The sequence below is a fragment of the Lytechinus variegatus genome, chromosome 1 (genome assembly GCF_018143015.1).
Source record: "Lytechinus variegatus isolate NC3 chromosome 1, Lvar_3.0, whole genome shotgun sequence".
NCBI lineage: Eukaryota > Metazoa > Echinodermata > Echinoidea > Temnopleuroida > Toxopneustidae > Lytechinus > Lytechinus variegatus.
The window spans coordinates 5,399,148-5,521,043 of NC_054740.1; the positions used below are offsets into that span (position 1 = coordinate 5,399,148).

Genomic DNA, 121,896 nt, shown 5'->3' on the forward strand with positions numbered 1-121,896 from the left:
GCCAAGTACCTACTATTTAGCGGGTATTTTCTTTCGGGGAGATTACGCGTAGTTTGCTTTCACATTACCAAAATACCTGGTATTTTCTGATCGGGGTAAATTTCCCGATCAGAGAATACCTGGAACTGGCGAACTTCGAGGCGGTCTGAAACCACCTAATGACTTTAAGGTATTAATGTATGAAATACAAGTGCAGGCCGTATGTCTTTTACATGTAGTAAAGCCAAGGCTTATGATTATCTCTATTTGTGACTCTACATAATTACATGCAAAGGAATCTGAATGCAATTACTGTTAATTTCTTTTTTGTCTGAAACAGCCCTCTTGACCTTACAGCTTCCAACTATCCAGAGATCAATTTACATGCTTGTGGAATCTACAGAGAAATGATGATGACTTCAAGAGTTTTCATACCATCTTCATTCAGACAATGCAAATTGTGAGACAGCTAGATGCTGAAAAGGCCAAAAGCTGGGCCAAAGAGTATTCCTCGGTCAATTGATAGGGGAGAGGAGAGAGAGAGTTCTCAATAACTATTTAGACAAGGCTCCACATTAACTTTTTTTGGTGGTGGCCCGTTCGGGCCACCAAAACCTTCAAATAATTTTTTTTGGTGGCCCATTAGTAAAGTTTGGTGGCCCGAAAAATATAAAGAAAAACATTAATTAAAAATGAATAAAACAAACTGAAATATTCTGCAGTCACTACCACGTACCACTATTCTTTGTACATCTTGTATGTAAATCGTGCTTGCTGTTATTTTACTTTGCTTATTTTGTGGTAATATATATAAATTGTTCTATCATTGTGAATATGAAATGATTGAAAGAGAATAAAAGAATTGTATTGTTCCCAGGTTGTGTGGACTTTTAATCTCCGTATAGACACACACTCATAATGGTAAAGTAAATAAATAGTGCATATAGCAAACTCAGATTGATTTACAAAACAATGATTTTTCCTTTCTTCCTTTTTGATCGTAAAACCTAGATTATGCAGGCCCCAAATCCAGTTTATTTTCCAGCATATTATAGCAGGAGAAAATCACAGAAAATATGCTGCAGAATTAGAACAATGTATAAAAGGGGGAAATAAACAAAAATAATTTTTAGAATAGTATATTGAAAAAAAGAAACAAAAATTGTGAAAATGAATAAGTGAAATAAGACAAATAAAAAAATGAAGTAAGAAAAAACAAAGAACAGGAAAAAAAATTGAGAAAAAAAGAAAATGTAAGAAAAATGAATAAGACAAAATTATCAGAAAAAATGGGCAAAATTATTATTCAGTAGAAACATGTTCTTTAATCAGGCATATTCAATGGGAAGGGGTATAAATGGATTAATCACTGTAAAAAAATTGACTGAAAAAAATAAGAAAACGGCAAAAGTTATCTGGAAAAAACAGTGAGAAAATTCCTTCCCTATATTTGACAAAATGATGGAAAAAATTCACTAAAATGCCTTCCCAAAGTATTTACTTCCTTAAGAGTGGTTTAAGAAGTCATTTATAAACAAGAAAGAAGCTGTCTATTCAAGACAGCTTCGAAAATAAACCAAATATCAACATACATACAAATGCACATGTGGGACTGTGATGTACTCACCTATGTGTTTTATGTGTATTAATGCATTTGTAAATCGGTCTTTTTGAGTCAAAAGAGAGGTCATAATTCCTCCTTTTAATGCTTGCAGATTAACAGGTTTCAGTAATATGGACTGTAGAAGGGCATTTCATTGGTGTAAAATGTGACTTTGACGTAGATTTTCAAAGTTCTGGGGAAGATTTCTTAGCAGTAACATTTCGCATCGCAGCTCCCTGAGTCTGAATAGTCTGCTAGCGCACAGCCAGCTGCAGTGGTTTCACGCATGCAAAGCTTAGCCAGACAGCCGGCACGGCCGGCTGAATAATAGTTACTGTATACTAGCGGTAGGCCTACATACTGTCATGACTATGCAATCTTTGTGTGTGTGTATTTGTGTGTAGATTAACAAAAAAGGCGCATGACGAATTGACTTGCAATTTGAACTGTAAATCTGATAAATGCATGCAAAATCGGGAGAAAAATTGCGCTACTTTGAAGATTATTGGTTGCCCGATTCGGGCCACCAAAACTTAACATTTTTTCAATTATGGTTGCCCGAGATGAATTTTTGGTGGCCCCGAGCCACCGGGCCACCGCTAATGTCGTGTTTCGATTTAGATTTCATTGGTAAAGATTGGAGCATTCTCTATGACCAACACAATAACCATCCTCTTCAATAATTAAGTTAAACCCAAGGTGTCTTGTAAAATATATTTCACTGCAGTTTTACCTGTAGGCAAAATCAACTTTCCTGAGTAATACAACGTATGGAATATATCACACATCACTAGCATTTTAATTGAGACCATCAATGACAATTATCTCATTTATGGGGGACTGGTTGACAAAGTAATGTCCTTTTAATTTAATTTATCCCCTATGAACACATATGTGTGTCTTTGCTATGAAGATTTCTTCATTAAAGAATGCCAGAACAAACCTGCTTAATAATAATATAAGGGTTCAATGTTACAATGTAAAGACATATATACAAACAGCTAGGTTTCAGAGTCACTGGATGATCTCTGCCAAAAGGGGCTTTCGCATCTGCTCCATCACAAAAAATCCGGTATTTTGCAGATCAACTTGTAATAAATCCCTAAAAGAAAATGGTACAGTTTATATCCATTTCATAAATTCACCCTCATATACATGTAGTCCTAATTGTATACAGATGAGAAAATCGTGACTTGGAGTCTTAGTGCTGGCTCACAAGAACTTAATCTGGTTCAGGCAGGTGTGAATGCAACTTACACATTCAAGCATATACATGTAAGTCCCACACGTTTCATTGGTGGAAAAATCAAGTTATATTTTATTTTTGGGGTAGCTTTTGATCTCAACTCTTTCTGAAAAGGGCCACACACAAGACAAACTTGTGTATTTTTAGTCTTGATTACAGATATTACTTGATACAGCCTACAGGTATTAATAGGGTATTCTACAATTTTGGGTGGGTATGAAAATACCTAATGGACAATCGACATAAGAACATGTAATCTGAATAAATGAAAAATACCAATGGTGTTCACTGTTATAGTGCCAAATCAGTCTATGTCAAATGCTGCAACTGATAAATTCAATGAGTCATTTTTGCTATTCATACTGAGTCATGCCAAACTTTTAAGATGAATGTAAAATGTAATGAAAGTGCTTTTTAATACTAAAATAACACAAGACTAACCAAAGACAATGAAAATTGATAGATTATTTTCACAAATTATCTTTCTAAACAGGTGGTTCATTTTGATGCTGCATTTATGCAAGTAACATTTTGATGCAGGAAAGAATCCATGTGACCACCATCTTGGAGAATCTGTGCAGGAGCAGCTATGGATGAGACAAGATCACTGAATGCAGTAAAAGTGACCCTAAGTGATGCATGCTAAATTTATAAGTGTTACAATGTTCTAGTAGGATCCATGAATTGAGGAACCCCTCACTATATATGCATCACAAAACGGTTTATAACGAGATGCTCATCTGAACCGTCGTATCATACGATGGTGCAAACCAATACAGAGAAAATTGACTTCTAAGTTAACTATAATTTTCACGTTTAGTTCCCCAGCCTTACAACATATTTTTTACAAGAAAAATACATTGGATTTTACCTGTACAAAAACGCCATAGGGGAAAAGCGATACAATGTTTTGACTGACCGCGATTTCAATGCGAGCGATCAGTCAAAATGTTGTATCGCTTTTAACGTGCAAAGTCAATGCAGTGCCGATACAAAGGTTTGACTGACCGCGTGCATTGAAATCACGGTCAGTCAAAACTTATCAATCTGTTTAAGTACACGTTTCCAATAGGATTTGCGTATTTTATTTTATTGTATGGATTTGCTGTGGATTAACTAAAATTAATTCTTGCATAGAAATTTAGTTATGAATAGAATAGAATAGAATAGGACTTGCACTTTCATTTTCTGCAAACTCTCAAAATTTATTTATTTTTTTTTAACAAAATGACTCAATACAACAGTTCGGATGAACACCGACGATATATATCAGGACCAGTATAAATTTTGAAATAGTACTATGAGTGTTGCAAACTCATACCCTCTTCTAGCGATACCAAGTCATATTTTGTTACAATTTCACTTTCTTTCATGTGCTCTCTTTACTGGTAAAGTGTATTCAAATAACAAGGAACAAGGAACTATGATAACATAAAATAGAAACTATTAAAACAAACGCTATAGCACTACAGTGCATAGCAAAAAAGTTTACACTTGGAAAAGGCCCTAGGAATTAAAAATATACAACATGTGGGTAATTTTTTCACATTATATTCTTGGGTTTGGGTCTCATATATCCAATGAAAGTAAAAAGTTTTTACAGAATGTTACACTTCAGTGAGCACTGTGACTCCATTCTTTTAAAGCTCGCAGAAATCTGTTTGCGCAGAAATGCTCGTTTTCACACTGTGTCAGGGGAAAGGGCGAAATCAAAGTTACCCTGCGAAACATTTCTCATACATTCACCTTGCACTTTTAGTCCATTGAAATAAAACGGATACATTCAAGCATTTTGTAACAATTTTGCAACCCAAATTGAAATTTCAACATTTAGTAAGCACAACCTTTACCCTTTTTGTGCCAGATGGATCTTAGGACATAACTAAATCTGAACAAATGTTTATATCAGACATCTCCAGCATTTTTTTCACAAAGTTTTCATAATTTAGAGTGGGTTTACATTTTATTTTTCATTTAATACTTGTTTCTCCACACTTTTCCAAAGCTTGGCAATGTTTATCAAAATGAAAATCAAGCCTAAGCCATTTCTCATGTAAATCACAGCTCAGTGTAAAGCAAATATCATCACAATGGCCTCGGTGTATGGGGGAGTGGGGTGGGGCGTAATGCACTCTTCGAAGTGTTTTGGGCAAGAAAACAAGTTAAAAAGTGTAAGATATATTCAAATCAATTGTACTAGCTAAATTCCACCTGTTCTTCATGATTAAGGTCTACTTTTATTCGCATAACTATTTTAAAGTTGTGCGCAAATCATTTTTCACTAACTTATCAAAAGTAAGTGATGCTCACTCAAGCGGAAATATTTTTTGACAGTTATATCGTCATTTGCTTAAAGGGATCTGTACCAATTTTAAAATGTGGAAAAATCATCAGGATATTACAAATGTATAATTTTACAGGATTTTTTTGTACGTGTAAACTTTTTTTATAAGCACTGTATGTAGAGACTACTGATAGGCCTAACAGTTACAGTATCATCATTAAGATTAGGACCTACATGTATATGAGAAAGGTACATAAATTATTCATTTTTAATCATTCACTTTATTTTTCCCATAACATCAATCTCATTTTGAATTTCAAAGTAAATAACCCTAAAAATATTTATAAAACACTTAAAAAGGAAAGTGTGTTTAAGCTTATGTACAGTTCAGATGGCTTTACATGTATATGACCCATAATAGATATATTTGTTTTAATCAAACATATGTCATTTTAGGGAATATCGAATGGCCTTGAGTGGAATGCGTTGAAATATTGTACAAGCTGAAGAGCAATATTGGGTGAGTCGAAGATGAATCCAGTATTGTTCTTCAGCGACTAATATTTCTACGCATCCCACGAAAATTGGTCATCCAATATTCTTATCATTATTTAGATACCCCCACAAAGCTAAACATAAATTAATAAAGAAATGTTCTTTAGTAGACGGGCTAGTGTACGATACCAGCACGTTAACAACAGTTCACATACATGCATTGCATTGTTGTACATATTTTTCTCACATAAATTACATGTAGCTGTAGCGCGTCTCGTCATCTGCATAATAATGAAAAGCGCAACTAATACACAATGCAATTGTGCCGTTACAATAGCTTCATGCGCACAATCATTTATCAACCAATGAAAATATTGTGGGCGGGGCAAAATATTCATTTCGTCCAATATTTTCAATTTTGGACAGTTTGCATCTAGGCATGCATGTTAAAAATCAATTTCAATATTTTGTCTCCTCGAAACAACCTCGCAAGACGTCAAAAAACATATGCACCTCTACAACCCTACATCTATTCTAAATATTAATAGGATATACTGTATGTTACCAGCTAATTTGATTATTTCCCTTTAATATTGGCTGCCAATAAAAACAAGTGGAATGCCTCTCGCCATCTCACCTGCATCACGTGATTCAATACAGCAGCAGTGCTGACTTTGAAAACTACTATATCTTGCACAAGATGTTCAGTGATACTTGATTACTCTTAAAGTTTAATGAACTAGACCAATAAACTTTCAAAGATATGATGGAAATTCAACAGATACCCCCATTCGGCCAAAGTTCATTGACCCTAAATGACCTTTGACCTTAATCATGTGACCTGAAACTTGCAAAAAAATGTTCAGTGATACTTGATTACTATTATGTCCAAGTTTCATGAATCAGATCCATAAACGTTCAAAGTTTTGATGGGAATTCAACAGATACCCTAATTCGGCCAAAGTTGACCCTAAATGACCTTTGACCTTGGTCATGTGACATGAAACTCATGCAGGATGTTAAGTGATACTTGATCATCCTTACATGTATGTCCAAGTTTCATGAACTAGGTTCATATATTTTCTAAGTTATGCTGTCATTTCACAAACATAACCTTCGGTTAAGATTTGGTGTTGACGCCGCCGCCGTCGGAAAAGCGGCGCCTATAGTCTCACGCTGCGTTGCAGGTGAGACAAAAAACAATGGTCCAATCAAGTGTGGATGTATGCACAGATTATGAACACCTAATAATAGGACAATTATTTTTACCAATACTATTTGACAGATAAATAATAATAGGCATTTGTATAGCACCATTTATCTAGAAACAATTTATTCCGCTCGAGCTGCCTGTCAGCACTCATGCATTCAAGGAATTAATCCTACCGGGTACCCATTCACCTCACCTGGGTCAAGTGCAGCACAGTGTGGATAAATTTCTTGCAGAAAGAAAACATGTCATGGCAAGGATTTGAACCCACAACCCTCTGTTTTAAAGGCGAGAGCCAGAACCTTTAGAACATGGCACGCCCAGATTAATATTGTATTAAAGGGATGCTGCGGGCTAAAGATATTTACATCTACATACATTATAATTGTTTAATTTTTTCATAAATGTGTAAATGATGTGTCTCCATTATGATAAAAAAAGTTGAAGCAAGAACATTTTTTAATAAACCTTATTTTACAAATAAAAAATGCAAAAGAACAAGTGGGGATATGACATCATCAGCCCACCTCATGAATATTCATGAAGACATGCCTACAACCGTTTCACCGGAATAATGCAAAATATTTATTATTTGTTATCTGTTTTTTATCAAGTATTCAGCATTTTACTCTGCATATTTTACTCTATTTTATTGAGATATAATTATGTTTAGCCCAGAGCATCCCTTTAATACATATACAAACTTGCAGAGAATTGATGTTCATTTTGTTGAATTCTGTTTAATTTTGTGATTGAATTGATTAAACAGCATAAATGAGTAGCCAAAGTTGTGGTATGTATTTGAAATAATCGATGTTCTGAGTTTAAAATTTCATCCTGAATATTACAGTCACCTGAAAATTCTTGAAGATGTTCAATGTTAGAGTGAATTAAGGGAGGTACATGTAGGCCTATATATTGTTTATGTCTGTTTTTTTAAGTTTTTGGTCCCATGAAATATATTGAAATTCTTTGAGCCTTGGCTAATGCCAACAGTCCCAAGCAGATACACCGAGTGCATCATCGTCATGTGACATCTTGATTGGATTAAAATGCTGGTAGCTTTGCTTGTAACCTGATAATGATGCTGTATTTGTATACAGTGCATAAATATCATGTTGTCATCTTATGTCTCTATTCACTTCTAAAATACGTTGAAAGGGTGATGTCCACATGCAATTTTTCTTTTATCCACAAAAAACAATTGTCGAGGTAAGCCTAAATGATCTGCACATTTTCTTTTTGTTGACATGAAAATTTAAAAAAATTCAGGTTTCATGGTTGGTCATTTGGTTATTAAACAACAAAGGTAGCTGATGCAAACTGCTTATGTGATCTTAGTGCCTTCAGCAATGAAAAATGGGGACTTGGCACTGAGAAGTACAGAGTTGCCAAGGTTGTGATGTAATTAAATTGTTGCTATTATGCAGCACAACATTTTTATCAACAAAATGACAGGCAAATGCAACTGCTATTTGAAAGCACATGTACAAGGTCTTGATACAGCATACATATATTGATGAGCCAAATGGCTGGCAGCAATTTAATGCAAACACAACAATAGCTTATAATGAATTCACAATGCTCATGGGTATTTTCTGCCCTTTGAACAAGTTTTCCCAAAGCTACTAATCCTTATGAGGTTTTTATATAATAACATTGATTATTGGAAATCACTGCTCCCTATTACAAATGACCACAAAGTTATTTTCATCAGCAAGATCTTTAGCACTGTACAACACATGTACATCAAGGAAACAATAAAAGTACTATAAGAGCTCTTATTATTAAAAAACGATGAACAATGATTAGGATAACAGTAGCTTCCCTGTGAATTATTTTATGAAAAATTCAAAGCATAAAAAAGACAGGAACATGTAAAATCCTTGAAAAGATTTGAAGTGATAGTGATATACTGTTATATATGAAGATACATGTCATGAGATGTAAGATTTGGAATCACCAAAATATCATAAATTACATCTATTTTGCTCTTAAAATCAGATACACTGCACATATACATACATGTACATGGAGGGCTTCACACAGAATTTCAGCCAGGATATTTTTGGTCATATTTCAAATGTTGAACACATTAAGAGAAATAATTTTAATCTTAAATGTAATATAAAATATTAAATTGTGAAGATGTATGTCAAAGAACGGATCTATAAATCATGATATTCTCCATTTAAGAACACATAATGCATTTTAATAATATTAAAGTATTTCCTGGGGTTAAGATTCGCCCAATGACGGTTTGAGACTACTTACCAAAGTGGGTGATAAATGATAAATAATACGCTAAGCATTAGCCAATCACATATAAGTGAATACATGAACATTGTAGTTTACTAGATAGATGGCACATAGTTTATTATTAATAAGTTCACATAAAACAGGTGATGTGTGGCAATATCAATATTCATGAGGTTTATGATAATCCACTGTTACAGTGTGTAAGTATAAAGCTAACGCATAGCATGGATCCTATGGATACTATTAGGATCCATGCACATAGTATGGAAACAAAAAAGAAAGACAGTATGAAAACGAAAATGGTTTAATATATAGTCTGGGGTTAAGAAACTGAAGTCTGAAAAGCATATAAGTTTATGGGCCCTACATTTTTTCTATGTAATTTATGCATAATCTAGAATTCACTTTCTAGAAGTTCTTGCATCTCTTTTTGAAAAATAACAACTACAGTATATAAATATATAACCTCCAGGCATAACCTAATTTCCAGAAAACTGATTTAGTTCCCTATACTTTCATACCTGTAAACTAAACTACTTCATAAATAACCAAATAACTATGCCAATATACTGTGTGTAATTATGAAACCGAAGTTCCATTGAAACCACGATTTTAAATGACTAAAAGTAAAGTAACAAACAGGGCTTTTATATGATACTGGTAATGACTTAACTACACTATAAGGAAACTGACAAGCTCTTGGACATTTATTGACCTTATCTTACATGTAATATCAGATTAAAAACAAGGAAGTGTTTGATTGAGTGAATTTTCTGAAAAGAACACCCAATAAAAAAATAGATCAGATCAAATCATTGAGGTATTGTGTGATCAGTAAAAGTTTTTTAAAGAATGAGATCATTACACAAGAAATTTGTCCTTTTCATTATTAACCTAACAATAATCAAGATCAGCCTCTTGATGTGTTTATACGAACTCATGTTATTGAATCACAAACATGAATCATGATTCCAAACAGAAACCTTATGCGGCAGTCACATTTCCCCTAGCTATGGCGGAAAAAAGGGGCGTTTAGAATCCAAAGTTCTAAACACCCCAATTTTCCATGTTTCATGTTTATGATTTGAAACACATTTACCTTTACTTTTGACTAAATGCAACCATCATTCTGCAGAAACGTGTTTCTAATCATAATTCTTCGGTGGCGAATAAACGCACCCAATGTTGGGGAATACTAAGCCCAATCTGGCAGATTCTTGCTAGAGGAAAAGCAACCTTCAATGCTCACTTTGGTCTCACTTGTATGAGTAGCACAAGATGTAATGAAAAATTTTGAGAATGTCTTCATTGCGAATTAGCACGATAGTTCATGAAGAGGGAGGGGCAATCAAATGTTAACTTAGGATGGCAAACTCAAGAAAATAAATAGCACAATAATTGTCTTCATAACAAATTACCTTGAGTAAGTTCCAATCTAGATAATTTGGCGCATCAGAAATAGTTGGATAATTTTAAAATTTGACCTGATGGGGATGGGCAAGGTACTGCTCAAGGATTTCGTGAATTCTTGATAGATTTTGATTTTTCTAGATTTTAATATACAGGGTTTGATATAAACAAACATACAGAAAGATATTCATTTTTAAGAATCACTGGTTCAAAAGAACATTGTTAAAAGACCAATCCATGATTCCTAAATTTTTCTTAAACATAAAATTGTTGATCATCTGCTGAACTTGCTGAGGTGATTTACAAACAACAGTCCTGGCCCATTTTTTCCTGTCAAACACAGCGTAAATACCGCAGAACATTCCTGAAATTCTTCTGAATTATATCCTACATCATGTTCCAGTAGTTAGGTCACTACCATACCATGAAATAGCACTCTACACAACAACTTCAGCAGTAATTACCTCAAGGTCTATTCCTTATGAATGAAATATGAAAACAATCATTCCATATAGACCTACACTGTATGTCCTACACCAAACAAACCTCATTACAGTTTACAGGCCAAACAAACACTGAAAAATCTTCATAAAGGAGATTGAAGCCAATGATACAATGTTTCTAATATATTTTTTTCTTCAAACTCTTCAGTAAATGTATTTTTTTAACCATACACATTACGCAAAGATGGATCCCAGGTAGCATAAATACATATAGGCCTACATCAAAACGATGTGTAGTACTTAGCATTTGATACAGAATATCTCATGCCCTGGAAGTAAAACTTTCAGACAGGAAAAGAAGGAAGGAAAATGCCTTTAACTGTAATTTATTATTTTACTTCTTTTACTCTTTGATATTGGCCTATCAAAACCTATGATGATTCTATCACTACTTTGCATCAAAATTGTACCGTATCTAATTTTAATGTCTAATGACAATCAACGAGCATCAGTAGAGGAATCACAAATTAATAATAAATTCATGAATAGGCTTAAATAAATCACTTATGGATGTTACAAAAATATCACTGGACTAAAACAATTAACAAATAGCCTAAATCAAATAAAGAAACACATGAAAACAAGAAATACAAAGACAAAGGCTGATTTCTAAGAATTTGAGGTGAATTTGACAACTCCCATTTTATACCCGATTTAAACCCTGGATTACTACTACTACCACTACCACCACAATATGGATTAAAGGCTTATACTAGGACATGTCAATTAGAACATTTCATTTAAAATTAAGAAAGAGGAACGAAAGAGAAAAAAAAGGCAGGTCCTGGGCTTGAAAAATAACCCAAATCCCATCCAAGGGTGGGGAATATTCTGTGCATTGAATTGCAGACATGAATTAAAAGTTGTTTTGGTTGAGCATTGACAGTTGCCTTTATTACAATAGGCCTATAGAGTTTGTGCAGAACCAGGAAGTTAAAATGGGCCTGTTTATGCATGCAGATGAATAGATACTACCAGTGTGAAAAGATTGGAATGTCAGTCTATACATGTACCATTTTTAAGGGACATCAATATACATATAACTAGAAGGGGGAAAGGGGAAGTTTTCATGAAAATATGTTTGCTTGAATAGAAGCCGAGAGATTATAACATGTGCCATTGAAAGTTTAAGGATCATTCCACATTAAAAATACATTTTTTACAAATACACATAGTAAGCCTAATAAATGGCTAAAATGTGTGATTCTACAAAATTCAAGCTTATTTCACGTTTGTCCATCAACTTATACCCTTTTCATAAACCTATCCTCCAATTAGCCGCCTAAGAGTAATGCGGATAATTCAATAAAAATTGCGTTCATAAACTCCGAAAAAAAGCCGCATCATTTTTACGAGCGCCCGTCCTGAAAAAGGCGGATAATCGCCATGACAACTGGACACGCCCCCTCCGATGCGGTTGTGTTGGAAAAGGGTGACCTTGTGACCGCACCATGGCAATTATCCGCATTATTTGGAAATGCGTTCATAAACTCAAAATCTTATCCCGATGCCGCTATTATGCGGATAATAGCAGCATTAGAGTAATGCGGATAACTCTTGTCCTCCTCCAATTTTACGACCAAATTATGCTGCTATTAGCCGCCTAATTCATTTTAATTGGGTTTATGAAAGGGGTATGAAAGGCTTGATATTTTCACTTGCAAATACATGTATGTACATCTCTCTCAAATATCTGTACACCATTCAATATACTATTACTATATAGAGATTATAAAGCCGGAGGCCGTTTCATAAAGCTGTTCGTAAGTTAAGAGCGACTTAACGTACGAACGACTGGTGATCCTTTATTGTGATAAATGGTATATTCATTGGCGATGGTTACACACGTAAGAAAGGTTCACAAGTCGTTCTTAAAGTCTATCTTAACTTAGGAACAGCTTTATGAAACACCCACCTGGGATGTTACCTTACAATATTTGTTTTCCATTGATTAAATCTTTAACCCTAATTCACTTGCTTTTATTTCTTGAAAAATATATATTTATTCAAAATATGTGCTTCTATTTTCCAGGCCTTCATTCTAATAAACAAATAATGGACTTCTCCTTTAATAATGAAAATATTCTTTAATTATTTGTTTGTATTAGTTTAACAATCACAAATATAATCAGAATATTCAAATATCATACAATGTGGGTTACAAAGAAAAATCATGCTAATATTATTACAGAATAAATAAATACAATACATGACAAGACAAAACTACATACATCAAAGAAAAAAAGGGGGGCCCAGCTACTGAATAATTGAGGAAAACTATCCCACACACGATTACCGTTTCCATGGACAGTCCTATTGGAGCTGTCAAAAAAATTGTTTTTAAATGTAAAGAGGAAGATATATTTTTAAAATTGTACTTCCTGGGATTGAATGCCACTTTAAATTCCCTGGGTAAATTAAACACTACTTTTTGAAGATGTACTTCCTGCTTCAAATCAACAGAAAATAATTATAAATGAGCACCTGAGAGTTCCCAATGATTTATGCTCACAATTTATGAAACTATAATTTTCAAGCTTTATAATCCTTCCATCACCCATTCCCAACCCTTTCAGTTAATAATCTATAGCGAACGAAACAAGAAATCAGGTTATCAGCAATAAAGATTCTTTCATTCACATCTTCACCAAGAGTAAAAATCTGGTGAGGATACTTAAGAATTCAAAGAACTGTTGATTGTCTTCATAAGTTGACTTGATACTTTTATATCAGCTTTATAATAGACCTGCAGATGTGCTCAGAAGTAAATGAACCCACCAAACAATGCACTTCTTCATTCTGAGTGTTGAATTACTACATTTTATAACATGTGATGTTTGGCAAGCCCAGGGAAGCAAACTTTATTGAGTGTAATATTTTATCAACTGACTTCACAATCAAATATCTAAAACAGCAGAACCTGAACACTAAAAATGAAATTTACTGGTGGGAAGCACCGCTTTATGTATTTTCCCCAAACAGTAGGATTCCTATTCTTCCCTTTAAAATCTCTCTCTCTCTCTTTCTCTCTCGTTTTTTCTTGTCTTTCTCTTCCTGAAAACAAGCAGTATTTAAAAAACAGGCCTACACTTCCTTTCCCCCCCCCCCCCCCTAAAGTATTCAGACACACGGCAGAATTACACTTAGGCTAAATGCCCAGACATGCCAGCTGTGGTGATGCCTATACAAAAATTTTGATCACCTGATTTTTGTTTCTATCTGCATCACAATCAAATATGGGGTGTGGTCTAATAATAACCGTCTGAGACATCGCTTGCATTGAAGCCTTATTTGATACACAAACACACACAATGGTGTTGAAGTGTGTACTAAATCAGAATGTGGGCGGAGTTTGACTGTGAGTGATGGGTGGGATGGATGATTGCCATGCATACAATTAACATGGCATGCAGCATGTAACAATTGCTGATAGAGGGCGCTATTGTGTATATTTTGATGGACAAATCTCATAGGAGAGAACTCTTTTCCTTTTATTCAAATTTTGCATATTATTTGCCTTCCTACAATTCAGGATTCAAAGAAATTAGTTTGAAGCCCATTTATTGGGTGTTCACACACCCAATCTGGGGTTTAATACAGACATTTCAATTATTTCTCTCTCTTTCTTTTGTTTAAATGGTTTTCACTTTCCAGCCTGAACTCCTTGTCCCAAGTCACAGACTAGTTCAAAGAATGTGATATTTCTTATCTGGGAACCTTTTAATGAAATATCTGATATCATCTTTGGAATTCATCTGCATATATTTCATAATTTATTAATTCATTTCATCAAAACATATATGTAGTCATAGAGGATTATGACAAAGAAATATGGTTATAGTCATAACATTTTGTATTTTGCAGGTCTATTGCCATTATAATACAATAACTTTGCAGCTTAAACACAAAATTGGAAATAAACAATATCCAATTTTGCTTTCCCATGATCTATCTGATTTTTTTTTTGGGGGTGACCATTATACAATATATTTACTTCTTGATTCTATTTTCTTGATTATTATTGTAAGTGCAAGAGAAACCAAATTTCATAGGAACTCCTCATGCAGACTAAACTGAATTATCTTAAAATCTTTCATCTTGAACCTTAAAAAAAATCAATGGAAACATCAAAGATGATAAATCAATTAATCATTATTTGATTTACTGAGTTTTTTTTTTTTTATCTTCAATAAAAAGTTGTATTGTGTTCCAATTTTGAAATCAATTATGGATAATCATCTGGGCCAGGGAGCAATGAGGTAGACCAATCTTTTTAGTTTAACCAACAGGAGATCTTATCCAAGCATAGTAGAATGATTCACAATATAAATTTGTTGTATTATATATATACCCTAGGATAAAAGGCCTACCCATGTTGTTCTGAAGTCAATTCAACCTGAAATTATGGAAATGGTAAAAGGTTTTCCATTCAATCATCATATTTCGTCACAGATAACACATGAAGATGAGCATACTAAACAAAAAATCCTTCTGATCAAGGATAAGTTCACATTACCTCATTCATCAAGGATATTTCTCAAATATACAGATACATTTTTCATATGTAAGATTGTCATGGTCTTCCATCATGTATACCATTAATCACAGCTAAGCTTTCTAACAGGCAAGACAATAAGTTTCACATGTATCCTCAGAAAGCATTCACATGATTCAGTTCTCAATAGGGCCATCTGCACCATCCTGAGTTTTCAAATTAGCGCGTTATTTCTGATCCGGCAAATTATCCTGATGGACAATGGAGACACAATTATTGCGCTAGTTCGAAGGATTAATCTCGAGATTGCAATCCCAAGTCAACTCGGGAATATTTGCAAAATAGTGCGCTATTGTATGGATTATCCAGCTAATTCATAGGTGCAGATGCACTCGAGATTGGACTCGAGGTAATTTATTCATGACGTCAGTCCATAATGCAATTCACGTTCCACTTCCGCCTTTATCAAAACATAAACACATCGCAATCGTACCAAACGCATGCTAAAGTGAACTTTATACACGCAAATAGACATTATCGCGAATAGCGTTCATCAATTCTCGAATCAGCAACGATGGTGTCCCACCAGTGAATGGATTTTGGGAGAGACCAGACCAATGGGGGGCCGCTCGTCATCGACGATGGTCATGGTCAATAACACTGACAGCAGTGTCGTCTTATTCCTTCGCAAAATGTGAGCAAATAGCATTCCTTTCCTCCTTCTCTCCCTCTCTCTCTGTCGTTGCCTCCTTCTCCACCATAATATCTGACAAAGAATACATCACTTCTTCACTCGCTGAGCATGGCTGAGCTGAGAGGATTGCTGCATAACACCGGTCAAATTCGCCGAAAGTGCTAGTGAAAGGAGTACATTGATTGCATATCGCGGGAAGTTATTCAAAATCGCGGGCCGTTGAAACTCCATGATCTGACAGTGCGCACGCTCGGAATATCGGGCTTGTTGCCTTGCTCGAGCAGGAATCGCTCTTCTTGCGATGGTGGAGACAGGGTTTCTTGAATCTCGAGATTAATCGTGAAGAGGGCCGATCTGGCTAAAATCTCGAAATTGAGCACACTCGGGATGGTGCAGCACTGCCTAATAATAATGTTTACACAACCACAAATACATCCTTGGAGAAACAAAATGGCCCAAATTCAAAAACCACCAGTTGAAAAGTGGACTTACTACTTCAAAACAGTTGACTCATGAATATAATAACATACTTAACCAATCGCAGCTGGTGTCAATTTGTAAACAAATTTTCAGCATTACTCCTATTTGTTTAAGATCAGTATGCTCGATCTGTAATGAAAATCATGAGATCAGTATGCTCGATCTGTATGAAAATCATAAATCATAAGTCAGAAAAAATTGAAACCAGTGGGATTCGAACCTGCCATCTACTGCTTTCCGGGCAGCGACTTAACCACCAGGCTATTCTGGTTCACGGCTAAATCACAATGAACTGAAATTCAAATACCCTCGATCCTCTTCTTTCTGACTCATTAATATGCATAATATGCAAATGCAGTCCGCCATGGACAATAGATAGTAAATAAAGAGGCTTTATTTGGCATTACTCCCATTTGTTTAAGATCATTATGCTCGATCTGTAAGGAAAATCATAAGATCAGTATGCTCGATCTGTAAATGAATCATAAGATCATAAGTCAGAAAAAAATTGGTGTACTGTGACAAAAGCGCACATCAGCATTGGACATTTTTCAATATACCCAGTAAATAAGCGTAATTTATACAGGAAATCTGCATAGACCATGGGTTCAACTGATGGTTTAGTGAATTCGGGCCAATGACTCTTTCATAAAGTCACACATATACACGGATATGTTCACACCACACAGTAAGTTCCTACCTGAGTATGTAAATCCACTGATGCTCTACCTGCATACTGTGCCATCCTATGACGATAATTCAAATTGTCACAGATCTCCTAAACACACAGAGGAATAGAGAACAGATGGAATTCTAAATATTCACATTTACGCAAAGTACACTTTCAAATTACAAAGTCTCACTTCATGGCATATGTTCCAATGATGTATCACCAATTGATAATGACATATCATGTATTGCATGTTGCTATTATACATTATCAATTTACATTACATAAATTTTATAAAGTCATTCAGTTCTTTCAAGATTAATGAATATGAACAATTGTATAACCATTATCCACAGTATTATTATCACCTTGTTTCTTTTTATAAAAATATTTTGAGGACAGTTAAAAAAGATTTATGTGGTAAAATTCTTTTGTTTTAAAATAATTCTTTCCAGGAGTCTGAGACAATATGAGGTCATCATCAATGCCATATTTCTAACATACAGCTTTTTTATAAGATTCCATCATTTTTTCAAATATATAGATACATGTAAATGGTATTAATACCCAAGTGACATTATATCATTTTCTTATTTAAATCTATGAATAATCTTAAAAGTTTCAGGCTAACAATATTTTCCAAACAGGTTTCATATATACCAGTATCTCATTTTGAACCAACAACATAAATGACAAGCTTTGTAAGGACACTTTCATGATACTGAACCCTGGGACCTTTTCATGAGAGATGCAGGTGCTAACTACATTTTAAGATCTGACATTTTCAGTGAAATCCTTGGTTAAACAAGCACTGGTTTCTGACTTTTTACTCCGGTTACTGCGTCACTAAATATTGTATAAGTGCTGATAGATTTCATGAAATGGTGGCCTGATTTCTTCCCTTTTGTAGTAATCAGATTTATTCATGCACATATTCACCTGAATCTTGGTCTTGTCCAAGAGATCTGGGTAGCAGGAATCAGCTGCGACTGCAACAGCTAACATCCGATGGACAATCACGTCAGAGTATCTGTAAAATCAAAGACTGAGGGGTTAATCACTGACTGCTTTTATTCAACAACTGAACAAGCAAACATTTTTTTTTTGCATATTCATGTTGATATTCTTGCCACTCTGTACTCATTGTGTATGTTTAGTAGTTATTATTATTCACAATTTTGGTGGGGTTTTTATGAGCAGCAAAGGTAATATACAGAACCGCAAATTTTGGTGATGTTGGAAAAGTCAAATTAGATAACTGCATAAATCTTTGCATACCTTCTGATGGGAGATGTAAAATGAGTGTAGATTGGTGAGGCCAAACCAAAATGTAGGTATTCATCTTCCTGTAGCATCCCACTGCTGAAGTAGAGGGCTTGTGTCATACATCGCGTTGTCATCATACGTAATAACTGGTTGAAGAATGGAATGGAAGGAATATTGGCCTTATCTAGGGAATCAGCGAGTGCTTTACCACTGTCAACCTGCAATTCAAAGCCCTGTCAAAAACAAGATGGTGATAAGAATTTTCAAGATTAATACATAGATTAAAAAACACTTAATAGAATATCAGGATATAATAATATCAATTACACATGCATTACATACATTGTCTATGAGATTTTAAACAGCTGAAATTAATTGATTTTAGCATAATTATGCTTCAAAAACGTTGTGCAATAAATCTGGTGAAAAAAACAAAGGAAAAAAAGGTTGAAAAACAAAGAAATACATAATTCATAAAACAATAAAATACATAAGAAATTGATTTCCTAAAATGAAGCTATTTTCAATTATGATTGTTAAGAATGCTACAAAGAATATTTTTACCAAAAATTAGCATTTTAGAAGCTTTATTTTATGAATTGGAGCAAAAAGTATGATTTAAGCATAAATTAGCATAATTAATTCCTATAAAATCTCATTATTTAGGAAAATTTTACCATACAGCCTTGTAAATTACATTGCACACTACCAGCATGCAAATTATTGCAGCGCTCGTGCAATCGGCGGCCAAGATCTAAGGGGGGGGGTTGAATCCCCCCCCCCCCCCCGGTCACAGAACAGCCAAAAGGCCCTGCCTAATTAGGGTTAAATCTCATTAATAGTACAACTTCAAACAAGTTCAACATGGTGCAACAATGGCTTTGACCGATGCAGACTTTCACGATGACTTTCACAATTCACCATTGCTTTGTCTATACACAGAAAAATTGGAAAGGATCCCTCCTAATCAATCATGCCTTGAACTTAATTGCAAATTCACAATCATTTGTTGATCTGCTACAGTGAAAAATGCTCTATCAATAGCACTTACATTGGTAAATTTCACTGAATTCATATATTTCTATTTCATATGAATTAATTATGCTAATTTATTCATGAAATCATACTTTTTGCTCTGATTTACTAAATAAAGCTCCTGGAATGCTATTCTTTGGTGAAAATATTCTTTACAGCATTCCTAACAATTGTGAATGAAAATATCTGGTACCATGACCGATTTCTTATGTTTTTTTCGAAGGAATTCGTTCCTGACTTAATTCTGATCATAAACATGGCAAAATTTATTCAGATTAGTCAGTAAAAGTAGAAATAATGATATATTTATGAATTTTGGCTAAATACACAATTTGCATTGGATTTGTACATGAAATCATGTTTATGAGCAATTTTGGGTCTGACATGCACTTACATAATGTTGCGTAATGTCATAACCACGTACCCGGGTGTCACAAATTTTCTCTCAAAATTTGCGCGAGACTTCATAGTAACAAGTGGAATGCCTTTGGCCGTCTCACCTGCATCACGTGGTTCAATATAGCAGCAGTGCTGACTGTGAATACTACTCTAACTCGCACAAGATGTTCAGTGATACATGGTTACTCTTATGTCCACTTTTTATGAACTAGACCAATAAACGTACAGAGATATGATGGTTATTCAACAAAAAACCCCAACATGGCCAAAGTTCATTGACCTTACATGACCTTTGACCTTGATCATGTGACCTGAAACTCGCACAGGATGTTCAGTGATACTTGATTACTCTTATGTACAAGTTTCATGAATCAGATCCATAAACATTCAAAGTTATAATGGTAATTCAACAGATACACCCAATTCGGCCAAAGTTCATTGACCTTTGACCTTGGTCATGTGACCTGAAACGCGCACAGGATGTTCAGTGATACTTGATTACTCTAACATCCAAGTTTAATGAACTAGACCAATAAACTTTCAAAGTTATGATGGTAATTCAACAGATACCCCCGATTCGGCCAAAGTTCATTAACCCTAAATGACCTTTGACCTTCATCATGAGACCTGAAACTTGCACAAAATGTTCAGTGATGCTTGATTACTATTATGTCCAAGTTTCATGAATCAGATCCATAAACTTTCAAAGTTATGATGGGAATTCAACAGATATCCCCAATTTAGCTAAAGTTCATTGACCCTAAATGACCTTTGACCTTGGTCATGTGACGTGAAACTCATGCAGGATGATCAGTGATACTTGATTAAACTCGTGTCGAAGTTTCATGAACTAGGTCCATATATTTTCTAAGTTAAGATGACATTTCAAAAACTTAACCTCAGGTTAAGATTTCGATGTTGATTCCTCCAACATGGTCTAAGTTCATTGACCCTACATGACCTTTGACCTTGGTCATGTGACATGAAACTCTAATAGGATGTTCAGTAATACTTGATTAACCTTATGGCCAAGTTTTATTAACTAGGTCCATATACTTTCTAAGTTATGTCATTTCAAAAACTTAACCTCAGGTTAAGATTTGATGTTGACGCCGCCGCCGTCGGAAAAGCGGCGCCTATAGTCTCACTCTGCTTCGCAGGTGAGACAAAAAGTCAGTGAGCGGCGAGGTCAAAAAATTTTGCACAGCAGATACATCGCAAACATTGTCGAGGGGAGCCATTATGCCCCCCCCCCCCCCCCCCCCCCGGAGAATTAGGGTTAAAAGAAATCATTTATTGTAAATGTTTGACATACCCTTGTGAGAGCAACCTTGATGATTGGTTCGAAGTTTGAAGGTGGAGGAACAGGATGTCTTCTAAGGCAAGCACTCTGAGGGAACTCCTGTCTTATCCTCTGGGCTACAGAGATGTTAGCCAACAACATGAACTCTTCAACCATGGAGTTGGTTTCTCTGAAAGAAAGCAGATAGATTACTAAGAAGAAGATGGAGGAATAGGATGTCCTGCTCAATGCTCTAGGCCACCAAAATGTTAGCCAACTTAACCAACAACATGAACTTTTCAACCATGGAGTAGGTTTCTCTGAAAGAAAGCAGATAGATTACAAAGATTAAGAGGGAAGAGTAGGATGTCCTGCCCTATCTTCTGGGACACCAGAATATTAGCCAGCAACCTCTAGGGGTAACATGATAGAAACCTTTAAGATTCTCCACAATAATTCTCTCATAATTCTCTCATCAATACAAGGGGGCATACACACAAGCTTTCCAAGATAAGAGCTGATAAGATTATACATAAGAACTTTTTTTAACATTGATGTTCTGTAACTAATGCAATAGTCTTCCTGAGTTTGTAGTAGTGTCTAAGGATATATTACAATTTGAAAAGAGGATTGATATTTTTTTCGTGGCGTAAAGCAGAATTCAAATTTGATTATAGGGTTCCTCCCCAGACCGTGCCATTTCTACAAACGTCACTGTATATCACCAGGAGCTGGACATAGAGGAGCAGAAGATCCCGCGTCCAGAACTGAACCTTATGTAACCTTATATGTTGAATTAATCCAAGGCGATTCCATGCAATGGACGTGGATGCTCTATTAAAGGGGAAGTTCACCCTGACAAAAAGTTTATTGTAAAAAGAGCAGAAAAAATAATAAAAAATATTGCCGATGGTTTGAGAAAAATTCATCAAATAATTAAAAAGTTATTATAATTAAAAAGTTATTAGAATTTCAATTATTTGATTTGTGACGTCATATGCGAGCAGCATTTCTACATAGCGAATGGTAAAAAATCAATGAAATGTCATTTTCGTCAGAAAATTGAAAATGGTTTTCAATGTAACTTTTGTATATCAATAGACAAATCATTTCACACCCGATCATGAAAAGAAAACAAAATTAATTCATCAGGAACCATACAAAATTTGAAATGCATACATTTTATATCACATAACACATGGGGCAGCTGCTCGTTTATGACGTCACAAATCCCAAATTTTGAACTGTAATAACTTTCTTACTCTTTAACGGATTTTCCTCAAACCTTTACCAATATTTTTTACTACTTTTTCTGCTATTTTTACAACAAAGTTTTCTTCAGGGTGAACTTCCCCTTTAAGAGGTCTAATTCTCATTTCATTGACATGTGAGATGGTTGGTGCTTTTTTTTCTTTTTTCTTGTTTGTGCTGTAATATGTACAGTAATGTGCCACAAAGAAAGTGGTATTTCCAATTACCCTCAAAATATCAAAATTCAAGGCCTAAAAACCATTGGATTAGTTGAATAAACTCTACAAACAACAGTAAAAGAATCACATTGCCACCATGATATTGCCTAAAGACCACCCTCCAGTTTGCCTGACGTGGTTGACTTACCTCATGACTTTCCTCTCAACTTCAATAGGATCATGAGTCTCACTGTCCATACTGAATCGGATCTCAGATGATGCTAACGTCAGAGCTCTGTAGAGGAAGACATGACAGAGAATGAGTAAATAAAGGGGACTGAGATTTGCTCCTATCTCTTTTGCTACTTCTTTCAGCAGAAAATTCTCTCAACCTCTTTCCTATTCCAATTCTCCTTTTGTTTTTTTTACACTGATATTGGATGATCAAGAGGAGAAAGACACTGGGCAGACTTCACAACGAAAGAAATGTGCAGATTTTCTTACATTAGTATAATAGCTGTTTACAAAGAGGACCAGTAACCAGGATATTACTGTCATTTACTCCGGCTAAAACTTAGTTGAAAATACAAATAATGACAGAAACAAGAAATGCTGTAAATCCATCTTTCAATGTTACTACCTTGTTGAATGATTATATCCTGTTAAGTTTAACACTGTCTTCTTCTTCTTGGGTTACAAAAGTACAAAATAATCAAGAAGACATATCACAGGGAGATACCGGTCAGTTACCGGGCCTGAAAAGAAGCAAGGTAGGTGTTGGTAAGTTAAGAAAGAAAGACTTCACACACAAGACTGGTGACCCTTTCTCATACTGAATAGTATATCTTCATGTAGCTGCCTTAAAGATAAATTCCAGTTTTGGTAACGATCTCAAAATGACTTTTTACAGAATCTTATATAATGACCACCCAATTTGTATGAATAAAAAATGTGTGCCAAAGGACTCTGGAAGAAATTGTGTAATTGCTGAGAAATAAGCAAAATAAGCACGGATTCGGTCACTTCCGTCGGGTCTTTATTTCAGCAATAATAATACACTGTCCCACGTGTGCACATCTGTGTTGGTGATCTTCAGAGTGAACGTTTTTCAGCGTAGATTTCAAGATTTCACAAAGTTCAGTTCATGTAACTGTACCAGATCTAGATCCTCGATGATATTCTGACAATTAAGCCTGGTTTTACAGACTTTCTCATGAAATCAGTGTTTACTGCAATTACTGACATTTCTCTTTAACTCCTAAAAACATGGACTAGTCGTGCATAAAGTAGTGCATAACTTTATGAACAGCTTTATGAAACATGCATCAGAACATATGAAAGCATTATTTTTGCTGTACAATAAATCCTGAAAAAACCTCCTGAAACGGGAAGTTGTCAGGGTCTGAAATCAGGCATCTCCCTGAAGATTGGCACATCCAGGGCCCTGTTGCAAAAACAGTTGTGTCAGAACCCATCTCAAAATATCAAGCGCAAATCCTGAATGCACGCTTTTGATTGGTTGAAATCAATGTTGTGTATGATTTCTAGATTTGTGTTTGATTGCAGATCTTTCTGTAACAGGCCCCAGATATCAGTTTATGAAATGTTTGAGAAATTATGCTGTTTCCTTCTCCATTCTTTTTTTAGATAGTCAATGGTATTTCATAATTGAATGACTAAAAAAAGGACGGAGGGGAAGGGGATTGGGAAGAGAGGGAGAAGGGAGAAGAAAACCAACACCACTTACCCATTATCAATTCTCTTTTGCTTGAGTATCTTGGCCATCCTGTTGAGTCCTCTTAGACCTATTGCTAGAGCATCATTCTGGGATTTATCATCAATCTTGTTCTGCGCTTCTTCATACGTGAATGCTGCCTACAATGAGAAATCAATGAGACTTTTTTTTATTTCTCAGTAAAAAAAAATGAACAATCTTTACATATACATGTACAGAGAGATGAAGGAAATACAAAATTTTACCAACTAGAGGGTAGGTCACACGTGATGACGAATGCATTCATTTCTGACAAGAAGTGCTTCCCCTTACAAAATAGTGGTTTACATATTGTCATATCAGAGGGGGAGCTTAAGACAATGACCTTCCTGATATGACTATATCACGATTACTCCATCAATAATATAAAAGAAAACAAAGAAATAGAGACAATAAATCATACGATTACCTTGGATCTTCTTTTCTTACACAAAGCGCACTCTTGCGCTAACAAAAATCGCACATGTACATGACAACATATCAATGTATACAAATTCAGAGGATGTACAGAAATGCATGAACTATAACATTGCCCAAAGTCATAGAGAAATCACTACTCAAATGAAATCCCTCTAACTATCAATTCTAATCTTGATGTTACAGGGTCCTGAAATGCAAACACCGTCAATGATTTCAAGAGCCCATTTGTGATAGGATGAAGAATAAATTTACACACCAAATTTTAAAAATAATAAGGAATCCATAGACAAATTTATCTAAAGTAGAGATATTCAGTACAAGTCTTACCCTGGACTTGATGATGCTCTTTGTGAATCTAACATTGACAATCTCGGCTTGAGGGGTCATCTCCCAGAGTGTTGAGAAGGCAAACCTTACCTCACCACCCCTCAGAGAACAGAGGTTAGAACTAAGAAGATCTGGTACCATGTCTATCCTCTGTTGATAAGACAGTAATGAAATAAAATTACAGATAATGATAATGAAGAAGTGACTGTTTTATTTTTATATAGAAGAGAGATCTACATGAACCTGATATTAATGAACTCCTGGTGTTTCATAAAGCTGTGTGTAAGTTATTAGCGACTTTACAAATAAGATTGGTGATCCTCACTACCATCACCATCAATGAAAATCTGGTGTGTATCATGTGGAGCATTGTGGCCCAGTGGATTAGTCTTCGGACTTTGAAACAGAGGGTCGTGGGTTCGAATCCCAGCAATGGCGTAATTTCCTTCAGCAAGAAACTGATCCACAATGTGCTGCACTCAACCCAGGTGAGGTAAATGGGTACCAGTAGGAAGTAATTCCTTTAAAAGCTGTGTGCGCTATGAACGCCTAGCTTAGCCGGGTAATATAGGAGTGCCTTGAGCACCTAACAGGGTGGATATGTGCACAATATAAATACCCTATATTATCATTATTATTTACCACAAAATATGATCACCAATTTCATTAAATCGCTAGTAACTTATGAACAGCTTTATGAAACACCCAACAGGGGGGTGTTTCAAACAGATTTAAGCATGATTTAGAGTCGCACTAATATGCCTAGTTGCGCGCGGTATAAAAGACATGACCGCATTGGTCAGATCATGCAAAGAGGATGCGCACTACAGCATATTGATCAATTAGATTGCGCGTTGCATTTCAGATACGCGTCAGTATTTACGTGCCATTTAAGTTATACATGTAATTAAATCTTTGTGAAACAACCCCAGGGGTCATTGGTGAAAGCAAATCTCACCTCATCACCCCTCGAAGTACCATACACTGGAACTCCAAAGAATTGGTACCACCCAATCAGCTATAATGACGGTTAATGAAATATCAATCATGCAATGATGAAAGTTCATATGTTGATTGAAAAAAAAAGTTTAACACAAGAAAACATCTCAGTGTTCAAACCTTCTTTCCACAAGGACAGAGGGTGAAAAGTGCTTCCAAATGTCAATAAGCTGACCATTAATCATTATGTCACTAAGGTCAGCTCAGGTCACATTGCCAAGAAAGGCTGCAGTCAGTAGCCAGAATTTTGAGGTTACTCTAAGAGATTTTTCTTGTGTTGAATTTGTGTTTAACATTCTTGCCATTATACACAATCCAATGGATCTCATTCCCTTTAGGGTGGCGTAGTTACTTCACATTTATAAGATAGAGAGTACAGATTAAAACAGAGTATCAATTAAGGAATTCTCTAATCATACAAGAAATAATTTTGTTCCCCAAAATGTTAGATATGAGGTTTTGTCATGACAATAAAGCAATTCTCGAATCCACCGTCAGAAGCACCACTCAACAAACACTTATCCAAATGCTTCAGTCTTTAAAACGATGAAGTATAAAAGTAGAAGTAGTAATGAAACTTACCCTGTCAACAAGATAAACTGTTGTACCTCTGTTACAGGCCTCAGTGTCTAAGGCATTTCCTGGCTTAATAAAGTGACTGACATCAGCTATGTGAACACCAACCTGACAAAAAATTGATACCATGAACAATCACTGAAAATCTAAGTGTGGAAACATGGCTTTGCAACATTTTTTTTAGTTAATTATATTTCATTAGTTTTGCAAACAAAATTTTGCCAAGCTTTGTAGCACCAAGTTTGAAGGAGCATTAACTAAAATAAAACAACCCCAACTCCATGTTGTATTCTCATAAAAGTAATAATGATAATAATATTCCACTTTCATATAGCACTCAATACATCAAAACAGACTTTTAAGTGCTAAAAAAATGCTTTCACCCTGCTCATCAGATCCTAGCTTTCCCGCACACAATGCACAAACCACTCCCTGGGAAGCATTCCAACAAGGACTCACCTCTGCATTGCCATTTTCCAATGGTCTATAATGAAGAGCATCATCAATGTCTGTACACCCTGGAGGATCGACACTGCAGATGTCTATATGCCTCAGATCTTCTCTTGCTGCTTCATCCTACATCACAAGAATAGTGGGAGGTAATTCAGTATTCCTACTAACCTAATAATGAGAATCATCAATATCTGTACAGCTTGGAGAATATACACTGCAGATGTCTATATGCCTCAGATCTTCTCTTGCAGCTTCATGCTATATCACAAGAAGAATAGAGGGAAGGTATCTACTGGTATACATGGGTCAATCAAATCGTAACTCTATTGAAATCCATTAGTGTCATAACTTTTTCTACAGGAAATTTGCAAAATGTCCTTTGTAAACAAAGGAGAACACACCAAATTGTCAAGAAATCAATGAATTTATGGATATACATTCATACCTAGAAATTTTTTGGTAAACATGCATTTTATATGTTGACTTTGCTGGCTTTCCACAGTTGTGATTGATTGGATAAATCACAACTCTTTGTAAGACAGGGCCCAGATCTTCTCATGCTGCTTCAATAAACCTACCTCTTTTGTGATTGTCCATGGCAGTTTTGGCAAGAAACTTAGCACTGCTTCAGAGAAAGGAAGATGGGGAACGTCATGCTCCAATAACAACACTTCATTTTCAGTTTCTTTGTCTCCAATTGCACCAAGGTTACGAACAAAATGACCCTGAGATGAAGGGAGAGAAATAAAATTAACAAGTAGCATGCCTCTGGCGGGCTCGCCTGCATTAGACGATTCAACATGGCAGCAGTGCTGACTTTGAAAAGATTAATAATAACTCACAAAAAAACAACACTTGGATGATATAAACAAAATACTTTGTTCACTGTCACTAAATGAAAGTTGACCGTGGTCATGCGACCTGAAACTCACACAGGATGTTCAGTGACACTTGATTACTCTTATCTGAGTTTCATGAAGTTATGATGACATCTAAAAAACTTTAACCTTGGTTAAGATTTCAATGTTGAAGATGCTGTCCCCACTGTAGTCGCCGCCATCGGAAAAGCAAAACAGTCAAATTCCATGTACATTTTTTTGTAGATACTTCTTTCCTGAAACTTTAGGTTTGCAAAGCGGACTTAGGTATCCACAATATAAGGATTTCTTCATCACAATTTCAAAAAAAAAATTTATTATCTCTACAAACTCCTGAAGCTAATACATTTTGCACCCTCATTTTTCCTGATATGAAACTGATTAGAAACATGTAGTGAAAGCATGAAATAATTCAAAAAGTCTAATTGTGGTTTGATTGTCCTGAGAGTAAAACTTAAACAATCGATGCATCGGATCAGTGTATCAACAATCGGCAACCTAATACATGTACTTCAATGTACTTTTTACACTAATCAAATGATCGCCAGATGTCATCGACTACTGATTTAAGACATTCCATTATCGAACGTAAACGGCTATAATCTTTGAATTTGACAACAAAGTGAAAGATAACAAGCTGCCTCGGTAACCGTGCATCATTCAGCTATGTTGATGTGCATATCATAGGCGCTGTATTGGGATACTCGACTGAATCACTCAATTGAGTCAGCTCGCTCATTATGTGTGACCAATGGTAGGTCATGAACATAGAGAAGTTTTCTTGTGATTTCTGATAATCCAAGAATAACAACTTTTCAAACTATTTGATTGTTTACACTGGCCAACTTCGAAAGGCGAAAAGGTTATTCTTCCCAGGCCTACTTGGGGTTGCAAGAATTTTAAAGTTCAATTCTAAATTAAGCTAAGTCCTAATTTCAAGCATAAGTCCTTTGATTAAACCCAAATTTGAAGTTGATTTGCATTCAGTTGCAATAGTAATAACATGGACCATTTATATAGCGTAGTAATAGTATTAATATACTCTGAGCTTGACAATTGGTATATACACACTCAAGCATTCAAGGAATACCCATTCATTTCACCTGGGTTGAGTGCAGCAAAAGGGTGTATATTTCTTGCTGTTAACATGCCATGGTTCGGAATTGAACCCACATTCCTCAGAATAAAAGATGAGTCATACCCACTCGACCACGACGCCCAAAACATACTTACCTACTGACATCCCATGTGTCCAAGGGATGATGTCATAAAGTGACTTGTAATTTTTTTTCAGAGATCAGATCCAATAGATTCAGAAGCTCAGTGAGAGTCACTGACAAAAAAATCATGAAATGCTAGTCAGTGATCTATATACATGTAGACTGTGACCCAGTGAACAGTCATGTTCCTGTTGTAGAAAATGTTGAGGTTAAACATAACTAAAGTACTTATACACTGTACACTTCTGATTACCTGAAAATCAAGTTGCAGTGTATTTTTGGTTTCTCTCATTCTAAAGTGGGCCCCTCATCTTATCTACTAATTCTTGATTTGACACATGTATAGCCCGATTCTCCAAAATATCTCATCAACATGAGAATAGGTTTCCGATATGTATACTCGCTAGATATCTAGAACCTCTAAGCCATGAATCTATGCCCACTATCTCCATATCGTTTGGCTTAGGGTTCCCAACTGTTATAGAATGATGGATTATAAAGACTGACATATGACCTCAAATTTTTTCACCCACCCTAAATTAGGTTTATGAAATATATATCCAGAAAAAGATACCTAGAATCTCTCGGCCACGAATCTATGCCAACTATGATTCCTATCACTGGCTTAGAGTTCCCACTGCATTTCGTTAGCTGCTACAGAATAATGGATTATAAAGACTGACATATGACCTCAAATTTTTTCACCCACCCTAAATTAGGTTTATGAAATATATACCCAGAAAAGGATACCTGGAATCTCTTGGCCATGAATCTATGCCAACTATGATTCCTATCGCTGGCTTAGAGTTCCCACTGCATTTCGTTAGCTGCTATAGAATAATGGATTATAAAGACTGACATATGACCTCAAATTTTTTCACCCACCCTAAATTAGGTTTATGAAATATATACCCAGAAAAGGATACCTAGAATCTCTTGGCCATGAATCTATGCCAACTATGATTCCTATCACTAAGGCTTGCCACTGCATTTCTCAAACTGCTAAAGGATGATGGATTATAAGACTAGCCTATGGCCTTGTTCACCCACCCTAAAATAAGTTGATGAAATTAATACTCACTAGAGGATACCTAGAATCTCTTGGCCATGAGTCTATGCTGACTATGATCCTATTACCTTTCAATGTCTCATATTGCTGTGTCTCAATACGGATCTTTGGTATAAGCCGTTCAGCTGCCATGAAGAGATGTCTGGTGCCCTAAAAGAGAACATAGATCAGAATTACAACGATAGCAATCAAATTTACTTTTATTCCTTCATATCTTAGTTGCTGTATCAAGGGCATGTCATGCTTAGTGTTCCTAAATAATGATTTCACCAGTACATACTTTTTATGTTTTTGAAATATAATCAAACAGAAAATTTCCAACATTTCTCTTTCTCTGTGAAATTGTAGAAAGGCATGTTGGCCAGAGACAAGGCCATTTAATAGAGTTATCCCCGACATGAAAGCCTAATTAATGAGTTTGGACTGCATTTACTTTATAGGTATCTTTTGTGAAAATACAGTGTACATATATATATTGCAATTAATGATAAATCAACTAGCATCAAAACATTTCCAACCAAAACCACTAACAGACATAGATATAGGCCCGTATTCTGAAGTCGGGTTTAAATTAAATCGTGGTTTAAAAGTGTGGTTTAACTACGAAGAGCCAATTGTGGCACAAATCCCTAACAGTACACATCCAAATCATTAACTCAAATGACACTCAAACTATCTGGGAATGATAACTGAAATACATTGAGGTATTTTTCTTCAATGCGAATTCAAAGGAAACAAAATAGTAAAAAAAAATTATACAATGTGAAAAGAATTTTTGAAATTTTTGGCTCCCACAATTTTTTGCAAAGTGAGACCATGGTCTAAGTTGAACCTGACTTGAGAATACAAGCCAAAGTTTCTTGTTTGCCAATTTTTTTAAACTCGTCACCTTTGGAAAATATGTATGAATATCATTTCATGACCCAGACGAGCTTCAAAAGATTGTACACAATACAGTTTCTGCCACAAAGAAAGAAGAAGATAATTCTCACCCCTTGGACTGCAGGAGGCATAATCACACCACAAAATGGCCGCCAATTACGCTGGATGATACCAACAACGCGACATGTAGGTATTGCTCCCTTCTTAGGACTGCTGATTGAGTTGTCAGTATCCTGAAAGATAGAATTTTTACTCAAATTAGGAATGAGCAACATTAGCACTGTCAGTTTAACGTTAAACTTTATTAAACAATGACATGGAAGTTATAACAAAAACAAAAACAGTGAATTACAAGAAATACAAAGGAATACTGAATACTATTTGAAAACTTTATGTAATGTGACATCATGAAATCTTCAAACAAGAATAGATATGCTAGATAAAATCCAGGCTGGTTTCAAATTACTGCAAGTGAACCAATCAGTTTATCCCATATAAGCATCTCAGTAACAACTTGCAGGCATGTTCTGGCCTGGTCAATTCAGTATACAAGCCCATGATCCCTCTCATTTTATTTGTCGGTTTCAATGCCTACAAATGGGGGGAGGGGCTTCACAACAAAGAAAAAAAGGAGAGGACAAAATTAAACAAATGGAAAGGTGAGAAATACATTGTTCTGAATAGTACATCAAAATCTGTAATAAAATCATATTTTTGCATGAAAAAGTTCAAAATGTTTGCAGCTTTTTATAAATTTTACCCTATACACCACATCTGGCCACCTCAAATTTTTTTGCTCATTACGCTACTGGTGGGTTTTACTTTGTTGCATTACCGTTAATGAATAGAAATATTTCAAAATCCTACAACATCTCACCTCATCTAGTACATCTTCTTTTGATCCCTTGTCTTCTGCAATAACAGTAGAGGGCGCTGTCCATTGAGACTCTGGAAGAATTTCTACTGCTACAATATCACCCTGCACAGCTCTGTTCTGGTTGGCCAGTCCTTTTATGAAAACCTTTGTTTAAATTACAAGAGTTACAATTCAATACAGAGTTTGAAATTATGGCAACTACCATCGTAACAGGGATTGGCAACCAACCACAATTAAAAAAAAAATGGTAGTTATGACAACTGCAATGTTACCATAGTTGTAAGTCCTTATAAAACAGCCTCAGAGGTATCACTTTAAGGTAATATTTCTTCCTCCCTCACACTGTACAAATAGTCATATCATCCAAATAACTGACCATAAATAATTGCTACCACTATAACCATGGTTCATTTCCGTAATTTTTTATAGAGCTGTGAGTAATTTCATTTAACTGTGGGATAAACAATATCATTTAATGGGCTTTATGTGCTTAATCACAATGAAATCAGAACAAACCATGTTTCTAGACTATGAACTCAGGTCTATGAGTTTATACACTTTTCTTAAAGTCCCTTTCTCTGATTTTGTTTTCTTTAAACAAAGTTCCCTTACTACTAACTTCTAAACCTGACAAGCTTGTACTCTTACCATTTTCTCCATTCCTTGTACACTGACGTATCCCTCCCTAAAATTTTCTCTGCTTGCTTTGAATGTCCCTTTCTTGTATCTCCCTTCCTTGATACCAGTGTTGATTTCACATGAGCTAAGATGCTCTGGATAGAGAACGTTCCTGCCTCCTGGTGCTGTGATGTCACTATCATTCTATCAATGGAGAAGATCAAATATGCCAAGAAATTCAAACAATCGCAGCCAAAAGTCACTTTAGGTGATTACATTATTGATATTTTCAATAACCCAGGGACACATTGAAAGAAGATTTGCAACCACACAGGAATCCAAATATCAATGTAAACAGACCTTCAACAATGGAGAAGTGTGTATTTGGAACATGTGCATTAATTTTTTGTTGCTTTTTAAAGCAACTTTAATTGCCTCTGAATGAATATGAAAAAATAATAATGAAGACAATATTATAATGTTCACAATGGGCTGCATACCATTAGTTTAACTGTAGCACGCCTACCCTAATCAGGTGCACAAACATTCATGGAATTTCTTCTTACCCGGTACCCATTTACTATACTTGGGTGAAGAGTGGCAAATATAGATTAAAGCCTTGCCAAAGACCCAAGTGCTGTGGTGGATTTAAATGATATGATTAACTGGTCAGAAATTAGAGTTGTCTGAAAAATTTGAGCCAGGTATTTATTCAATGATATTGATAAACAGAATAGCCCTACATGGTAATGATTGAATGCTTTGTATGGAGCGACTTACAGCCTTGCGTTGTCTTTCCTTGGTTTCAATCTGAGCCAGTCTGTCCATCAGCTCAGGTCTGCCTTCCATTGCCTTCACATATTCATTGACTGTAACAACAAAACAAACATTCTACCATATACATCACAGGAACATACTTGTTCATATACTGGAACAGTGAAATACATTACTACAATTTTTTTTTTCACAATTTTTTTTTTCTTTTTTAGGGGGATTTAACAAAACATAAAAATAAAAGGCTTTAAACTGATCATTTCAAAAGCTTCATTTGACTCCCCCCCTCCCTCCATACAGACACATCCCCACATCAAACCAAATGACAAAAGATTTATTGTACAGTTATAGATGCAAGCTCTCACTGCAAAAAAACTGTAGGAATTTGATGACTGCAATCTCACTTTGCAATGCAACTTTGTTAAACAACAGGTCAATTTCACATCTTTAGGGCAAGGCCACTTTTCTATCTAGGGCACATTTACATATTACAGGATGAATGGGAAAAAATTAGAAAGTGCACAACAGGACCCAGTCTTACAAAGAGCTACAACTGATCCAATCAATCGTAACTCTACGGAAATCCATAATTTTTTCGCCATGAAATTTGCAAAATGACCTTTGTAAATAAAGGAAACCACACCAAAGTGTCAAAAAAATCAATTTATGGATTTACATCCATATCTAGAAAAAAGTTTGAACAAACATGCATTTTATATTTTGACTTTGCTGGCTTTCCATAGTTGCGATTAATTGGATCAATCGCAACTCTTTGTAAGACGGGCCCCAGATCTCCAAGTCAAATGAGAGCAGTGTGAAGGCCAGTCAACAAGGCCATGGTCATGGCCTTGGATTATTGCAAGCCTTGAAACAGAAAATGTTATTCTTAATTCCAAGTCTGGCATATTAAGCCATCTCTATAATTACCTGTGAATGCCTTACAACCCTCTTTCCTTGCTTTATCTCTATTATCAACATCATTGGTGAGCAGGACAATCTTGATCTCAGTGTCTTTGAAGTGATTATCATACCAAGTAAGGCTCTTCCGTATTGCTCTATCATTGAAATCATTAGGAGATTCCTTCGGTTCTATCTCAATATATGTCTCTCTGTGGAAAAGGAAATAATGATAAAGGGCAAGTTGTGACTAGTCTGCAGTGCAAACCCTTCACTCGAGTTAAAGGTCTGAATGTGCAGCCTACTCATGCCTTGTGTACTGAAGGCCCTCTCGCTCAGACAGCAAGTTTTGTATCTGCTAGTCTTTGCGTGGAGACACACTCGCTGATCAAAGTTTCAATCAGGGTCTGTGCCTGCAGACTTAGTTGTGATCTCCTAACTGGCCCTCCAGGGAGCATTTCATGAATCATGAAGCCGGCGATTTCCACTGAAAATGTTATAAGCTACTGAAATCCTTGGATCTGATTGGCTCTGCACAATCAGTCAGTGAAAATCATTCAAAAGAAGCTTCATGAAACACAATACTTGACTAGTCATGTTGAATAAAGCTTGTTATCGATAGCAACAAGCCTCTACAATAAGCTACAGCAATCTTGCCAAGTTAATGGCCAAGATGATATTCATTACCTATTTCTAGTTGATTTTGCTAACAAGTTTCATGACAGCTCCACCCTAATGCCCACTGAGTAAGATGGGCAACCAGGCCTGTGGGCAACAGAAAATTTTATAATACCAGTGTTGTAATACTCCTACCTGATCATAACCTGGCAAAAACAACTTGACCTGATTTATTTCAAAGCCATGTCATGCCACTGCCTTGACCATGTTTTAATAATAATGATAATACATGTGCTATACACTTATCAAGCACAAAATTGTGCAGAGGATGATCATGGCATATTAAATCCTATCAATAGTTCTCTTTAATAGAGCAAGAAAAATGTTTACTTATGATACCAAAATGATTATAAATATAATACTTGCATCCAGCATTTTAGTCACATGGACAAGTCTGTATTATAGGCATCTATCTCTCTGACTTTGAAAATATTTTTAAAACAGAATGTGAATTGTAAAATCCACAATATTGACCATAAATGATGATAAATCAAAGTGAAGTCATATCCTCACCTGTGATGTTCATTTGTGAATACATAGAACTTCTTTTTGTCATTTGCAATGAGATCTCGTATCCTTTTGTACGATGGCAAACTTCTGTGTTTGACCTGAAAATAGAAAGTGATATTTTATTTTATGACTGTTGAATGTTATCACAATTAATAATGTGATTAAAAAGCAAATTCTTGAATTGAACAGATTAATTATTTATCTCCCAGTGACAGAAGAACTACCAATAACAGTGTGAGATGAAACCTAATAAAATAGACATCTAAAAATCAATGCAATTTCAGACAGCACTAGCATTTTTCAGATATTTAGCTAAAAAATTCTTAGAAATGAGAACTGATTGTTATGATTGTTCTACACTTCTGCGTGATTTAGTGGCATCACTTCCCCTACATTCTCATATTTCCAGTCACTTTCTCACAATATACCATCTTGAAAACACCTACACCACAAGTCTTCTTTTTATAGAATTAATACACACATAATTTAAAGGTCAAGTCCACCTCAGAAAAATGTTGATTTGAATCAATAGAGAAAAATCAGACAAGCACAATGCTGAAAATTTCATCAAAATCGGATTTAAAATAAGAAAGTTATGACATTTCAAAGTTTCGCTTATTTTCAACAAAATAATTTTATGAACGAGCCAGTTACATCCAAATGAGAGAGTCGATGATGTCATTCACTCACTATTTCTTTTGTTTTTTATTGTTTGAATTATACAGTATTTCAATTTTTACGAATTTGACCATTAGGACCTCCTTGCCTGAAGCACAAAATGTTAAAATAATGGAATTCCATGTGTTCAGTGAGGAATGAAACTTAATTTCACATGACAATGACGAGAAAATAAAAATATTTCATATTTCATATAATGAATTACAAAAGAAATAGTGAGTGAGTGATGTCATCAACTCTCTCATTTGGATGTAACTGGCTCGTTCACATAACTATTTTGTTGAAAATAAGCGAAACTTTAAAATGCCATAACTTTCTTATTTTACATCCGATTTTGATGAAATTTTCAGTGTTATGCTTGTTGAATTTTTCTCTTTTTATTCAAATCAAGTTTTTGTTGGGGTGGACTTGTCCTTTAATAAATAAATTTGTATTTAGCCCATACCTCCTTCTGGACTGTCTGCAGGAGAATGACATTTTTAATTGCTTTGTCCTCCAGTATATCCACCTGTGAAAGATAGAGAAAAATACCCTTAAGAAATGTACATATTTAGATACCAATGTGATGTGGGAGTTGTACTTCTGGGCCCTGTCTTACAAAGAGTTATGATTGATCCAATCAACCAAAACTATGGAAAGCCAGCAATGTCAACATCTAATATACATGTTTGTTCAAAATTTCTATATATGATGTATATTCATACATTCACTGTTTTCTTGACAATTCACTATGCTTCTCTTACTATTCAAAGGACATTGTGCAAATTCCTATTAAAGAAAAAATTATGACATTGATGTACTTGAGGCTGATCAAATCAATCATACTCTTTGTATCACCCACCCAACCTTCTCCGATCGCCGTCAGCACAGCTAAAGCTGAGCGTATGAAAGAGTTGTAGCTGACGGCGATCAAAGAAGAACCTGGCTGATCCAGATCTGTTAGTCATCAAAATTTGCTATTTTCCAGCATATTTTTCAGAAAGGTGGTAAGCTTTTAAGCTGATTGTATTTGATATAAATTCATCTTTATTTCTTCCTTTTTTCCCCATCATAAAGCAAAATTTATGAGTAATTGAGGAGGGTGCAAAAGTGCACCCTGGCCTTAGACTAGTTTCTCCAGACACTGTACAGTAGTAAGCGGTGGTTGTTTGCTCCACCATTACAAGCCTAATTGCAAATGACCGTCATCCATCTGTGTAGTGTAGGACCAAAAAATCAGAAAATATTGAAAAACTCCTCCAAAACAGCAGATTTATAAGCCTACGTCAGACCATATTTTAAATGCAACTTTTGCGAGCAAGCCAAGAATAAATCATGTCACCACTCACCTAGTCTTGAGGACTCCATGATGATGTCTTTTTTAAATACTTATATTTATGATGATGTCTTTTTTAAATACTTATACATAAACATACTTCTTCATCATTGGAGTCTTGGACCACCCTTCCTATATATGTATAAGAGGAACATGTAAACAAAGATGGATTTACCTAGAAATTTATTACATGATTATAAATAATTAGCAGTATTATACTATAATTCATAATCACGTAATAAATGTTAGTATTTGTGAAAAAATAATTTTTATCTATAAATTGTTCTTCAAAACGGCATCGCTAACCGGATGCAAGTCATACATAAGCTGTTCAAGGGTCGACCTTATTTATTTGTGTTGTGTACATTTGGATGGAGGGATCTACATGACATCCGTCTGGTAAGAAACCTTTATTTTTGAACATTTTAGTTGACTAATTTTTTAAACCTTTCTACGCATTAGGCGTAGGACACCCAAGGTTTCATTACATGCCGCTGCGCACAGAAAAATCAAGCCATAGAATTCGTGTGTTGTGGACACCAGAAGTGGGATCACAGCACGCGCGACCCACTACTTAGAAATTCACTGCCAAACACGGTTCATGGTGCGAGGTTAGTATACTATACTAACGCAATACGTGTAAGTGGGCGTAGGACAGTTGAGGCGCACGGCCAATATGGGAGACTGTCTCCCATGAGAGAGATTATCTCCAATATGAGAATTTTGTAAAGATTTGGGGTATCCAATTTCAGAGACAGTCTCCAGTTTGGGAGACTAATTTCCTTTGTTTACATTTGCTGCAAACAGATTAGCTTGGCGGCAAATAAAAATGTGACAAGAAGATTCCTCATGAAAAGTTACCCCTACTTTCAAAATCCACCATCTACTTTTGTTTTGATAAGGATTTTTGTTGTCATCCACACACAAAACAAATGGGCTTCTGACGTCAGGGAGACAAAATTTTGGGTGGAAAAAACTATGCTTTTGTTGGTATTGTTTCTTTTGTTCTATGGCAAAGCAAGTCTCCAATACGGGAGATTGTCTCCCATATTGGAGCACAGTGAACAATTGTGTACAAAGGATAACGGAGTGTGAACGCTAGTGGTCGTGTACATTTTTGCTTATTACACGACGTCATCCAACCACTGCCGAGAGCCGATTGATGAATAAAAATATAGTAAGCATGCGTCGCGTGAATATGCATGAAATTGCAGAGTTTTGATCATTTTCGATCGATACCAGAGCGATCCGATCACGAACCAAGACCATTTCCCGCGTTCACAACGTGACCGGATACCGATACTCCTGCACGCAGTCTGAAGGAATTATTTTTGGGACCACGTGGACGTGATCTGCACGATTGACCAATCAGCTGTCTCTGAATCGCTGTGCGGAGACGATCTATCCATTGTACACAGTCTATGGACAATTGTTTGTTGTGTGGAGAGAGTTTCCCATATACAATGTATTAGTGGACGTGTACCTTTAGTAGGAAGGTGTAGAGATTAATAAAATCACAACCATTTAGGCCTACATGATTCTTTGTCATATTTGTTTACGTGTCTCTTTACATATATGATGAAGGGCAGTTCCAGACTCCAATTTAAAAAAGACATCATTATGGATCGAGTCCTCAACTTCAAGACTACCACTCACCAGTCATGCCAGTGTTTTTCTTCTTTTTTTAGTTTACTTTCCCCCCTCAAGTTTAAACTTTCATGACTTTTAAGTTTTGCTAATCCCAAGAATAAAATTGCAACATTGCTAGGCCCATAAATAATGATTTATAATAAATCTTTGATGTTCTTGTTCCAACTGATTGTAATTGAGCAGCCATTAAATTGCTCCCAATCATGATATCCTATTCTTTTCAAGAGGGCAGCTCACCTGATGCAAAACTACATTTGTATCAAGAAGGAGATAATGAGGATAGCGGCACAACGTGTTTTCCACTTCGGGCACTGGCTCCTTCTCCAAGACCGTCTTGTCCATCGGGCATTTGGAACAAGCAGCGGATCCACACCAAATATCGTCCCTCAGATAGTGCTCCCTCACAACCTTCATCACTCCTCCTTTCCGAGTCTTCTTCACAAAACTCCTGGAAGTCAACATGATTTACTTACTGACCTTATTCAACGATCACAAAAACCTAAAAAAAAATCTTGATCTTCTTCGTTGGCACAAGATATTTGCACGCGAGACCATGTTTACCATTTGATATGGTGTCTTCTATAATCACGATCAAAATGAAAAATTGGGGCAGCCGTACCGACGAAGCGAAACGTCGGAGATTGAGAGTATTGAGCATTAAAAGGGAGCAAATGGGGGTGGGGTAGGGGAAGCACGGGGGAAGGGGAATGAGCTCCGATCAGTGGCGTAACAGGCGGGGGCAGGGGGCAGCCCCCACCGCTAGCGGATTTCACGGGGAAAATTTGTAAAAACGGGGAAAAGAAAAAAAGGAGGGAGAAAGAATTAGGCCTATCAAAGGGCCCAGAGGGAAAGGAAAGGGGAAAAGGGACAGGGAAAAGTTGGAAAGAAAACTAAGAAAAAAAGATGGAAAACGGAAGGAACGAAAGAAGAACTTTTGTGAGAAAGAACAAGCCACCGAAATAGCCCTACTGATTAGGGAAATGAATTAAAAGATATGACAAAATCGGAAATCGGCATGAGCCACAATTAAGCTAAATTGGAAAACAAAAGGGAAGGGGCAAGAAAAAAAAAGAATAACTTAGTAACACGACTGGGCTGCTGAGGATTGAAAATAAAGAACGGGAAGAAAGATGAACTGTATTTAAAACTGTGTTATAAGCTTACTAAAATTCATGCAATAACGGTCGCAATCATTACTTTGGCTAAATCTCCAAAGCTACCGGGAGCTTTGCCCCAGACCGCCATTCAGTAGGGGCTTCATCTAACCTTCGAAGGCTCTATAACGCCACCCCCCCCCCCTGTATGGACCCTTCCTACATTAAGCTTTACGTTCAATCACCGGGGTACAGGGGCAGTCTAATTGGTTCCACGTACCATGGGAAATAAAAGAAAATATAAGAGGCAACGTAATGAAATGGATGGAAAACAAATAATGTGTTATTTGCTGAATATAATGGGAAATCTGTCACATAATTTGTATTTTATTTCAAAGGGCAATTTTTTGGCTCGCTTCGCTCTCTGGCGACTTTTTACAAATTTTCCAGCTATATGTTGTGTCCCCTCAAAATAATGATTGGTTCATTATGCAACTGCGTTGAATTAATGTTGTGTAAAAAAACATTAATAATGATTGGTTCATTATTCAACTGCGTTGAATTAATGTGTAAAAAACATTAATAATGATTGGTTCATTATGCAACTGCGTTTAATTAATGTTTTTTACACAACATTAATTCAACGCAGTTGCATAATGAACCAATCATTATTTTTTATCATACAGTATATATAATATACCCGCGATTATATGGGGCGGCAATCCGTAAGGTTTAAAATGGCTTTGATATCAAGAGGTCTCCGCCCCGACCATATGCGGATCCAGGGGGGCCGAGGACTCTAGCCCGCCCCCCCCCCCCTCCCCCCTATTGGCGGAGCCAAAAAAGGGGGATAGAAAGAAAAAGAAGGGAAAAGAGAGGAGAAAAGGAAGGGGAAACATAAGAGGAGGAAGACGAGTGAATATAATAATTAGATGAGGGGAAGACTTGGAAAATGATTTCTTTTTTAATTTTTCATGTCACCATATAAATTTTTCGATCGTGCTTCGCGCTCGCATTGCCTTGGTGATTTACATGTATGGAACTTAAGATATCGAATTTTTGAGTCAATGTACAAAAACATATTTCAGCTCGAAAATCGAAATTTCATTATTTTGTTTGATTTTCAAATTGATTTTTTAAAAGGGCTCTGTAAAAATTATGGTCTGAATATTTACATTTTCTGCTCGCCCTACGCGTCCGCAAAATTTTATTTGTCAGGTACCTGTTATTTTCCTGTATTCCATATAGTTCTCAAAATATCCTTATTCCGGTCAGATTGTCAAAACGTATAAGCTATATCGCTGCACACTCGCATTTTTATTGGTAAGTTATGTATATCTCAATATGAGTTCTGTAACAAACTACTTAAAATTCCCAATTCATGACAGTTTATCAAAAATTTCTGCTCGCGATTTGCGCTCGCATTTGTTGTTGAAAATACATTAACTAATCATTCACCAGGACCAAGATGCAAAACAGTAATTTTATCTCCGATCTTGTGAACCTGTTTAAATATGTGTGAATAAATAAATAAATAAATAAATAAACTAATCCATCTTATTTAATTTCGAAAGTGCTTTAAATCCAGTTTTCAGGCCATGATATCAATAATACTTATAATACTAACAGATTTCGCGCTCTCGCATTAAGCTTATTAGATTAATAAATAAGATAAAATCATCTCTCTTTCCAGTTTGAAATATCTACAAGTTTCATCTAGCGCTTAGGCCAGGCGCTTATATAGGAAGAGAAATAGAAATAGTCATCATTTTCATATGATTACATTATGTTCTTAGAATGTCCCTGTCCTTTGTCAAAACTCAAAGTAATAATGAAACATAGATCCATATCCAACTCACAATTCCCGGGGGGGGCAGTCAAATTTTTCTACAAAGTGCTTGAAATACAGAGCTTAAATTGACCCTTTTTCAGATCAGAATATCACTCATAAATTATTTTAAGCTCCCTCTTCGCGCTCGCTTTATTGATTTTCATGATAAAAAGGATATTTATAAGGCCCAGATTCAAGGTCAGAATCTGAAACACGCGAACGCATGTTTATTTAGACACGCAGCATGTTCTCTATTTTAAATCATTATCCATACAAAATAAATTCTGCTCGCGCATTGCGCTCGCATTTTTAATGTAGGATGATTACTCATCATTTTCATGATTTACAAAACATGAATAGAGCCTGTCAAATTTTTAGGTGTGAAATTTTAACCGCTCGCGCTTCACGCTCGCATCATCAATTATTTATTTACTTATCCTTTTCAGTTTTCACGATTACAAAAAGTGCTTAAAATTTCCATTCCTTAGGCAGAAATGTCAAAATTTTCAGCTCGAGCTTCGCGCTCGCATTATTTGATGGTTGAAATATATAAAGCGTCTTCATGGCTAACTGCAAGCAGCCGTTAACAGATCCTTTTTGATCAAATCAAAATTTGGATACACATCTCGTAAATTTTAGCATGGGTTGAAATCTTTCCCCAAAGGTAGGGGTACCAGGGCATGGAAATCTGACATGCAAAACAAAAAGTTATCACCTAAAATGTAGGGTCATTTAAACAAAAAAATCTGACAAGCAAAAAAAAAAGGGTTCACCAAAACCAAAAATGTAAGGTCATTTAGTCCAAAATACATGTATTATTTCGATTGTGAAGTGATGTATTTTTCTCCATTATAAAAGACCCAAAATAGTAGGGGGACATCTGATATTGCCCCCCTACTATTTTGGGTAGGGGGCGCATCCCCCTGTCCCCCCCGGGATTTCCACCCATGAATTTTAGGACAAAATGCATGAAATAAAAAAGAAAAATTATCTCGCGCTTAGGCGCTCGCACTATTCAAATAAGGCTTTTGAGATAAATATATACATGTACTTGATTTATATATTGATTTATAAGGATAAAGCTTATATAAGACTACCCCTTCAAAGATAATTGGACCGTTAATTCTATAGCACTTTTTGCTATCATGAACTGGATGGCTATCTAACTAAACAATGATGCGAGCGCGTATAGCGCGAGCTGAAAATATTTTTATTCATGAAAATTGCAGGATGTGTATCTCGCTTAAAACGAACAATGAAAACTCTATTGACTTGAACACTGGATTTTGATGTCCCATGTGTGCGCGTAGCGCGAGTGTTATTTTGAACTTTATATAATGACCTGAAAGATTTATGTTGGCATATATTTTATGGAGCTAACACTGAATTGATGACAAATTGTCAAAATTGAAAGAACGAACAGCTGTTTCAGCATTTTGCAGAAGGATGCTTATGACAACATTAACACACCTCTTTTTAATTTTATTTTGAAATATCGGGGGGGACCAACTCACTGGGGGAAAATGCCCTCGTGCCTCACTCTTGGTTCCGTCACTGGTCCGGGCGGAGCCCCCGGAACCTTGTGATATTTTTAAACATTACAGATTGCCACTTTTTAATCGAACCGCGGATATACTTACACACCACATAACTTCAAAAAGCAGTTGCGGATAATACAAAATAGTTTGAGGCAGCACAACATAACAAATGTGGTAAAATTTGTAAAAAGTCGCCAGCGAGCGAAGCGAGCCAGAAGAATTTGGCCTATGATATTGAAATTAAATTATAATTATGTGATAATAGCTTTGAAAATTTAGCCTTTGTACGGTAAATGTAGCAGGCGTAAAGCTTTACTTGTATAGGTTATGATCGACTTCAGGGGGATATATATAACAGCCCTTGGCTAAGCATTTTTTTGTCCAAATCGTGACCATTAATGCATATAAATTTAGCAAGCTTATAGTTTACGCCATCCACATAGTTTCTTCCCGTTCTTTATATTTTTCTAATTCTCGGCAGCCCGGTCGTGTTATCAAGATCTTTTTTCTTTGTCCCTTTTCTTCATAATCTGATTTTTCAATTTAGATTTTGGCTCTACCTTCATTTCCCGTTTCTTTTTGCCTCTTTCTCCCATTTTCCCGCAATTCTCGCCTGTGCAATTTAGTCATATCTTTTGATCCCTCTCTTGTTCATCATGCTAATGTATATAGTATTTCGGGATATTTTGTACTTTCTCAAATGTTCTCTCGTTCCTTTGCCCGCTTTCCTTCAATTTTCTATATTCATGTTCTTTCTTTCTGTCCCTTTCTTTTCACCTTTTCCCTTTCTCTCTCTCTCTTTCTTTCCCTTTCCCTCTCGGGTTTAATTGGAGGTATGTCGTGAGATTGGGAGAACTTGGATCCGACGTGTTATAGGGGAGAGTAGCCAAGGACAGGAGAGTTACCCACCTTAAAGGACAAGTCCACCCCAACAAAAACATGATTTTAATAAAAAGAGAAAAATTCAACAAGCATAACACTGAATATTTCATCAAAATCGGATGTAAAATAAGAAAGTTATGGCATTTTAAAGTTTCGCTTCATTTCACAGAACATCTCGGTCGGTATGCAAATGAGGAACTGATGATATCACTCACCCACCACCTCCTTTGCATCTTAATATATGAAATATTTCCTTTTTCTCGTCATTGTCATGTGAAATGAAGTTTCGTTCCTCCCTGAACACGTGGAATTCCATTATTTAACATTTTGTCCTTCAGGCAACTGAGGAGGTCCTAATCGTCAAATTCATAAAAATTGAAATATTGAATAATTCAAACAATAAAAAACAAAAGAAATAGTGAGTGACATCATCGACTCTCTCCTTTGGATGTAATTGGCTCGTTCACATAAATATTTTGTTAAAAATATGCGAAACTTTGAAATGTCATAACTTTCTTATTTTACATCCGATTTGGATGAAATTTTTAGCTTTGTGCTTTTTTCTCTATTCATTCAAATTAACATATTTTTTCTGAGGTGGACTTGACCTTTAAATGAACTTAGGGTACATACAGCTTATACATATACATATAAACCTGGCTGTTCCATCAAACGTATCGATAAAACAAAATAACAAAATAACAAAATAACAATCTTCAGGCTTTAGAAATTCTTTTAATATTCAGTTCGTCATTGCACCAATTTCACTTTTTCACCATTTGATCTAAAATAATTCATATATTTCGGGGGTTTTCATTTCACAGGGGTTGACGAAATCCATGTACCATGGCCTTCGTCATATATGATATGCCCTATAATAGAATGAAAATCATGACGAATACAGTATGATTTCGATGTATAAGATATTTTATTTTTAAAACCAAGTAACTATGTTACATTATGTGAAAATCGGATATTGCATTACGTCTTCATTATATTATTTGTAATACGTAAAGTCGGTATGTCACGATTCGTCGGAGATAATTGAAACATGCAGTTGTTTATTTGAAATATATTGAAAACAAAGTTCATTTATCATACGGATTTATTATTTTATAGGTAGGCCATCGCATAAGTATATCAATCAATAATTGTCCTATATTAATATTTTTCTTCAGTTTATTCCAAATATCTACTTCAACATCATCATCATCAGCTTCAGCTAAATACTGGAACAGTCCGTTGAATTTTGACTCATGCTTGGCTAGAACTCTTTGATTTGCTTTCCGGATATTCATACCCTTTCTTTTTCGTAGACATCAGATACGATTTCCTGATTCGTATCGTCCTCTTCTAGAAATAAGTTATGCCTTAAGAAAGTTGAGTAGTGGTCGAAAAAGTTGCGTTTAAAGCCCATATAGTACTTTCGCATGATCCTTTTCGTTAGCTTCGTCATCACGCATGCCTTTCGACATATTATCAAACTTTTCATCACTCAGTTACTGTGTAGCTGCTTCCCTTGCTGTCTTTAGCCTCTCCTCCATTCCAAAAGCCCGATCTGAAGCGTCAGATCCATTCCGTCGATGTGGCATATAGTAGGCTTCGGATGCGGTCTGATCGACATCTCTAGTCTATCTCTGTTACCGTCATCTTGGAAAGGCTGATTTTTAGGTAGCCCACATAGCTGAGACAGTTCGACGTTCCAGCTTTAGCTACATAATTGGGGCTGTTTGAATGTAAAAGAGTTCGATCCAGCCTACACCAATAGGGGGGGGGGCGAAATTTTTTCAGCCATATTTTCCCCGATCGGGCGCTCGAAGATTATTTTTGTTTTCTTTGAAGGGGAGTCCTAATAGTCACTTCTTAGCTTTATTCTAATAAATCAACATAATATATAACATCATATATCCTTTTATATATATATAATGCGAGCGCGAAGCGCGAGCTATTTTTTTTGTTGTTGAAATCTTATGTATTTTCCTAAAATTTGAACATTCTGGGCAATGTTTGTTATCCTGAAAAAGATATGTGTATGCAATTAAATAATTACAACGAACGCGATGCGGGAGCAGAAATGAAGTGATGAAAAAGGTAAGACTGCATGCAATATAGCCATGAAGGCGCTACATAATTATTTCTTTAAAAAAAATCAAATATGTGAGCGCGAAGCTCTTTACTTAAAGAATGGAAATTCTAAGCACTTTTTTAAAAATAACTTAGGCAGAATAGGTATATAACTAAGCATGCGAGCGCTAAGCGCGAGCGTAAAATTTCGAGATTTAGACCTACTGAACGAGACACTCTATTCATGTTATGTAAACCATGAAAAGGATGAGTAGTTGGGGATCTTCCTTACAATAATAATTCGAGCGCAAAGCGCGAGCAGAATTTTTTTATATACGTTTTGAATTGATCGAAAAGGCACCTGTTAAGGACTGCTTGCACTTAGCAATGAAGACGTTACATATTTCAACAATCAATTAATGCGAGCGCGAAGAGCGAGCTGAAAAAAATAAAATTTCTACATAAAGAATGGAAATTTTATCAATTTGTTATAATCGTGAACAGGATAGCTATATAACGAAACGAGTGATGCGAGCACAAAGTGCGAGTAGATTTTTTTTTATATATATATTTTGTGATGTGAAACTGGATAATGATTTAAATAGAGAACAAGTTGAGTATCTGGCATGCGCGCGTGTTTCATATTTAGACCTAGAATCCAGACATTCTAAATAATCTTTTATCATGAAAATCAAAGCGAGCGCGAAGCGCGAGCTCAAACTATTTGATATTCCGATCTGGAAAAGAGTCAATTTCAGCTTTATATTTCAAGCACTTCCTAGTCCTCTCGCTAAACGCGAGATGAAACAAAACAGACAATTTAATTATTAAATGAATGCCTAGTGAGGGAGCGAAATCTGATATTATGGCCTGAAAACTGAAAACATTTTTTTTTAATTATAAATAGGATGCACTAGTTAATATATTTTTAACAATTAATGCGAGCGAAAATTGTGAGCCAAATTTTTTGTATAAACTATGTAATGTAATTCATATTTTGATCGATAAAGATTGAAAAAAAAATCATGAAAAGAGGACATAACTCGCCAATCAAAATGCGAGCTTGCAGCGCTAGCCGATACGTTTTGACAATCAGACCTAAAAAGCGATATTTTGAAAACTTTATATAATATGGAATACACGAAAATAGGTACCTGATAAATCAAAATTTGCGAGCGCGCAGCTAGCGCGAGCAGAAAATGTTAATATTCAGACCATAAAAATGACTTTTTTACAGAGCACTTTTTAAGAATCAATTTGTAAATCACATAAAATAATGAAAGTTCGGTTTCCGAGGTGAACTATGTTTTGTATATTGATCACATTTTTTTTATATTGACATGAAAGATTCCTTTTATTTTACAAGTCTTCTTATTTTACTCTTATTTTAGTCTTCACTCGTCTTCCTCCTCTCTTTTCCCTCATTTTTCTTTTTTTTTCTTTTTCCCCCCTTTTCCTTTTTTTTTTGCTCCGCCAATGAGGACGGGGGGCCGGCCCCCCTGGATCCGCCTATGCCGTATCGAGCTGACTGGTATTCTCCACTTTCACTCTCTCCTCCTGCCTTATATAGCTCTCCGTCCACATCTATCAAATCCGGCATCCTCTCCACCATCTCCATCAACGTTATGTACTCCGTAATACCCCTGGGGTAATACCCTAGTCACACTAGGAGGAATGAGCCGGAATGCCGTCGGAATGAAAATTCTTGGCACATTAATGGAAATTCGTAGTGCATTCCAAAAAATCTGACTGCATTCCAAATATTCGGGTCCATTCCCCGGGGGGGGGGGGGCCACTTCCATTCACGAGTGGATACCATGCGCGACCATGGGGTCCGGAAAAGCACCCTAAACACGTAATTTCCATATTCTGAAAATGCACCCCTTAACAAGTATTGGCGTGTGAAACCCTACCCTTAACAAGTATTGGAAACAAAACGATACTCTTGGCAAATATTCCCTGAAATGAACCCCTAAACAAGTACATGAATGTTTTATTGTTACGGGTCCTTCGGTCGTCGGCTTTACCTTATTTGGTTTAGTACGACCCCACCTTCTACACCTCGCGCAAATCGGACTCTAAACACGAAGTGTTGAGGCAAAAAGGACACCCTTTATGAAACATTTGAACTTTGTTTTATCATCCCCGCAAATTCGACCCTAAGCACGTAATTTTCCTAGTGAAATAGATACCCTTTTTTCATTATTTTTGGGTTTTTGACACCCTTATCACGTTACGTACGTAACGTGCCCTATCGTGAAAAAGACATCCTTTTTACGTGTTTTTTTGGTCGCGCATGGTATCCACTCGTCAATGTAAGTGGCCCCCCGGGGTCCATTCTTGTGTCCGGCCTGAATGTTTTGCTCCATGCTCAAAACCCCGGGGGGGGGGGGGCACTCGACCAAAAAAGTGATAGGGGTGTGCCGCGGGCGAGACAAAAAACGGGGGCCTTGGAGCGGGCTTATTGTAAAAAGGAGGGTCCTCGAACGGGCTTCGGAACTACAATTTTGTGAAAACAGGGGTCCTTGGAAAGGATCGCCAGTGTGTGAGTACGTGCGTATGCACGCCTATGGGATGGGCATGCGTGCATGATGCGCGTTTCTAATTGGATATTGATTAAAAAGTAGGTGTCTTACAGAGATAAAATGAAGATAAAATTGTTCTCAGAATACCAATTCGGAGAGATTTTAAGGGTATTTTATCTCACAGATACGCGATGGGTATGTCTACGCAAGCACTGGTTTGTTGCGTATCATCTATTGTTACGCAAGATAAAATTTAAAATTTTATCGCAAGATAAATTGTTACGCAAGATAAAATTGAAAATTTTATCTCGGAGATAAAATGTCATCTCAGAATACCAATTTCATTTTAAGAGATAAAATAAAATATTTTAAAGATAAAATGACCTCAGAATACCGCCCAAGACCTCTACCGAAGCATCCCATCGTGACCGTCGCCACCCGTCTTCGTCAACGCGACTTTCTTGTTTATCGCATCCCACCTACTAGTACCCGTCTGAACGGATTTGACGAGCACTGCCTGTCCAAAACTCGATCTTATCCATATCCCCCTTCCCTGGAATCTCGATCGATCTGGCAGCCTAATCCATATATATTTTTTAGAACAATCGGATCATATTATGATTCATATTTCTATTGTTTAGAACAATAGGGATTAGTTATGACGTTATTATAGGCCCTATAGGCGAGCCAAAAAAAGTGATTTTCTTACTTCAAAAAGCGTATTTCATTTTGAAAAAGGGCATTTTCCATTTTGACAAAAATATATATTTTTTCCTATGGGGATTTTTTTTAAATTTTGATCATCATCATCACCATCACATATCATCCTCATCATATCATTGTCATCATCATCATCCCCATCATCATCATAATCCGTCACCATCATCAACATCATCATCATCATATCATCATCATCGTCATCATCTATCATCATCATCATCAATCATAATTATTTCATCATCTATATCATCATCGTCATCATCATCATCATTCTCATTCATATTTCATAATCATCATCATTATTATCATCATCATCATCATTCATTCTCATATCCATCCAACGTGTACGTACGCGCGCTCGGCGATCGGCCTAGCGCGCGCAGCGGAAGTCAAAAGTTTGATATGGTCGATCCTTCCTGCATCCAGATTCCAACCAAGTAAGCCAGGTAAACACTGAAATTAATCAGTATTCTTTGATAAATATAAGATGATTATAGGTGCCATGTGTAGTGATAATTTATTGGTGTGCTTGCAGGTAATGAGGATTTCGTGGAACAAATTTGCGCGCTGGTATCTGTTGAACTATTATTAATACTTATTAATATTAGCCCGTGTTAAAAACAGCGAAGAGAGCTCGAGAGGTATAACGCGGACCGGGCAGGGCCGGGGAAGTTACGGGCTTGGATGGCGCCGGGGCTGGCACTGACTCACTCACACATTGTACGAGGTTAGTATGTACTACTGGCATGGCTGGCTCCTCCTGGCTGTGTAAGTTCAGACAGGAATAACCGTCGTTTCTGGGGATTTTTTTGACAATTTTTGACATTTTACTATAATCCCCATTCACCGACGGTAGTGTGTTCGTGCAAGCCTGCATGTGTAGGCCGTGGCCGTAGGCAGTGGCCGTACTAATGATAATCAGGTCACTCATTCAGGACGCAATGATGATTGATATCCCTCAACTTCATCGTGGAAAATAACACCAAGTGCAAAAGACCTACTTTTGCTGCCTTTCTGGATGCGGCGAAAGCCTTCGATACGGTATGGCACACAGGATTAATGTACAAACTTTATCACCTGGGTGTTACTGGAACCACCTGGTATGGTTGGAACTACCCCTTATCGACCACCTAATCTTCTAAGCATTGTATCTGCGAAAATATTCATCAATTTTACCCAGTTTTCATCTCATTTGTGCAGAAAATTGAGCAGATCAGATTCCCATGTTTCTCACGGCGACTCCGATTCAATCAGCGTATATATCGACGAACAACGAATGCGACAATTTTACATTTGCTCATTTGCACCCATCTTTTGAAACCGACCACCCGCGATACACTAAGTTTACGGCCTATTCTTGTCGCGGTGGCGAAGTATTTTGACTCTTCCAAATCAGTTCTGTGATGTCAACATGCTAAATGATCGTCTCACTACTTCCATTGCGAGCTCCGGCACATGATTCGACGATTGACGACGGATACTTGTTCTAAAGCCGTTTCCTATCGGATTTCTTGGTTTTTCAGCGGGGTTTGGGTCTGGTCAATACAATTTTGATTAATTCTACTAAATATTTACTTTTTGTTGCTTCTTTTTTTCTCGTAAAATCGATTCTTACCGTTTCTATGGACACTGCGCCTACTCTCCTGCGCGTATCGTTTGTAATACGCAATAATTTTAACGCGCGCAAGGTGGTCGGTTTCAAAAGAGGTGGTCGATATGTAGTAGTCTCACCATACATCATCTTCAAACTGTACAATGGGTTGAAAAGCACGGTATACTGGAGCAACCAAATCAGCCAGTGGTTCCCTGTTGAGCAAGGAGTAAGACAAGGAGGTATACTTTCTCCCCTCCTCTACCTTGTCTTTATAGATGGACTCATTAAGAGACTCAGGAAAAGTGGAGCGGGATGCTGCACCCTAGGTCGTTTTATGGGCACTCTCGTGCTGGCAGACGATGTGGTTCTCCTGGCAAACTCTCAACAAGAGCTGAATGAGATGCTAGCGATAGTGCACTCCTACTCCAGTCAGTGGCACTATTCCATAAATCCAACGAAGAGTGCTGTCGTAGTCTACAACTGTAAGACCACACAGGAAACACACGTCTGGAAGTTTGGGGAAGACAGTATCCCTGAGAAAGAAAGTCATCCACATCTTGGTGTCCAAAGGGCATCCAAGCGGATCAACAACAGATGCCACAACATTATGCAGCTTGGAAGCAAGACCCTATATAGCTTGACTGGCTCTGGAGCTAAGAGAAGAGGTCTCTCCCCGCCTATTCTTGCCGTTTTATGGGATGTCTTTTGTGTTCCCCGCATGCTGTATGGTGTTGAAATCATCAACCTTCTTGAGGGAGAAAAGGCCACCCTCGACAAATACCAGAGTCAAGTATTCAAAACCTTGCTTGGACTTCCCAAGACAACTAGCTCTGCAGCAATCTACCTCCTCACAGGCTTAGCTCCTCTTTCCACCTCGGTTGACCTCTCTCATCTACGTCTCCTTGGTAAACTGCTTGCCCTGCCTCCTTCCAGAGTGGAGTCAAGAATCTTCTTCCACACCTTGTGCCACAATCCCAATGCTCCAACTCTGATGAAATATAGAGCCTTACTAGAAAAATACAACCTACCAGACTTGACAGAGTCCTGCAGTGAGGCATCCACTTACTCATCGTGGAAGAGGAGGATATCACTAGCAGCAAATCAATTTGTAGCTACCTCCACCAGTCTGCAAATCCAAGAACGGTCTTCTCTCTCCCTGTTTGTTGGTGTAAGCCCAGCCCACATCCAGAACCTCTACCCATCCATGATCGATCCTCCCCGGCTGAGACAAGCAATAACCCTCAAGGCACAACTTCTGACCCACACCTACCTCACCAGAAGCAGACTCTGTAAAATCACAAAGGATCATCAGGATGCTCTCTGCACAGCTTGCAAATCTGCTGATGAAACCGTGGAACATATAATTGGAGAGTGTGACATGTACTCCGAGGAAAGGAGTAAAGCTCTCTCCCACTTTCCAGCGGAAGTAAGAGATGATCTGGATAGACTTCCTCCTTCAGTAAAGTCTGTATCTATTACTAGACTCCTCTTGCTGGGAGTCCTAGGACAGATCAAGCTAGACATCCCAGATTTTCATTATTTCACTTTCCGATTCTTGACTGAAATACATCACAAACGACTAGAGGTTCTAAACCCTTGACCTTGTATCTTTGGTCCCTGTGTCTGCACTTTGTACCTACCTTACGTTTACCTCCACTACTTGCATGTACACGTATATTAACTTCAAACTAACTACCTGTACACTGCGTACAGTTCTCCAGACTGGAGGAAATCAAGAAGAAGAAGACGAAGATGATGACTTAAGACAGAAAATCCTGACTAGAATAGATCTAGATCTATACTTCATCATTGACGTCTTGACACTCTTCCCTAGCCAGGAGGCTTCTAGAGAGTAAAAATCATTTACTAACGTAAGGTTACTCTCAACCACTTGTTCACTGCTACCATCTGGCCTGTGGAGAATCTACAGGTAGGACTATGGAGTATGGTATCATGCCATGCTGTATAGAGCACACACTTTAAAAAATCATTCAAATATCACTTTTGTGACCAAAATTACTAATTTTCATACAGTTTTAATTTATTTATCATTAGTAATGTGGGAATAATTTTTGTATTCACCAGAGCGCTCAAAAACTTGAATTTTGGGCATATTTTTGTGTACGCCCTCTATTGGTGGAAAGTAATATGGCAAGAAAATTTTCATTTTTTGATCTCTATTTTTAATTAAGAAAAAATGATATAAAGAATCAAATTTAAGTAAGAGCCAAGCAATATGAATTAACAGGTCTAATGGAAACTGTCAGTGTAAAAAAATCAAGCATTTGCCCCAAAGAAAAAGAGAAAATAAGCCAAACATTGCCACCCTTATTTTGTCACACATGGAGATATAACTGAGAACAAGGTTATATTATAACCTTGTTCATTGAATGAGTGCTCTCAACGAAGCCAGGTCTTCCTTTCTATTCATTTGCGTGTGCCACCAAAAAACCTGGAACTTTCGCCCCCCGAGATTGCTACTTTCTAAAAGATCTAGGCCTAGCCCTAGAAGCTAGATCCCTAGGCCTAGCCCTAGAAGCTAGATCTCTAGGCCTAGCCCTAAATCATGTACCGTACATGGGATACAACTTCATTTCCAACATTTCTATGCTATGGATTTTATTTTGAAACAAGAATTCATCAAAAAATTGAGAAAAATATCTTTTAGAAAGAAAGTAGAAATCTCGGGGGCAAAAGTTTCAGGTTTTTTGGTGATAAGATAGCTTTTGTTACATAAATATTTTGTCTCTTATCTTAGTTACACTTGCGTACTGGTACATAATTTCCCACACCTTCTTTTACATTGTGAAGCAATGAGGTCCAAGCTTTCAAGAGTCTCATTCATGGACTTGTAGTCTCCTTTCTGGATGTTTGGGCGTCTTTCTCTTTCTGGCATTTTGTATTTTTTCCTGAAGTATTTCAAGCTTAGTCAATATACACACATGATTACTAAGTCCAAGTGGAGGTAAATTTATATTCAATTGCAGATATTAGGTCATCAGCTATAAATGCAAGATCCAGAACATTTGGATTTTGGCCATGTCTATATCGTGTAGGCTCATATATATGCTGGTGTAGGAATGCTTCCTGGGTGGCAGTGAGAAACATGTACGATGCGTTATTGGAGGTCGAGTGATCTTTTTCACACCAAAGGGTCATAACAGTTGATGTCTGGAAAGTTGAAATCTCCCATTATCAAAAGATGCTTCTTTCCACTTTCACTGGCCAACTCAATGACTTCACAAAGTAACTTATCATTTTCTATTATTTTCTATTTACATCGTAGCTAGATGGGCCTTTATAAATACATCCAACCGAAGGTCCTTCTCTCCCTTTCAGCTTAGCAGAGAGCTTGACACTTTCGGTAAATTTGGAGTTGAATGAAACTTTGTGTACTTTGAGTTTTGTGCAAATTACATGTACAATACCCCTATGGCAGTTTTCCTTATCTATGTTTGAGAAGAGATCATATTCTCCAAATTTAAGTAATTCATTTGTCACTTTTAAGATGCCTGAGTTTAATAGGAACTACTTCACATATCGTTACTATATCTGGGTTATGCTTTCCAATAGAAATTTGTAGCTCTTCAGTTTTGTTCAATATGGAGTCTGCATTAGTATAGAGGACTGTTAATCTATTTTGAGATAAGTACTCCATATCTTTGCCCACAATCTTTGTTTCTGGTCCTCCATTCATGTCTCCAAGTCATTGGCTATGACGATTTCCATCCACTGCTCCAAAGACTCCATCTACTTCAATCTCACTTTCCATATCACTGTCTTTATCATCATTTCTGTGGTGTGTCTTTTGGTGAGTTGGTTGTGGGGTAACTCCTGGAGATTTGATCCAATGTCTGTTCCCTGAAATTCTATTTTGCTATTTTGCCACTTTTAATACTTGCACTTCTAGACTGATTTCTCTTCCAACTAGTGACAATCTGGCCTTGATGTATCACCAAACCTTCCCCATTCGTCTTAGTTTCCAATTTTCCTTGCATTGTTGCCTTGTCATGTCTGGTGATATGTATCTTTCCACTTGGTAGTTTGTTTAAGTTTCTTGATGACTGAGAGGATTTCGTTTCTCATGTGTAGAGACGTATACTCCTCACGCATACGCAACTTCGCGCTACTTTACTCTTTTGTTACTTTTAGCAAGAGCTCACATTAGTCACATTTACTCTTTTTGTTATTTTTGTCACCTTTTCACCTACTGAGTCCATGCTGACCTAGCCTAGCCAGCAGTAGAGGCACATGGCCAATATGGGAGACTTTCTCCAATAAGGGAGACAATCTCTCATATTGTAGACTTGCTGTGCTAAAGAACATACATATATGTATGAAGCGACACCAACAAAAGAATGATTTTTTCCACTAAAATTTTTGTCCCACTGAGGTCAGTAGCCCATTTGTTTTGTGTGTGGATGGCAACAAAAATTCTTATAAAAACAAAAGTAGATGGTGAATTTTTTAAGTAGACAGTGAAAAGGGGTAATTTTTCATGATGAATGTACTTAATCACATTTTTATTTGCTGCCAAGGTAATCCTTTTGCAGCAATTGTAAACAAAGAAAATTAGTCTCCCAAACTGGAGACTGTCTCTGAAATTGGATACCCAAATTCTTTACAAAAGTTTATGATACTGGAGATAATATCTGTTATGGGAGACAGACCGCCATATTGGCCATGCGCCTCTACTGCTAGGCCTAAGTAGATTTACAGAAAAAAATGAAAATTAGCATGCCGAAAAATCTAAAGTAAAAAATAATTTCCATGATTTCTGTGACTGTCGTCTGTTGACAACTCCGGCTCCCTGGCCCTGGGGCTGGGCCTCTTGAATATGATCAATATGGTATGTGCACCCATTTTCAATCTAAATATCCGTTCTAGCTAGAGCATCTAATAAAGCCATAGAATTTTTTCTGTTCCCGAGACCCTGAAATTTGTGGTTCTTGACTTGTTCCAGCGTGCACCCATCATGAACTACTCAGCCCGTGTAGCGGCGGATCTGGTTTCTGAGAGATATGGTACTAGGAACACAATCCGCCGGCGGATCGTGTTCCAATTAATGATTAGTTCCAACTCCGGAGGATTAAGTACCAATTTCTCTTTGGCAGATATCGTTCCTGCTATCGTTCATGCATGCACGTAACGTTTAGACTACATCACTTGGTACGCACTCAGAACCTTGGTGTGTCAAGATCTACACACAGCAGTGCTCAGACTCAGAGTTGGACATCATATTCAAACTTCAAAGATCATGAGATCCCAACTGGCCAAAATTAAACTGATGATTTTAGATCTAATTGTAAATGACTATATGCAGACATGAACATGATGACTACAGGTACATCTAATTCTTAGGTTACCACCAATTATTAGAAATGTTAGAGAAGTGGTATGTTTAAAGGACAAGTCCACCCCAACAAAAACTTGATTTGAATAAAAAGAAAAAAATTCAACAAGCATAACACTGAAAATTTCATTAAAATCGGATGTAAAATAAGAAAGTTATGGCATTTTAAAGTTTCGCTTATTTTCAGCAAAATAGTTATATGAACGAGCCAGTTACATCCAAATGAGAGAGTTGATGACATCACTCACTCACTATTTCTTTTCTATTTTATTATATGAAATATTGTTATTTTCTTGTCATTGTCATGTGAAACAGTGGCGTACCGTGGGTCACGGCATTGGGGGGGCACCAGTAAAAATTTTGAGTCACATCGTGAGCGCGCGAAGCGCGCCCAGTTGCCAGGTATACTGACCTAAAAGAGACATTTTAAGGACAGTACCATTAAACGGATATGTATCTCACTGGTCAAATAATGCGAGCGCTAAGCGCGAGCTTAAAATTTTTTATATTCAGACCTAAATAGGGACATTATAATCAGTCTTTTCTAATCATGATATGTACCTGTCTCGCTAAATAATGCGAGCGCGAAGCGCGAGCTGAAATTTTTTAAATATTGACTCTCCAAACAGGAAGATTTTAAGGACTATATTTTAGGAATCCATTAAGAGTATACACATCTCACCATAGTCATCTAATGCGAGTGCCCATAAGCGCTTGCTTATTTTGTTAGAAATACATGCACATAAAGCACTTGTAATCATGATTAACATCCCCATCTCACTAATCAAATCTTGCGAGCGCGAAGCGCGAGTTGAAAATTTAGGAAATTCAGACCTGAAGGGGGCATTTTAGGGCTTATTTGTAGGAATTGACGAAGACCATACGTAGTTCACTAACCAAATAATGCGAGTGCGAAGCGCGAGCTGATAATTTTTTGATATTCAGATCAGAAAAAGGGACAATTTAAGGACTGATTCTAGGAATTCATGGAGAGCAGACATATTTCACAAAGCCAGCTATTGTAAAAAGCATATGATTGTTTAAATTTCATTTGTTAATAAAAATGCAAGGATAAATGGAATATACTAATTTGAATTTCTTCAATTCTTCAAGTTTGTACTTCAAATCATAAAAAAATGAGACAAGGATTAAATTAGATTAAATTCTCTTAGTTTTAAGATATGACTAAGATAAGACTAAGATAATAAAATGTCTGTATGAACTTTTAAAAGAGAATTTTTTATGATCCTTTTTTATTTCACATGTTTTTGAAGCCAATCATGCACACCATCTGATATAATATGATGCATAGCCTTCTGAGTCAATTAAACAATTGTTTGAATGTTGATGGTAAATAATAATAAAAAAGTATAGCCAATACTTTGCTATAAAAAAACAATACATGATTGAGCTTTTTTGATTTGCAGATTGAAAATTTAAAGTCCAAGGTGCTTGAGTACAGTTGGAGATTGTCAATATGACTGCCATTCGTCACACTCTACAGCGTGATGTGTTCTTACCAAATGATGAACGTCTCATTGGGGTTGTTCATGTCTCTAAAGCTGGCAAGAAGAAGAAAGTTAGCTTCCTTTGTGCAACAGGTTTGTGTAAACACAGCACCATTGAGATAAATCATGTTCTATCACCAAAATCTCTGATGTTTGTTTCATTTTGATTTTTTAATATGTCAGACATTACTATTCAAGTAGCAGCTCTTGTTAGTCTGACCACTGTTAAAGCACAATTTCTATACATGCCATAAATATGGTCCCTATAGGGCTCACATTCTGGAAAATACTAAGAATTTCTTAAATATACTTGATTCTGTACAAGATGTAGATGGAATGGATTTGTGGAAATGCATGTATGTTGCCATCTATAATGTACTGATCATTCTACTGTTTTGTGAATATTGAAAATGAACTTGAAACAAACACCTGCTAGCAATTGTGAGTCTGTGTTATTACTTAGCAGCTTAAATTGTTTTTTATTTTGGATCTCCAGCATTTGATTTTTTTTAAAGATCATTTAACATGTAAACTCGTTCTGTTTGCTTTTATAGTGACTACAGATCAACCAGCACAGGTATTCCTCCATAAGGTGAAGAAGACAGATAAAGATGCTTTCAAGAAGAGACAGAGTTGGCCACTAGCTGAGCTGAAGATATGCGATGGCAAAGATTCAAAAACTGTGAGTGACTTAAAGAATTGATGCATGTATTTGTATGTTGATGTATAGATGCTCATAAGAAGAAAATGTCCTAGCTCTCAGCTACTTAATAAGAAATAGATAGTATCAAAGCCATCCTGGCTTTCATGGGCTATCATATGAACATACCAAATTCTCCCAAACTTATCTGTTTGTCTTGTGGTGCACCTGGTGTATAAAATCTATCAGTAAGATCTATATAAACTAAGGACAAGATATGTAGGAAATAATGTTGGGTATTCAATTTCAGTACATCATCCTCATGAATAATTATCAATGTTCTTAAGTCACTTTATTCAGCTGAGATTAACATGCAAAACGGATGTTGAGAAGAACAGCAATGGTTAAAATTTTTTGGATGATCTTTTTTTTACCCTTTCCCTTCGGACCCTGATGAGTTGGATTGAGGTAGTAGGTTTTCTAAATTGAAGACAGATTTATCAAGATTAAAATCTGTGAAAGGAAATTGAAAGTGTTTTCAATATTGTCATTTTAAAAATTGATGCTATCGTTAATTTTTTGTGCATTTCCCTTTGGATATTTTCATAATTTTGATATTTGAATTTGTGTTTCTTTTGATATATCATAGGATGTTCCTGATTTTGACCTCCATTTTGAGAAGGTTTACAGATGGATAGCAAGCAATGTAGCTGAGAAGAATGCTTTTATTTCATCACTTTGGAAGGTTTGTGTATGCTGTCTTTACCCTATTGTAGTTGATTGAATTCCAAGTAATAAAACAGTCGTTGGGAGGTTTCAAAAGTCATCACCACTCAAAATGGATAACACTAGCAATCATTGTAAAGCATAGAGTCTCCTCTTTCAACAATTTAAAGAAAGGATGTCAGAAAGTCACTTGTCGGGCATTTTCTGACTTTAGAAAAAATAGTCCCATGTCTGAAAACTTCATTAATTTTTTTTAGATATGAAATGTAAATCATTTTATTAAATAAAGATGTTTTACAGGTTAGTGGCCAGACTAACTCTACACTCGTTGACGATCAGCTATGCATGGAGTCTTTAATTAATAGTGCTAGAGCTACGATAGGGAATCTGAGAATTCACATTTGTTTAAACAAAATTATAGAAATACAAGCATTATTTTATTGAAACAGAACTTCATTTCTTGATCATGTTCTTTGTCTGAGGTATGAAATTGCAGATATTGAACATTTTTAGACATGATTTTTTTTTATTTTATTCTGTTACCCTCCGCCAAAAGAAGTTTTCATATCATTTCTTCAAATTGTTTTTACTCACTCAAGCATGAATGGGGAATCATTAAGTTGGGCCCTGTAACACAAAGCTTAGCAATGATCGTTGAACATTTTTCTACGATTGATTGCATTGGCTATAATGTACACTCATTCATAGAAATCAAGCATACGATCAATCTCTAACCTTTGTGTAACCGGACCCAGATGAAAGAGGGGACTCAAAGCTCTACAATGATAGGTAACTTCTATATTGTATTTGTATTGTACTAAGTTTTTATAAATCATTGATACGAGTTTTGTTGTTGTTGATATTGTTTTGCAGTTGAGCCAGAGATACTTAAAGCAGCTGAAGAAACCAGATTTTATTAATGTCAAGCCAGCCCTCCTGGAAGGTATGTTTTTTAACTTTACTTTGTTCTACATTTCACTTTATCAATCTGTTTGATAACTCAAATAGATGTAGATATTTTAGTTCAAATATGTGATCATTATCTAATGGTTGCAAATTGGTTATTTGTTTACATTAATTGCCACTTTTCCCGTAAGCCGAACATTCTAATTTTGTGTCCCTGGCATTTTAGTTCCAATGTGTGATCTTTATCTAATGGGTGCGAATTAATTATTTGTTTACATTAATTGACCCTTTTTTTGGAAGCCCAACCTTTTAATTTTGTGTCCCTATCATTTTAGTTCCAATTTGTGATCTTTATCTAATGGTTGCAAATTGATTATTTGTTTACATTAATTGCCAATTTTCCTGTAAGCCCAACATTTGAATTTTGTGTCCCTGGCAATTAATAGTTACTTTCTCCTGAGGGTCAAGATAAAAATCATTATCAGCTACCATTGTTAATGATTGCAAACTGAATTCAAACAGGAATCGCTGGAGCTTTAAAAGACTAAGCAATCATTCAGATATCGAGATAATTATGTACAATATGAAATTCATGTCTCATGAGCTAACCATTATGTCCTTAAAAGAATATTCCTGTTGGCATAATCTTTGTGTGGTGCAAGCTGATTGTGCTGGTGCTCGCACGTTATTCGCTCAATGGTCTTTCTCGTACATGTACATGGTGTCTGGCAAACCTTCATGATTTATTTTTGTTTTCTTGTCAGAATATTTATCATTGGAGCAAGCAAAGGTAGCTCAATCAGAGGATGAACTTAGCAATGAAGATTACCAAGCATTATCAGGAAGAGAAGAAACAGATTTAGAGAGGATGATGGCTGAATGTGAATTTGCTATTGGCAATGCGGAGGCTTTCATTGAACGCTTAGCCAATGACTTGTCTGTTCTTGATGGGGTAGGTATAAGAAGGAAGTCTAAACATCTAACACAGATGATGATTTCATTGATAACTGTAACATAACAAATTAATGATGACAAAAATAAGAAGTTACAGAAAGCTTGTATGTTTTTATTTAGGTTTCATTGTCATTTGCATGCTCACAATATGCTATTAAACCAACAGAAACACATTTATCATTGTTACATATCATTATTCGTATTCTTTTGATTTAATGCTTGTTGTACAACGCCGACTTAGCTTGTTGTACGCGATCAAATGGGAGACTGAATGTCACACATTCGTACCGTTGCACACAAGACGTACCATCCAAAATGTACCATTGCACTGCTTTAAGAGGTGACGTCACAATGCGATTTCATTGAATAAGGTGACAATGCGCGTACAGCCCGCTGGCTAAATGCGCAATGCTGTCCAAGATCATGTGCGCTTGTGGGCCCGGCTTGTGGGATTTTGCTTTTCGCTTTCAATATTTTTGCTCCCTTTTCATAGATTACTGCAGGGAAAAACTCTTGTTTTTTCATATTTTCGCTAGATTCCGAGGCGTTGTACAACACAAATAGCGAATATTCTTATTCGTGCAGTGGTGCGAGATTTCGCTTTTGGTGAAATAAAGAAACGCTCTATTCACCTCGGCTAACGCCTCGTTGAATAGAGCATCTTTCTTTCACCTCATGCTAAATCTCGCACCATTGCACTCATGCCTATTCGCTATTTGTATATTAATGCATTCTTCCATTACACCTCCAAACAAGTTTACTTTCAGTAAATTTTAAGTCTTTGACAAAGCCGCATACAAATTATTACTGAATATCATAAACAATTTTCCATGAAACTAATTGGACCTTCTTTATGTTTATGGGTAAATTGTTGGTTATGTATTTCAGTTCAAATTAACTTTCCCTTTGATTTCAGTGACAGTATAAAGTGACCTTTGACCTTTTTTTCTCCATCAGGCTAACATCCATTCCATCATAGAGTCTCAGCAGGAGGTTGCTAGACTTATGTTTCTTCTTGATGACAGTCTAAGAGAGGTCAATAAGGTGGAGTCTAGTCTTGATGAGTATGACAAGATGTTAGAGGTTGGTATATTCTCTTTATCAGGCATCAGGGAGCTTTAGATTTCTCATGAATATGGATGATAATGCAATGTTAATTGGAGAAGATTCTGTGTCATGGGGCTAGTCTGTTAAATCCTAATTCCTTATGTGTGTCATCCACAGAAAGATAGAACAAAGGAGCAGCAGAGGTTACTAAGTAGGGCTTTGATTTTTTTCCCTTCATGTTTTCTATTTATCTCCAGTTTTGATATCATGATAAAGCAATTACTGTTCCTCATGTTTGTATGCCTCCTCCTGCTGTAGGTAGTTACTCAAGGCACTATATATTCAGGTCATCCATATGTGATATAAAAATAAAAAATTATTTGCAGCACTGGTATACAGATAGGTGGGCTTGTGTTAGCAGTTGCCCACCCCCCCCCCCTCAGGTAGAAAAAGAAATAAAAGGAAAGGAAAGGGGTAAAACATGAAAATATTCTCTGGATATTAGGTTAACGTCTCATTTGTAACAAGCCAATGAATGGAAAATGTGATATTTATCAAATGTTGAGCCACTAAATGGAAAAGTAATATTTTTCAAATGTTGAGGTTTGGAAATGCACTCCCATGATGAGGTAATACTGGTTATTCTATTTAGCACAAGAAAGAGTCATCAGTCATGCATAAGGTCATGCTTACAAACAGCTTTCTGTAACAGCCTCTTGTTTAATACATTAAACAAAATTTTTCCTGTCTCCAGGGTGTGCGGGTCCACATGGAGATCATGGAGCAGAAGGATTCTATGATCCAGATCCAGAGCCAGAATCACGGTCAGCTCCTGACAGCTGTAGAGACCATCATGCAGAAGCTGGACATGCCTCACCAGCAGCAGTTAGCCCTACTAGACAGGGATCTAGGATCACCCAAAGGCATCATGGACTGTACTGCTGCAGCTCAGGTTCTGCAGGAGAAGATGGATGCAGAGCTCTTACCAGGTATGTGTGAACTAGAAACTGTTCAACTGGACATGGATTAACTGAATTGATTGAGTATTCATTAATATAGGTCTGTGGAAACGGAAAATTCTATTTAGTAAATAAGTGCATGTAGCTATTTTCCTGTTGATATGTTTTCTTGAATTCAAATCGTGTTACAAGTACTTTTCTGAGTAATTGAGGATCTTTATGCCAGCTATTTGAGCAGATCTTGATAATGTTATGTCATTTTACGGTATTCGCGACCAAAACAGTATTTAACTTCGATTAATGATTTCTCAAATCCTTGCTAGTAGAAAGATTATTATTAATATTTTTTATTCTTAAAAAATATTTTTCCCTTTATTTTTGACTGCAGGTCTTGGCAAGATGAGGGCAGTGGTAGAACAAAGAGAACTCTTAACTAATCTACAGGAGAAATTTGCACAAAGGCTTGCCATACATCTCAATAACATCTTTATACAACAGGTAAGAATACATTTTAAATATTGATATCTTTAGGTGGGAAGTTAACTTATGTTTCGATTAAGCATAAAATCATGAATGCTGAAATTTGCAATTATTGTTTCATGACTCAAGGACCTCATTGCATGAAAAATAATTTTATGGTAATTTACTATTGGATCGCAAAGATACCATAATAGTAATTCATATGCATCAGTGCCCAACATCTTGGAAATCTACTAGTTTGTGTGAAATGAACTGCAGATGTAAAATCTTGTATGTCATTTCCTTTTATACAGACCTATCAATATGCATCAGAAAATAATTTATTTAAAAATGTATACATACAGTGTATTTCATTTGTTTCATTCTATATTTGTCAAGATATTCCATGCATAAAAGCAAATGTTTTTTTAATCTAATATAGAATTTTTAAGAAGTTTTTGTCTCACCTGCGAAGCAAAGTGAGACTATAGGCGCCGCTTTTCCGACGGCGACGGCGGCGGCGGCGTCAACATCAAATCTTAACCTGAGGTTAAGTTTTTGAAATGACATCATAACTTAGAAAATATATGGACCTAGTTAATAAAACTTGGCCATAAGGTTAATCAAGTATTACTGAACATCCTATTAGAGTTTCATGTCACATGACCAAGGTCAAAGGTCATTTAGGGTCAATGAACTTAGACCATGTTGGAGGAATCAACATCGAAATCTTAACCTGAGGTTAAGTTTTTGAAATGTCATCATAACTTAGAAAATATATGGACCTAGTTCATGAAACTTGGACATAAGGTTAATCAAGTATCAATGAACATCCTGCATGAGTTTCACGTCACATGACCAAGGTCAAAGGTCATTTAGGGTCAATGAACTTTGGCCGAATTGGGGATATCTGTTGAATTCCCATCATAACTTTGAAAGTTTATGGATCTGATTCATGAAACTTGGACATAATAGTAATCAAGCATCACTGAACATTTTGTGCAAGTTTCAGGTCTCATGATTAAGGTCAAAGGTCATTTAGGGTCAATGAACTTTGGCCGAATCGGGGGTATCTGTTGAATTACCATCATAACTTTGAAAGTTTATTGGTCTAGTTCGTTAAACTTGGACATTAGAGTAACCAAGTATCACTGAACATCCTGTGCGTGTTTCAGGTCACATGTCCAAGGTCAAAGGTCAATGAACTTTAGCCGAATTGGATGTATCTGTTGAATTACCATCATAACTTTGAAAGTTTATGGATCTGATTCATGAAACTTGTACATAAGAGTAATCAAGTATCACTGAACATCCTGTTCCAGTTTCAGGTCACATGATCAAGGTCAAAGGTCATGTAAGGTCAATGAACTTTGGCCATGTTGGGGTTTTTTGTTGAATAACCATCATATCTCTGTAAGTTTATTGGTCTAGTTCATAAAAAGAGGACATAAGAGTAACCATGTATCACTGAACATCTTGTGCGAGTTAGAGTAGTATGCAAAGTCAGCACTGCTGCTATATTGAACCGCGTGATGCAGGTGAGACGGCCAGAGGCATTCCACTTGTTACTATAATCTGTACCAATTGAAATGAATTAAGCTCCAGGCCTCATTCATTTTTTAAAAATCTATCATCATATTTGATTTACTATTCAACTTTATGAATAATTGATATAAGATTAACTAGAACTATACTATATATTTTTTTCTGATTGCAGGGTGCAGACATGAGTGAGATGATGCTTACATTAGGTAATAGACTGACCCTTCCTAAGCATTTTACTTTCCATCGAGATCTCATTCCTTATGCTGAACTCATGCAGTGGCTTAGAAAGGCTGATCGCACAAGCTTTCAGCAACTAGGAAAAGTAAGTTTTGAAGTAATGAAATATTAAAGATTGAATGGTTTATTTTAAAATAATGAAAGTAGCTACAAGTTTACCATATACATTGATGCTATAAAGTTAGTGAACCTCTCCACAAAATGCACTCCTTCATGCTGAGTGCTGAATGTAGACAACAACAACAACAATGCAATGTCGGGCTAACCTAGAAAAAACAAATTTTCACCCGACTTCACAATTAAATATCCAAAACATGGCAGAACTTGAACTCTTTTAAATGTGTTCATTTTCTGCTGGGGCTCTCTAACTTTATAGCACCACTTTATGTACATATATGTAAACTTATGAAAATATTCAATTATATATGTGAGCAATTAATACTCCAAAATAGTGATATAAATTATTAAATGTTGGATGGAATATATTTGCCCAACATAGGAAGGGGACAGGTTCGCCAAGTAATGGAGAAGGTCTATGAGAGAAAGCTTCTGTAAAATAAACACTTAGATTTCGAACTATTTTTATCTTCCTCTCACTGTTCTGTCATTGTTAGATCTACACAGACAACCTGAAGAAGGTCTATGAGAGGGAGTTAAAGGACTTCTTTGAGAGAGCTAGACAAGCTGTCATGATGAAAGGAAAGACAACAGATATCAAGAAGTTTGGTCTGAAGGGAGATAAAGGCAGTGCAACCCCAGAACCATCCAGGAGCGGGACCAGGACCAAGGCCAGTACCCCATCACTCCAGGAGTTCTCGGCCAACCTGAAAGCAGCTGAGACAGACCTCAATGAGAAACAGAAATTTGACATGGTGAGTTTTGGTTTTAGGATTTTGTCTTCCTGTTTGTATTGTTCTTTGGAATGGGAAAGGATATTATTAATAAAAATAGTTGAGTTTAAATGCAAGGAGAAAAAAGAAGGATATAAATAATGATTGAGGAGGTGAGGAAGGAAGATAAGAGGAGGATGTAGAGAAGAAATTGGAGGAATATTAAGCTAGAAAAAAAAGGGAGGAGAAGGATTAGAAAAAGTAGGAGGAATAGTGAAAAGAAGTGGGACAAGGGTTAGGAGAAGGAGAAGAAGAGGAAGAAAACAAAAAAGAAAGAAAGGAAGAAAAGAAAAAGATTGAAAGAAATGGGGAGGAGGAAGAAGAACATTAAGCGAAAAAAGGAATAAGAAGGAGAAGAAAGAAGAGGAGGAAGAATGAAAGAAAGAAAGGAAGGAAGGAAGGAAGAAAGAAAGAAAGAAAGAAAGAAAGGAAAGAAGGAAGGAAGGAGAAGAGAAGAGGGTGGAAGGGGAAAAGAAGAACAATAAGAAAAATCAATAGAGGAGTTGGAGAAGAGGCAAGGAGAAGCTTTTTCTTATATAATTTGCTCAAAGCTTGAAAATGATCTTCACACTTTAAATGGCTCAAGAATATTTGTAAATTACATTCCTCCTTGTTTACAGATTCAGCCACAAAATGTACTCCCAGATATTTCTTGTAGATTTCTCATCTCCTGTAATTTACAAGGTTTCTATGGTTACACACCTGTATTGTAAGTTTCATAGATCCCTCTGATGTAAATTACCCACAAGAATTTCCTGTGTAATATACAACCTGTCAATCAATGAACCCTCAAAAGTTGGCTGACCTAACTTTTTTCTTCCCTTCACTCTCTTTTTTCCTTTTAATTGCAATTTGATTTAATGTCATGTGCAGTGTAGAACTCACATTATATTTACATTACTGGATGTTGTATCTCTTTGAAAATTCAATTATTGTATTACTGGACTCTAGCAGCTATTATTCACAACCATAGTAATACACAAAACCTTATAATAAATGATTACATCATGATGAAATTTTCCGCATTATGCTTGTTTGAAATTTCTATCTTGATTCAAATCAAGATTTTTTTGAGGTGGACTTGACCTTTAAAGAAGAGGAAAATTAATTAATTTGTAATGGGGTATATATTAGTGTATTGGTTTATACATGTATGTTTACGGGGACCCCTTTTTGTTTCTTCCTGTTCAATATTATTTGCTGCCACCACCCTCATTTTTTCCTTAGTTTTCTTTTCCCACCTCTCCTTGTTCCTGACCATCTTTTGTGTTTTTTTTTCTTTCTTCCATTTTGTTGTCCTATTTTTCTTTTTGTTCTCCCATTTCATTTACTTCCTGTTCTGCTTTCCTTTATACTTTCAGATTTTGCATTATAGCAGTAAAATATAAATCAATCAACCAGAAGACACTGGCTTAAGATTTTAATATATTTGTTTATGTGCAGGTTTTCACCCAGCTTCTAAATGAGATTCAACCTATGTGCAACTCAGAGCAAGATTTCTGTACCAAGTTCTTTGGCTATGGTTTGGATACAGAAGGCATGGTGAGTGGATTGTGTTTCCATTAAATTGTTGAATGTCAAAACTTTCTGAAGTCTGGCAGCTGAAAAGAAATACAGGTTTCATACTTGTACAAACTTTTGGTAACATGTATCACTCCACCACTAATCAAGGACTCCTGTATACTAAAAATAAAATGATTTCAGAGAGTTTATATATATATATATGTTTTTTTCAAAAAGTGCAAACCAAGTTACCAATCAAACATAAAGCATTTCCATTTATTTGAAAGCAGGATAGAAGAGCATTGTACATTAAATGCTTTGCTCATGGGCATAGGTGCTGCGGCCGGGGATCGAACCCCGGACTTTCTATGTATAGCCAGGCGCCTTAGACCACTCGGCCACGGCACCTCCTTTATATTTTTTGAATATCTGAATTGCATCTCATTCCCTGTCTTTGTAACTCTACAGTTGAAGGCACCTTTATGAATTATAAATCTTGTTTTTATTGATTAAATGTAATTGATGTACATCAGGGAATCATTTCGCTTGCCAAGTTTGCTTACCATTGTTGGTCGTAAGAGAAATGCTCTCAACCGAGATCTATGTAAAAAAAAAATCTGATTCACAAAAGAACTTTTGTAAAGCAGTCTTTAAAATATGTTGAGCAAACTGCGTTGCGATACCAAAAGTTATTTTCTGTACATGAATATAATAAATTAGTATGTGTTATTTTGGATATTCTATCTAATTTGCATAAAGTTATTTCTTTCCCACACACTCTATCTCTCTGTCATTTTCTGTTGTGTATTCTTTGTTTATCTTTAACATTCAGGATGCTGAATACTTCCCCATGGCTGACCAGGTGGATGGAGGTACATTTAGCAGATACAAGAAACAAGACAACCATGAGTAAGAAATATCCATGATATCCATACCTACCTTTCTAACTCTTTCTTTTTATCTCCAGGCAAGCAATTTGGAACACCTTTTGCACGTCATATTCCTGCAGGAGATTCAGAAGACCTACGTTAATACCATGTACACAATGTTGCTCGACTCACTGTTCCTTTACAAAGTTACTCTGTGTGAAACACTGTTCTCTTGGTCAGTGTTTTATTTTGAAAGTTTTGCTTTATTCATGGTCAGGACATTGTATGCGGATGTCTTTATTTGTTGGTTCTGGTTACCTGCATGCATAAACAGACTGCAGAAGGGTACAGACCTGTATATTGGTGCAGAAGTCTCGATTCAACCGCTGTTGAGTGTAACCCATTCTCTACCATGAAAATAAGCTGTAGTTTTGGAGTTTTTATAACTTGTATAAACTGTCTGTTGTGATTCCAGGTTATGATAATTTTTCAGATAGATGGCTTATTGTTATTTGCAACAATGTGAGTCCCTCTTACTCACTTTAATAGGACATATTGAACATATTTTATGGTGTAGCCCAATACTTTGTGGTATAGATTCCTAGGCATTACACTCAGGGTTCCCACATTCATGGAAAATCCTGGGAAAATTTGTGGTCATGGAAAGTCAGGGAAAAGTCAGGTTTGGAAAATTTGTAAATTACCTCTTGGCTATGGCAGCTTTCCAGTATGTCATGTCTCGCAACTCTCATACTCTGTGATCATACTCTATTATAATTGGTGTTCATGATTTCCTTTTTTCCCAGTTTTGTGACATCCCAAATGCTACATAACTCCCGGGACGTCACGGGAAGTCATTGAAACGCAGCAATTTAGTCATAGAAAAGTAATGGAATTCTGTTTTCAAATTTCTGTGGGAACCATGTACACTGGAAAAAGTAGTAAAATAATCAACTCCCATGTTTTAATGTCTTTTGGTCTGACGCGGCCGGGGTTTGACGAACGCTCTACCAACTGAGCCAACACGCTGCATCATTGCTGATCAAACAATGCTTTAAATAAATCATTTCCCGAATAAGTGAAGGGTAAAAGAAACTGATGATTGCTGTGATCATGGCGTTGGATTTTGCTAGATAAGCAGTATATCATAGTAATATAACACAAGGTAATAAAACACCCTCTAATCCACATAATCAGTTACCATCTTCCTCCGTTCCCTTTTTTGTCTACATGGTACTTTATTTTTTGTCATTTTAATACCTAGCCAGTTCATTCCCTGATGTTTTCTAACCAGTATTTTTCCTCTACCTTCCCCCGCCCCTTTCCTTTCATAAGAGCCTACATGCAATTGGGTCAAAACTACCCATGATTATAATAAATGGTGGTAGTATATCACATGATGTAGAACTTCAGTATATTGCTATAATCTAAGCCCATGGAAATCTAACTTCTCTTTTAAAATCATCACTTGATCTCCTGAACCTTTCATTGTCTTATAATATCATTCATTTGTGTATTATGATTTTCTGATGTCATATTAATTTGAACTCATTTCATTTTAAAGTAAGTGTTACATATACACATCAAAATAACAAACTCCCTCCTTATAACTGGCTTTACACTGAATTTAGTTACTTCATTTTACCCAGTTGTATAGTATATGATTTCATTTTATTTATGATTTCGTCTCTCAATAGTGCTTTTGTTTGTCAAGCTCATTTGTGAGATTTTATTATTTTTCTCTAGGGAAAGGAAAGGAGTTGCATTTGCATTAAATCCTGACCTCAGGTAAGATTGAACATACAGGGTGTTGTATTATTCTCTGTCGGAGTTTGAAATTTATTTGTTCAATATTTTTTTTTTCTTCAAGTTTAATGGAATTTAATTGTGCAGAGAGTCAATTGCTGATAAATAGATTCTTTGAGTAGATTGTTTTGGTTAAGAGTTTAAAAGTATGATGTCATCATTTTTTTTTTCATTTCATCACTTTCTTCATGATTATGAATGCCTAATTAGCCCCCATTGAAATCACTGTTATTGGCCTGGTTTGAGTCTGTTTGGAACCCTGCAAATTTTTACTGATTTCAATGGGTTTTAGTCAGTATTCATGCAGCCACATTTTTGGGCCCCATGGATAGATTCCCCCTTCCCCCATACAGGCTTTGGATGTATTTCATCATGATCTACCAAGAAATGGTATCCAAATCTTAAATGCAAGAGAGGATTTGTGATGCCATTGCATAATACTATAGTAACAATGCAATTTAATCCAGTTATCTTTATGAACAGATTGGTTCTTGTCATATCCAATGCTCATTATATTTGCACTATTTGAGTGCCAATATATATAAATTGATATATTCACTTTATATACATTGACATGTCACACATGTACATACTTCATGGGCTGGACACTGCTTTCAATCAATTTTTCTCCATTATGATTTCATTGCTTATTTTTTGTTTTATTTTCTTCCATTTATATTCATGATAATATTTGATTATAATTCTCCAATTATATGCTTGCACATTTTCATAGATATTGACTATCTTAAGATACAAACATATTTGCTTGAAATAAAAACACAGTGCAAAAAAATAGTTTAGTCTTATAACACTTTTGCATAATAAATTTAATGCTTTATGTGTTAAAGATCACTGATTGCAGCTTTGAATATAACAATAACAAATTTCAAAACTGTTCTAACTTTGACAAGTGTAGATACTCTATTTTACTTTATGCATTATAGTCTAATTGGTTTTAGTATTTTGGAAGTGAGCTCATGAAAGTCACAATGGAGTAAATGTATTATTAAATAAAATTACATTTAGAAATCTTAACTGTACATTATGGAAATATATCAGATCACTGGAATGAAATTACTGTTTGCATGTGATGGATATATTTCAGACAATTTCAACCATTTCAGCTTTGCTTTGCTTGATATATGTATATATCCACATTCCTCTTTTGGCCACACACTTCTTTCAAAGATCAGCATTTTGATATATCCATTTTTCTTTTCCATCATTTATTTCTCCCTCTCTGATTTTAAATTGAAAATTGATGTATTTAATATGCACAGTGCAGTATGCTTGTATGAGTATGCTGTGGAAGAACTTGTTTTTTATAGTCGTTTCAAGTCCTATATTTTATTTGCATTTTCGTGAAACCAAACTTTCAAAAGTGATGTTGATGGAAAGATGACTACGCATGGAATGAGGTAACATTTTAGCAGTAGCTTAAGAACTATTCTATTTGCTGTATATTAGTGTGCTTCACCTACTTGCCTCTTAAGATCCCTGTGTGCTTTCTCTCAATATTAACTTGTTCACTACTAGATTATGTAGAGCCCTTGTAGACTAGTAAGTAGCACATCTTAACTATTTGAACTGATTAACTTTTTGCCCTATCACTGTTCTTCATGGACCAACAGCGGAGAATTTCTTTCCTACTTTGTAATTTTCTCTCCACTTAAGAATTAAAGTTTAAATCAAGCTATTTTTTTGTGTAATCAAAGAGGGATAAAGCAAGTTGTATTTCTGTGAGTAGTTTAGAAAGCATAATGATAGATTCTAGTTTAGCAGTAGAATGGCACTGGGGTAGAATTTCTTTTCTTAGTAAAGTGGGTCGCTTCAAAGTTGAAAAAAAATGCTTTAAAACACATGCTCTGCCTAAAACAGGTGAAGAAAGTAAGTTTTGAACAATGGCGTAGTTTCCCTAATTGACACGGCCCAAGTTTGATGTACATTTTATTCCATGATGAAAAATAGTGAAAAGGGGGCAGACTCTCCTGCTCACTAGGAGAAAATAGAGGCTTTGAAATATCAAGTTGAAAATTTCCTAGAGAGATCGAGAGATCTAAATGCTCAAATCCCAAAGAAATGCTAAATATTGGGTTAAAATACTCTGGTGATTTGCCATGTGCAGGCCTGCCAACTACTCCTTTTTAAAAGAATTACTCCTTTTGGGGGGAAAATTTTTATTATACATTATATCATATAGGGAAAGAAAACTCCTTTTTGTTCACTCCAGATATTATGTACAGTCATCTTTGGGAAATATGCTGTGACTCCTATTTTTCAAATGAATTAATCCTATTGTGTATATTTACAGGTTGGTAGGCTTGCATTTGGCCTAATGTTGCCATTGTGATACCATCTATCATAATTGTTAGAAATCACAATTGATTATTGCTCTTATTCAATCCCCTCTCTTTCAATCTACAGTTATTATGCATGCTCATTCTTGTATGAGAATCACTGTGTTCCTTTCACATATGGTGGTGGTTGGGATATACATGTAGCTAGCATCCTGCGGTCTTCATTCTCTGTTTACACTTGTCATCTGCAATAGTGTCACCTTGTTGATATACGTAGTGAGGCTCCCTTAACATAAAGCTTAGTGATTGATCATTGGGATGATTTATACGATTGATTGTATTGATTATTGTGTATGAACAGTTATAGAATTTCAGTCCATGATCAATTGTTAAGTTTTATGTTACTGGGCCCTTATCACTGTGACACTTTCTTCATCATGTTATCTATCAAGGTCTCATTGTCTTCTGTTATCAATTGCTTTATCCATGCATTTATAGAGATTCTTAGAATTTGTAGTGTTTGCTTTCATTTATTTATGGTGACACTGTTATCAAAATCTATGAATTTGAATGAACAAGTTGCATTTTTTGCTGTTGCTTTGAATTTTACTGTTTCTGTCATTCTATGCAGAGTACTATTGTTTAGTTATTTTCAGAAGATTGTGTTTTTAACCATGTACTTTAGTATATTTTTGCATTTATATTTCTATCTTTTTTTTTTTTTTTTTTTCTACAATTCCACCAAACTTTATATGTATCCAGATAGCTTTTGTAGTTACCAATGGTGTTTACTATTCTATCTTTGAAGTAGTTCCTATCCATGTGTACTGGACTGGATTTTTTTTCCTTAACTAGTCTTTTCCAGGAATTATTTTCTCCTTGTTCTTATTTTGGTTTTGTTGCAGTTTTGTGTGTGTGTTTTTTTTTTTAGATATATTCAGAAAATGTTGACTAAACTTTAAAACAAAATTGATTCAAGTTAATTATTTATCTTGGTTAATTTAATGTACTTTCCTTTTGTACTGAACCTTAATACAGAGACCTACATGTATTTATTTTTGACAAATGGATTTCAAATTCTGCAATAATGATTTTTTCCACACATTGTAATTAAAGGGATTCTCCAGGCTGAAAATATTATGATATAAACAGATAAAGAAAAATCAGACAAACTAAACACTAAAAATTTGATCAAAATCGGACAACAAATAACAAAGTTATGGCCTTTTAAAGACATGCATTATTCCGGCGAAACAGTTCTTGAGTTTTTGGTATGTCTTCATGAATATTCAATGAGCAAAATTGATGATGTCATGCCCCCACTTGTTCTTTTGTATTTTACTATATGAAATTAGATTTATTCAAATTTTTTCTACCAAAAACTGAAAAGATTGGATTGACAACTGATTAAATGCATCAGATATTCAATGCTGCAACTTATTTCATTATAAAGAAGGCACATTGTTCATACTTGTATGAAAAAAATGAAACAATAATGATTTCATGTAATAACATAAGAAAAAGGAAAGTGGAGATGTGACATCATCATCAGCCCACCTAATGAATATTCATGATGATGTGCATATAACTATTTTCACAAAATATTGCTATAAACTTTAAAAATGCAATCACTTTGTTATTTGTTATCTGATTTTGATGAAATTTTCAGCATTTTGCTCGGTGAATTTCACTCTATTTATTTAGATTTGAAAATTTTCAGCCTGGAGCATCCTCTTAAGATTTGATAGTAAATAACTTTACCAAACAGTTACATTTGAAAACATTATTTTGAAAAAATCCTTTCATAAGATTGATATACATGTACATTGTTTTCAAAATTATTCCACTTCTTTGATATTCCCTTTATTTGTGAACATGCAGCTTAGTGAAAGCTGATATGACTTGAATTATTCCCCTTTGGATCTTAAAATTTATCTTTCCTGTTTTTGAGCTCAGACTTAGTACCTGCCCTTCTCTAAAAAGATCAATGTGATTAGGATCGAAATGGGGAATTGATAATATAAATCAGGAGTATAGCAGGATGAAGCACCACACTTTAAGCAGAACACATTCAATTGCACCCTATGAATTTTGTACGTGCTTTTTCCACTTCTTGCAAAAGTTTTCCCCTTGAATATAAAATTGGACATGTTGAATAACCTGTTTATTTTCTTTTATATTCTCCATTTATTAATCTCAAACAGGAAGGTGATGGGAGAGCTATTCCAGTGTTTAGAGCCAGAATTCAAGTCATTCGTTACATTCTCTGAGAGGATGGATAACTTGTAAGTCAGCCATTTTGAATTCTGTATTATGAAAGGTCATATGGGGGGGGGGTCACAAATTGAAACGTGCCGAGAACCATGGTTCATATAAATTTACTAGAGTACTGTAATCTTTAGTTACTTTAGTGATTTATGATATAATAGGATGTAAAATAATGCAATAGAATACAGGTTTTCTTCTATAAATTTGTAACATTTCTTTGCTTTGTTCAAATGCTTTCATGAATGAGTAATCATCCTTTAGTTCAAATTGAGGATAGGAAAAACATGTTCTGTAATTGTATTTACTTGCAACCAGGTTGTCTGCTGTTTGTTGTAATAAATGGGATTTTTCATGATCATGATATTTAATGAACATATTAGATTTTTGCATAACAGAAAAGTGAGTTAGTCGTATTATAAAAGTCATTTGACTTTGATAATTATTGGAAAAGAATATCAATTTTCATTCTGTCAACTGATATGAAATGAAAATAAGAGGAAATTATTCAAGTATAAGAAAAATTAGACATCATTCAAGTTTATGAATATTTGTTACATCTATGTGAATGCATTTGTAATGAACAATAATAAATTCAATGTTGTTTGCAACCAATGTTATTACATGATTTATCTTGTTTTTTCATTGTATTAAATTTCTCTTTAATCCTACAGTAATTCAGTCTACATGCTTGTGAGAATTAGCCCTCATGTGATGTCTAGTGAAACACAAGCTAAATCAGCCTCTTACTTCAGTATCATCATGGCCAACTGCCTGGTAGAAGTCAAACGTAACTTTGACAAGTACATGGTGAGTTTCACACTCCCTCCCACTCACTGTGCAGGTCAGCTCACATGCAGTTCAATGCAATATAAAATGATGATTAATGTTACTGAATCCCTCCTCTACAGAAAATGTACAACCATTTCATCAACTTTTTGAAGACCTGGGCTCCGTAACACAAAGGTTTGCGATGAATAGCAAATATGAAAGAACACTTCTGATTGGTTCCTAGTCAGTATTTTGCACCAAATGCGCGTGTAACATTGATCTTGATTGGTCAGTTCATTTAGCGATTGATCGCTAATCCTTGTGTTACGGAGCCCAGGGGGATGTTTCGTAGAGTTAAGTGTGACTTTAATAGAGTCATGTTTAAATCATTAATACACAGTATCGCATTTCCTCTTTGCATATTCTGACCAATGAGGTGATGCCTTATACACTGCACGTAGGGACAGTGATTTTCCATGGTTGTGGAATACGGATGGAATTCGTTAGATTCCCAGTTGCGTGCAGCACGCAACTGGGAATCCAAGTGTGACTCTATGTCAAACTTCAATCTTTGTGAAACACTCCCCTGATTGTGCAAAAACATGATAGACAACACTTTCAAGTTGCATTTTGTGTAAGTAAGATATCTGTTGTACCAAAAGATTTGACCTAGAATAAATTATGTTACTATCATTTCTTCTTTGTAATGATAGTGTAAGAAATGCATGTATAGTATGATTTTCTAATTTGGTTTGTTTCATCTGTACTAATGTCACATTTTTGTCACGATACATCCTTTGATAGTTTCTCTTTCTGTCATTTACTTTCCAGGACCATTTGATTCGCTCTGTAGAGGAAACAAGGATATCCAAGAAGAGTAAATGTGGCATTCTTCCATTTGTCAAAGAATTTGAGGTTTGTTTTCCCTTCTCTTCATTAAGAAAGTGTGTACCGTAAGTAACAGTGTATTAACCGCACCTTTTTCTCGGCGGGATAGAAGCAAAAGTCGGGGGTGTGTTTTATACACGGTGACGGGTCTGAGCCAGCCTGCCGTAACCCCTCCTGTACATGTCTGCCAGTTCACAACACATCGAGTGGCCGGGCGTATCCACCCTGGCAATGTTGTTTAAGAGGGGTATGAGCCGCGGTAATGGGAAGTGAATATTACCATCTTAATTAAATATTTCCATAACAAACGCACCCACCTTCATGACACTAATTTTGACTTTATTCTCGATTCAGAGTAGTGAAGTTCCCTGGCTAAAGTTAAAAGAGACGCCAAGCATACTCGGTAATATTTTGTCACCGCTCCAGCTTGTTTTTTGTCTCACCTGCATAGCAGAGTGAGACTATAGGCGCCGCTTTTCCGGTGGCGGCGGCGGTGGCGGCGTCAACATCAAATCTTAACCTGAGGTTAAGTTTTTGAAATGACATCATAACTTAGAAAGTATATGGACCTAGTTCATAAAACTTGGCCATAAGGTTAATCAAGTATTACTGAACATCCTATTAGAGTTTCATGTCACATGACCAAGGTCAAAGGTCATTTAGGGTAAATGAACTTAGACCATGTTGGAGGAATCAACATCAAAATCTTAACCTGAGGTTAAGTTTTTGAAATGTCATCATAACTTAGAAAATATATGGACCTAGTTCATGAAACTTGGACATAAGGTTAATCAAGTATCACTGAACATCCTGCATGAGTTTCACGTCACATGACCAAGGTCAAAGGTCATTTAGGGTCAATGAACTTTGGCCGAATTGGGGGTATCTGTTGAATTCCCATCATAACTTTGAATATTTATGGATCTGATTCATGAAACTTGGACATAATAGTAATCAAGCATCACTGAACATTTTGTGCAAGTTTCAGGTCTCATGATTAAGGTCAAAGGTCATTTAGGGTCAATGAACTTTGGCCGAATCGGGGGTATCTGTTGAATTACCATCATAACTTTAAAATTTTATGGATCTGATTCATGAAACTTGTACATAAGAGTAATCAAGTATCACTGAACATCCTGTGCAAGTTTCAGGTCACATGATCAAGGTCAAAGGTCAATGAACTTTGGCCATGTTGGGTTTTTTTGTTGAATAACCACCATATCTCTGTAAGTTTATTGGTCTAGTTCATAAAAAGTGGACATAAGAGTAACCATGTATCACTGAACATCTTGTGCGAGTTAGAGTAGTATTCAAGCTCACTGCTGCTATATTGAACCGCGTGATGCAGGTGAGACGGCCAGAGGCATTCCACTTGTTGTTTCTTTGTACCTCAAATATGTATGTAAATGAGAGAAGGATTTTTTTATTTTTTTTTTAGTCCAAAGTTGGGGGTGCGGTTTATAGTACGTTACTTATGGTATACTAGGAATTATTTCAGAGACGATCCCACTAATTGCTCCCATTGTTTTAATGATCCCACTAATTGCTACCATTGTTTTAACTAAACTGTTCTACAGTAATAATGAATATATAATATTATGTGTTTTTAGTGATTGTGATTGGAGAGGGTGTGGGATATGGAAATAGCTATGTCTGGCCTCTCGCAATTGTATTAGTTTGTTAATTGTGTTGTCATTTTTGCAGTAGGATAGATTTTAAAAAATGAAAGCCAGCACTAATGCAAAACTCTAATTCTCTTTTCTTTTCTTTTTTTTTAGACATTTGCATGTCAAGCAGAGTCTGTGTTCAAGGGATCAGACTTACGAGGAAACCTAGACAAGGCTTATAGTAAGCTGGTCCTGGCCCAGTTTAGGAACATCCATAGAGTAGCCCTGGAACATCAGAAGACACCCAGTGATGTCATCATCTTTGGTAAATACATTTCCCATTATTCCCATAAAACCTCGCATGTTCTCATTAAATGTCAACTAAATTTGTAAAATGATAATACAATGTGTTATTAGTTATGGTAATGTGTATTCTCTAGTGAATATGTAATTCTTGGTTCTTTTATGAATACCCATTTTCTCAACCTGTGTTTAGAACATTGATGTAAAAAAATATGTTGTAAATTGTTTGAAATACAAGAAGACAGTACTAAAATCTTGCACAAAATACATTAAAGGTAAATCCAATTGTGGTAACGATATCAAAATGAGTTCGTACACAATCCAATGAAATGACCACCAAAGTGTCTGTTTGTATAAATAAACAATATGTGCCAAAGGATTCTGGAAGAAATTGTGTAATTGCTGAGAAATTAGCAAATAAGCACAGGATTCGGGTCAAGCGACATTCGACGTTCAAAGCAATAATAATGCACTGTCCCATGTGCGCTTATCTGTGTTGGTGATCTTCAGTGTAAACATTTTTCAGCGTAGATTTCATGATTTCACAAAGTTTGGTTTATGTAACTGTACCAGATCTAGATCCTCGATGATATACTGACAATTAAGCCTGGTTTTACAGACTTTCTCATGAAATCAGTGTTTACTGCAACTACTGGTATTTCTCTTTAATGACCACAGCATTTACCTCAATAGTATTTCAGTCTGGTATCTGGCTATGGGCAAAGTGACCTCTGTCATTCAAAGATTGATTGTCCTGGGCCTGGGGGACGTTTCATAAAGCTGTTAGTAAGTTAACTGGTAACACTTTCTTCTGCTCTAAATAATCACCAATGAACATTTAATGGTGAATATCATTACCCACAAGAAAGGATCACCAGTCATTGTTAAAGTCACTCTTAAAGGGGAAGTTCACCCTGACAAAAAGTTTATTGTAAAAATAGCAGAAAAAATAATAAAAAATATTGCCGAAGGTTTGAGAAAAATTTATCAAATAATTAAAAAGTTATTAGAATTTCAATTATTTGATTTGTGACGTCATATGCGAGCAGCATTCCTACATAGCGAATGGTAAAAAAATCAACGAAATGTCATTTTCTCAGAAAATTGAAAATGGTTTTCACTGTAACTTTTGTATATCAATAGACAAATCGTTCCACACCCGATCGTGGAAAGAAAACAAAATTAAGTCATCAGGAACCATGAAAATTTGAAATTCATACATTCTATATTACATAACACATGGGGCAGCTGCTCGTTTATGACGTCACAAATCCAAAATTTTGAACTCTAATAACTTTCTTACTCTTTAACGGATTTTCCTCAAACCTTCACCAATATTTTTTACTATTTTTTCTGCTATTTTTACAACAAAGTTTTCTTCAGGGTGAACTTCCCCTTTAAGTTACAAAAAGCTTTATGAAATGGTCCCCAGGTAACATTAAGCTTAATAATTGATATTGGGACTGCTTTCACAGATATATTGCAGTAGTTTTGTGTGTGTGATTGATTGTAAAATAAAGCCCCATGATTGATAAGCTTTATGTTATGTGGACTTCAGCCAGATACAACACTTCTTTATATGATCAAAAATGCTTCAAATTAAATCAATATTTCAAATTATCACATCATATTTCTTTATCTTTACATATATTCTCATCTTTACATATATGCTCCACTTGGATTTATTATAAGAAAATTTAAAAATATTTCAAAAGAGGGAGCATAACTTGTTTGTTTGACCTTTTCCCAATTTTTTTTCCCAATTATTCTACAGAAAACTTTCATCATCTTCATGGTGAGTATGTTAACGTAAATATTTATTGAAGATTGTACTTTATAGGATAAAATGGGATTAAGTAGGATGAAATTATTCAATATTTCACAACAGTATACAACTTGTTGCAAGCAATGATTTTGTATTAAGAGCTTTTTCATGAATAAGTAGTATACACATAGATTATGTGGATTTGCATTTTAGATTTACTAACAAACATGTCTAAATGGTTTATGAATATCTTTTATTTGAATGCTTTCTACCAGCATTTTGGCATTTATTTCAATAAAAAGTCGTTATTTGATATTCATGAGCACATTCTTTGACACTTGTTTAATTGTTTTCAAGTCCATTTCTTATGAACCATATCTGCCGTTGTATAAAATTGTGACTTTGATGTTTGTATGTGAGTAAAGAAAGATCGGTGATTTTAATAATGCTATACCTTCAACTCTTCAGATGTTCTGTCCAGACTGAAGATTACTTGTCTAGAATCAGAGCGTAAGGAAGCCAAACAACAGTATCAGGATCATCTACAATCCTATGTCAGAGACTCCTTAGGAAGACCAATGGAGAAGCTCAATGTAAGTTCATTTCTCCCCAGTAGAGACTGTGTATTATTGTGGGTAGCCTATTACGGATGTGCAGAAATCATCTGTAATGAAATGCATGTTTACTGTATAGATGTTCTAGATATTATGTTTAAAATTTGAGATTGTTATTATCATGTTGTATATTAAAAATATCAAAAGAAAATGCTAAAATTCCATCCTATGTATTTCAGATTTTTCACATAATTGTTTTTGTTTTTTTTTTCAGCATTTCTTTGAAGGTATTCAGGTGCTTGTATCTCAGGGAGTGAAGGAAGAAGAGGTTGGTTATCAAATCCAGTTCAGCAAACAAGAACTACGCAAGATCATCAAGGAATACCCACAGAAAGAGGTAAGACATTAGCTTAACCCTATCTAGGCCGGGGGGGGGGCCTCGGAGGCCCCCCCCCCTCCACGAATCGCGCGATATTTTCGCCATGCAAAATTTTTTGACCACGCTGCTCACTGACTTTTTACTTTCAAGTCTTGCGCAACTTTTGAGACCAATTTTGTGTCATCCGGGTACCCGGTTCTAAAATTACGCAACGTTATGTAAGTGCATGTCAGACCAAAAATTGCTCAAAAACATGATTTTGTGTACAAAGTCAATGTAAATTGTGTGTTCAACCAAAAATCATAAATGTATGATTATTTATATACACAACAAAAAAAGTAAGTCCCCCCTAAATCAAATTGCTGTAACTTTTGAACGGAATTATTTTGAGATATGATATTTCGTAGGTGGTTTTCTACACTCATTAGGCAACTCCTGGGGAAATATGAGATTGATCGGTTTAGTCATGCATGAGTAATCAAAGATTGAATTAAAAATGACCATTTTTGAAAGTCACAAGTGTCGTGTTTCAGATTGTGCAAGTACAATGTTGGACAAAAGTGTATTTTTAGGTGAATTTTATGGTGTTATACTGGTTTACTATCCATCATTTAGCCACTCCACACACAATTTTGATATCGTATATAATTATGTTCATGGTTGAGTGAGCAAATTGTATTGCAGGGGCCGTGGAAGCGGGGGAGGGGTTTAAGCCCCCCCCACACTTTTTTCAAAAAGCATGTACAAAAATGTAAAAATGACCATACGATTGTGATTTTTTGCATGGTCAGCCCCCACCCTCCCACTTTGGCTCAGCTCCCCCCCACTTTGAAAACTGTTCCGCGGCCCCTGTAGTGTGACGTATCATCATAGGGGGTTATGGTAGTATTCTTTACAACTTGCTAGATCATGTTAAAATTTGAAAATGTTGGTGGCTCCCCCGATTATAGGCCCCTCCCCCATTTTAAAATTCTGGGTCCACCACTAATTTGCCCATAAATTAAACTGATCATGAGAAATTGTTACGAAAAGAATACATTTATGCCGTATAAAGAGTATTCATTCCTAAGTTTTCGAATGTGCTCGCTCAACCATGAAAAACCGGAAAGTGTGCGGTGATAGAAATGATGGATGATAAAACAAAAACATTTGAAACCGAATTTGCCCTCAATATTCACTTTATTACCATTTAAAATGAGTCTGTGACATTGAAAATACCAATTTTCCCACTTTGATGCGTGCTCACTCATCCATGAATAAACATATCGATTTCATTTTTGCACAGAATTCTGCCCTTAGGTTGATAAACATTACTGCCAAATGACATTGCTAAAGACAGCCTTGAAAAAAGTTCCACCATATTGAATGAAGGGTTACTTATTCTTAAACATATAATGGGCTATTCCACGGTTACTCACGTTACATTTGGAGACACCTTGACTCATACTTGGAGCTGTAACTCCATTATTATTGATAGGAACTAAACATCTCTGTATCACAACAAAGTACACAGTCTGACTATCCTTTGTATAAAAACAAAACTTGGGAAATTCTATTATGCTCCTGGCAAATCTTTGGAATGTGTCGGTTACTCACGTTACAGATTTGTCCCAACCTGTGGAATTGCCCATATGCACCCATAATGTACACAAGTCTATGAGAGAAGAAGTAAACATTTTCACAAAAATGAAATGAGGGTTTGTTTCATGGACGGTTTCGCTACTTCTGCCAACAGTTATTTCATGAAACTTCGCACATGGCTTCAGAGTAACACTATCCAAAAGGCGCGCACACCAAAGTAACCATTTAACACGGCACAGAGTGGGGCCAAGGCTTTGAACTTTCTTCTCATTTGCATAATTTTCGAATATTATGTGCTCACTGATGCATTAAACATCGGGATTTTCATAAAAATCAAATCAAATGAACTATGCAAGGAGGTTTTCAACAGATATCCACAGTTACGAATTGCATTTTTTCCAATAACGTAAAAAAGAGAACAGCACATTCCACATGTTCATTCAAGCGTGAGTGATTAATTAAACGCCTTTGAATCATTGAAGCATGTTAAATGGTCGTGAACATAACGAAAAAGTTGAGAAAAGATCATTTTCAGTTACCAAAATGAAACAATACTTGCCTATGATATTTGAAAATCGTATTTTTTTGTTTTTATTAAATGTTCATTGAACCGTGAAACGATGAATATTGTTGAAGATACTCTTCCCAAAAATAACTGTCATCATATTCTTTCATTCTTACTGATATAAATGTGTAAAAAATCCAATTATTGCAAATTTGGACTTGTGTTTATTCAACCGTGAAATTTAGCCGAAAAAGTTGTATCGTACTTTAGAAAGTACCTTTTACAAGCCTTCTGACTATTTTTCATGATAAGAATGTGGAATTAGTTCCAGTAAAATGGAATCAAAGTCATGATTTTTGGCTTGTGACTTTTGAAAAGTGACATTTTTGCCTTCTGACGGTGCTCACTGAAGCATGACGCAAAATAAGTCCACAACATTTACTCAGAGGGTAGCTTATAAAATTACCTACACGCTCATGTAAAAATATACTAAAAACTCGCATTGGTTGGGAAATTATTGATGTTTGTTTAAGGGGGGGACTTACTTTTTTTGTTGTGTATAGTTTTGCTGGCCTAAATGTATGTCTTTTATGCTTGTTATGATCTTAGAAGAGTCCCCAACAAATTTCATTGAAAAAACAATGGAAAACAAAGGGTCCAAAAAACAAAGAAATACATAAGAAATTGCAAAAAACAATATAATACATAGGAAATTGATCTGATATCACAATTTTTTTCATGTACATTTGCTAGGAACATCACAAAGAGTGTCTATGCCAAAAATTAGAACATTTGGAGCTTTATTTATGGAGTTAGAGGGAAAAGTACGATTTCGCATACTAATTATGCATAAATTAGCATAATTACATAATAACAATTTGCATGAAATAAATTACTACACAATTTTGTAGATTATATCCCAGACAACCTGCATGGCAATTTTTGGCGCGATCGCGCGGTTGACGGAAGAGATCCCAAGGGGGGGCCTGCGAGGCCCCCCCCCGGCCATATGAACTCCCAAAATACCCCGGCCTAGATAGGGTTAAAGATGAGTGTGAACATGAGCATGAACATGAATGTAAAATATCAACTTAAAGAAGACAGACTTACATAATTGTGTATTATATGACACCTAGATAGATCCTTGTGATTTGATTGGTTGTTTGATATCGTTCATTCACCCAATTTTGCAATGACGTCATCAACCGTGCAATTTTGGATCCATACGATTTTGTCCATTGCACTCGAGCACCGAGACTGCAACTGCAGGCACCAGCAGTGCACACGTAATGACGTAGCAATCAACAGACCGAACTTGCACTGCATGAGCATGTTTTGCATCGAAATTCATGAATTTCATATTAAAAAAAAAAATCATTTTTTAGGTGTTATATTAACCAAATAATGAATGTTTATGAGTGCAATGGACAGAATACTTCATGAGGTGAAAGATGAAATAATGATCCATTCAACGAGGTGTAGCCGAGTTGAATGGATCATTTCATCTTTCACCTCATGAAGTATTCTGTCCATTGCACTCATAAACGTTCATTATTTGTATATTGTGTAATAAACAGAAAGACAGTCTAAGATGTCCATATTGATAGAGAAATCAAACCCTGTGTTGTCATTCTTGCTTTGAGTTAACGTTGTTTAGATACAAGATTTATGATAATAATATGCAACATTTATATAGCACTTACTGCAATGTTTTTAGTTGCTGCATACTAACACCCTGGCTTATATACAGGTAACTTTGCTTGAGTTAAATCTATGAGGACCAAAGAAATCTATTCAGGTTGAGAGAAATTCAATTCAGAAGAGGTATATAACACATTTTGCATCAGAATAATTGCTTCACCTTGGGTGAATATTCAATATTTGTTTCAATAATTTTGAATTGTATCTGAATTTCAGGTGAAGAAGAATCTTGAGAGTTTGATCAAGAAAGTTGAGAAGACTCTTTGTGAAGAAGAGAATCTTGTCCAGGTTGGTATTCAAGGAGATGTATGTTTTATCAATGTTTGTCATCTGAAAGGACTTGTTGGATGATTTATCTAAGAAAGTCTGTTTTATCTGTCTTTGCTCCTCAGCCAGTGAAAATTAAGGATAGTTATAAGATATAACAATTTGATGACAAATGTTCAAGATTTGACAACTTATCTTAGTTACGGTTGACTACGAAGCACATGTTTCTGAGTGTTACTATGGTAACTGTGTGATAATGACAACTTGTTAATGCAGAAAACTTTCATGAAAAGGTCCTCTGGGCTGTGACTAACCAGTGTGCATGTATTGTTTTGGCAATAAGATACCAGCAGGTATGTATGTTTAGTAAAAACCGACTGCTCTCTTGTAAACATTTGGGTCTGTCCTAGTTTATAACAAAATTCTCCTAGTTAAACAGCAATACTTCTCTTAAAACTTCCCTCTGTTAATAACTCCTCTGAGGACATTATTTGCTTCATCCAATGTCAGTACTTTGTTTTAATTCTCTGGCTTCTAACATTTACAAAGGATAAATTCATATTTTTGCTTTGTCCTTAACTTAACATATTCCAATGTGGTATTCAGATTAAGCATTGCATGGCACATATTGTGATCATGAGATATAGCCAGAATAGACATACCTATCATTCACTCTGAGTAAATCAATAATGGATCCATTGTTATACCATGAATCCTACTAGAACTAGTGGGATCTATGGTTACATCAAAAGTCTGGATTCTCTTATTCAAGTACGATTAAACCAAGGATCGGCAGATTCCCATAGGCAATGGTTTCAATGAGACTGTCATTACCATCTATTTCATTACTGTGATATGTCCTTCCTTTGTTTTTTATAGGTTGTATGGCGAATGATGCAGGAGGATTTCCTCCGTCAGTACAAACACATAGAGACGATGATTGGCCGCTGCTACCCAGGATCTAAGATCTCACTGGAATTCACCATTCAAGATGTCCTGCAGTTCTTTACTGACATTGCCCAATCTCACTAGACTTCCGTGTGTCCAAGGGTTTATTTTCATTTGGTCCAATGCCAATTCATCCCATTGCCAACTCGTCTACTATCATTTGGTCTACCATCAGTTCATCTAGTCTAATATCCACATGGTCTAATTGTCATTTCATCCACTCACCATTTTGTCTACTAACCAGTTGGTCCTATAGCCATTTAGTCCATATACCATTTGGTCTAATTAGACTAGGTGTTAATTGTGCAAAATCAATGGAAATAGAATAATTATTAGACCAACCAACTGGTTACGAGACGAAATGGTCATAGATGAAGTGGCGATTAGATGAAGTTATGATTGGACCAAATGGTTGTTAGACGAAATGTTGATGGACGGAATTTCATTAGACTAAATGAAGGTAGACCATGTGGTGAGTGGACGAGTTGGCAGTGGACGAATTGGCAATTTCCCTGTCAAGGCTCTGTAACATGAAGCTTAGTGATCTATTGTAGGGTTGATTTCTATGATCGATTGCATTGAATGTTGTGTATGATCAATCTTAAATTTAGCCCTGCAATCAATTGCTAAGCTTTATGTTATGGGTCCCAGGAGATAAAGCTACCATCCATTTCCTGCAAGGCAAATTTCCAGTGAATACATTGTACAGACCTGCCAACCAGCACGTTTTTGCCGTATTTAGTACGTTTTTGCAACCAAAATATGGCATTCCTTTTTTTTTCTTTAAAACATACCTTTTTTAAAAAAAAATTCTTCTTTTTTTTACAAAATCGTAATTTATTTATTGAGAAAAATCATCTCTTTCTGTCTCTATTTCATAAAATTTACACAAATATGGTTATTAAATCAATGTAATTTCAGGTAACTTTTTTTCAATCATTTTGTTTAAAACCAGGGTGAGATATACACATGTTTCAATGTTTTGTTTTTTTTTCGTCTGCAAGAGTACTGCACATTTTAGCTTGCATGCAGCTTTAGCGCCGCGATGAGCTAGTGCGCCACGCATTTTATTATGAAATACAGTTTTTTTATCACAGAATATAATTTTTCATTCCCAGAGGTTGGCAGGTCTGGTTGTAGGACACCCGGTAGGTGTTCCATAAAGCTGTTCGTAAATTAAGAGCGACTTTAAGAACGACTGGTGATCCTTTCTTACGCGCTTAACCATCGCCAATGAATATGACATTTACCACAAGAAAGGATCACCATTCGTTCTTAAAGTCGCTCTTAACTTACGAACAGCTTTATGAAACGGCCCCCTGGTGAAGGTCCCATTGGAAGGAATCTCAGATGAACCGATGGTTAAACACAAAAGGAACTTTTCTGAATCTAACCCTTCATTTATTGAAAGTGAAAACAAATAAAGAAGTGCTGGTGAGAGATAGGGTAAAATACTATGAATTGTCAAATGTCTCGTTTTGTTTCCACTCAAGACACACATTTTTACGACTTATTTTATGAAGAAATATATTAACATGTCTGAGCTTTTGCTCTACAGTGTATTGTCACAACATTAACTATTGTTTCTTGTTCAAGAAATTCATCAGTCTTCTCATTAGTATGAGAGAAATTAATTCACCAGATTAACCAGAGTTCATATTTGTGAACCAATGTGTCATGCTGATAGATACTGAATGATATCATTTAAAAGCCTAAAATACCCTATCCCATCTAGGTTTATTCCATAAATAACTTTCTACAGTGATGAGTAGGCTCCTTGACATTTGCTCCTGCCAAACCTCATCAGAAAATCAGTACCTTAAGCCAAACATAAACAAAATCTTAATCCTCACATCATTCTGAACCAAAAGCCCACAACCCCAACCCTATCCTTTTATCTTCAAAGAAATTAGAGGGGAAGCCATTGTTGCAGGAGCAAATGTTACGTTAGTGACATGTGTATTCGCTTTTTGGGTCAGCACACATAAAACATGAGTAAAAGATTTAAGAACGAAATCTATCATTTTGGCTACACTTCAATAATACACAGATATTGAACCGTGTTTAATAAAACTCAAATAGGGGGGGCCCATTAATCTGAGAATTCAATGGAGTCTGTTTTTATTTACATTAATCTATATTTATATTCATGAATAGATATGAAGTGTCATTTTCTTACAGCTCACATAAAGAATGATGTTGATTTTCAAAATAGAGCTCCTTTGATTTTCAAGGCAGATTGCTTCTGAAAAGAAATCCCTTTACCCACATTGATATTTTTTGTATTATTTTGCAAAGATGGCAGATTATTTTTATTTGATAGCAAGGCTTACATATCTCATTCCTGAAGATTCTATTTTCTAATTGAATTGTTGGAGCAAGGGTTGATTACTGATATCTTGCCATTGTCATTACCTTTGCTAAATTACATTTATGTTCTTTCTTTTTTTATGTTTGTGGAATGGACTTCCCTAATTTCTTTGCTAGTGTGGCCATCTATTTACCTTTTATGCTTGACTGGAAACATGCCTCTTTTCTAGATTGTGTACAACTATATGAAGTCATTTTGTCTTTTCTGGTTCAAAAAAACAAACAGACATTTTTAGTGGATTTATTGTTTTTTTTATTTTATATGATACCAAGATACCAAGTAATACTGATTTTCAGTAACTAGTACTGAAAAATGAGAAGAATACTGATGGTTTCATGCAAAATACTGATTGCCAGGGTTTCGTTTTTATGTGTTGTTCCTATAGTATTTCTGATGATCTCACCAAAATACTAATTTTTAACTAATACTAAAATTATCTTGTTCAGGTTGGCAGCTCTAGGTCCTACATTGAACAAAATTCTCACCTTACTGAAATACATTTTAAGGATGATATTGGTAAGATATAAGATGGTCTTATGAACTATGCCCTATGGCTATGACAGTCTGGTTCATCCTTATTAGAATAGGTTTTGATAAAGAGGTCAAAGGTCACAGTGTATCCCATATGCATGTTTGCTCAAGTAAGGAGTGCATCCTATCCTGAGCAAAAAAAAGGAAAAAGAATCCATATAAATCGTTAACAAGGACTTAATTTGTATCTCATACTATTGTATACCATTCTACTGTATTATGCTCATTATTCAATGTACATTCTGAAAATTGAGTATTTTAGTTATGCTCTCTGGCCACTTCCATTCCAGTGAATTATTATTATGATGGGAAATGAAGTGACAAAAAAGTGATATTTGATAATCATGTGATGTATATAAAGCATGCCATATAAACAGACTTTATGTTCAGCTGAATTAATGTGATTGATTTAATGCTGGTAGAATGTATGCAAGTATAGTTATAAGAATATATCACTTTTTGTATATGTCTTGTAGATTAAGCTCAAAGTGCAATGATTATTAAAAGATATCAACTTTTAAATCATCATGTATGGGACTGTTCATTTTGTATACCGTTATTGCCGGGCGCACCATACATGATTTGACACAACACATTTGTAAAAGAAATTTTATTTAGCATTAAATGTGAAAGTTCAGGAGGTTTAATTATTTCATTTAAAGTTGGGCATCGTGCTAGCAATATTAAAGATCAGAATTATGCTTTCCTGCAAACTGTGTGGTCAGAGTACAGGCCAAATTTGCTTCAAGTCACATCTGATGATGATATCATTATGATTTGGAATTGAATTTGCTTTATTCCTAATGGGATGCTTAATATAGACCCGGGGGGGGGGGGGGGTGGGGTGCCACTTCCATTGACGAGTGGATACCATGCACGACCACGGGGTCTCGAAAAGCACCCTAAACACGTATTTTCCATATTCTGAAAATGCACTCCTTAGCAAATATTGGCGTGTGAAACCCTACCCTTAACAAGTATTGGAAACAAAACGATACTCTTGGCAAGTAGTCCCTGAAATGAACCCCTAAACAAGTACAGCGATATTTTATTGTTTTATGTCACGGGTCCGTCGGTCGTCGGTTTTACCTTTACACATCATTTGGTTTGGTACGGCACCACACCTTGCGCAAATCAGACTCTAAACACTTAATGTTTGGGGCAAAAAGGACATCCTTTATAAAACATTTTGATTTTGTTTTATCCCCGCAAATTTGACCCTAAACACATAGCTTTCCTAGTGAAATAGATAACACTTTTTACATTATTTTTGTGTTATTGACACTCTTATCACGTTACGTATGTAACGTGCCCTATCTTGAAAAAGACATCCTTTTTACGTGTTTTTTTGGTCGCGCATGGTATCCTCTCATCAATGTAAGTGCCCCCCCCCCCCTGCATATAGACTGGAATTTCTATTTCAGTAGTCTTAACCAAGCTTTGATCATTAAGATTTTATTGGCTGAATTTCTTTGAAAATCAGATCGTAAAGGATCATGTAGTGTATGCCAGGCGTTAACATGCTTTCTTTCAATGTTTGATTATTTGATGATCGAGGGAATACAGAATATGTTGTTGGGAATTTCCCTGCGAACAGTTGGAAAGCTATCCCTCTTGTGATCCAACATTATGTAATATTTTATTGATGATGTAAAAAATAGTGGTTATGGTTGTGATGCATAGAAATGATGATGATGTTGGAGGTGATGATGATGGTACTGCCTGGAGGTGTTGATGGTGATGGTGGTGATTATGATGATGTGATGATATGGTGGTGATGATTAATTATGGTAATGGATTATGATTGTGGTGATGATTAGATGGTGATATGATAGTGATGATGACAACGATGATGAATATGTGGGTGATATGTTTAATTGGTAATGGTAGTGATGATATTGATGACGATGGTGGTAATGATAGGGATGATGGCAGTGACTGTGATGATGGTAGTGCTAATGATGTCAATTAATGTTAGACAGATGAAGATGTTGATTATTAGTATGATATGGTGAGAGTGGTGGTGATGGAGATTATGATGATCTTCTGATAATGATCGAGTGATTATAATGCTGTTCCATTAGAAATGAAGTGTTCTAAATGAGAATAGTAGAAACATTACTGATGTAATAATGACGACTGACCATATATGTGATAAATGTATATGATCCGGATGATGTGATTGCACGTAAGGTAAATTAATTTTTGAAGTGCTTCGATCTCTAAAATATACCTCTAACGCAACTGTAGAAAGAGTATTGTGGGCATCATTGGATATAGACAGACTAATAATGGGGCACTGGATATCTCGGGAAAGAGTTTTGGAAAACTGGGCCATATCGTCATCTAAAATCGAATGCACTCCTGCAGAGCTTTGTTAAGATTGGTATTTTCCAAGGGATGCCAGTGCAGTTATAAATTATATTTTGCAATTATTCTTCACACGACGTGAGCGTGATACCCCCTATGATGCTAAACAGTAAACACATGTTGAACATGATCTGCCACACCCAGGACACACCCCCCAGAACACCCATTCACGTCACTGTATTTCGTTCATGCTATACATGCGCAGATATCTAATCGGGTTTACATGCACTGCATGCACGGTATATATACGGCGAATGTTTACATTCTCGACTCATACACTCTCGTACTCCCGCGCAATGACCCAAGCACCCAAGCCTATATATACTATAGCCGGCCCGCATTCGCATTCGAACGTTTTGACTTCGAAGTAGGCCTAATAATTGCAGAGTAAAGAGGTAAGTAACAAAGGAAAAAAAGAGGAGACCATGATGCCACCTTTAAAGCATGGTAATGGTAATTGAATGGCTTAATTTGCCTGACGGTGGTAGTGGTGAGAATTAAATGTAATCAATTTTATTTAATACGGAACCGGTTGACCACTCGCGCGTGGTCAGCTGATGGTACCGGTACATACCGTACCGATTATAGTGTGTGCGAATTTTGATGCGTGTTTTTTAAATAATCGGCATCACGGTTTTGTGAGTTTTATATTTAAAATGCACATGGGCTAAATACCCTATCCAGCTCTGATGATAGCAGCAACAGTGTTTTTAATTGACTAAAATTAGAATCGTTTAGAACACAAATCTATAATAGATCTAGATAAATATGTTATAATTGTCCGCAATTCCATAAAAGAAAAAAAAACTCGCCTCAGGCTCAAGCATCAAGGTCTGACAAGGAAAATGAGCAATGATAGACCAAAAGCTTCGGTCTCTTTTTTGTTGGTTGTTCAGCTAAACTCCGTTGGCTTCAGTCACTCACCAAATACAGAAAACGAAGTTCTAGCGCGATCTGTACAGGGAACTCAATGGCCATATGTTTATGTACTTAACTCTTAAGATCGGATAAAACGGGGAAGTGAGTTTGCGCGACAGACGCGCGCCGCGTTAATTTTCAAAATTTTTATTCTTTAAAGACAAAAATTGAAGAGCCCCGACGGGGATTTTGCATTGCAAGTCCCCTAATGGTGGCTGCACGATAGCGAGCCGTCTGTGTACAAGGAGAATTTTTTTTATAAAATGTTAAAAGACTCCTCGAAACAGACGGCTGCTAGCTAGCTCAGCTGTCTAGAGCAATGAGCATGATGAGGCAGAAATGGGATTTAAGTCTAGTAAGTCTAACTAAAGTAAAAAATGAGAGTCTTTAAGAATATTTTTCAATTTAGATCTAATCATTTAATTTTTTAGAGGGTAGTGATGTAGGCCTTACGTTAGATCTTGGTCTAAGTCACTCAAGCCAGGGTTCATGCCGCCGTGCACAGAAAAATCAAGCCATAGAAGTCATGTGTTGTGGACACCATGCAGAAGAAATAGGGGTCGCAGCAAGCGCGACTAAATCAACTGCCAAACGTGGTTCATGGTGCAAGGTTAATATACTGCTAACCTTGCAACACACGAGAGTGGGTCTAAATTAGACCTCTGACTGAGTAACTTCGTAGTATGAAAGGGGAGCCCCATGTCTGTGCACCTAAAAGTCCACCCCTGAAAAATGTGGATTTGAACAAATAGAGGAAAATAAAATTAGCATAGTGCTGAAAATTTAATCAAAATTATTGGATGTATAAAAGAAAGTTATGACATTTTATTTGTTTCGCCTATTCTACACAAAACGGTGATAATAATGCACAACTCAGACTCAGTGACATGCAAATGAGACAGATGATGATCTCCCTCACTCTCTACTTCTTTTGTTTTTTATTGTTTGAATCATACAACATTTCACTTTTTACAGATTTGACAATTTAATGACCAACTTGACTGAACCATATCCTTACTCTAATTTGGCTAATCTTGTGTGTCCTTTCATTTGTCTGAAAGCGCTTTTCTTTGTGGTTTTCCACTCAATCGTGCTGGAATTTTTCTAAACATGGCTAAATTGTTCGCAGATTGTCTTGAGGGGGGTTGTTTGTGGTATTTTGGTCGCATTATTTAAAGTTTTTTTTTACAATTCATAACTTTTTTGCATTCCTTTTATAGCTTCGAAGTTCCAAGTCCCTTTTAATACCTCTCTCGGGTCAGCGAAATACAAAGCATGCATGCATGCAGTGTATACAGCCACATGCATGCAGCCACACACGTGTCATGCGTGTGGTTACAACATGTATATCCAATACTACTTGGCCCTGCTGAGGATACCGCTATACGCGTCACTTGCACTTATACTCTATGCAGCCGCAGTAATCGCAAGCGCGTAACTCAAGCGATGCATTTCTTGCGATGGTACATGTTCCTTTCAGGGCCGCTGATTGGTTTTCAAAGTGGGGGAGGGGGGCTGACCATGCAAAAAATCACAATCCTATGGTTATTTTTACGTTTTTGTACACGGTTTTGGAAAAAAAGGCGGGTGGGCTGAAGCCCCTAGCCCCCCTCATTTGCATGCCGAGCAGGATGTGCATATATAACTGTTTTGTGAAATAACTGACTGGGCTATTTAAGAATATGTATTGAGGACTGGAGGGCCATGATGGCCCTCCCCCTTCTGAACTCAGATTTGTAAAGCAATATAATTCCTTGTAAACAACAACCTAGTATAAAAAAATTATTTTTTATTTATTATGAATAAAATATGCAAATATATTTAACACCCTATTTCACTTCGAATTTTTTTTTTTTTTTTGCAGATGTCATCTTTGTAATCTAATTTAAATGTTTCAACAGAATAATTGTGAAAGCCATTTTTTTTTCTAATATAAATGTATTTCTTTGTTCTTAGAATTTGTTATGTATTTATTTTTTTTCATAATCTTTTGTTTTTCTGGGTTTTTTTCAATGGAAATTATTACAGACCATTTAACAACTAAATTAAACCATATTTAGTTAAGCAGACCAATTAGAACGAAAAATAATCACTCTTATGAATTTCATCTCTCATAGACTAAAATTGAGCCATTTTTGGCATGACATTGTCTCGTAAAAAGTCATTTGGCGTCACAATGCTATACCCTTATGTTGTGAATTTGGTCTCAAAACTTGCGCGAGACTTGCGCGAGAAAAAAGTCATAAAATTTTGCGGTGCAGTCTTTTTGCATGGAAATATCGCGCGAAGCGTCGAGGGGAGGCCATCATCCCCCCAGTCCTTTTAGGGTTAACTCGAGTGAAGGGTTTGCACAGCAGACTATACGACTCCTATGGAAGACTTCCGTCTATCAAGCAGGACTAAAAAAAATCAGAAAATGTTTTTAAAAAACTCCTTTGAAACAGCCGATTTTTCAGTCTACTGAACACCCTGCCTGAGTTTCAGGTCACATGACCAGGTCAAAGGTCATTTAGGTTCAATGAACTTTACATGTTGGGGGTATTTGTTGAATTGCCACCATTACTTTGAAAGTTAATGGATCTCCATGAAACTTGGTAAGTTGGTAATCAAATATCACTAAACATCCTATGAGAGTTTCAGGTCACATGACCAAGGTGAAATGTCATATAAGTTCAATAAAGATAGAATTTTAATATCATTTGTTTGGGGGTTTTTTGTGTGAGAATAATTCATTCAACAGTTGTTTGAAAGTCAGCACAGGTGTTGTATTGAATCACATGATGCAGGTGAAACTGCCAGAGGCATTCCACTTGGTTTGGAAAAGACTTAAATATTCCATGTACATTTTTCTCTCTCTCTCTCTCTACAGCATAATATAAATCACTACCAGCATATCATTGTATGCATAATAGCAGTAAAAATCACTGAAGTTGATTATAGAGGCATCCTTATCAGACTTAAAGTCAACACTTGAACATCTGTAGATCAAATCTTGCTGCCAGTGCCCAGTATTTCACATCATCCAGTGACGTTTGGATTCCACCAGGTCCTCTCATCACGTAAAACCGAGTCTGTATATTCTAAAGCAGAATGTCTTGCCCATTTGGAGGCGGTGGTGACAGGTAAGGATAGAAATCTTCAAATGCTTCCCCCCCCCCTGGAAAAAAATCTGATGTTAAAGATACTCTTCTAGTACTTTTTAAGATGCTGAATTCAAATAATAAATGAGATTTTTTCCTACTTTGCCTCCCTACCTCATATGAATTCTGTTGTGGGGGGAATTGAGGGGTTGATGTGGCCTTGCTGCTATCTACATATATGCGGTCGATTGACACCTACCGGTACTTTATGTGTTGACTAGATACTAACACTATCCTTTGTTAGAGAACTCCTTTTCAGAGTCGGTTTTAGTTCCCCTGCCTCTCCTTTCTTGTGGCTTGCTTTTTGTATCTTCTACTCATTGAAATTAAGATATTTTTACATAAAATTTACTTCATAAAATTTACTTTCTTACTAACTTCTTGTTATTTTGATTGATATCCAAGACACCTTGGATATTGCCCTTGCAATAATGCATGGCTCACACTTTTAGAAACCTTTACCTCCTTTCCCACAATCCTGACACCTTGAAGATTGTTCCCTGAATCATTTTCATTTTAGTTTGTCCCCTAATTTTAACTAAGCTTATCTTAGTCTTTACTGTCTATTCATTTATAATTCAACATGAATTATCATGACCTGACTAGTTACAGTTACTCACAGGGCTTTAATATGAAATTAGACAAGATTAGATTGGAAGGGTTAAAGCTTTGACCTTGATTGCCCTGTTGCTTAGCTTTGATGCCCCCCTCAATGGTCTTGGAGATTTATTTTGTCCTTTTTTATGTTCCCATGAAATTTAAGGCCTGTTCTCCACAGACTAAATCTTGTTATTTAGTAGACTTTTCAGTGTTTTAAAATCCCTTGCTATTCTGAATCATTGCAAGAATATATATGAATGTGTATGCCCTAAAACAGCCATGATGTGAGAAATATGAAATGAAAATGTGCTTAAAAAATTATTTTGATCAGGTGCCTGATCAAAATGAAATATCTCCACATATTTTATTCAAATATTTATATAAAGCTTCTTTCTAAAAGCTTGGAATGGGCTTAAAATTTCAGGATGCAATATTTTTGTTTAGTTTTCTGATATTCAACCACTGAATTTGTGAGATTAATTTTTAAAAAAATCATTTCTGAAGAAAAATGACAAAAAAACTTACCAAGGGAAGCCAAAAATACACTAATAATTCAGTTCATATTTTCATAAAGAATCAGATGTTAGAATTTTTTTGTTATTGCTTTTACACTAATAGATTATCCTCATTTCTGAAGCTTTACACAGGCTTTAAGAATAACCTTTATTAATAAGGGATGGTTTATACATTTCTCAAAGTACACATCACTATGTTTCTTTGCTGTATATGTAGTATGTATTGAAACTTAATAAAGGTATGTTGAATTAGAATTTAAATGGATCTCTTCAATTGTATAACAGGGTACCGCATGGTGATACAGAGAAAAGTGATGATAAGAAGCTCACATATGGTAGCTATCTTCAGCTAGACAAGCTTCTTGATTGTGTTGGTCTTCAAAGCGGTGCAAACCCTACAGGTATGCCGGTGCATGATGAGCATCTCTTCATCATTACACATCAGGGTAAGTTTATAATTCAGTTTTACTATTTAGAACCAAGGACACAAGAAAATATGATGTCAATTTTTTATGATATCTACTGTAAAATTTTAGTTAAATGAATTTAATTTTACTACATGTAGGGCTTTGTCTACTCTTCATTAATAAACATTCAGTTGAGAGAGAGAGAGAAATAATCAATGACCTCACTTGCATGTATAAAAGGAGAGCTGTGCACGTTCAATTCTACATACATGTATTTAACCCTTTTTGTTACATGTAGGTCATATTGTAAACTGATGATGTTTATTATATTCTATTATATTCTGACTTTTTAATACAATTTTTGGAGGAATACATTGTACATGTACGTGCCCTTCTAAAATGACCCTGCCATAATGGCAGTTCAATACGAAATGAATTCATAAAGAAAAAGAAAGGGGAAAATGAATGATAATCGCATCAATAACCTTTTCATTTCTGGTGTTAAAGAAAACCTACCTATAATATTTTCGGTCAGTCTGTATAGCTGATCCTATTTTTTAAAACCAACTATAAACAAAATTTTGATTCATGCCCTGTTTAATTCTCTCGACATATATTGTGGAGTTTAAGCAATATTGTGTAGAAATATGCCCTGTGGCTGTAAACAGTTCAAAAGACCTTGCCCTTCAAAATTGAGGGTCAATTCAAGTTTCAGTTATACAGTTGAGTGAACTGCTCTTTGTCCATTGTTTAACAAAGAATACCTTATTTCACTCCTTTCTGATTTAAAAGAAAATTCAGTTCCATTCAATCAAATCCCATTTATAGGCTAGTTGTAATTCATTTGGTAAATTGCCAATTCGTCTACTGCCATCCCGTCCACTCACCACATGGTCTACATTCATTTCGTCTAATGCCATTTCGTCCATCAACATTTCGTCTACCACCCATTTCGTCCAATCACCATTTCGTCTAATAGCCATTTAGTCTAATAGCCAGTTAGTCTATAGCCAATTCGTCTACAACCATTTCGTCTACCAACCATTTCGTCTAAATCCATTTGGTCTAATGCCAAATCGTCCATTAACCAGTTCGTCCACCGTTCATTTGGTCCAATAGCCATGTCGGCTAATTTCAGTTGGTCCAATATCCACATCGTCTACTTATCAACTCGTCCAATTGCCATTTCGTCTAATAGTCATTTCGTCCATCAACCATTAGGTCCAATAATCAGTTCGTCTACCAACCAAATCGTCTACTAACCATTTCGTCCAATTCCCAAATCGTCCAATAGCCATTTAGTCTAATAGCCATTCGGTCCAATAGCCATTTCGTCTAATACAAATAATTTGCGTTATCCGAGGAGGGGAGCGAAATGACTTTAATACCTTGAAATTATTGATGATATTAGTTTGAAAAAAACTCTAAAAACTATGATGATAACTACTATCGCAAGGGTCGATTCAGTGGGTACAGCAATTCAGGCACCCCCACCCCCCCCCCTAAAACGCACACACACACATATAAAAGGGGGAACTAAGATGGGGAAAATGGAAAAGGGTCCTTTTAATTTAATTTGTCGCTCAATTTTTATTTAAAAAAGGCAAGGAGAATATTGTATTCCGATATCAAAATACGATAAACATATGAAAGACAATATAGCCTTTTAAAGAAATATTATTGATCAATATACCCCCCATCCCCCCCAAAAAGAGCTCTTCCCGATCTGTCCTTTCTTCTTTCCCTGTACTATCCTCTCCCTTTTTGTTCGTTTCCCGTCGCTAGAAGCCCGCCTGCGCCTAAAATAAATGTAGGCCTAGTAGTATTGACAATAACGATGAGTATAATGTTTGTGATATACTCATGCTGTAGCAATTAATGGATATAATAATAAGAATGATAATCATCATAATGATACTAATAAATAATAATAATAATAATAAAATTCACAATAATACTACTAATAATAATAATTATGATGATCATATTACTAATATTAACAAAAATGATAATAATAAGGATAATCATAATATAAATAATATACATAATTAAAATAATTATTACTACGTAGGCGCGGATCCAGGAGTTAACAGAAAGGGGGGGGTATTGAAATCACTAGAGTAGATTTTTGGTCGCGAGTATATAGGCCTGCCGGGTATAATTATAACACATCCCTTTTGCGGATCTAGCTTTTGCTAATGGGGGCAGGGGGGGGGGGCTGTTGCTCGAAAAATGTTCATTCATTTATATATTCCCCTGTCTGCGGATCGAAGAGGGTTTTTTCCGTGTTTTTTTTTTGCTTGCGCGAGCTGATCTTTTTTTTTTATAAACATTTTATTTCATGTAGGCCCACTATTATTTTACACATAAAATCTTAAGTCTTGACACTGTTTGAAATCCTGAACATTTCTCTAGATTAATAACTAATGCGAGGATTGCAAGCGCGCAGCGCGAGCTGAGAATTTTCCATATACTGACATGAAACAGGGGCGTTTTAAGGACTGCGTTTAGGAATTCTTGAAGATACATATTTTACTTTTGTAAATGCAACATCACAGTGCGAGCTGAAATTTTCCTATATTCAGACCTCAAAACGGGGCACTTTAATCACTTTTTGTAAATTTGTACATAATACACATCTAAATAAACAATGCGAGCGCGGGTCGAAATTTGTGATATTCTGACATGAAAAATTTTAAGGACTGTTTGTAAGCATTCATAAAGTGGATACATAGGCATTTCGAGGAGGGCAAAGCGTCCGCCCCTCCTTGTTGACGGCCCCAAAAAAGAGAAAAGGGTGGGGGAGAAAAAAAGAGAAAAAGGGAAGGAGGGAAAAGAAAACGGGGAATGAGACGAGAAAAAGCTGAAGGAAGGAATTAGACATTGACAATCCACGTCACTATATATCCAGTTTAGAAATGAATATACAAACATGTGCACGGCGAGTTAAAAAAAATTGATATTTCAGGACACTTTGAACACTCCCTGTAATACAGGATACATAATTATCTTAAAATGAACAATTACTGCAATTATTGCCGAAAATGTTGGTTAATTGACATAAAGAAGTAACAGATTAAGGATTGTTTGAAGGAATTCAAGAAGAGATGGATGTATCATAAATAAAAATGTGAGCGCGCAGCAAGAGCTGAAGCTGTTTCCCTATTTTCAAACTCAAAAATGGGAGATTTTAATCATTTTTCTTTTGTTATTATGTACAGGATACATATCTCAATAAATTATTAATGCGAGCGCGAAGCATGAGATGTTTCCCTTTCCTTTTTTCCTTTTCTTTCTCCCTCTTCCCTCTTCTTTTTTTTTCCTTCTCTCTTTCTTCCCCATTTTTTCTCTTTCTCTTCTTCTTTCCCTCTTTTTTTTCTCTCCCTTTTCTTTTCCTCTCTTTCCTTCCCCTTTTTGGCGCCCCCTTTCGCCATCGCCAGTATACCATTCCGTTTTTCCTCGCCCGTATCGTGTATGTATAACTTTGATAAGACACACATTGCTTCCCCCTTTGGGTGGAAAACACTTCCTTAATGCAAAGTAATCAATGACGAACAACACTAGTCAACATAAGTGATAAAATAAATCAAGAAGTTGAAGAGAATTGGTAATTAATTAGGCCCACAATCGCGAATAGAGTCGACTCGGGTCGTAGAGGGCGCTAGTGCAGCATAGTAGACCAGTATGCGTATTAGACGAAATGAATATTAGACGAAATGGTGATTAGCCAAAATGGCAATTGGACATATTGGCTATTAGACCAAATGGCAATTAGACCAAATGATTGTTAGCCGAAATGAGTTTAGACCAAGTGATAGTAGACCAAATGCAGTTAGACCAAATGGAACATGGACGAAATGAAAGTAGACCAAGTGGTTATTAGACCATTTGCCTTTAGACCATTTGGCTATTAGACCAAATGGGAATAGACGTAATGATAGTGGACAAAGTGGCTATTGGACCAATAGGCAAAAAAATACCATTAGACCAAATGGCTATTAGACCAAATGATAATAGACGAAATGGCTATTAGACGAAATGGCTATTAGACGAAATGGTGATTGGACGAAATGGTAATTGGACCATGTGGATAGTGGACCAACTGATGGTAGACGAAATGATATTAGACCATGTGGGTAGTGGACAAAATGGCAGTGGACGAAATGGCAATAAACCATTCATTTTATGATCAGAGAGGCAATTTTGCTCTCTATGTAAGCAGGCCAATTTATTTTTTTAATATGAGAAATTCTGTTAAGTTTCAAAAAGTTACAAATAACCATTTGATGTGCCAGCTTCAAACTTGTATGAATATGGGTGTGACAATAGTCTTATTAATTTTTTTAGGATCAGAGTGTCAAAGTTCCAAGATTCAAAGGTCTGGCTCTGATCTGGTAGATTCTATCTGCATGCCATTTCATGAGGAGAAAAATTCGAATTAAGAGTATTCATGTACATTGTAGTATTAAGCATGGCAATTGTAATGAATCAGAAAACTACATGTATAGTTAAATGTTAATTTTGACCCAGAAGAAATTGATTTGAAGAAAAAGAGAAAAATCAAAGAAGCGTAACACTTACATTGTAAAATTTCATAAAAATTGGAAAGAAAGTTATGACATTTTAAAAAAGTTTCATTTTGACAAAACAGTTATAAGCACAATTCAGTGATATGCACTGTCATTCACTTGCTACTCCTTTTGTTTTTTATTGCATGAATTGTTTGAATTTTTACAGATATGACAATAAGGACCCTCTTCTTTCAACCACGAAATGTTTAAACAATGATGATTTCACATGTTCAGGGAGGAATAAAACTTTTTTTTTCACGTGACAACGAGAAAAAAATTTGAATATTTCATATTCCATGTAATGAAATACAAAAAAAATAGTGAGTGGATGATGTCACCAGTCTCCTCATTTGCATACTCACCAGGATGTGAATATAACCGTTATGAGAAATTAAGCAAAACTTTAGAATTCTAATAATAACTTTCTTATTTTACATGTATGTCTGATTTGATTAAACTTTCAGTGTTGTGCTTGTCTTGATTTTTCTTTTTTACTCAAGCTGACTTTTTGTTGGGGTGGATTTGTCCTTACAATATTGCTTAGCTCTGTCAACCTGTATATAATTAATAAAGGCTTTTAACAGTTTTATATTTTATTTTTGCTTTGATGTCCAGCTTACGAACTATGGTTCAAACAGATATTGTTTGAGATTGATTCCATCATAGATATACTCGGTCAGGTGCCTGTGGACGAGAAGAATCAGCTCGTCATGATGAACAGGATGGAACGTATTGTACAGATACTCAAGGTCAGTCAAACAAAAGCCAGATCAGTGGGGATCTTTCACTACTTGTATATCAGGCAATTTTTTATTTATTTATTTATTTTACTTATTTATTTATTCATTTATTTATTTATTTATTTATCTATTTATTTATTTATTGATTTATTCATTTATTTATTTATTTATTTATTTTGGTGGGGTGGGGGCTACTTTTCGCATGCCCACTTCCTAAACCTGCTACATTTGAAAAGCTTCAACATTGCAGTGAATGAGGATTCCCTGGGCTTATTATTTTTTTTCTAGGGCTCTTTTTAGCATTTTAGGGGATGAAATCATCCCCAAGTCCTCATGTAATGTTTTTTCCTGCTATTTACAATATACTTAAAAAGAAAAATGATTATTTTTCTTAAAGATTATGAATAAATCACTATTAAATGGAACCTGATTACTGAGAAATATAATGCATTGAATTTATATACATGTAAATGTGCTTACATGTACATGTAGAGGTGTTGTGGATCATTGGATAAGTCTGTGGACTTGAACCACAAGGTCAAGGGTTCAAATTTCACCTTGATACTGGTGTCCTTTGGCAAGTGTTTATCTGCAGTTGCTAATCTCTTCCCAGATTTATTGAATTGGATGATAACTGTGCTAAAGCCACTCAGGTATATTGCTTTAGAGATTGCAGCACTTAGAAAATTGTACATAATAAAGTGTTTTCATTTCCAAAATGCAAGTACATCGTACACATTTTGTAATTGTTGTTTGTCAGGGGATTTTAGCAGTGAAAAATACATTGTTTCTAATGTCTAAGAATGGATATTGTTTTGTTGATGTAATTTATTGTCATTGTTGTTGTCTTTCTAAACAGCTCCTCGTTGATCAGATCTATGTCCTTGAGACGATGACTCCACTCTCATTCTCTGAGTTCAGAGATTATCTCTCACCAGCCTCTGGTTTCCAAAGCTTCCAATTCAGATTATTAGAGAACAGACTGGGAATAAAACCTGTAAGTAAGGATTAGTGAAAAAAATATATCTATATTTGTGTTCATTTTTAAGGGAAGTAAAGATTGTTTGAAAAGTGAAAACAATTATGAAGTTTCAATATCATATTAAAGTGTAAAGAAAAAAGTCTATGGCATAGGATTGTTCTTCATATATAAGATGCTATATTCAAGGGCAAGCTGAAGACATACCCTATAATGGTGCTTTTTGACAGATAATCATTTTAGTATTCATTGTTAATATAAAGTACATGTATGAACCTGTATGCTCTGAAGCACCTTATTAGCATCTAAATTAATTTGGAAATTGTGGTATGTAAATTATATGTATTATGCTTATAATTCAAAGTTACACTGAAACAGTTGAAATGTGTAACATGTCAAACTTTGTGTGTTGTCCCATACATGCCTATTTATGTGTAGTCCATTTGTCCTACAGCAAAGAAAAGTGAGTGATTTCATGTTGAATACTAAAAATTATCAGTCCATTAGTTTTCCAAGATTTTCTTCAATTCAATCTTGCAAACCAGGCTCATTGCATTAAAATGATTACCCATCCAAAGGTTAGTCACATATTCAAGAGTCAATAAAAATCAAGGATTTATGGAAGTACGTGTAAGCATTGGATGGCAATGTTACCTCAATAGTAATTTAATGCAAAAGGACCCAGAATTTATCCAGTTATGTTTAAAGTCACAGGAAAATGAAAGTTTCGTTTGCAAAGTTGATCTCAATTTTCAATGATTGTGTATAAATGTTGCTCAAAATGTAGGACTTTGTGTTTGATGTGTGTCACAACCCTTTCTGAAGTTTCTTGCCAGCAAGCAAAGTTTGAAAGGGGATATATATATACCAAACTAATGATTGGTTAGTAGGTTGCAAATTTTGTGATTCATACTGATTTCATTTCTTTCCATTCAATGCTTTTGAATTGATAGAATTTTGCACTCACGCCTTGTAAGTGAATGACTAGCTCTTCTTTCAAAATACCATACATTGGTTTAACAACAAAGGCTGACATTGATTTTTTTTGTTTTATTACAGACCATGAGAGTGAGTTATCAGCGTCGGAATTATGCCAGTGTTTACAGTGAGGAGTTACAAGCTACCTTGAAGAAATCGGAAGAAGACCCTACTTTATTGCATGTTGTAGAGGTGAGTTTTATCTGTTTATTCCTGCTGTGTTGTGTACTGTTGTGTAAATGACGTAAATTACAATTTACATTGCTTTAATTTTAGTGGTACTTGGTGAATCTGGTGGTTTTATCAGAGATTTATTCTCAAGTAATTGAATTGCTTTCTTTCTGTCTGCATGTCTTGTTGCCTTTCCTTTGTGTGATGTTAATTTCAGTTCAGGAGAATCTAAAAAACAACAGTGTGCTATAAATTTCTTGACGTGTAGGAAGTCATAATATTAAGACAAAAGCAATAAAGTTATATAAAGCAAACAGCGGGTAAATAACGTTTCTTTGGTTAAAGGCATTCATGAAAAGCAATCATATCAACCAATGAACATACACCTTTGCAGTGTTTTAGGTGTATGAATCATTATGGAATCACAATTAGGGAAAAGCTGAGGTCAATCACCATTTGTATGTCAAATTTGACTCTCACTGTTAAAATTTGCAATTGTTTTATATCAAGAGTGAAATGTTGTGTGATCTTGCGCATGCCTTTTTTTCTTTCAATGCAGTCATTAAGTCCCAGAACAAGCTTCATTTTGCTAATTGAATTGGATGTATTTCTAAATGAAATAAAACATGTTTAATACATTGATAAAACAACTGAAATTAAACTTACTGAACTTTACGATAGGTCATTAATTTTGTTCAATTATAGGATCAAATTATATGACAGGTCAGTACCCTTTAGGTGATAATTTGCAGTTTCCCTACTTTATTTGTTTGTTTTTTCTTATCATTTTTGAGGAGATATACTAGATTATTATAATCATTGACAAGTTCAAGGACCACAGATGAGATCCCTGATGTTTGTTTTTAGAGATAATAACTTCAAAGGGGATTGGTAATTGGCATGAAGCTAAAAATTGCAGTCATATTCACACTTGCCCAATCAGAAAAAATGTATGAATGAATCTGAACTTTGTAATAACTTCTTCAGGGCTCTAATATCTAATAGTTTTTTGCTCATTCACAGCAATAGTCTCCTATTGTTCTTGTAGTTGATGCACTTTTAAATGAAATAGTCCATATTTCTATTTATTGAGGAGAATATACATTGTCATTTTATCACCTTCTTAAGTGACTGATAATTCACATGTTTTGCCTTTTCACTGTTACCTGTAACTTTTGCCTGTGAATGTTATCTAATTTTTGAAAGATGTAATTACTTGTGATGAATGATACATATTTTGGTATCCAATTATCGGCAACTATAAAAAAAATATATTAAAAAAAAATTGAAATGAAAAAAATTCAGTGAGATAAATGCATACGCCCCCAATGAATTTTGTCAAACATGTAAAGTTCAGAGCCACTTTTTCAGCCATAATTGAAGACTATAAAAAGGTGTGAATATTTGGGGAAGGTTTGGTACAGATGGCATTTCATGACACTTTCCCTTGGAACCATGTGAGTTGAGTTAGGATGATTATGATAGTATCTGTGCTTTATAGCATATTTCAAGCTGAATTTCTCATCTGAAACTCATTAAACCCTAATAGTTTAGAAGAAAATGACAGAGGCAATATATATCATGGAAAGAGTGTCATTTTTCAGCCCTATCATATCTGCCTATTACAGCATACGGTCTCTCAGGGATATCACAAGTTGTTTGTTTTCATGCTGGCAATATACCTGACCATTCTGTAATTATTGGGATATGATCAGAAAAAAACTTATACTATTCCTGATGCACACGTGTGAATATGTTACAAGCTACTGTCAAGATCTTGTTTGCTGATACCCTTCACATTGAACTGATAACTAAGCATGCCATACATGTCACAATATACATGAACAATATAGAGAGGTCATAAGGTTAATATTACCTGTACTGTGTATGTAATCATCTGAAGTGATTGAGATAAGGCGTAGTATGGAAGTTGAGTGGTGGTTGCTTTGATACTTGTCAGCAGGAATAGGTGTGTCATCATAAGATACATTTAAAAATAATTTTCAACACTGGTGCTATATATTTGGGCATAGTTTGTTCAGGAATGGCTACAATATAAAGGAAATAAAAACATTGCGAATAACTTAAAAAATGATGCAAAATTATTTAAGCTTCTTACTGATAACTTGTTTTAGACATATCTCAAAGTTTCTGAGAAAGAATGAATTACATATGTCTTGTGCTAGATTTATAGTTTAAGCCAAGGGCTCCATTTCATTAATGTTATGGTTAAGTGTTTGAATTTCGATCCTGACATACTGCACCAATATCCTTTGAGAAGTCTTTGTTATTCTGTACTTGCTACACTTGAGTGACTTAACCAAGGTGAAGAAAGTGGAAACCTTGTAGCACAAATTTACAGCCCATGTACAGCCAAAAAAGCAAAGAATGCCATTTTCATTTACATGTATATATTTTCATCACGTAACCCTAGGCCTTGGGAAGGGGCTGGGGAAATTACATGGGCTCGGGACGATATCGCCCCTGCCATTCTCAAAAGAGCCCTGGAAACTAAAAAAAGTGCCCTAACAAATTTGCTTGGGGAGGGGTATTTATCAGCTTCAGTGAAATTTCTACATGTTGTTTTCAGCAGTCAGTGAAGTAGGCACACTGCATCAATGACTTTGATAACTGAAATGATATTTGTTTGATAAATACATGTATCTCATATTCTCGACTTAAAAAGTATAGGTGATGCTCTCAACTTAATTTACATGTAGATTCAGATTTAGATTTATTTTATAACTACTTGGGTGTCATATTGTAAACATATTTCTGAGTACCGGTAATGTTGTAGATTTAATTTTGATAATTATGTAATGTTCTAGATGTAATTATTATTGATGTATTGTATGTGATGTTTTAAACTTTTCTTGGTGTATACAGAGTTGGCTGGAGAGATGTCCTGGTTTGGAGCCAGAAGGGTTTAACTTCTGGGAGAAATATAATTACCAAGTTCAAGCATTCCTCAATGATTATCTCATTAGAGCAGAGGTAAATTACATTTATTTGAAATGTTTCTTTTCATTCCATAAAAAAAAGTCAATTCTGAAAATTTGAAAAAATACCTAAAAACATTTCTGTTTAATTCTTGGTAATTTCCTTAAAAATTTCGTAAAACATGCCTTGAGAAGTCTCTACAGAGTGGATTTGGCGTGATTTAAGTCCAATATATTTTTATTGTACCAAAAAAAAATTTCCCCATAGACTGTAGCCTGCACAATCATGGGCATAGTGCTCAAAAGCTTTATGGGTTAATTAGCTAATATGTGTGGATATGTGATACTGTTGTAGTTAAAGGTCAAGTCCACCCCAGAAAAATGTTGGATTTGAATCAATAGAGAAAAATCAGACAAGCACAATGCTGAAAATTCCATCAAAATCGGATGTAAAATAAGAAAGTTATGACATTTCAAAGTTTCGCTTATTTTCAACAAAATAGTTATATGAATGAGCCAGTTACATCCAAATGAGAGAGTCGATGATGTCACTCACTCACTATTTCTTTTGTTTTTTATTGTTTGAATTATACAATATTTCAATTTTTACGAATTTGACGATTAGGACCTCCTTGCCTGAAGCACAAAATTTTAAAATAATGGAATTCCATGTGTTCAGGGAGGAATGAAACTTCATTCCACATGACAATGACGAGAAAATAAAATATTTCATATTTCATATAATAAAATACAAAAGAAATAGTGAGTGAGTGATGTCATCAACTCTCTCATTTGGATGTAACTGGCTCGTTCATATAACTATTTTGTTGAAAATAAGCAAAACTTTAAAATGCCATAACTTTCTTATTTTACATCCGATTTTGATGAAATTTTCAGTGTTATGCTTGTTGAATTTTTCTCTTTTTATTCAAATCAAGTTTTTGTTGGGGTGGACTTGTCCTTTAGTATCTCTTTCCTTTTCAATATAATCTAAGCATGCATTGCATGTCAGATCAAAAGTTTGAATGATGTTGGTGAAGATTGATTAAACTTTGTATGATCATTTTAATGTTGGGTCACAAACCCAAAACAGAAATGTCATTCCAAGTCAATGATCTTCATCATGTATGTACCAGTGTTGTAGTCAAGGCTCAAACCTCCAAGGCCAAGGCTTTAATACCCAAGGCCAAGGCTTCAATAACCAAGGCTGAGGCCAAGGCATGGAAACCCAAGGCCAAGGCCAAGGCCTGAAAACCTCAAGGCCAAGGCCAAGGCATTTCAATTGTACAATATATGGGAAAAAAATTAGACAACAATGCTTAGGCGGCATACATGACACACAGGACCAAATGTATAAAATGTGTGAGCGAGCAAAATTTTTTACCCTTGTACATTTAAAATGAAAATAATTTCATGATAGATCATGTAGATTTAGACATAAAAATAATAATTTTTATTACCAAGGTGATCTGATCCTGGCATGCCCATTCTCAACATATGTCTTTCTCCTCTACCTGGTACAGGGGAGGCAGAATGTATTTTTTTTGTGGGGGGAGGTCAAAGCCAAAAATGCACTTACAATATAAGTCAAAATGAGAATTTTGGTGCAGTTCAGCAAAGCTTTTTTAAGTGATTTCTAATTGATAAGACAGATATTTTGATTTAGGCTTTAATTTCCCGCTATAGAGAGCATATATAGCGAGCAAGTGGTTTTGAAAAAAAAATTGAAGTTGTAAAACTCGATTTTGGGTCAATTATGGTGCTAATCACTGTTAGGGCATCCTTGCGAGATGTTGTAATAAGATGTAATAAGAAATGAAATTTAAATATTTCGAGCTGTTTTTGTTATCATGAAAAAGGTGTGCATCTTACTAAACAAATTAACGCGAGCACAAAACACAAGCTGAAATTTTTACTAACCAGAAAAGGAAGCTGTTCTGGACTGCATTTAGTACTCATAAATAGGATACATAACTCACCAATCAAATAATGCGAACGCAAAGCGCGAGCTCAAAAATTTTTAATATTCTGACCTAAAAACTAGACATTCTAAGCATTTTTTTGTGTTGAATGCGAACCTTACTTAATAATTTATGCAAGCACAATCCAAAAGTTGTTGATTTTGAAACCTAAAATTTTGCTCTGTATGCCATGCTTGGCCCCTCAAAATTTTTGGCTCATCATGCCACTGATGCCATAGCCCATCTGGAAATGACAAAATTGAAGTTTGTGTTCAAGTTTACCGAATCTTTTCAGAATATCATTAAGACTTAAAACATTCTTGTTGGTCAAAGAAAATAATACAAGGAAAACCTAATGGAATAGAAATCAACCTTGTTATCATTCTTTAGAGTAAGCTATTTTTAAAGTATGAAAATTGCAGTCAGATCTGTCAGAATGATTCCTGTCATAAAATCACTATAATCAGTGGCGTACCGTGGGTCACGGCATTGGGGGCACCAGCAAAAACTTGGAACTGCCTAGTGAGCTCGCGAAGCGCGCCCAGTTGCCAGGCATACTGATCTAATAGAGATATTTTTATAAGGACAGTGCCGATAAACGGACATGTATCTCACTAGTCAAATAATGCGAGCGCGAAGCGCGAGCTTACATTTTTTGATATTCAAACCTAAAAAGGGACATTACAATCAATCTTTGTAATCATGATAGTACCTGTCTCGCTAAATAATTCGAGCACGAAGCGCGAACTAAAATTTTTGTAAATATTGACCCCAAACAGGAAGATTTTAAGGACTATATTTTAGGAATCTTTTATCTATTAAGATTATACACATCTCACCATTGTCATTTAATGGGAGTGCCAATAAACGCTTGCTGATTTTGTTAGAATTACATCTAAACATGCACATAAAGCACTTGTAATCATGATTAACATACCCATCTCACTAATCAAATCTTGCGAGCGCGAAGCGCGAGCTGAAAATTTAGGAAATTCAGACCTGAAGAGGGGCATTTTAAGGCTTGTTTGTAGGAATTCAAGAATACGTACTTCATTAACCAAAGGATGCGAACGCGAAAATTTTTGATATTCAGATCAGAAAACAGAAAAAGGGACATTTTAAGGACTCATTCTAGGAATTGATGGAGAGCAGACATCTTTCACCAATTCACTACTGCGAACGTAAGCACGGACAGGAAATGTTTTATATTAAGACCTTAAAATGGGACAATCACTAAAGTATTCATGAAAAAGAAGCATACTATTGTACATGTAAAAGAATAACTCGAAATGCGAGGAAATATATTTGGTAGTTTGGTGTATATTGACTTGAAAACGGGAGGTTTTAGTATAACAGGATTATATATTGCTGATGTGGTTTACGGTACACCATGTGGAGTGTTATAGAAGCAGTGGATAGAAGAAGAGAAGGACTATTCTCAAGAAAGAATACTCTATTCTCAAATCTCCACTTTCTCGCCTATCCACTTCCTTCTCTTCTTCTATCCACTGCTTCTATAACACTCCACATGGTGTACCGTAAACCACATCAGCAATTGTACATGCCACCATGCAAACCTTCAAACAACATCAGGATTATATATCTCGGTAAACAGACAATGGGAGCACCAGGAACAATGAAGACATATATGCCCTGAGCCAATTATGTTTCATTTATATGAAAAAAATGTTTCTTATGTAATGTAACATAACATAATTATAACATTATAATGAACATTAATGTCTTCTTTCCCACTACGTTTCTCTTCCTTTCTCCCTCTTTTCCTCCTTTTTTTTAGTCAGCCGATTGGGGGGGGGGGGGGCACGTGCCCCCATGCCCCCCTGTAGTTACGCCACTGACTATAATCCTAATCATAATTATTGTCATTATTATTGATATTGTCATTATCCTTATTAGTCATGATTACATCATATTACCAATAAATAATATTAATTTTTATCACTTCTCTTTGTTACACAATTATGTGATGATAATTGCAATTGATGGCACTGCTATTACACTTACTGCTTCTGCTGCTGCTGACTGGTAGTATTTAGTGTCATTAGATGTACAGAACAATTGAAACATTTATAATTACTTTTATAAAACAAATGAAAGTACAAAATACAAAATGCCTTGAAAAAGCCTTGAAAATGCCTTGAAAATGCCTTGAAAATGCCTTGAAAATGCCTTGAAATTTCAAGGCTCAAAATCCTCAAGGCCAAGGCCAAGGCCCTCTCAAGGCCAAGGCTTGAATGTTCAAGGCCAAGGCTTTGAAAAAATAGGCCTTAAGGCGCCTTAAGGCCAAGGCCGAGCATCAAGGCACTACAACACTGGTATGTACATGTAGGTTGATATTTAGAAATTCAACAAAAACTTCTTAGTCATGTGGGGGCAAAGTTTGTCTATAAAGGTCAATAAAATTTTGCTTCATACTGTCCTTTCTCCGTCAGGCTGCAGAGAGTGAAGAAGAAAGGGATCAGATTCTGAATGATCACAAGTCATTTAAGGAAACATTTGATGTCATACTAGACACAGAGAAATACAAGGCACTGCTGGCAAGAGGTTAGTCTTAATATGGATTTGGCAATAATGAGTATTATGATGAAGAAATAAGCAGCGATGTTTTTGTTTATCTGGTTGGTGTTTCATGAAAGTTTCAGCACTGACTAAATTGTCAGTGCTGACAATTTCAGTGAATTCCATGGTTTTGATTGGCTGAAAGGCACTGACTCTTGACTGTTACTATGGTAACTGTCGGAGAAAGACAACTTGTCAGTGCTGACAATTTTCATAAAATGGTCCCCTGGCTCGCTTGGAACTAGCACTCCATACAAGTGAAATGGCTTGATATGCGAGTAATGTAATTAGACCCCAATGAAGTGCAAATTTATAGGGTAGATGGGTAGTAGTGTTGTAAAATAACTATTTCTTTCGGGCTTTAGGCAATTTCTTGATTATTGACTGTGTCTTTTTGTTTCTAAGAAATAAAATGAAAATGTCTTTGTTGTACAGGTGATGTTCGAATCTCTCACAAAGCTCTACAGGGGGCGCTGTTGATATCCCATTACAGAGAAGAAGTTCGCTTCCACCAACCCTACCAGTTTATGACAAGGCTTATGGATATTGATTCTCTTCTCACAAAATGGAGATGTAAGCTTTCAAAAATATTTCTTTATTAGATATAATTGCTATTACGACAACTTTGAATTATTATTGACAGTATCAACCTGATTACTGGTAAATTGTATGTTAATAGCGTCCAATCCAAGAAACATTAGATATAGCACCTTTTCCTTTTGGTTACAAAGATACTACAAGGGGAAGACCGGACACTTTTTGACGATTTTTTGAAACGCTCAATAAATGCTCATGGCTGGGGAAGGACGCCCACCAGCGTTGAGTAAGTAAACCATCGCACATAGGTGAGCTGCTGTGTATAAAACATATGGGGGAAAATGAGAGAGGGGAGTTTGGAGAGGGCCCAAGGGCAGCGCATGGGAATAATTCTGTCTTTTATTACCCCAAAAACCTCTAAAATATTTTCATCTCTAGTTTGAGAAAAAAAAATTGAATTAACAAAATGTTATAATGTCTACATTATGTACTGTCCAATCTTCCCCATGTATCTTTGTTACAAAGCGCTGCTCACACACTACGCTATGTAATTTATCTCATCACCTTCACAAACAGACACAGCAATCATTTGCTTCCTATTTTTATTCAAGAGGAAGATCACCCTGATGAGAAAGGTTTTTGTCTCACCTGCATAGCATAGTGAGACTATAGGCGCCGCTTTTCCTATGGCGACGGCGGCGGCATCAACACCAAATCTTAACTGAAGGTTAAGTTTTTGAAATGACAGCATAACTTAGAAAGTATATTGACCTAGTTCATGATACTTGGCCATAAGGTTAATCAAGTATTACTGAACATCCTGCCTGAGTTTCATGTCACATGATAAAGGTCAAAGGTCATTTAGGGTCAATGAACTTAGACCATGTTTGGGGAATCAACATCAAAATCTTAACCTAAGGTTAAGTTTTTGAAATGTCATCATAACTTTGAAATTATATGGACCTAGTTCATGAAACTTGGACATACAGATAATCAAGTATCACTGAACATCCTGCATGAGTGTCACGTCACATGACCAAGGTCAAAGGTCATTTAGGGTCAATGAACTTTGGCCGAATTGGGGGTATCTGTTGAATTACCATCATAACTTTGAAAGTTTATAGATCTGATTCATGAAACTTGGCAGGGTTCCCACGGTCATGGAAAATACTGAAAAAATTTGTGGTCCTGGAAAGTCAGGGAAAAGTCAGGGAATTTGGAAAATTTATGAAAAGTCATAGAAAAGTCATGGAATTTGCATTTACCTCATTTTTATTGCAGCTTTCCATTTTTTCGTGTCTCGCAAAATTCTCTCATACTTAATTATCATACTCTGCTATTATAATTGCTGTTCATAATTTCCATTTTCCCAGTTTTGTGACATCCCAAATTCTACAAAACTCCTGGGACATAGTTTCCAGTGGAAAGCTGAAAGGATGTGGCGTCCCTTGCCTCCAGAGCTTTTCAATGTTATGTGGTCTACAGTCATGTAGTCTGCATTCATTCTGATTTGTTGGTAGTGGTTTTGGGTCTTGTGGTGAGCAGGCATGCTGGTGCGCAGGCATGCTGATGCACAGGGGTGCTGGTACATGGGTGGTGGCTAGCATCATAATATGGTACATGCACAGGGGTGGTAGCTAGCATTTCCACTTTCACTATAATTGCAGTGTTACTTATACCTTGGTCACATTTGCTCTACGGCGGCCGTACGGCGAGTCGAAAACGGCTGTTTTAACGTTTTTTGTACCAGCAACATGTAGGTGGTTTGAATAAAAATGAATAAAACGACTGTTTTCGACTCGCCGTACGGCCACCGTAGAACAAATGTGACCAAGGTACTTAGTTGCCATTACTACTGGCAATTAGTGTTAGGGCTAGCAAGGTTGAAATAACATTTAATTAAAAAAGGTTTTTGTGAATAACACAGCCACAATCCACATTCCTCACTCAAAATACTCATGGCCATGAATAAATTGATTGCTCCTGACATTAAATTCTGACAACCAGACTAATGAAAATTTCATCTTCTTTGCAATGATGTAAGATGCCAATTAGTCAATGTATTTTAATATGTCACATTTTGTAACCAGTTTTGCATTCTTATTTTATTTTAGAGAATTTAAATTTCAAGCTTTGTACAATTTTACCCACCATTCATGGCAATTATTTGACATATCAAGTCACAACTGATCAAGCACTACCAGCATGGTTATCAGAACACAATACATTCAAAAGGTTCTGAATCTCTTAGTTACACATTAAGATGTTTCAATTGCTATTTTAGCATCAAATAATGTGTCCTCTCTGGAAAAGTTACTTGAAAATGAAGTTTAATGAAATACCAAAATAGACATCAAATGTCCAATTTTCAAGATATCCTCATTATTCTTGGAGCATATAGAGAAATACACTTGTTAATTTAGCTGGTGTCCTCAAGTTGTATCACAAATGGCCTCATTTTTTGTAATGTAGAGTGAAATGCAGCACTACATGTATGTTGAGAATTTTAGGATGAGGATGTCTTTGTTAGCCTTTTTTTTCATGTCAACTTATTGTAAAACTTAAATGTCACTCTTTTGTAATAATTGGTTCATGTGTGACATATGTAAAGTGTTTCATCCTCATATAATTCAGGGTTCCCCCAGAAATTTGAAAACAGAATTCCATGACTTTTATGTGGAAGTTTTGCAGTAAAAGTGAATTCAGGATCCTAATTTCAATATGCCTGGAAAATTTGACATTTACATCTATTGTATAGTTCACGTTTGTGACAAGATCTGCATGCTATGCTATGAAAATTTGGAAATAGTTCTTAGAAATCTGTCAGTTCAAGAAATTACATGAGTTTGTGTCCAAGACAATTTTGAATCTTGATGTTGGTGAAACGAAAATGGTACTGTACCCTGGTCAGAAACATACCATATACATGTACCAATGATAATACATGTAGATTTACATGTCATGAGTAAGGTAGTGGGTTGAATGGATGGCTGTAAGGGAGGTTATGGAGGCCATGATAATGTGTCTGATTTTGGAAACCGTGCCAGAAAGCAAGTCATGGAAAGGTCATGGAATTCTGTTTTCAAATTTCTGTGGACCCCTGTTTGGACATAATAGTAATCAAGTATCACTTAACATCCTGTGCGAGTTTCAGGTCACATGATCAAGGTCAAAGGTCATGTGAGGTCAATGAACTTTGGCCAAATTGGGGGTATTTGTGGAATTACTATCATAACTTTGAAAGTTTATGGATCTTATTCATGAAACTTGGACCTAATGGTAATCAAGTATCACTGAACATCCTTTGCGTATTTCAGGTCACATGACAAAGGTCAATGAACTTTTCCCATAATGGGGGTGTATCTGTCGAATTACCTTCATAACTTTGAAAGTTTATGGATCTGATTCATGAAACTTGGACATAAGAGTAATCAAGTACATGTATCACTGAACATCCTGTGCAAGTTTCAGGTCACATGATCAAGGTCAAAGGTCATGTAAGGTCAATGAACTTTTGCCATGTTGGGGGGATATTCGTTGAATTACCATCGTATCTCTGTAAGTGTATTGGTCTAGTTCATAAAACGTGGACATAAGAGTAACCAAGTATCACTAAACATCTTGTGCGAGTTATAGTAGTTTTCAAAGTAAGCACTGCTGCTGTATTGAATCGCATGATGCAGGTGAGACCGCCAGAGGTATTCTACTTGTTTTTGTCTCACCTGCATAGCAGAGTGAGACTATAGGCGCCGCTTTTCCGACGGTGGCGGAGTCAACATCAAATCTTAACCTGAGGTTAAGTTTTTGAAATGACATCATAACTTAGAAAGTATATGGACCTAGTTCATGAAACTTGGCCATAAGGTTAATCAAGTATTACTGAACATCCTATTAGTGTTTCATGTCACATGACCAAGGTCAAAGGTCATTTAGGGTCAATGAACTGGCCGATTTGGGTGTATCTATTGAATTACCATCAAAACTTTAAAAGTTTTTGGATCTGATTCATGAAACTTGGACATAATAGTAATCAAGTATCACTGAACATCCTGTGCAAGTTTCAGGTCACATGATCAAGGTCAAAGGTCATTTAGGGTCAATGAACTTTGGCCGAATTGGGGGTATTTGTTGAATTACCATCATAACTTTAAAAGTATGTTGGTCTAGTTCATAAAACTTGGACATAAGAGTAATCAAGTATCACTGAACATCCTGTGCGCATTTTAGGTCACATGACCAAGATCAAAGGTCAATGAAATTTGGCCATAATGGGGGTATCTGTTGAATTACCATCATAACTTCGCAAAGTTATTGATCTGACTTTTGAAACTTGGACATAAGAGTAATCAAGTATCATTGAATATCCTGTGCAAGTTTCAGGTCACATGATCAAGGTCAAAGGTCATGTGAGGTCAATGAACTTTGGCCACATTGGGGGTATTTGTTGAATTACCATCCTATCTCTGTGAAGTGTATTGGTCTAGTTCATAAAACGTGGAAATAAGAGTAACCAAGTATCACTGAACATCTTGTGCGAGTTATAGTAGTTTTCAAAGTCAGCACTGCTGCTATGTTGAATCGCGTGATGCAGGTGAGACGGCCAGAGGCATTCCACTTGTTTTTTTTTATAGTTCTCCTTTTCAATGAGGTTAAAGCTAAGGACATTGTGTAATCAAAATAGAAGCAGTGGATCTTTGGGCACTGAAAGCTGAAGAAAAACAAATAAAGAAAAAGAGAGTAAAGAATTTATAAAGTTGTGATCAATCAAACAAATTGTTTAGCCTGTTCTCTCTCTCTCTCTCTCAAACAAACTAAAAAAAAGGTTGGGCCCAAGCCCAGTATGTTAACAAATGATTTTTTTCTAAAAGATATTGTGTATTATAACTGATTATTCTTATTATTTTTTGAAGTCTGATCCTCATAGGCTCAATATTGTGGATTAGCAGGTTTACTATAATAATAGAAAAAAATCAGTATATATTACCATACATTATTTTTGTTTTCCTTCTCAATTTGAAAATATTTATCATAGATAATCATGTTATGATGGTTCAGAGAATGATTGGTTCTAAACCAGGAACAGGTGGCTCATCTGGTTATCACTATCTTCGATCTACTGTTAGGTAAGTAATGAGAATCCCTGTAATAAACCTCGCTTAGCATTGATCTGCCTAAGGGCCATATCACCTCCTGCCGATTATGTCGTCTGATGCTTTCTTAACTATTTTGTCAGATGGTGTCAGAGTGCAGAAAGTTCAACTCTGAATTTGTCAAAAGTTTTGAATAGCTAGTGTCAGCTACCAATTTATCAATATGTTTGTAAAACCAGCATATAAAACATATAATTAAGAAGATGATGATGAAGTGAGATGCCTTGACCTACCTGGCAGATTGGTCCGAAGTTAAATTTCCTTTCCTTTCTTCTTTGCCATTCACTGCAGATAGACGGCTACAAAATTGGATTAGCATCTGTTGTCATTTTTTCATTTTATTTTGTAATATCACATGTTGATATTGTTTTTAATGCTATGTTTGTAGAAAGTGCCATATGGATAAAAGATAAGTAATTGTAAATATAAATATGTGATTTATTCATAGAATTTGTTTTTCTCTCCCTCTCTTCATCTCAATCTCTCTTTGCAGTGACCGGTACAAGGTATTCCTTGACCTGTTCAATCTCTCTAACTACCTCCTCCCCAGGAATTACATCCCTCCCCTCACTCCCGTTATGAAGCGCACACTGTCCATCCCCAACCTCAACACCAGCGTGGACGGTGGAATGTTCCGCAGGTTTCACATCGGCAGCCCTAGTAGGAGTGGAGGAGGTCTCCTATCATCTAGTCCTAGCTCACTTGGGAGGGGAAGCTTGCCTGGGACACCTGAAGATGCTATTTTTGAAGGGCTGAGTTCTTCCGATGGTGATGAGGAGGATAGTGACCAATCTCCTCAGGGTAATGGTCAAATTGTATTCTCTGCATAAAGGATGCTACCATGCAGAGATGCATCTGCAAAGTTGAAGGAACTTAAATGGACCATTTATTGAGTAAAAATACAGATGGCCACAGACAAAGTTGATACGTTTACTGAAATGAATATATCGAGCATTTATTTTTGTATTTTAAATTTTTTTATATTGAAAATGTTCTTGTCTTTGCAAAGTGTAAAGTATATCTTTTCTATGAAAGACTGAATCTAACACTGTTTTGTTTACATGCAATCAAAAACAATTTGATTTTGAAGACAAATCGTTTTCTTTCTTTTTTAAAAGTAATGATTATGTCTAGATCTGTTTTTTTATAGTCTGAGTGGGCTGAAAGTCTGAGATGAAGACTTGAATCTTAATATCCAAGACAGATGTAGGAGCCGATCAGGAGGTCATTTCCATGGGATGATGGTATTTCCTGTGCACACATGCTGCATATGTATCAATTGTATTTAGATATGATGGATGTGCAGTTCCATGAAATGATATTGTCTTGTACCTCTGACCTGTTTTTCTCATTTTACTTCTCTTCTTGGGTCATGAGAAAATGAGAGCACATTCCTTCATATTAACAAAATTAGTAGATAAAATTATGGTAAATCATTTTAGATAAGTCCCTACTCTTAGGTCGCTTTCATACTGAAGGCGAAGTGGCGTTGCTCCGGAGTAGCTTTGGATTGAGTTGATACGCTTGTACTGCAGACCGATATTACACCCCCTTTTAAACAGCGGTGTATCCACTGTGGTTTCCAAGTGAGTTTGCGCCATGATGTGTGGCGTGCAGAATCTCCCCCATGCGGAAATGAATGAAGTTATGCGCAAGATAGGCGATACCGCACTTCTAGTGCGGCCTTACTCCCGTTTGAAACCCTCTTCTCAAAGTGGGTTGAGTACTGTGCTTTGAATCCTGATAAAAATAATCCTAGAATTTTCATACTGCCCTCCAAAGTGGAGTAATTCCCTCTGGACTATGGAGTAACTCCATTTGGGCTGTCACTGTATGAAAGTGGTATTAGAGAGGTTTGGACCTTCTTGTACATGAACATGTTTTGTTAAATTCCAAGGCTGCATGTTTAATCCACTTATACTATTTTTTATATTGGAAAAAGTTCCCACATATGTATTCATCTGATACTCATGCAACCCCTCTTATACTTTGTTACAGCAACTTAATTATTGAGGTAATTGGTCACAATAATTTTCCAGTGTGTTTTTGTTTGCTTGTAGTGTAATCCCATTTGATAATCATCTGTCTGAAATTCCTATATAGGATATTATGTATTCCTCCATGTGCCTTCAGCGATTACTGTATTTTATACATAATTGGCCGATATGTGTTTGATATCTGCAGAGATATTTTTAAGCCAAAATAGTTTGTATGAAATGCTAACTTAGATTGCCGGTAGTACAGTCCAAACAAATCTGTACCTCTACACGTACCTCTCCTTGTTATTCCGTGACTAGGAATATATTATGCAGTACTCATACTTATCCATGTATTCCAAAGGCCAACAAGCTGTGCTTCATTGTTTGTTTGTTCATTTCTTCTTTTATTGGAAAACGTATGCTCAATTAATCATATATTCAATACATTGAATTCTATACAATATTAGAGTATTGACGCGACAATTTTATGTGTTTGTCTCATCTCAATATTGCACATTTACAGTTGGATGTTTGTAGTCTTTGCTCATTTATTCTTAGCATTTCTCTGTAATTACAGATTGTATGTTGAAAATTGAAAAAAAAATGAAAAAGAAAATAATATGATATTAGTGTGGTCCAATTATATAGTGCAGTTACCATATGCATATCTACTGTATACTCTACTGTGCTTGATACACGATACTAGAATTGGTGAATTTTATTCAATTGATAATTGGCAAAATAAGATAATTATTATCACTGACATGAAGAGATATGGTGATTTAAGCAGAAATTGGGTGGATGAGGCTATTGAAAAGCTTGAAGTGGGTTGAATTGTTGAATCAACTGATAATGTTCTGGGTTGATTAATTGAATCTACCAATAATGATGATGATGATGCACAGCATTTGTATAGCGCCATATATCTGTCAGACATTCAAAGGCGTTTTTTTTTAGGATCATGCCAATCTGTGTCGCCTAGAAAGATGCGCACACAGAAGTTTAAATATAGTTTTGACTTTATACTGTTGAATTGCACAATCCATATCTAGTGTGCTGAAAATCATGAGACTTCTATCCAGGTCAATCTAAAATTATCATTATCTAACTATTATTGCCACAAGTTTCTCAGTGATCTCTATCATTTTTTTCTAATAAATTATTTTATTTGTCATCATGATGTATGATGTCTTCATTTTAATATGAAATTTCCTTTTTACAAATATTCCTTAATAATGCAGCTGAAAAAAATGCACAATTGGATTTGATATTTATCACAGAACCGTTCGTCTAAAGAGTACAATCTATATTTTTTTCATAAATCAGCTGCACCTGTTTATATAAATGTTATGTATGAGAAGTGTTTATATTCCTATTTTCCTATCATTGCACGTATATGTTGATGTCTTGAAATATTGTTTGTGACTGAGGAAAACATGAATTTTTATGCAAAAATGGGGATGTTTATATTGTTTTATGATTTTCAATGGATATTAGTGAGGAAATTAATGAATCTTTCTACATCATAAAAAAAGAAAGTGACTTCATTTCTTGTAACGATTGCGTGACCCTCTCACTTTTCTCCTTGGGACCAGCTCCATACATTTTAGTGAATGCTTGTTGAGTACTTCTGTAATTGTCTATTTGTTAGTTAAAGGACAAGT

The 121,896-nt window shown here is 35.7% G+C and overlaps 3 protein-coding genes across 5 annotated transcripts; 2 read left to right on the top strand and 1 right to left on the bottom strand.

Moving 5' to 3' along the window:
- Window positions 1–17,291: 17,291 nt before the first annotated feature.
- Window positions 17,292–39,896, bottom strand: LOC121412948 (exosome complex exonuclease RRP44-like). Its single transcript, XM_041605741.1, has 19 exons — window positions 39,552–39,896; window positions 36,795–36,857; window positions 35,675–35,769; window positions 34,514–34,695; window positions 33,593–33,681; window positions 32,843–33,016; window positions 32,195–32,338; window positions 31,428–31,550; window positions 30,448–30,585; window positions 27,847–27,993; window positions 27,275–27,391; window positions 26,822–26,923; window positions 25,241–25,390; window positions 24,467–24,594; window positions 22,928–23,014; window positions 21,344–21,500; window positions 18,607–18,827; window positions 18,268–18,358; window positions 17,292–17,436 (listed from the first exon to the last, which is right to left on the bottom strand). The coding sequence occupies exons 1-19, from the start codon at window positions 39,774–39,776 to the stop codon at window positions 17,335–17,337; spliced, it is 2,535 nt and encodes an 844-aa protein (XP_041461675.1). The 5' UTR covers window positions 39,777–39,896; the 3' UTR covers window positions 17,292–17,334.
- Window positions 39,897–50,327: 10,431 nt separating this feature from the next.
- LOC121413044 (exocyst complex component 1-like) lies at window positions 50,328–86,971 on the top strand. 3 transcript variants are annotated; one of them, XM_041605833.1, is made up of 24 exons: window positions 50,328–50,414; window positions 58,343–58,516; window positions 58,978–59,105; window positions 59,713–59,808; window positions 60,663–60,732; window positions 61,460–61,647; window positions 62,607–62,732; window positions 63,451–63,685; window positions 64,044–64,153; window positions 65,832–65,981; window positions 66,511–66,768; window positions 68,230–68,328; window positions 69,122–69,198; window positions 70,905–70,946; window positions 72,347–72,382; window positions 75,466–75,546; window positions 76,201–76,336; window positions 77,129–77,212; window positions 78,964–79,117; window positions 80,870–80,890; window positions 81,329–81,453; window positions 81,689–81,811; window positions 85,797–85,868; window positions 86,727–86,971. In XM_041605833.1, exons 2-24 carry the CDS (start codon window positions 58,393–58,395, stop codon window positions 86,877–86,879), a joined length of 2,688 nt encoding a protein of 895 aa, XP_041461767.1. In that variant the 5' UTR covers window positions 50,328–50,414; window positions 58,343–58,392; the 3' UTR covers window positions 86,880–86,971. The 3 variants fall into 3 exon arrangements, with proteins under 3 accessions (XP_041461767.1, XP_041461827.1, XP_041461881.1); XM_041605893.1 differs by lacking the exon at window positions 72,347–72,382; XM_041605947.1 differs by lacking the exons at window positions 70,905–70,946; window positions 72,347–72,382.
- Window positions 86,972–92,361: 5,390 nt separating this feature from the next.
- On the top strand, window positions 92,362–121,673 carry LOC121413249 (tryptophan 2,3-dioxygenase-like). The gene is made up of 11 exons (XM_041606041.1): window positions 92,362–92,462; window positions 95,855–96,107; window positions 97,526–97,686; window positions 102,834–102,967; window positions 103,818–103,955; window positions 104,997–105,107; window positions 107,973–108,080; window positions 112,440–112,551; window positions 113,002–113,139; window positions 118,136–118,226; window positions 118,747–121,673. Exons 2-11 carry the CDS (start codon window positions 96,076–96,078, stop codon window positions 119,081–119,083), a joined length of 1,362 nt encoding a protein of 453 aa, XP_041461975.1. The 5' UTR covers window positions 92,362–92,462; window positions 95,855–96,075; the 3' UTR covers window positions 119,084–121,673.
- Window positions 121,674–121,896: the final 223 nt, after the last annotated feature.

What these genes read in the sequence shown, in the direction of transcription:
- LOC121412948 (XM_041605741.1), bottom strand. Translation starts at nt 39,776, where the DNA reads ATGTTGACTTCCAGGAGTTTTGTGAAGAAGACTCGGAAAGGAGGAGTG. An exon ending in TGCAGACAGTCCAGAAGGAG is followed by an intron (nt 35,770 to 36,794) that starts GTATGGGCTAAA and finishes TTCTATTTTCAG; the next exon opens with GTCAAACACAGAAGTTTGCC. An exon ending in TTCACAAATGAACATCACAG is followed by an intron (nt 34,696 to 35,674) that starts GTGAGGATATGA and finishes CCTTTTCCACAG; the next exon opens with AGAGACATATATTGAGATAG.
- LOC121413249 (XM_041606041.1), top strand. Translation starts at nt 96,076, where the DNA reads ATGTCTTGCCCATTTGGAGGCGGTGGTGACAG. An exon ending in ACAGACTGGGAATAAAACCT is followed by an intron (nt 103,956 to 104,996) that starts GTAAGTAAGGAT and finishes GTTTTATTACAG; the next exon opens with ACCATGAGAGTGAGTTATCA. An exon ending in ATTATCTCATTAGAGCAGAG is followed by an intron (nt 108,081 to 112,439) that starts GTAAATTACATT and finishes TTTCTCCGTCAG; the next exon opens with GCTGCAGAGAGTGAAGAAGA.
- LOC121413044 (XM_041605833.1), top strand. Translation starts at nt 58,393, where the DNA reads ATGACTGCCATTCGTCACACTCTACAGCGTGATGTGTTCTTACCAAAT. An exon ending in CAAGCCAGCCCTCCTGGAAG is followed by an intron (nt 60,733 to 61,459) that starts GTATGTTTTTTA and finishes TTTTCTTGTCAG; the next exon opens with AATATTTATCATTGGAGCAA. An exon ending in ATGACTACGCATGGAATGAG is followed by an intron (nt 72,383 to 75,465) that starts GTAACATTTTAG and finishes AATCTCAAACAG; the next exon opens with GAAGGTGATGGGAGAGCTAT.